The 144,179-nt window shown below is 40.4% G+C and overlaps 2 protein-coding genes across 2 annotated transcripts; both read right to left on the reverse strand.

The window, feature by feature from the left end:
• Positions 1–3,050: 3,050 nt before the first annotated feature.
• Positions 3,051–63,123, reverse strand: TTC17 (tetratricopeptide repeat domain 17). The gene is made up of 25 exons (XM_075754711.1): positions 62,902–63,123; positions 48,657–48,746; positions 46,849–47,018; positions 45,747–45,858; positions 44,492–44,623; positions 43,711–43,820; positions 43,280–43,424; positions 42,762–42,901; positions 42,358–42,518; positions 41,956–42,068; positions 40,138–40,278; positions 39,586–39,701; positions 38,300–38,474; positions 37,621–37,698; positions 35,162–35,386; positions 32,802–32,988; positions 15,197–15,367; positions 14,276–14,526; positions 13,467–13,632; positions 10,894–11,014; positions 10,401–10,560; positions 9,852–9,935; positions 8,127–8,246; positions 5,767–5,910; positions 3,051–4,124 (listed from the first exon to the last, which is right to left on the reverse strand). The coding sequence occupies exons 1-25, from the start codon at positions 63,115–63,117 to the stop codon at positions 3,993–3,995; spliced, it is 3,660 nt and encodes a 1,219-aa protein (XP_075610826.1). The 5' UTR covers positions 63,118–63,123; the 3' UTR covers positions 3,051–3,992.
• Positions 63,124–64,542: 1,419 nt separating this feature from the next.
• On the reverse strand, positions 64,543–80,414 carry API5 (apoptosis inhibitor 5). Its single transcript, XM_075754712.1, has 14 exons — positions 80,227–80,414; positions 76,541–76,702; positions 75,976–76,069; positions 74,882–74,947; positions 74,364–74,515; positions 72,796–73,002; positions 72,152–72,256; positions 71,364–71,453; positions 70,609–70,790; positions 70,301–70,394; positions 69,743–69,799; positions 68,753–68,829; positions 68,262–68,398; positions 64,543–66,713 (listed from the first exon to the last, which is right to left on the reverse strand). Exons 1-14 carry the CDS (start codon positions 80,293–80,295, stop codon positions 66,634–66,636), a joined length of 1,572 nt encoding a protein of 523 aa, XP_075610827.1. The 5' UTR covers positions 80,296–80,414; the 3' UTR covers positions 64,543–66,633.
• Between the last annotated feature and the right edge of the window lie 63,765 nt (positions 80,415–144,179).

The raw sequence follows: 144,179 nt of genomic DNA on the forward strand, positions 1-144,179 counted from the left end.
AATCACAAGAAGCAAAAGCATCACAATACTGCAACAGAGCTAATATAGCATCTTTGGCTATATTATACAATTATACAAATAGGGAGAGATGACGGGTTTTTTGTTTGTTTTAAATCTTCTTCCTGTAAGAACGAAGGAGGGAGTGTTAGAGAGTGAGGAAGGTTGTAATCTCCATCAGAAAACTTTTCTGATTAATATTTTCAGTCTGTTACAAAAATTGGCCATCATAGGTGATGCAAGGTGTCCACAGGTGATGGAAATTAAGATCCCAGGCTCCATTGCATTGTAAAATCTGTTGTTTGAATGTGATGCTATGGTCACATTGGGTGCCAACATGGTATTTTTGAGTTTTCTTTTTTGTATGACATCAGTGCTGCCCTGACTAGTACAACTATGCCATCAACAGTGAAACAAAAACACCACTCCATAGATAGAAATATGAGATTCTTTTCCCACAGTTTTTGCCCTTAAAAGCCCCTGGATGTCAGGACATGCTGCTATCTGCAAACAAGCAGAGACTTTTTTTCTCCATCAAACACTTCAATTCTGGGTATGCTCTGAAAACAACTGAGGAAAAAACCCCTTTTTTTGGAGAAAAGAAGATTTTGCCATTTACCTATGGTTCCGTCATCCCTAAATTAGCTTACTTTAGTGATATGTTTAGCAGAGCCAGTCAATATGAAATGAGTTGAAGTCTCATTATTAGAAACCATATTGAAGTTCAGGTGGTCAAAGGTACCTCAACAGTCAATGGAAAGGAACAGGCAGTTGGAATAGACAATCTGTCACGCTCTACAACATGGAGGGATAAGATAATAATCTTTTCCATTTACTGAAGATAAAGCCTAGACAACTACCTTAGCTATTTTAAAATAAACTTACATGGAAGGAGATGAATGTCATCCTCAAACATCTAGCTCATCCTGCAGAAAATTACCCCTTTGCTCCATAAAAGTCACTGGCTTCCCTTTCAACATGCTGCCCAATTTGTCTTCTGGTCATAAGATCAGCATTAGTTTTTCTTTGACTAACATTTGAACACAGCCACACCACTCAAACCCACTGTTCTTTGCATTTATACAGGAGGGACGAAGACATGGAGATGAGAAGAGAGTCTTCCATTCACCTTCTCCAAGGACAGGAGTCAGCATTCCCCCCCAGAGTCATCAGCAGGTAAGATCTTTAAGGCACACACCCTGTTGCTAGTGGTAGTCAAGTTCATGCTCTCAAGTAAATCTTTTTGCTTCCCTGCTTCAGTTTATGTACTGCTTATGCAGTACACTTAGAGGAATTACCTAAAATTTCTGAAAATACAGTTCAGAGGAAAGCATGGGCTATTTTAAAATTAGTTGTATGGCAGATACAGCATACAGTAGCCACGTAGCAAATGAAGAGCTGTACATACAAATTTTATGAGTAAGACAGTACACATTCCCTTAAAGTACTTAACCAAGATTGAGAAAAAAAATTACTTGAAGTCAGACTACTGCAGTTTCCAAGAACCATTCATAAGGTGCAAGTAAGTTCTCTGGAAATGCAAACAGAGCAAGAGCAGCAATAGCGGCTATCTCCTTGGTGGTGATACCAATTTATGTTATGGTCATGCACACAAAACTTCATGTTCCTGCCTGTTGTGTGATGTCTGTATACAGTGCGCCTTGCTGCGTTTCTTAATAAAAAATAAATTAATACTGCAGTAAGCAAGATATAAACTGCCATGAGTATTAATGGCTAATTTTAAGTGCCCATCAGTGCTGTCAATGAGCATAATAATCCTTGGTGATACACAAAAAGTCTATTTTAGTTTCATCTTTTGTCAAAGCCAAAGATGACCATCTGTGCTCCATGTATTGCTGCTTTAGGTTCTTAAGGACCAATCTTACTCTTCACTTAAGTCTCAGCCTCTCCCATCATCAGAGACACAGATGCAGTAGAAGCGAGTTCAGCATGTGGCAATCACTTGATTTGACCATATGATACATGAGGAAACCAAGTAGTAAGGTGGATCCTCTGTACCAAGAGAAGTTTTTGCATATTACATTTTAAAACTAGCACAACAAAATGGAAGATTTACCAAATATATTTGAGTCCCAAGTATTTATCAACCACTATAAAAGTAAAGCAGATCAGTCAACGAAACTGAAGAAAAGCATACTTTCTCTGTGCATTGCTTCAGTTCAAGGAAAAGCCTTTGTGCTTTTTTCTAGCTCAAATGGAACTTCTTTCATTTACTTGTACCTGCCTTACTGGTTTCCCCTCCCGCACCTCCATGTGAGAAATCTCTGCAATTCATTATCCCCGTCCACGGTCCTAGCGGTGGTGTATCAGACCTTCCAGAAAGTGATCTTCCTCTTGGAGTTTATATAGATACAGCTACGCCTGTCTCCGGTCAACAACATCCAGCCTTCAAGTACCCTTGGGAAGGGAATAAAATTTGACATGCTGTTGGCTCTGTTGACACATTCACCCATTTTTAATAAAAATCTACCCAAGAGTAGCACTTTCTCATACCTCTGTCAGGCTTTCTAGATGAACAAAAATTACTTGCAGTAAAACAGAGGTAAAATCTGCATTAGAACTGCTCATCTTCAATTATATATAAAAATATTCCAGGATCCTTTTATGAAGTAAAAAGTTACAGTATTAAAAAAAATTACTTTGACATCAGTTTCCACCACTGCCACACTTGCTCTTAATTTGCATCACTGAAAGAGGAAAAATTGGGGGGGGAAGAGTAAGTTCATAAACATTGTTAGTTCTTTAAAAAGAATCACGAAGCACTGATGTTTAACACTAGAAGCTGGAGGGTAGGTTACATGACAGACAGTTGATTTAGTTAACTTTCCCTTATTTCCTTCTGCACAGAAAAGGAGTCAGGCACAGAGGTGCAGGGAATTTTCCACGGATATGCAGAAAATCATTGTCTAATCAGGAGTGTTAAAGGCTTTCCTGCCTCCCAGCTCTGTCTGCTCCTGAGGAAAGGCTGTAGGTCCCCAAGCCTAGACTCCTGCGAACGCCACATGACACACACATCAGAGGAGAAGCTGTGATTTGTTCATAAACAATTTATTTTATTTCAAATATGTGCCCTTGTTGATTCAACAATGATGTCTGGAGAATCACGTCCTCCACCAACCAAAGAGAGAACTGATTTGGAAATCTTCCACCTGACTTATTTGCTGATGATACCTTGACACCACCTCCCTCCTCCTCCTCGGCAGCTGAAAGTATGGCTCAGAGCGAGCATAAACTTGCACCTTATTCCGAAATGGCTAGAAATACAGTGAACAAAGAATTAGTAAGTCAAGCAGTCAAGGAGGCAGAGGGCTATGAATATATAGACAAATATAAAACACCTTATTGGGATTTTTACTATTTTTTTTCCTGCAAGTATGATTAAAAAACATTTTGACTTTAGTGTCCTGCTGTTCCCTCCTCCTCATTTCCTCCTCGTCCCCCAACGGAAATAAACAATTCCAAAAATGCTTGATGTTTTTTATAAACATTTAAAATCCTGTCCCTCTCCTTCCAAAAAAGCAGGTAATGTGGTATGGAGTGAACAAGGCTGGACAAAGCATGAGTTTCACATGGATGAATTGCTGATTATCTCTTACTTTTTGGTATGGGTGTGTGCTTTGCATTTCCATTGCCTTAGATTATAAGACATGAAGCAAGTTATTTTGGATGCTGATGCCAATCTGAGCATTAAGGAAAAACTAACAGTGCCTGGGTCCTGATAACAGGTGGTCATGGACTCATGGAAGTTTCTTGGTTTAATATTTACATGGATGTTTTAAAATTATGGTCTGTGAAATACACTTTCCAAAGATGCTCCTATATTTGAGGAAAAAAAAAAAAAGAACCCTCAATCCAAATCCCATCTCTTTTAAAAAGTCTTGTTAAAAATTTTGATTCATCAATTTATCTTAGCACACTTAAAAGCAGAATAGAGAGTAATGACATTTTTAAAAAAAAGAGAAAGATGCTGATCTCTAAGGAGACCGTCGCTCTTTTTTCATAAGTAAATGACACTGGATGGTGCGGATTCGATTCTTTGCTGGGGCAAACTCCGGCTGAAGTTTTAGTGTTGACTCATACCATTTCATTGCCTTTTCAAACTCTTCCTGTAAAGAAAAAAAGAAGATTGCAAAGAGTTAGATCCTAAAAACACTAAACACATTTTCTATGCCTTTCCTGTCCTAAGTAGTTGAGTAGTATGGTATGCACAAATGTAACTGAACCAATTGCTTGTGGTTTAGGATTTTTTTTTCCCCCCTCTCCTCCAAATAACTGATATTTTCTTGGGCTAATGACCCAGTTCTGCATAATCCATGGAAGGGAGTCAAATCACTGCTAGGCATTACTGACCACTGTTCTCGCCTTTTAATAGTAGATCTTAGCATTCTTGCTGTAAAAGTAACTTTAAAAACCAGATTTCACTCAGAATTTAAATAGATCAAAGCTTTACATCTTGGACAATGCAAAGACATCAACTTTGCTGAAAAAAAAAGCGTACCTTACTGAAAAGTTTTGCAAATAAAGGAAAGTTGGCCTCTATAATGCTATACTATTAATTAGCATGACATCTTCTACAACCTGTTGGTCAGAGTCAGGTCTCAAATACAGCAGGTTAACTGTGACGTAAATAAACTAACTTGTCTTTATGTTCGTATAATTTGATCCAAAAGATAAATTTTGTCCTGTTGCTACAATCGTTTCTTATAGCGAATATGGGGCTTCATTGAGAAATCTCTCAGATCCAGGGAGAATGAAGTTATCCTTAGGCACTGTGCTAACTTTAAAAAGACAATGGCAACTCAAGCATCAGACTTCTACTTCACTTCTTTCAAACAACTGTCAGAAGTAATACCTTAATAGAACAAAGTCATGCCTTTCTTTGGTTTGTTTCCACTGCGTGTTTGACAGCACTGCACATTTCAACTCTTCTCAACCCTGATAGCCATAATACATGATTACCTGCTCAACTTGCCCTGTTATCTCCATGATCCCCCCAAACACAGGAGCAAAACATTAAGGACAAATCTATGATAAGTGATGAAAACTGGCAGGGATACATAGTAACATGTGTAATTGAAAATACTTTTGACACAGACATATATATCAACTATGTCTCAATTTAATGGTGCCTCTTTTACCCTTCAGATGTAGTGGCCCTGTTAAAGATAAGGATGAAACACACAAGAACAAATCCAGCATTAATAAGATAAAAGGAATGAACATTTTGTGTTCAGAGTAAGCACTCAAAGCTAAATTGCAGATTAGAGTATATACAGTATGAAGGAATTTGAGTTCAATCTGTAAATTATTTTGGGTGTTGATAATCCAGATACTGAAATTAAACTTTCCTTGTGTTTGTTCACCACAACCGTAAACTGGGTTTTATTTATTATGTTAAGCTCAGCTCTTCAGGATAGAGACCCAATTTATCATTAATTTACCAGTATTATAAAAATACCGAGTGTTTAGATGGGCAGCCAACCCAAATTATCAATTGTTTGCTACTGTCTTAACAAAGCTTTGCAGACAGCATTCTGAAGTCAGCTTATAAAAATGCTGGCCTTCAAGTACTACATGAGTAATAAGAGTAAAATGAGTAATAAGAGTTCTGGCATTCAAAAAATATTCCCTCTTGTTGATCCTACCCCAATTTTTTGAACGCTGCTCCTTCAAAATTATTTGTGAGAATAAGATTTTTATATACATACTGTACCAAAGACAGACATAACTGGGTGACAGCACACTCACCATTGCTACGTAGACATTTGCCAGTGTGAAATGATTAACCACAAAGTGTGGCGCTATTTCCACTGCCATGGTAGCCACAATGATGGCATCATTCCAGAGTTTTGCGTTGTGGAAGATGTTTGCTAGGCTTATTAGTGGTACATCCTGGAAGAGAAAAGCAAGCAATAAACAGTGAGGTTCTTTCCATTGAAACTGTCTCAGGATCAGCAAGACAAACAGAAGACTCCACCACCTGGCCACTCTCACTTGGGTTACTACCCACTTCACTATCTGGTGACTTTGAAAGTGATAAGCCAGACCTATTTTACTGTAAAAGGGCATTTGGACCTGAGTTATAAAAACCCTCACATACACACATCTGCTCACAATAGTGACAAACACAGTGTTGCATAGACAAACAACTCAAAAATTAACTCACTTAAGTGTCCTAGTATGTACATTTGTTTTTCAGATGCTCTTGCACTAGTTTTCTCCCCAAAGATGAGATGCATTCTCAGAGACAAGAGAAGCTGTTTTGTTTGACCATCCTCCTTCAGCTCTTGCATAAAAGGGGAAGAAATATGAACAAGAGGGGACAGCAGGGAAGTGAAAAAAAGGGTCTAACCATTACTACAACTGATGCACCATTTTTATCCTGCCTCTGCCACAGAATTCCTATACGATGCTGGATAACAGCTATAAATACAGTTTTCTCAGCTAGTCACTGATGGTACATTTTTTATTTCCTGTATTTCCAGACTTGTGACCTTGTTTGACTGACAAAACTGTTGAGCCCTAACAGCCATAACAGACTCTCTGGGAGCTGAGCTTTACACCTTCAAAGGACAAAATACTGCTTAGTATTAAGTCTTAGGTGCCCTCAACAGGACAATAAAAAATTCTGGATGTATTTGATCCCTGCATCCTTGACCTCCACAACGCAAGGAATATCTTTGGTGGATAAGTCATTCATGTTTGCAAAGCAGATATTATGGAAGTCAGAATCACAAAAGCAGCCCACAGGAAAATTAATTACCTTTTATTTACATAAGAAAAGGCAAGAGAAAGTAGCTGGAGTGCATAAAACCGAAGAGGAGGATAAAAAAACCCAACCCACTAAGTAGCTGTTAATTCAGTGCCAACTCTCACTTAATTCAAGTTGCAGCTGTATCTTTACAACAAAAGCTTTCTCTGAAGGTAGCTTCAGTACGGAGGACAAAAACAAGGCACAAATTTGGACAGTCAGCCAGTCTCAAGCAACTTTATATCACATATCTAGAAAACAGCATTACTACCCCATAATCTTGCCAAATTGTAGTTTCCAATCCATACTCTGACCCTTACAAGTCACACAGCTAAAGGCTCCATTTCTGAAGAACCATTCCCAGTTAGATAGAAAGACAGGAAAATAAACAAGAGCTTGTTACGTTAGATCTTGGTTCCAACCTTGTTTTAAAATGACAAATGCAAAGAGACGGAATTATAGGGGACATAAATATATAGGATGTGCAGTGGGGATGTGCATTTCTACTGATAATGGCTAAATCCTACTAATAATATCCTGAGAGTGTAAATTACTTTGTCTCACGATTTTTAGAGAAGGATTTAAGACCAAGATTCAAAAAGGAGTACACACAGCACAACGCTGCACAATTTGTTGCTCACGTCCCAAAGTGAAATCTGCAATGTTGTGTGAGGAGCCTATATTGCATTTATGAGTTTGCAAGGGGGAGCTTGGTGTTTAAGAATAGACATTATAATGCTCAGCACAGCATGTGGCAAGGTGAAGGGTATAAGGCACTTTAGTCAACTAAAACACAAAACAGAAGATTATGTCCAAAGTACTGCCTTTTTTTTTTGAGAACTGCTGCACAAAGTCAGGCACTAGTGTCCAGCTGAGATTCACAGCCCATACGCTTAAAATGTAAGCATTTAAATTATTCCTTTAGATATCACCTCCTCAGCTCTTTAAAAGCACAACCAGAAAATAAACTCTCCCTTTGAAAGCATAATCAGAAGATATACTCCCCACATCTTAGGTTAGAAGACTTGTCCAGACAAAGGCTGATGAACATTCAAAGTCCTACGTAACGGGAAAGTTCAAGCCTGCATTGCCCACAGAGGTGTCAAACACACTGAACTGCAGGAAATTCCACTCAATCTCTTTCGCAGTTGTCTTTTTTTTTTTAAAATTATTTTTTAAAAAAAGACAGTCCACACTAAACAGGTGGTGAAAGTCTTGAAGTTTCACCACAACTAGCTAATATCTAATACATTATAGACACTTGATACACACGGTGTTGGCCTTATTAGTCTGTGAAAGCTGTATTGTGACAAGCAAGACATTATTTCATCTGAGTAGCGGACACTTGAGTACACACCTTCATGTGATGGGGTGCATAGTGCAATGCTTGCCGTAAGCAATCAATTGCCTTCTTTCCTTGGCCCTTCACTCGCCAGTAAAGAGCTGCCATGCTAGAGAGGACCCATGAAGTCTGATTCTGGCAAAAGAACAACATAAAAACCAGTCATGTAAACACCTGTAGTGAACAGTCTTCCTGTCTTTAACTCTTTCAATTTATTTGATATATTGAGGTAGAGGGTGTTACTTACCCAGGTAAATGAGATTGCCAAATGAAACATGAATTCCAAATGCAACACAATTTTCTTAAGGAAGGAATAGCAGCTAAATAGCTTTAAACAGCAGCACTAGTTTCAGCAGCAGCAACAGCTTCTAACCTGCTGTCTGATGCTGAGACGCATCTAGATGTATACATGCATTACTCAACATAAAGCAAAAAGTTTAGTTAAGTTAGTTGACTGGACTCGTAGGCTCTCTGTAGTCACTGGAAAGAGAAAGGATGCTCTGGGATGCAACTCAGAAGCCTGACAAGTCTAGCTAATTAAGTTTGGTGCCTCTAGCTGGCTGACTCACATGTCACGTGTTAGAAAGGAAAATACTATGTGCTTGAATTCTGTGGACTCAGATACAGTAAATGAATGTTTATGCTCACATATGCAATTAGATAAGTAGCCATCTTGATTTGTTTGATTAGCTCTTGTGAATACTGAATGAGACTGGTAGACAGAAGAACTGCATTTTATTTCCAATGCAGCTAGCTTTACTGAGATTTCTGTTTCTGCACTAAATTTTGAGCTTATTTGGATAAAGCTTGCTGTCTGCAGGGGGAACTGCAACATGTAAGAGAAAAAGTTAGTATACTATCTAAAATGAAAAAAAACCCCATCTTGTAAAATGAGCATAAGAGTAACATCTTTTCTTTCTGGAAATGACAAAGCTATATTGGCTTTAGTTTCAAAGCACAGTAAGTTCCTCAGATGGCTAGGGGCACCAAACTGTTTTGGCTAGGCCCTCTTTTCTGTGGTAGTTTGGGATGTCCTCCCCACTAGCTCTAAACATAAAACAACAACAATCCCTGCATCTTTACTTACCTTGCAAATCCTGGGAAAATTATGTCCCTAATCACCACCTGCTAAGACCCTCTGCTGAGGTCCTTAGCAGCCTTAATTTAGTTAGGAAGCTCGTTTTTCTCTGAGAACAGGGACTGCAGCCTTGCACATGGTGCTACACCTCTGCCTGAACGCATCTGACACTTCAGCCCAACACTGCGTAAGGTAAAAGGAAGTAGGCAGAGAAGAGAGGAAGCCCCTGTCTGTCAGCTGTCTGACCGCTGCGTGGCAGGAATGCGACTGGAGACTTGAGGCATGGCTTAACTCAACTTTCCATAAGCTCCAAGTCAACGTAGCACAAAAAGAAAGAGGAGTGCTGAGAACTGTTGAAATAATTTAATATATATCAACAACCAACAATACTGCTCACTACAGGGCTGGAAACATTGGGAAATTTGACAAGCTTAAGTTTCAGTAGAGAGATGTGCAAGAAGACTTGACAGCGTAAGCACAGGATATAGCTCAACAAAATACCTGTGAGGGCATTACAGATGCTGAATAGACACAAATCCCTAGTCCAAGTACTAATACGTTCCTTGAGTGGAATTTCAGACAAACAGTTCGAGACCAGATTGACCACTATGTCAGTCATAAGCGGTAAGCCTAGGCTTCTCTTTTTCCTCATTTACACGTACCTTTTCCAAAGCTTTGGCTATTCGAGTACCAACTTGTTCTAATGACTGTGGTGAGTACTGGTCTTTGCCAAGATTCTGTAGCACCTGTGGAAGAGGAAGAACATGTGCTTAGATGCTGGAACCTGGTAAGAGATGCCCCTCAATTGTTGGTTGCTTTTTTCCCCAGCCTTTTACAAACACTATAACCTGTTCCAATTCAAACATCACTGTCTATCTTGAGTTAATACTATCTGTATTGTCACAGTGTTATAACTTCATGGCTCTGAATACTAAGAATGCTACAAGTTTACGTATGGTCATTTTGACTTTTCTTTTACTAATTCATCCACCAAAAGCTATAAATACAAAGACACTAACAGTGTTTTAAGATTTGCCTCAGGCCAGATTGTAGATGGCTGGGAAAACATTCTGGTAAAATATCACTGTCAGCTTGCACTGTTCTTACAGTTTTATCCAGGCATTCACTCACTGAAGGCCACTGAGCTACATGCGCCTTGAATCTGCCATGGTATGGCCATTCTTGTGTGACAGGCTTCAACTCTGACATACCTCTTTCAGTTGACTTTCCCCAGTGTAATGCAAGCTGGCTCGACTAGAGACACCTTGCAGGTGGTCCAAAGTATGCATACTGGCTGGTAGATTTGGGTTACAAAGGGGCTCCATGGCTGGTTCTTGCAGCTGTGTGGCAAAATCAATGTGTTCTGTAATGCTACAAAGGTCGGAAAACAAGTTGAATCAGTCAGGAGAAGAAAACAGAAGAGTTATCACAAAGTTCTCTAGTGAGTGTAAACTGCCCAGAACCTGTCAGAATCTCATTGGAGTAGCCCAAAAAGCAAGAGAAACTGGATCTTCCATCTGCACTTGCACTTTTCTTTGCAAATCTATTGATGAAATACCACAAAATGCTTTCAAACTTCTTTGAAATCCTGGCAGTTCTTTCTTTAAAGAATACTAAAATCTTCAGTTTATGCACACTGAAGGCAATGTAACTGTCACCTTTTGTGCGAGTAACTTATTTAAGGTTCATATACAAAATACTTACTCAATGCTTTTAGCAGAAACAGCAAGCCATGTGCTGGCTACAGTTGTAAGCTCTACCCTACGGAGTTTCAGGCATTCATCAGGACTTGGCCAGCCAAGGCTACGATAGTCACGCCTTTTTCCTTGAGAAAGGAGAAAAAGAAAAAAAAAAAAAAAGAAGAAACTTGAAGCAGAAAGATATCCTACTTCAGTACAATGATTTACAAAATACTTTATGCCAGTGGATACATTCCTTACATTATAAAAGTCAAGGTCCTGCAGCCAGATTTAAGAACACTCCTGAACTGAATGGAACTTGTGGGATCCAAAGACGGAACTGGATCCTACACATGACAGATTAGGAGGTGGAGTTTTAAAACCTGTTTCATTACACTTTTTCAATAGCTACAGATTAAGAACAATCCTCACTCTTGTTTACAGGCAATGTCTCTACTTAAATGTCCTTAAAGAAAGTTCATAAGTGAGTCACCATTTATGTTCTACAGCTACAGTAAAACCTAATAAAAGTTGATTGCTCCATCTTCTGACAATCCCAAGTGAAAAATACTGCCGTTTCTTTTCAATGAATATTGTTTAAGACAGACAGTGGCTTTTACTGCATTCTCACACTGAAGATGGCAACATTTCTGAAACTATTAAGCAATTACACTTCAGCCCTCCCATTTCGCAGAGAAGTTAACCGAGGCAGGGAAAGGTTAAATAACTTGCTTTATGTTAACAAAGGAATCACTGGGAAAAACAAGAACCTGATCTTCAAGTTTGAACCAAAGCCTACTGAAATCTCTCCCTTGCATTTCATGGATATTGTACCACGTCCTAGGAACCCAGCTTGTGTTAACTGTTAGGAAACATTTTCCTCTCATATCATAAACATCTGAACTGTTTGGAACATAAGAAAAAAAATCATTGTAGCCGTAAATTTGCACAGTGGGAAGCCAAGTTTAACAACGTGCCAGTCTATTGCACCAGCTACGTTGGCAGTATTTCAGTATTTATCTCTAGTTACCTGAAATTTTGCCCATTTGGATGCAAATCCTATTTCCCATCCAAGGTATAGTAAACCACTTCACCATAATTTTGCAAAATAACGATGAAGTCTGCGATACCATGTCTTTTGTAAAGTATTCTGATTAAAGGAAAGTTAATTTCAAGAAACACTAGGAAACTGCAGTGGGGAATGATCAGTTCTCATCACCACCACTGTGAACTATCTGCTTGTGAGTTCTTATTTGCATGAACGGTGAAAGATAGCAAGAGGTATGGAAACACTGCACAGAGTTCAGTAGTCAGAGAACTAGTCAAACACAGGACAGCTAATGTCATTTTCCTTTTCTACCAGGAACTCCTCAGGTGACCTCCAATACGCTACTGAAACTTTTGATGATTTAGTTCTTGCGAAGAGGATGTCAGCAGACCCTGCCTCACAGAGCGTTAGGAATATAACTGCTTTACAATCGAGGGATGCTATGTAATAAAGGCACAAAAGTAGCTCAGGAGAGAGAAGATAAATCGAGGAAAGGACAGGTGTGTGCTGTCTGTTAGAACGATAGTCTGTTTTCATGTAATCCCTCCCTGCTATTTAAATATTTAATTCACTTATATTGATCAGTTGCTAAAAAAAAGGATCTTGTTAAAGATTTAATGTAACAGCCTTCAAAAATATGAAATCACTTGCCAAGTCATCAAATCGTCAAGGACTAAAACGCATTGGAGAACACATCTTTGCTTACATATCAGCCCTACAACAAAGATTTTAGCTCCAATGAAATCAAGATAAGACCAAAAGTATGGAGGCCAATTACTTTGGTTCTCTGTCATCATTACGTTCCAGCAGCTCTAAATTTCATCCCAAGCAACCACAGGCTCATCAGTTCTGTATACCTGAATGCACCAGTGGAACTAGCTTGCACCATATTAACAGACCACTCTCCAGTTCATGTTAGTTAATGAGCAAAAACTCCACCTCTCTCTCCAAGCCTCCTCATCTATGCTGGTGCAAAACTCTACTCTTCTGTACCTCCAGTCTTCCGGAAGACAGTCTCTAAGGTCTCACAATATCGCCAAACCAAATACAGCAGAACACTTAATTTTTTTTAAAATTTATTTTTATTAGACCATGCTTTCTGCTTTTTGTTTTTGAGTTGTGTGTCCTATGTTTAATCAGTAATCAATTCAAGCTCTCATCCTGTATTTGTCCCAGAAGGGGTGTGTCTCATCTGATTAACTTCTCTGCCCAGTTTGAAAAAAAAAGATCATTAAAACTCCCTCCCTCTTTTACTCACAATATCTACCTCTTTCATTCTCTACTCTTACCACCTCATCCCCAAAAGTTCTGGGAATTAACTAGAAAGTTTTCATTCAGCAGAAAAAGTTATGCTGCAATTCATGAAGAAAGTGCAGATGGAAGAGATTTCTAATTTTTCCATGTACTCATATAGAAGGTATATTTCACTACGTAGTCTTTGTGGTGCATAGTTATGGTAATAAACCAGTGTAATATAAAAGCTGCAAAGGAAATAAACCATAGTAATACAAAAAGTTGCAAATGACTTGCTTTCTCTAGAAGCAGGTTACCTATTGGTCCAGGAGAAGGTATCTTTGGTCCACTGATCTCCAGGGCAGTTTGGTAAAAGTTTTCATTTTCTACATTAGTCCCTTCTTCTCCGTTTCTCCCAACTGGCTCCTGGAAATCCAAGCTTTCAGCTTTTGGTTTCTTTAAACGTTTGACCTGAAAAGTGATCTACCAAAAGAACAGTATTAGCAAGGTTAACGGTAAGACACACCATGAACTTTATCAGCTCCAATACACTATTTTAGCCCAAATATTCAATTTCAAAGGTGTTACACATGAGATCTTTCCCTCTCTCTCTCCCCCTCCACATCTCAATCCATTCTCTGAGCCTGCTCACTTTCACTGCATCACACCATGCAAACAATGTACACAACTTCAACTTCCAACATAGGAGAAAACCACTTTAAGTGCTGGAGAACTAAAAGGCATTTTTCATTATATATTTTGTTTGTAACATGATGACAACAGATATTTCATTGTTTTCATGCTAACAGGAACTTCTGGTTAGAAACTTTTCTCCTTTGTAACTGTGAGCAAGAAGTCTGAAGGCACTTGGCATCATTCAACACCTAAGCTCTTGCTGCTGCTGAGACTTATATCAGTTTTAGTGATGCAGAGGCCTTTCCTTTGGAAGATGGATTGAAATTACTTCAATTGTGTTCATTTCACACAAGCCATGAATCAGCTCTTTTAGGCCCACAGGGGAAGTTCCTATGTATATTCCAGTGTTAAACCCCCGAACTGTTCTCATCTTTCCCTCCTCCACAATAGTAGGTTGGTACAAGACTGAAGTAAACTCATCCAAACTTACCCATTCAGCCTCATCATCATCACCGCAGTCCCCAAAACAGGAGCTAGCCAGTCCATCCTGAGATCCCTTCTTTAGGACCCGGATTCCCTGCAAGTCCATCCGACGACCTTTTACCTCCAGTGCCCCTTCAAAAGCTTCCTGAGGCCAAGAGTTTTCAAACTCATCCACCAAAGCCAGCATCTCTTCAGACATCTGTTCATCTTCTAAACCCTCCATTCCTTCTGAACCATTACTTTCTGCAGTGACTGTGTCTAAGAGGAAATACCATAAAAACTTCAAAGATTCTTTTCCTGGTGCTTCCACATATCATACAAAAATGATCTTTTTCTGTGACCTGACTTTTCTACTTACACAAACCAAATATCACTGACTAGTCACTGCACGCTGCAAATGGAGGGGGGAACTGGAGAATGCAGACTTCCCTGTGGCAAATAAGCATCAACTGTTGCTTCAAAAATCAACACATCTAGACCACTTTCATCAGTTCCCTTTCCAAACCAGAACTCTGCCTGTTGAGGGAGTAAGCAGGTGGTGTCTTTTCTCTACAAATGTGCATTAAACACTGAATAAAGCTCTCTGTTCCTTAACCATAGACACTGTTTTTCTTCCCTTCTGTCTAGCACAGCTGATACAGAATTCACTGAGGTACAACGAACATGTGTTTGTAGACTCTTGCAAGAAACTACATCCTTTAGCTTGGAAAATGTCGAAACCTTGATCTTTTTTTTTTTTTATTGAACACATTTTGATATTATGCTTGGAGAAGAACAACAGTGAACAGAATGAAACCATTTTTAATGGTTACCTGTCACTTTACAGATAGAGGGAGAGGGAAACATAGCTTCTTGGAGGAAGACAGCTCTTCTGAAAAATCTAGAAACCAATTCATTTGCCAGCATTAATTTTGTAAGGATGACTTACTTTCCAGCCTCAAGAAGGAGGGATCCCTTGCTGAACTCTGAGTAAGGACTTCTCGATCTTCTGTACCTCCCTCAGAGTCTGTGTCTGCCACAGCTGTAACTGACTCATGGTGGTCATCAAAGTATTTCTCCTTGTCATGACTGCCATCTGGATTTTTCTCATGACAGTGACCTGAAAGAGAGAGATTTACTGAAACACTGCCGCTCCTCCTGGATACATGTGCAGAACCTGTACTGCAGAAGCTACAGTCTTCTAGTTTTTTACATACAGATTAACAGAATAATTCTACAAGGTACCAAAGACTTAATTCAGTGATTAAAAAGCTGATCTGCCTCTTGACAAGGCAGATCACCTAAAACAGTTACAGGAAACTATGTTATTAGGTATACACAGTGAACTACTAATGAAAGAAAAATCAGTTATGTTTTGAGGGAAGGTTGCACAGTAGGTAGGAAATGACTGTGTGCTGGTAGCCACTCCAATGAGCATTCTCAAGACATATTTTTAGTGACAATGCACCATATGTGGGGGTTGCCTGCCATATGAACTTCACTTAGACACCATAATGCTAACTGTGCTTATATGCAAGAGAAAAAGGGCCCAAGCAGACTGATATGGAATTGCCAGGCTCTGACCTTCTGTGCCAGCAACAGACAGCACATAGGTAAGACTAGCTCATTAAACAAACAGACAAAAGCTGCAAGTATTAGTCCGTGCCAAAAATCAGAAGTTTATTCAGCTGAAAATTTAGCATCTATAATTATGTGGTCAGGTTACAGACTCACATCCCACCAAATGCAAACATCTAGGAATAACATTAGAAAAATCCAAATGTAGAGCCAGTAATTAGTAATGAACAGATAAAAAAAAAAGTGCAAACTAGCCTTTGAGCATCCGTCAGTGAGACACTGTTAAGCTTTTAGAGTTTAAAGGGTAGCCACCTGCAACTTTACAGCAATGTTTTGGATCTCGAACACATTTTAACTGAAGATCTCAGATTTTCTAACAATAATTACTTGCTAGTCTTCCAGGGCGTGAGGTGTTTACAGAGCTGCTCCCTAGGCCAACCCCCCAGAGCCACACAGGGAGAGGCAGGATTCTTCACGTGTGCGAGAAGCTGGGAGCTGCTCTGAATCCCACTGCACGGCTACAGGACCGAGACATAGACTGGGGCACCTGCCTCTCATCACCTGGGAAGCCTGTCACTACGGAGAAAAACATACTCCGTGTACAAAGCTGCTGCTCTCAAACCCCTCCTTCCTTTATTTCAATCACTTGTGAGTGAAAATGGCATACATATACAAATGAATTAAGAAGCACATAGTGAATCAAAGGACGCTTAAATGAAATGCAAGATTCTGAAGTACATTCCCAATTCTACCCTCATGAATGCGAATTGTATTGCTCTGTGCATATGGAAAGCATAATTTTTTTTCAACTGGCTGCATAATATGAAGAATGTGAATAAAGTAGATCAATGACCCCTTTCTTCTCCATGCAACGATCCTGTGCTACAAAAGAATATTTTTAGGTCTCACTCTTATCAAGCCAGCAGGACAAGAGGATGGTTGTAACTCTCCTGTAAGAGGAACCTGTTCCACCACTTCTCAGCAAACTGAAACTATAGCGTTTTGCTGCATGGTCTCAACTTTTGCATCTGTGAACACTCAGGTGGCATTTCTGGAGAAACAGACCAGTATTTTCTGGGGGGGGTGTGTGTCACCAAAATCTAACAAATAAAACTATATTCATAAACCCTCTGTGAAAACTATTTCTTGCCCTACCTTTTCTGCTGTATATAAAAACAATGTTATTTTATGAATAAATATCTACAACTTAAGCAGTTAACTTCATAAACTCTTCTAACATCTGCCATACAGTTATACTCTGCCTTTCCTGCTCTATCATTGGCGCCTTCTTTAATCCCCTCCTCATGCTGTCAATAAAAAATTATTTGGCTTCATTAAAAAAAAAAATCTAGTAACTTCAATATATGGAGATCCTTGTGTTTAATTTATGAGAAATGGTGTGCACAGAACCTCCAAGCTGAAACTAGTCCCCCTGCTTGACACCAGACCAGCCTGATTTTGATGCAAGTCAGGTGCTTCTCAGTAATATGATAACCACAATTCACTTTGCTGAAGGTCAACTCATCATTAGTATAAAGGAAAGCAAAGAGGCTGAAAAAACAGACAACTGTTTTTAATTGAAAGAACAATGCAAAAAGAGAAAAAAAGATGGAAATAGCAAGCAGAAAAAAAATAATCATGAAGGCACTTAAAATTCTACTTAAGACCAACTCTGTTAATATTAATTTATACTGACAGCTAAAAACAGACTAGATGAGAGTACTGGCTTTCTTGGGATCTAAGAGCTACTATATATAGAAACCTGAGTGGCCTAGTTTTTTTCAAATCGCTGCTTTCAGTTGTCTGACGTCACAGGAGAAAAAAAATGCTGGTTAAAAAACCAATGGAAGTTCAAGATCTCTGCTGAGTGTGCCATGAAGCTGGTGGTACCAAAGGACTGCAAGTCAGAACTTTACAGCTTGTATCAGCTGGATGCCTGAAGACCAAGGAGGAAGACCACCAGGCAAGAGTGTGAAACCAGCAAGGGAACAACATAGCCCCCAACGCCAGGCAAACTCACTGGCTGCAGAACACGAGTTGTATCATTGCAATACTTCCAGCACCTTAGCTGTGTGAAGCACAACAGCAACTGCCACCCTACAAATGCTCAGCTATGTATTATTTATTAACGTTTCACATATATTCCAGCTAAAATGCACACACGTGAATTTTAGGTGTGAAGTCCTGACATAGCTACAAAACTTGGAAGTCTAAAACAACTTCATAGTACCTGATTAATTCAGCTTACTCCATCCTGAAAACTTACTACAGAAGGATCACTTTCTTGCTCATTTATTGCTCGTTTCCCTACTGATTCTGCAGAGCTAAAAAGACACAGAGAAAAGTGGATCAGAGTGTGTCCTACCTTGTGTATTATGAGACCTGGTTACTATGTTCCAGGCAGTGAAACAAAAATGCCATAGAGATGACAGAAAATAAGCTTCTGGGCCTTTATTTAAGTGATGGAAATAATACAAATAAATAGTCTGATTGTGCCAGATTAATGTAGAAATTGGGAGGGGACAAAAAATAAAAAAAGAGAATAGTTCCTGAATTATAAAGCAAATCCATTGGATAGGAAAAGCAAACACAAACTCTAAACTGAAGCATGGAGACCTTGGAGACTAAAAGCAGAACACATTATTATATATTAAAGCTCTCTTTCTCATATTGTTCTAGTTTGTAATTTTTTGGGGCAAATGTGAATGCACTTGTACAGCACTAACACAATACACATTTTAAATATGGAAAAGATCTGCTATATCACCCATCCTACCTAATGTTAATCTCCTTCTTGATTTTCAGGACCTCTCTTGAATGCCCACTGAAGCTGTGCTACCTACAACAGTCAGCAAGGCTAAAAACCCCAAAGTCAGACTCAAGTTCTTGTTTAGGAATTGTATGATACCAAACTCTTCAGTTGAAAACCACTTAGCATAAGGAAAGAAACACTCATCATGTTGACATCTGTAGCAAGGAAGGAGAAATATCAGGATGGAGAAGCAATACAGTAACTGACATTGAAGACTTGTCCCACCTATAAAAGGATAATAAATATTTATTCTGAACCATAATTCATATCACCACATTTCTCAGAAAAGTCACACCTGGAAACAATTATGAACCTCCCTTATTACATATAATTTTTGTGGTACTACCTGGGTTTTTTTTTTTGTTTAAGAGCAAACTTCTGTCAATTTAGGTGACTTCAGATCCTCAGACTGAAAGCCTAAAGAGCAAAAAGGAAAAACAACCCAAAACCAACCTAAAGAGCAAGGAAAGAAGTGTGAAAAGTATGGAAAAGAGGAAAGAAGACCAAATGGTGCCCTGAGGCCTATCACATGGAAGTGCTGCACCTTGAGGAGGGTCTTGAAAGTCATTGAACTTTACCATTAAAGAGGACACTGATTGTTTTAAAAATCTAAATTAACTGCCACTGGAGCTGTTTTCTCTGCCAAATGTACCACAAGACACAAACAAGGCCTCACTAAATATTTTCACTGTCTGATTCCTATATACCAATTTAAGATAGACTATCGGTGTCATCAACAGCTTTGGAAATAAAGAGTAAAATTATCTTTGGTCAGCACAGAGATTTACTGATTGTTTACTCTTTGTCTGATTGTCAGTGTAGAGCTTGCAAAATATGGTGTTCCTAAACTCAACCATCTATGATTCGACAGACTAGGTTTAAAAAAATTATTGGCTCCTAACTTCATGTGATGAGACAAACTAATTTCCTTAATTTTCTGGTACATATTTAGAAGTTATGATGGCAGAATAATGCTTCAAAACTGAAAGTCATTTAAAATTTTAGGTACTGATTTTTTTTCCTACCACTTGGAATAAGCAGAGCTGGATTATCTCTTGAATGATTACAAGAGTCAAGTGACTACTGCTATAGTCAGTGACTTGCATTAGGTTACGCAAAAATGCAATTTATCTGAAGATGAGTCTCACTTAAATGATGTGCCTCTTTATGGTTGAACAGCGCAAAGAGAGAACTGTACTTAACACAGATGTAAGTCAGCCCAGTACCTGAGTTGCCAGAGTACAGACCAAACTGAAAACAAGCTGCTAACAAGAATTATTAACTCCTTACTTATTTTTTGATGCATGCTCAAAACTAGCATTCCTCACAGTGAAATTTAGTACAGGTAGTTCTCTTTTTTTATAGCAGGAATGACATAACATCGAGCTTAGTGGAAACTGGTTTTAATCCCTGCATGCGGATGAGCAGTCTCATCTACAGGCATTTCAGGAGCAGTGCATCAATAAGCAGCCACCTTTTTACTTTTGCTAGTCACTGCTTACAGATGCAGAGACACAAGTCAAAGGGCATGGTGTATTACCACTTTACACATGAAAATGTGTAAGAATTAATGCTGATTTTAGGTCATGTGAAAACTTTAGGGGTGCTCACTGCTTGGGTAACACTGCATATTTAGACTAAAATATATCCATTATAGAAATTAAACTGAAAACCAGCATATTGCCATCCATCACTTTTATAGAATAAGTCCCATTCAGTGCTTCATGTCACAAGCAACAGAACTTACCGGAGTTCACAAAAATAATCTGGAATGAACGAACTCACCTACCAGAACCCTTTCATGCATCTAAAACTACTGAGATCTCAGACATCAAAATCTGGGCCAAACTAGCACCTGAAGAACTGTCTTACTTTCTGCACCATGGTGACTTCACCACAATATGAGATTAATAAGTCGGGGTAGTGTTACGGGAAGCGCTATTTGAGAAACCATGCTTCAGACAACGTATAAAACATGAACTTTGACTTTCACAGCAATGTTAACACTGATGATTAACACACTGCATACCCAAATTACCTTGATGTTTCAAGGTGGACATGACCATTTCCTAAAGATCCACGCAACCATGTTATTCCAATCACATACAAACAAGTATTTGACTGCAAAACATTTGTTAAGGGAAAAAAATCCATGCCAGTTATTGTGAGATGAGTTTTAAAAGCAATAGGATGAGCAGTAACTAGAGAAGAGACCTATCTTTAGCAGCTATTGCTGCTCTGCTCACCTTAATTATAAATTAACATGGCTCTATTGAGATTTTGCTCTAAAATTCATGCATTCCTTTTCTGTTTTCCTGAAAAAAAATACATATTTACACTTCAAAACAAATCCCATGATTGAGCTTTGAAAGCAGAAACTGCAAAACACTTACGACTGAACAGGATTGTCATCAAAAACATTACAGAAAGGTCACAACCCATAATTACTGAACTGCAAGACAGCACTGTGCTCCAGAAGCAGTACCAAAGAAAATTTGATGCTTTCCACGCATACAAGTGTAAAAAACCAAAAAGGAAAAAAGGGGGGGAGGGGCGCAAAAAGAAAGCAAAGAGTTGTCAGTTTACTTTTAGCGAAAAATGATCAACGTGACAAACGGAACAGGGAAGTAAAGGGAGAAGAAAAGTAGTTGTTCTTAATTACAATTACCTGGCTATGCAATACTGCCCTGTGAACGTCCGACAGGTCTATATTTAACTGAAGAGAAATACACAAGTCCTACTACATACTCACTGGGCACTATTAGGACCCAGGAAATATACAAAGCAGATGGGTAACGTGCCTCTGCAGAAGCACACAATCGTTCAAAGCCTTGTTGCAGACTTAAAGAGCCAAACAGCCCTCCCAACCGCCCATCTTGCTCCCTCTGAACCCCACAGTATCACTGCTAGTTTTGAGAGTAATGAAATTATGGCTAGGCTCTGTAACAGTAACACAAGCATACCTCCAGTACCTTTTACAGTTGTGACATACTGTATACTTTGGTTTTAGGAATTTATCTACTACCCACATATCATCATAGCTACTATTCTGGAATAACAAAGGACAGATTGTAGTAAGTTCCCTCTCTGGTGAAGTTTTTCAAGTTAAGTATCAATATGGGTACGAGCAGGGAATGGTGAGTGTAGCGTCCAAAATATAGACTATGCTTTTGGTGTGTTATCTCCCCACACAGAAGCACTGTTCATTTTTAGCTTTTTCCTTTAATATAAACCCTCCTTTGCAAAACCGGACGTTAGAGAACAAAAAACCCCCAACATTTTCAAAGAACAGGACAGACTGCTAATTGAAAAATAAAAGCTAGTTCTAGAGGACAAATAATGAAAAGCAGTATGAAGTTATTTTAAGATTTGATACTCATAAATTCTACCTCTTCCCTAAATTTCTCCCTTAGATAAGCAGTCAGTGGCCCTTTTTCAAAGATGATGAGAGGCATGCTCAAAATTGAGTAGTCAGAAGAACGCACTACATAACAAGCTTTGGTTTGATGCACAGCAAACAACAGGGTGATGATTTACGTGGTCAAAATTTAGACTCAAGCACACAAAATGAAGCATACAAAAGTTCTTTTTCTTTTATTATTTATTCCAACAACAGGTTTTCAATTAAGAGGATTATATTGTAAGACAACTGCTCTCACTCGTATGGAAACAGTTTTTAAATCTGATTTGTAGCCAAAAGATGCCTCTAAATTGGCTTAGCTATAGATTTAAAGATTATCTATTTGCCTCATTACAGCAGTTCTGATTAAACCTTTCAAAATATACAAATGCCAACAATACATAACCAGATTTCTTGTTCATATTGAGAAAAATACTTCGTCACTGCGTAACAGACCAGTCCCTGATGAACAGACACAGAAATTCTTATGAAATATGAAGAAATGATGAATAAATCATGGGAAAAATTCAAGAGGAAGATAAACCTATTTAAATCAGAACACAATGCAGTTTAATAAGGGACATGCATGCAAACCATCCTGAAGAACTCAGTAGGCTACTTTATAACAGAGTAGAAAATGTCAACCCTCCTCCCCAACCCCTAAACACCTCTTCCATAGTTAAAAATGAGGAGGGGAAAATAAAAGACACTGACTACCTAAAGCCTTCACTCTCCTCCTTCCTTACCACCCACTAAAATAGGAGCTTGATTTTTTTTTTTTTTTTTTTTTTATGACGCACATCTAGAAGCAATAACTTGCTCTATGATGCCTGGGAATAGGGCCCAAAACATAGAAACATCTAAATTTAAACTCTCCAATCCTGCCAGTGGATAAAAGAGACTAGAAAATGTCTCTTTCAGGCGTACCTGGCCCTACATATAGAGTAGGAATGGAGTATAGAGTAGCACTCCAGTCTGAATTTCAGTCTGTGCCTCAAGAATAGTTTGATTTTTTTTGTGTGTTTGTTTTGGGGAAAGAAGAAAAGCAAGCAAGAGAAACAAGGACAGGTAAGTTCTGAAGACAAAAGGCTTGTCCTCAGTGATCTCTCCTATGTGCCAGATATTTGTTTTCACTGTCAGAAAACAGTTACTTATTAATCCCTTAACAACAAACAGTCATCCCTATTAGATCATATTATAATTTATGCTGTGAATATTGACTGGCTAATATTTAGTTCCCTGCACACAACACACTTCTGAAATTTATTTCTGATTAAGCCATGGAAATTCTTAGTTTAAGGATAACAAACACAAGCAAAGGCAACAGTGGCCTGCATTTGTTTTGCTGTATTTCTAATCTTTCCTCCAGCATAAGCCATATACATCATCTTATGCTAAACATTAAATATTTTGTAGATCGTGTTAAATCCTATGGTACCACGAACTCAAGTTTAAAAGGGACTTTATGTACAAGAGTAACCCACTCATGAGAAATGGCATCATGTAGTTGAACTCTACAACGGTTAACTAACCCCATTATGAGTTACTGTTAGCTTTCCATATCTCTCAACATACGGAGTTGACATTATAAAGCCAAGTAATGGCCTTATGTGTGTGTCTTTTGACTACCACTCTGTCTGTAAGGTTTGTACCATATATTGGAATTGAAACAGTATTCCACAGGAACCTGATTTCATATTTAAGAAAATATTTTTGATAGACTGTATTTATGTTTATCTGTGTATCACTTCACTAGGTTATATGGCTCAACAAGAGCAGATTACTAGTCAGACTTGATCCATGGCAATTTATCGATTTCTTTGGGATAGATACCCATGCAATCTTCCTCCTAACTAGAGATCAAAGCAGAGACAGTGACACACTCAAATAGCAAAATAATGTGTTAACTGGTCAGGTAGGTATGCTCCTTATTAATTTAAGACAGGTTTTAAGTGCTTATCAGTTTGTCTGACTGGCCATGTTTTACACGATCCCATGAAAAAGCAGAGTTGTTGCTGTAAATAAGAAAAAAAACAACCAAACAAACCAATCCTGGTTTTGAAGATGAACAAGAATTGGATTAGTCTTTTCCTGAGTCCAGGTAAGGAAAAGCTGCAGAAGGTTAAGTTTGACAAGAATACCTGCCAACCACCCTAGTTTAGGATTCAGCAGGAAAATATTCTCCTCACCCTGCCAGAATAGTACAAAGCTACAGAACAGTGCCTGCAGAAAGACTAAGAATTTTTGGAAGAATGTCCCTTCTCCTCAAAATTGCTGCATTCAAGAAGCATCAATCTCTTCCTCTAGAGAAACTTCGAATTGTCCTAGTTTCAGTGACTAGTAGCTAGAACAGATGATAGATTTAAAGCTTTGAGGACAGTCAGAGCACAATACAAACTCACATGAACCAGGCAACCAACCTTAAAAGGAAAAATCAAATCAATAAAGTAGACAGATCAGGGGTAGTTAAGTGCCTGGCACTCTATGGCTCAGCATGCAGCACTCTTTAATCTGAGCACATGGCATTGCACGCTGCTTTGAGACAATCTCAACATGACTCATTACAGACTGAGGCTACACATCACCACTTTACAAGTTCTCAGATTTAAGCCAAGTGAATACAGCCTTCAAGGTCTTGCTAAGTTGCTAATGACATTAAACTATGCATTGTTAGTTCTCCCATACAAGCTTTAACCAACTCACTAATTCAGCCTGTACAGCTTTAGTATGAAGTTGTTTGTGCAACTACATCTTCTTGGAGATATAACTGGGGAATTACTATTCCCCCTAAACAGGCTGTTGAACATATGCACTTGTTGGACCTTTTTAAAAAGGTCCAGCTCTAGGCAGTGCACAGTATTCAGGTTCAGTAAGATTTATTAGCAGCTATGTGCAAGAAACCACCACTGGCAAAAGCAGCCTCCTAAAAAGAGATGAGGACACAGACAATAGCAAATACATCTCATGTTCTCTACATTCCTACCACAAAAGGGCACCAAAAACATGGTAGAGAAATGTTCATATGTCTGATAACTAAAGGTATTAGGTTTTGAAAAATTTAGTTGGAAAGAAAACCTTTTCCCTTCCACTCTAACTCCTACTACATAAGCATGCAGTTATGCTGAAGTAACTGAAGGATCCAGATAATGTATCATGAAGAATCATTTGCACTATAAAGGCAGATAAAAATGGGAAATGTCATATTATATTTAGTTTAATACTGTACAACTTTTCCTTCATGTATTAATAGTTTTGCATCAGTAAACTCTCACTGAACTCTCCTACAATTCTAAATTCCCTTCCACCATGCTATCCCCATTTCCTCAGTTAGTCCTGCAGCTGAGGCCATAACTTTCTTCTCCCTCCTCTGCCAGCCTGTGATCTTGGGAAAAGACAGAATGAATGTAGAACACTAAATATTGCAGGAATACCATTCTTAACAGAGCACCATGCAAAGTAAGACTGATTACTGTTGAAAGAAGTTGTTACGTAGACTGTCATGCTGTAAATAAACAGACTAAGTACATAAGCTAGCAAGACAGACTTTATATGACAAAGAAATCACCTCACGTTAGCATAAAAAGAAGCTGCAGACCAAATTCACCTATTAGCATTTTTAACAAATGCAAAAGAGAATGACATGTGAGCAACAGAGATATACTTAAGACAAGATGCTTTGTTTGCTGGTTACAGAAAACTTTATGCGTAACGGCTTTCCAGCAAGCAGCAGCTTTGTAGTAATGTCACAAGCAGTGGGTATACAGCCTTTGAATACTGGTGTAGCTAAAAATGCCATGTTTAACATAGTACCACATTCTTTGATTCTTTAATTTAGGAATCTCAAGCTATACATCTCTGCATAGTTTGGAGAAGAAAAATACATGGAGCTTGGAAAGGAAAGACAGGTTTCAAAGTGACCTTGGCATGGCAGTACCAGGACGAGGTCCTTCACTTTCAACTTACTTCAGACGCTCCAGAGACACTAGACAAAGACTTTTCAAGGAAAGATTGGATTTATGCAGCAGGCACCAAATCAAATGGTAAAAAGTATCAAAAAGCCTCTATCTGGTCAAATATCTTCCAGATCACAGCACTAAAACTCTACGAATGCTGTGATTATTGCAGCAAAGGTGGATGGTAGGAACTGCTTCTTCCCTTGCTAGGCTAGTGGTGCAGAAACAGTAGCACAAAACTGAAAGAGTAATTGAGTCATATTATTCCCACAGAGCACATTCTTATACAAGATTTCTCCAGGATCTCCCAGTCAGAGGCATGTCTGACATTGCCTGATGGCCCCAACCCCTAGTGATGTCTGCTTCCAACAGGACAAAAAGCAGTCCTCATGCTCCGTATTCTCCCACCTTACATTCAGTAAGATGTTTTCATTCTACATAAGCACAATTTAACGTCCTCTCACTACTTTAGCACTGCAGAGCCCAAATATGGTTACCCAGTTTTACTTGTGCAGCACTAACAGACCTGTCAGATGGACTGACACTGAATAATCTCCATTGCCAGAGATGCTTGAGAAAGAAAGAATCCAGCTTGATTTTCAAATCGCAGGTGGAACTTGCAGGGTAAACAGTAGGCACATGGGTGCACGCATATGTGTGTAGGTAGTAAAAACAAGCAACGGAGTATTTCACTTGAAACGATAACATTGATTTTAGAACTGCTACTCACAGACAGAACCCACTTTCTCTATGCTACTATTAAATGACAATGCAAACATTGACCATAACGTGTTTCTGATTGCTCCGAAAAAGCTGTTTGTGTGCTACGTAGAATTCTGCTTGTTTAAAAACCCTACCAGGGTTGACTATTCTGTTTATAAAGATGAACCTTCCCGTAAGGCAATGGAGAGAGAATAAAAGCAACAGAGAAATGAGTGGTGACAGATCCCATCCCTTTCATTAATATAACCAGATGAATAGAAGTACTAATGCTGTAGTCTAAACAAGGCTCAGAAACACTCAAGAATTCTGCCTTTACATGAAAGTCAAAAAAAAGAAAGTCAAAAAAGTCAAAAAAAAGAAAGTCAAAAAAGTCAAAAAAAAGAAAGTCAAAAAAGTCAAAAAAAAGAAAGTCAAAAAAGTTTTTAAAAAAAGAAAGTCAAAAAAGTCAAAAAAGAAAAAGTTGAATTTTAAACATACAGTAGTATTCAGTTCAGAATCCCATACAATTTGTATAGATTCTGGTCTTTTGCTTTAACTAAAAACAAAATTAAATTCTGAGCTAAGCTCAACACCCTTTGCCCCAAGAGTAAACATTCCCTCTTTCCACCTGTTAACACTGTAAGTGATGAACATTCCTTGGAGGAACAGGATACAGCAGCTTGAGAAGGAGGAAACTAAAATGCTATTATGATAAAAATGTCTAAAAGGCCCTCATACTATAGCAAATGGAAACAAAATTTAGCAGCCCCTTGCTGGGACTATCAAGTCAGTCATAGCTTGTACAGGATCACTGAGCAAGCGAAAGGTGCATTTAAAAATGCAAAGTATTCCACATCTCTATTTCAACACACTATTGTAAAGAAAATGTATGTGATGCTTTTGCTTAGTGTTTGTGCATCTGAATTCGCTATAGGGAACTCGAAGTGATTACAGCTGTTAAGTTAGAGTCAGAGGCTTAAACTGTGATGTTGACTTAAGCAAGTTATTTAATCTGTCCATATGCTTACTATCAGAGTTTCAAGCAGAGATTCTCCTTTCAGGTCAACCTCCCGTCTTCAAGTCAATTTGCTTAAAGGTCTAAGCTTATTAACTTTCTAAGAACTTAAGTGCTGGGGAACAAAAGAAAATCCATACACTTAAAAGACCAAATACCTTTTCCCCATGTTTTAAGAGGAAGTAGATGAAATAAAACCTCTGATTTCATGTGGTATAGGGCATTCATACCACAAGAGGGCACTAAAACCATACTTAAAGCAGAACATTTAAGCTACTGCTGTATACATTACAGAACTAAGTCATAAAGTAAGGAAGTATGCATTGCTTTCACAAACATACACACTCACTACATAAAAGCATTCATATATCTCAATGGCATGCACATACGTTTGTAATGTACTCACACTGCCTCTACTTCCAACAGAGCAGCACAAAGCTTTTTGTACAAGCACTATCCTGTCAAGTAATGAAAGACAGCGAGACTAAAGAAACTTGAAGCTTTAAACAAGTTGTGCTTCATGTTTTGAATCCATCAGTCTATTAATAAAGTTTAAGATTTTGAATTTTGATCTTGTCTAAAAGAATGTGAAGGGCATGAGCTCATAATGAAATGGAACTGCCAGTCAGAGGTAGATGCTTACAGTCATATAAAAATATTTTGGGTACAAATGACTTCTGCTTGTCCAAGCAGCAATTCTGTTTACACACATAAGGAAAAGTCCTATGCAACAGCAATTAACAAATCTGCACGTTTCAACAGCCAGCTGACCTTTGTGCTAAAAATATGCTTCTAGTATATTGTAACCTTTTTTATAAAGCTTGACAACATCTGAACGTTCACATCAGTCAACGAACTGCCACAGGAACAATCCCTTAGACATTAGTTGGATATTCCTCTACAGACCTTACTACATGATGAAAGCTACTTGCAATTTTTTAAGCAAAGGTGCGCAAAACAAATCCTGGCAATGCACCATTTTAATATCAGACAAAAATAATGCTGCCTTTCTCTACTGGTTTAATGAGCAGCATAAAGCCAAAGTATCTCATTTCTACAGCTCTAAGAGTTCACTATGTTTATCACATTAAGTTTTTTTATGCTTGTTACGCAAGTCTCTTGGTCCTGTTATTTGTTTGTCAGATATGGCTGCTTAGATATCTGTCAATCAACAAAGCTTCTGCTACTTAACATGCTTCAGGAATTGACGACAGTGATGTGATCATTGTTGATCATTTTCTCAGTTAATTTGGGAGTAAGGTAGTATGTGGGCTGTTGGTCCAAGTAATGGAGGCATATGTGGTGCTGCAGCACTGCTACTGTATAGAATCCATGTTAGTTGCAACTAACTGAACTCCTGTAGTTGCCCAAAATACATGTCATACGTGATATAGTTGTACCAGATTTTGGACACTTCACACACCCCCTCCATAAGAAAAAAACCAAAACAAACCAAAAGCTACCAAAAACCTTTGCAGATTTAGAAATTTTACAATGAATAAACCCATTTATATACACTTCAATATAAGAGGCAGAAGTTAAATAGGTCCTCTTCTCACATGCATGAAGTGAGTTTGGTTTGAAATATAAACTTCTATCTAAGGTAAGTTAGAAAAACTTAAGAACTAAGGTAAGTTAGAAAAAAAAAAAGTATCAGGCAGCAGTACAGACAGGAGCATATAAGCAAGCATCCAACAAGTCAGCATTAGTGTATCACACTTCCCAAGTCCTGTGCTAACAGCAAATGTCCCAACATGCTTGAGAAAATTCCAATTTCACCTACTTGAAATATACACCAGGCACATTCTGTAATCAAAAATCAGAGTTTTGATCCCATATTCCATCCCATGCTAGCATATAACTCCCACTGACCATTTGCTGGATTCTGCCGATGGCTCACGGCAGCAGAGCAAGGGACTTCGTGTCTCGCTAGTTAGTTCAGTTCTCGTGAATAGAGGCTTTTGACAGGCGAAGCAAAAACACAGCTATCACATGGGCCTACAACCCAAAGCACAGGCAGCCCTACTGCTGTTAATTTCAAAAATACTGAATAAATGCTTATCAAAACAAGATATTAAACCAGAGACAACATTTGACATTCCAATTTCTTGGTAAGTTTTTCAGCATAACATATCCATCTCAAAGGAGATGGATATAAATAGTTATGGTTATGATGCGCCATCAAGTGCGTAGTAACAAGACGACAAACCAAATTCAGTATCAGATGTCCCCAAGCAGCAACACATGATATGAAAGGCTGTGAAAATCTGCTGAAGTAACAATCCAGTGATACTGGGATTGTCAAGCATACATTTAATCCATCAATTTACAAGTGTGCTGCATTAGCTCTATACCTAAAGTCCCATTCAGAAAGGCGTGCGAAAGTAGTGTTCAGTTTCCATCTTGTCATCAAAATGTGCCTTCCAGTCTATCACGAAGCCAAACAAGAGCAGATTATGTTGCTTTATGAATCTTTAAGTCTACATGATATTAACATTTTGACAAATGCTGTAAGTGCAACAGGTAACGTTAAATATTAGCATCTAAATACAGTTCGCATTTTTTAGGTTCTATGTAGTGGTTGAGTAATTGTATACACTATTGCATTACATACGTTAGGTCAAAATTCAAACTTACAATCTCTTTTCAATTGTTTTCTTTGGACTGAAGGATGAACAGAAGACTCCCAAAATTTCAGGACACTTGTAAGTGCGAAGTGTGATTTCTGGGCACGCATTCTTGAAATAATTCTGGTTTTGGAGACTTAACCTCACTTTCATACAGCCTGTTAAGGTTCCAGTCAGTTGACGTTTACAGTGGGGAAAAAGTATTTCCCCAAACCTTATGAAAATAAGATAGGCAAATCTACCTTTCCATTTTTGAATTCTGAGTTTTAACTTAAACCACAAATCATCAAGGTTGAATTAACCAGTAGGTTTATTTTACGCTCTGCACAAGAATGTACAAGGAACATTTACACTATTTCTCAGGTTCATACTTTCAGGTTTCTTGCACTCAGACAAAAGATGACCTAAAGGGTATTATAAATAGAAATGAAAAAGAAAGAATTATTAAGACAGAAAGAGTCGCAGAAAAAGGCAAAAATATAAATATAGACTAAAATACTTAAATACTGGAATACTGAAATGTAATGAGCAAATTAACTTGCTAAGACATATTCAGTGCTCTCTTGATTCAGCAACTTCAAAGATTCCTTAACAAACAAAACCAACTTAAATGTACCAGGTGAATATATCCATGGTCACTTTGCTAACCTGTAGCCAAGCTAGCAAAAAAAGAAAGATAACACTTCTCATAAGCACTTTTGATATGGGTTTCTCCTCACATTTAAGAAACACAAACTTCCTAAACAGCATATGTAATAATAGTTGACCTCAAAATGAACACCCTGGATCAGGAATCAATGCAACCATCAGCCAAGAATTAGCCAAACTAGAGGTGTATATTTAAGTATTACGACAAGTTTAAGGAAGAAAAGCAAACAAAAGAAAAGAAAGATGTAAAATATCACTTTGTGACTTCAAATACAGTCATTGCTCCTTACCATCTCAGCTCTGTGAATATACTTTTAAATTACTTTCTGCTTAATTTCAAAATAGAGTGGCTGTCATTAAGGTTTGACTGGAACAACTTTAACCTTGTGAGCTACAGACATTTTTAAAGAAGATCTTAATAAAAAGTAAACATTGATTTTTATCCCCCCCCAGTGAAAGTGTCTCTTGTGATGAAATATGCAAGTCTCACTACTGCTTACCGTATCTGTAGGGATTTTTAAGAGAAAAGCAATCTGATGTTAAGAGATTCAATGAAAGGCGCTAGCGTAAGAGTTGACATTACGGAAGTCAGTAAGAGACCCATCAGTTGGGCCATAATACCCCTTACTATTCTGCATTTATCCAAACAGCATTAATTTCTCTGCACAACCGATGTGCTGTCAATCAGAGCAAAAATGCATAAGGCCATAAAAGATAGTATTATTCTAATGGCCTAGTGCTGGAATTTCACCTACAATGGCATCATCCATACTGTACCAGGAGACATGATGGCCTCTAGTCTATGTTTAGACAGCATAATTCCAGATGCTAAATCAGAGGTTTCTCCATGTCTCTCCACTGGAGAGGGAATTAAAAAAAATAATTCAGAAAAAGTCCTAGCAACACTAAAAATCAAAACCACTTCTCTCGTGAGATTTTTGATGGAAAGATACCTTAGTATCAATTTGAGAGAAAGGATTACAAAATATATTCATAAAGGTTCTTCAAGATTGCTCATGAGCAGCGTATTAGCCATATGCATGTACAGATAAAATACTTTAAATATTCCAATGGGATTCACTGAAATGAAAGAATCCATCTCCAAAAGCTATTTCTGGGTTTTTTCTCTCTCTTTTTTTTTTTTTTTTAATGCAAGTAGTCACTAAGGACAAAGCATTCTATCTCCATTTTTTAAAATACTTTTTGGGGAGAGATTGGGTTCATTCTTCTCACAATTTTTGGCGGGTTAAGAGCAGTGACCACAGACCCGTATAAACAAAATAATGTTGACACAATATAGTCTATTCTGTAAAGACTGAACACTAGAAAATCACTTCCAAAGTACTTAACACACTGAAAGGATATGAATTAAAACTAAACTGCTCTTCACCAAATTCTTCAGCTTTCAGAAAACATATGCATATCTGACTGTAAAATTTGAAGGGATGTACAAAGGGGCTTTTGAGTAGCCTAGCAGTAGTAGCTGTGCACTTCCACAAATACTGAATCCAGCATTCCTCATTTACCAATAAGAGATCTGTGAGGCTGTTAAAGTATTTCTGACACACTCAGGAAGTAATTTGCACTCAGTGGCAGCCCTCTGGATATTTCAGAAGTCATGCTCAAGCACTTCTTAATGGACTGTAACTTTTCCATCAAAAGCAGTGCCTCAACCTTGGAACTTACAGGGAGAAAGCACTATAAAGCAAAAGGGAGGATCCTTGGAAAAAGAAAAGTAGTCATGAATTTCAGGTGCAATACCCAAGGCAAATAGACACTATTTCATCGCTTGTGGTCCATCTTTCAGCAAGTTGCTTACCACTGCACACAGAAGAGGTGATGTTGTACAGAAAAGGATAAAACTGCAAACAGCGGATCATCTTCAGGCTGCTTTCACACTCCAAGCACTTGGTCGTCAAATCCAGTGCATGCCTGAAGGCTTGCAGGGCCCCACTAATGTTGTTCAGAGCCAGATACGCGTTTCCTAGGCTCAAAAACGTCAGGGGCTGCAAAGAGAAAAGCAACATATCCCAGCATAAGTACGTTCACTGTTTAAAATTGAAGCCAACTAGGAAAATCCTCTGTCAATTCACACTCTCCCAAATTTGACTGGAAAGAATTTAGAAAACTTCTGAAATAGGGACTGCCTGTTCTTAGGATGGAGAACTAACAGCTTGATGCACTGGTGCTAAACGAAAGCTGTTTCGACATAAGGTTGTGTTCAGGATTCCATCTTCCTGCGATGAAAAACAGCTGTCAAATACACACAAACTGAAATAAAGCATTAAATACTTATTTACAACCCATCATAAACATTATGTTTACTGCACAGAGTAGCAAAGAACTAAATTGAAATGCTTGAAGACATTTTAGAATGATTAAAAGTCAGCAAAACTGTAAAAATATTATTAGAGATCTAGCAGGACAGACGTATTTTATTTGTCAAGAGTGTTCAGGATTTACTCGAGCAGAATGAGGTTACTGAAAACACCAGTGTCATACTAGCTATGGGGGTACACATTTATGTTTAGTTTACATTCTTTATAAAACTTAATATTTTTGTCCACTGCTTTTGGCTAGTGTCTCTAAAATATATATTTCCTTTTTTTTAAAGTAGAAATTATAAACACCCTTTTCACTGATTACAACCTAATTTGTACTTTAATACAGGCACATAGTAAAGCATTACATTTTGTTTGTTGACTGAAAAGTCTTTCACTTACACAAAGTAATTTATAGCAATTAACAGTATAATACTAGCATAATGACTGTAATATTGTAACTTTTGTCCACTGAAATAATTTTACATTTATTATTTGAAAACGTGGCAACCGATCAGTAGCTTTAGATTTTTCAATCTCATCTTGGCTTGAATTATTAAACACCATTCAGAAAAAGGTGCAAGCTGAGCAATAGGATTTTTTTTTTTTTAAAGCTTTTGCTAATATAGCACATCCTTCACTCCCTGTAGCTGTAATTAATTTTAATTTGTATTTACTTTCCATTATATTCCAGGAAATACTATTTGAGTACAAGTTCTCCTGCCAGATTTTTGATACAATAGGTACTACAGGATTGAGAATGCCTGAAAAAAACAAACAAAACAAAACAAAGAAGCAGGCATTATTGTAATGAGGTAGGACTTGCCAATATTTTTGAAGAAAAGCGCTACTTACACACCATGGTCCTAAGAATCCCTAGGCTCCTCCTCTCTGAGGCTGTGCTTTCAAGCATTCTTAAGGCAAGCCATTCAAGCATAGTTCGTCTAGTTCCTTTTTGCACTATTACCTGCCACCCAAATGGGCTGGACTTATTTCCAACAATTACAAAATTGTTCCTGGATGCTACACTGAAAAAGCTTATTCTGGTTTTAGCTTTTTTACGTGCTAGATGACTGGTGGCCCGGTAGGTTTAAGCTCTCTGTTTAACTACAGAGGCAGAAGCACAGGAAAAATGTCACTTGAACTTCTGACTGAAGCTGAATGTAAGACCACATTTAATTGCTAGAAAAAAGGTATCCCCCACCATGCCTCCACCACCCCTGCTTCCTCTTTATAATCATTCCAGCCAGTCCAGTAGTTTAAACAGTTTATACAGCAACTTTTTACGTGACATAGGTGACAACCTACGAAGTGCTTATAATGTTACCATTCAGAAATACAAAAACCTGTTTCCAATCTACGGTTGGAAGCAAAGTCATCAGAACAACTAGAACATAGTTTTTCCTCTAGGTATACAGATGAAATCTAGGGACAAATAAAACAGTATAGATAAGAAGAGGCACAGTCAAAGATCTTGGTGACATATGCGTTACTTTAAGGGTTTAAAAAAAAATAAATCAAGATACAATGCTGACAGCATTGTGGATCTCTGTTATAGATTAAAATGTTGCCAAAACACAAGGATTAGATTCCTTGGAGCCACTGCTAATAATACAGGTTTTGGAAGGCAAAAAGCCTATCATCTATTTTAGAAGAACTTCTGCTCTAGATGTTTATGTTGTCAGCAACCAACATCACCCCCACTGTGATCAAGAATTTAAATGAAAATTAACATCTGTTGCAAATCGCAAGCTGCAAGCTAAAATGCATGCACAGGCAAGCACAAGTAAGTAACATGCATTTAGAAAATAACAAAGGAGAAGACATTCACTGCTTAACAAACACATCATCATCTTACCTCAGAGGCATTGATGGCTAAAGCCTTCAGCAGGAGCCTGCTGGCATCCAAATGAAAACCATAATGAATCAAGAGGTTAGCAAGATTGACTAGAGGGATGTCCTGATACTCATGTGGAGCCAAATTAAATGCTTTTTGCAAACAGGTGATAGCAAAGGTGCCATTTCCAACTGCACGCCAGTACAATCCAGCTTCATTAAGCACAAGCCATAGAGGATCTTCTGGCTGTAGGAGAGACAGGGAAAAGGATGAAAACACCCACAAAGAGGTGTCTCAGGAAGACAGAATTACCTGCTCTTTCATAAGAAACAAACAAAACTCACCCTTGCAGACTACCTTATTAACTAGACACAAATTACACTTTGCTGTGACTGCTAGCAGATTATTCAATCTGCTCTACCTTACTCAAATTGACCCAATTTACAGTCTGAACTGTAATTCAGTAGCAGCTGCTGCTCACACTCTACTCATATGACTGCCCTATATCACAACGACAAAATCCCTTAAAATATACAAGTGATAATGCTTAGCTTGCTTCATGAAACATTTCTGAGCCACTTCAGAGTCTTAAAATTACACTAATACAGATCTATGTAGAAATGTTACAATTGAAGGTCAGGCAGCTTTTAAATTGTAGTTAGATGTGCTTCCAGGTCCTATAGCCAACATCAAGATTTCCTGTCAATTTAAGGTTTCAGAATTGTTTTTTTTCTTGGATTTAGTTATCTGTCTTATGAAAGTTGGTAACACACATCAGATACTGTTTAAAGATTATAAAATGGCAAGCAACAAGTGAACGCAGGTGGAAGAACGGAGGAAGTGTCAAATACACCTTGAACATTCCTCCCTCCTCTTTCACCTATAACAGAAAAAACAAACACTCATCCTAGAGTAGAAATAACAAAACTTTAAAATACTGACAGGTGGACAGAGCTATGTAAAACATCCACTTTCAGATGGAGCCGTTTGAAATGGTTTAGAGACACTTACATTCTAGTTTTTAATATTTTCAGCATTCCATGTTACCCAATTCTACAAAGAGTTTAAAGTATGAAAACAACAACTGAAATTGATGCCCAATCCAAGCTACACATCTGAAGCCCAAATGCACGCATGAGTAGGAAACATGCAGCTAGGATTAAGGTAGTGAAAGAGGTAAAGATCTTTACAGTAGTACTGTATTAACGCAATGCAGCTGACATTACAGTAATACTGTGTTGAAAAACTTAATCAGTACAAAGATGTTTTTAAAATCTGGAAGAAAAATCTCATACAGGAGGGTTCTACCTGTGGTTTAAGATGGACTGGAAGATATCAATAGGATATATTACCTCTTTGTTCAGAGTACCTTATGTAATCTATAAATTGTAAGAGTATTTATCACCCCTATTTTGCAATGCACAACCATACCATTACATGCACATTTTTCATGCCAAACTCCTCACTGAATTACACTCCAATACACAGGTCTCAATGACCTTTAACTAAATCCTCAGCAAGTTATTAGTACTTTGTCTTTCCCAATACAAAAATACCAACTGTGGCACTCCTGCTCTAGAAAGTTTATCATTAGCAGAACAGGTATGACAACAGTGTTCTTGTATCAGCATCTAAATGACTGAGTTCAGACCTTCAGCATGAAGGGAACAGAATACTACAGTTAGAAACAAAATATCTATGACCTGCAACAGTAAGAAGTTAGACATGCATAGGACTGTTCTGACCAGCATAACAAAAGGAATCAACTTCTACTGCTAATTTTTCTTCTAAGACAGATCACATAGTAAATGGTACTCATTTCAGACTAAAAACAATACATACATACACTGCCTTGACACAACTTGTACGAGAAAGTTAATTTGAGAAATATCAGCTTGACAGGTGAAAAAGTCAACCTCTATCTCAATGCTTCCTGTCATTTGACTTGTGATGATTCTAAAAGGCCCCACGCAAGATGGAGGTGGCATTCCACAGGGTGTTATACAGACGTACATTCTTTGCCCCAGAGTGCTAATTAATTCTGACAGATGATTGACAGAGGGTTGGTTTCTTTGGAGGGAGGGTGGGGGTGAAGGCAGGGTAGTGGGGAGGAGGAGGAGGAAAAGCAGGAGGCAGGCATGTAGTACAGGGGTGAAAGATGGAGCAGTAGTTCCAAGCTATTTTTCTCTGTTAAGCAAATGGCTGCCAGGACCAGCAATGTATCAGCTAATCCATGTCCTGCAGCCAGAACAAGAACAAATAACTACAGGGCTGTTCGGTCCCCACCAAGCTTAATTAAATGGACACTTCTCTATACCTTTGTGCTTTACGTGTAAATGTGGATTTTTAAGTTAGTTTCACCTCAGTTATAGGCAGCAAATAAGCTTATTTCTTGCACATCACCGACGGACTTCTTCAGCAGTATAGAACCAAGTGTCAAAGAATTCTGAATTTATCTCATGCTACAGCTTTTGACATACCTTTTTCATGGCATGATCTAGAAATGCTCCTATCTTCGCCTGTGTAATAATTTGATTGTTGATACGAGAATACAAGACCTGGACAACAAAGATTTTAATTTGTTTTTAAACAACTGAAGAAATTTTACAGTATATATCTACATGGGTGCTTCAAGTCACACTTACCTAGAGTCTTCCCTTTAGTAAAGGGGAAAAAAATTAAATTGTTCTAAACAGATTATATGAACATGTAATGATTAAAGCATCTCTTTCTGGAGATTGCTCCAGAAAGCAATGACAGACTACTCTCAGGCTAAAGTTACTGACTTGGTAGTATACAGTAGTTTTTGGAAACCCCAAAATGATGAATCGTGTTGAGTGACTGTCAGAAGTTTTAAAAGAAAGCAGTAATTTTAAATACTAAATTAAATTTCCTATTTTGTGTGCTTTCGGTCAGCATTTGAAAGAAGTCAGACAACAAGTCTTATGCTGAGTGACAAGCTCTCCCCTTCTCCAGCCCTATTATAAAGCAATTGCTCCCCTTTTATGGAAGTACTGATTGGCTTGTGATAACAAGTCATCTTTTAAATATCAGAACCTTTTAAATACTCAGAACCTTTCACATTCTGAGTAAGATTGTTAAGGCAATAAAGAGGAGAACTTTAAACCAGAAAAGAACCAACGAGAAAATATCCCTTACTTGTCTTGCTTGATCATCTGGCATCTTGAATTTCAAATCTAGATTACTGTCTAGTTCCTTGACCAGTATATTTAGAGATTCGTTGTTACGAGCATCAGTAATGGAAGAACAGTCTGGGGCCTGGGTTTCTCCATGCCCGACAGCATCTCTTGGGATACTCAGGATTGGCTGGACTCTAGCAATAAGGAGAACCAAGACAAATTAATAGCATTTGCTGCATGTCACTGATATATAAACATAAGAACCAGCTACATATCAACTGACAAGTCTCCTACTGCCGACTGCCATGAGACATGAGCTGCACACCAGGAGAGTTCAAGGACCACCGTTTCCTTGAAAAATCATCAATAAATAAGGTCTTTACTTTCCATTTTTAAGCACAGAATACCCGTAAATTATGGACAACGCAGTAGAGGTAAGACAGAGACGGTTCTCCTATTATGCTAGTAAGGATTGCATGAAGTTTAGGACTAAATAGATCAGTAAAAAAGAAAATGCTGAAGCTTTTTTACACTAAAGTTTGATTTCAAAAACATCAAGAGTTAGCTAAATTATTTGGGAAGAACATTCTAAGTTCAACATTATTTTTTTTTCAAAGGAAGCTTCAGGACACGTGTGCATGGGAATCTTTGCTTTAACACATGCTCAATACTAGAATTATACCAGCTAGGAGAATAAAGCTTATAATGTTAAGTGAGTAGGATATTACAAAATTACACTGATCTATGTAAGTCAGCTATTGCAGCATAGACACATTTATTTTATCCTATGTAATAACAAGTATTACTGACTATTCTACAACTAAGCTTGTTTTCTACTTCACAAGCCAGGGCTTTCCACTCCTAATCCTTTTTTAGTATTTTCTGGTCTTTGCAATTTTCTGTTATCATAACTACAGCTAAGAGTATGTATGCAGTGTACAACAGTTAGCTGTTGTTATTAAACAGATACTCACCACATTCTCTCTCTCAAGGACTTTTTTTAACATATATTCTAGAAGACATTCAGACTTGTGCTTAAATCTTCATTCTTTTAGTAATACTGAAGATATTTACCTTCTACTAACAGTCAGGGGAGAATCACCATTGAATTGGATATGACTGTTACAAATACAGCAAAGATGACAAAGGGAAACACCCTCCTTCTATGGAATTGCCAGAGAAAGAGGTCCGAACCCATCTCTGCTGTTGATTACTAATTGCATCCAACCATTCCAAAAAGAAAATGCTCATTAAGACGTTAGTGTGAAAGTTTACAAATATAATTTTAAAAAAATCAACACTTGCCTGAATCCCCTGTTTTCTGGAGGCAGAAAATAAGTTGGCAGTTGTTCTGGATCAGGAATTTTGGGGAAAGATTTCATGCACTCCGATCGCTGAGGCCAAAGAATATGCTGTTTGTCCTAAGGAGGAAAGGAATTATTTTTTATTATTTTCTCAACATTTTTAATATTCTAATTAACAAAGAACATAAGGAATAGTCTGGAGGAAAAAAAAAAAGCAGGTATCTTTAGAAATATTGTTTTTGCATCTTGTCTGGAATAGCAGCAGTTCAGTTTTCTATCTTAACTCAGCTGCACTGCTTTATTTGCAGATGTTTGCAAACGTAGCTAAGAACATCCCCCTCTGTGCTGCAGTAGAGTTTCAAATGATGGGAAACTGGTACAGAGAAACTACAGAGATGCTTATATGTTGAAGAAATTCAGAATGATACATTCTCCAGTGCTGCCACAGATTAAAACTGTCGCCCAAATGCTAAGAAGTTTCACACAGACAAGGACAAGATTCACTCTTTCACAACTCCTCTCTGAAAGGGCAAAGTTTATCCTCTTCACTCACTCTGTTGGGTTCTACGCTCCACACCGAGACGATAGAACGAGCAACAGGGGAAGACTGCAAGGATTGGCTGTGGTCGCTTTGGTTTGCATGAAGATCCAAATTCACAGATGTCATACCAGAAGTTGAAGAGTCTTCACCAAACTAGAAACAACAGAAAAAAAAATTTAATAAGGAAAAGAGATAGTACATTACTAGCTGAATTACTGCATGTTATTTTTCCCCCCACCATTTATGTAGTTAAGCCTCACTGATGAGCTGAAATGCAGGTAGCAGGAAAAAAAAAAAAAAAAGGAAATTTAAGCCTCTTGATCCACTCACACCATGGAAAAGTAATATTCATGTCGTAAATAAGTCAACAATGAAAACATCAGTGCAAATCACCAAAAAAAATGCGAAAAGGTACCAAGCAAACATTTCTAATAGACCACAAACAAAATCTACGTATCTAGACTGCATAGCTCTAGTTCAAGTCAGTTACTAAGACTTACAGCTTGCAAAATTATCTTGATAATCTGGATTTATAATTACTATAACAGGAAGAACATCCAAGAAGAAAACATAGCATAACTAAAAATAATTATTCCTGTTTCTTAAACTAGTTGATAGGAAAATCCAGAACACATTCCACATTGCAAAATATATGAAACCATAATCTTTATCTGTAGTTCTAACACAAGGATGGTGTTGCTTGGATGGCTTTCGTTCCAGGTTTTCAGTATTAGTATACACTCTGCTTCCAAAACTTCTCAATACTGCTGTATCAGATTTCCTTGGTGCACTAATTCAAGACATACAATCAGCAAATACTCACAAAACTGGGCTAGCACCTTATTTTTGGGCTGTAAAAGCGCTCACTAGATTCGACACCATTGAGCTCTTCCATTTGTTAATGGCTTATGGCAGTTTTGTGCTCCTTCTGGCAGGAAAAAAGATTAAATTGCAAGGAGCATGCAAAAATTGAGTAGCTTGAGTCATACAACAGTGTAATAAGCAAAAGAAATTGGATGGGGCTTTGAGCAACCTGGTCTACCGGAGCACTTCCCTGCCCATGGCAAGGGGGTTGGAACTAGATGATCTTTAGGTCACTTCCAACCCAAACCATTCTATGATTCTATGATCCATTTTAAGGCTGTAGAGATAAATGATTGATAAAATATTATTTTAAACAAACTTTTAAGTTGTTATATTGGAAGATTCTTTCCAATAAAGAATAATTCTTATTCCATGTACCATATGTACATTAGAAAACTAACTCCTTAGAAAACCTCTGCCTCTTCATTAAAATTAGCTGCCTAATAGTTTTTCCTGTCCTCTTTGAAGAAAACTAAATTGGAAAATTAAACATGTTATGCTCCTACTAGCATGCCTGAAATGTAGTATATTTACTTAAGTGAAAGCTGTAATTCCTCAAGTGAGGATTCTTGTTCTTCCTAGAAAGAAATACTCAACTGTTCTATGCAGATTGAAAAAGTCAATATAGAAGTGGGTGGTATCTCATAGGAAACTAAGACTTTGGAATAAAATTAAGTTTTTCAATTCAAGTAATTCTGATAGTTCTCTTTTCTAAGTAAAACAAAGCCTTATACAATAAACCCTCTAAATTTCTATAATCCACAACCGATCTCAGCTTCTATTACTAGCAAAAGAAACTAGTATTAAATATTTAATCTCTTTTCCAGAGTGTAAAGTGATTCCTCACTATAATTACCACATCCAAAACATACCCCCTTTGTCAAGCCTCAAAAAAAAAAGGAACTATTTTGCTAATAAGGCAAATGGGATGCAACTTAAAGCAGTGGTATCAATTCAGAGACAAACCTGAACATATTCCACATTTTCAAAAATGTCTCCACGGTGATAACGAACAGGCTGGTCCCACTGGCAGTGCAAGCTATGCTGCTGGTTGCCCAGTCTACAAATCTGATGGTTCCCTGCAGAGCACAAAATATTTTTTCTACTATATAAGTGAGGTTTCTGAGGCGACAAAGACAGCGTACAGTCAGCCCCTCTGCCCCCAATCTGGTCAATCCTTTTTATTTATGTAATCAGCACAGAGGAAACTCCGTCTTTCAAAGACTGGAAAAACACCTGTTCAAGAACATATTGCAATTCCTTGTTCTAATAAGGAAAACACAACAGCCACTCAGGGCCATCTGACATTAACCTGAATATGTGCAATTCTTCATTTCTATAATGAGCATGAATTCTAAAAAGTTGTACCTAATTGAGCTTCTTTTGCCATCTGTGTCTCATGAATGATGTTCCTCAAGATTTGTTCCTCCTGGATGAGCTTGTACTTGTCTAACACATCTTGTTGCCTAAGGTAATGGTCATGCTGCTTCTGATATTCCTTCAATTCATTTAATGTTCGCTGAAGTGATCTTGAAAATTCAACAGTAGAAAAGATTTACTTTAAATGCTTTTTAAAATATCCGCTTTTCCTACAGTGTTGCACAGTTTCAACTTCGGGTTTCTTAAAATATCCTTATGAATAAGTCATTGCATAGTCAAAGAAATATAGAAATTTCAAAACCATTATTCTATTTGAAATGTAAATAATTTCTGCAACAGAACAATAAAAGCCACATTGTATGAATTGCCACTAGGATGCTTTTTTTAGTTACCTATGCTGGGCTTCCAATTTTTGCTCAAGTTTTTGCTGACATAGGACAGCATGCTTCCTTTTTACGGCTTGCTCAAACCCTGGTTTTGCCTGTAGAGCATGATCATAACACAGGACTGAGTGGTTGTACTCTCCAAGCATCTGAAGAAAGACCGAGAGAGAGAATTAGCCATTGTTTGGTAATATTGAATAAAATAATATTCCATTTTTTAAGAAGTCATTAACTCAAATTTTAATTCGTGGTAACAAGCAGCCTGTTGTTTCTGAAACTCAACTCACTGTGCTAAAAAGAGGCTGCAGAAGGATTTCTCTGGGATTTATTTTCAAGTGCAGATAAAAATCTTTGCTGAAACACAGACTTTTGGATGAAAACATCTTGACAGAATCTTAAGCATTAAGTGTGAAATACATGTGGAACATAAGATTTATTGTAAAAAAGTAAAGCATTGCAAGTCAAGCCAGAAAGATGAAATAATACTCGGTTTTCTACAAATCTTGGAAAATAAAGATAGTATTTACTGCGTATATATTTCCCAAAGTGTAATAGCTGGTAAAGAAGTCACTGTAATCCAGAGCTGCATGGACCACAATAGCTGCATCTGCAGAGAAGTGAGCTCGATGCAGAATATTTGCCAAATTTACCAGTGCAATATCTTTATTTTGCCTAAAAGAAGAAAAGAAAATGAGAAAACAAAAACAGACATTAAAAGAAGGTCAGACTGTGTAAGAATCATGCATAAGGATACATTCATTCTTCAGTCACATATATTAAATATGTAATTTGACAGGAAAATGTCTAAATTATATGTATGTTTAGTATATAACATGAAGACTAAGAACAAGTAACACGGATTATTCCTTAGGATACAGTCTTAAAAACTAAAACCTGTTTATTAATTAGGATAACTAGAAAAGCAATCTGAAAGGAAATCTTTATTAGCAATTCTCACCTTGAAGAAAAATGAAGGGCACGCATGGCACATTCTACTACTTGGTATGGCTCATTCTTTATTCGCCAGTAAAAGGAAGCCATGTTATAGAGTACCCAGGAAGACGAGTTCTGCAGTAAAGAGAAACACATGAACTGTACTAACTACTAAAACGTGAACTAAAAGGTTAATCAGGGATTTAATTACTATGGGATAGAAAGCTGAGCACCAAACCTGCTCCAAGTTATCTTCTTCCTCTGGATAGCTGCCATTTGGCAATAGATGTAAATGTTCCGGAAGAATGAACTAGCATGTAAATGTATTAAAGAAACAGAACTTCTGCCTTTCAGACAGGTAAAAATTCAAAGCGAGACTCAGTAAGTTGTGACAGTAGTTTAAGCATCAGCCGGAGTTCAATGAGAGTTCCTGTATTTTGCAGGAAGGCATTTAATAAAGACATACACATTTCAGTCCTACTGTTTCTTCTTTACCTGCATTTTTGTTTAAAAGCTCTTATTACCTTGACAGAGCAATCAACATGGCTTGCCAGACCACACAAATACATGAGCCATTAAAGATGATAGTAAATACCTATTTACTGGCTTTGCTGATGCCTTCTCCTACCTCTGCTTGCCTGGCAGAAAATGTTTTTAGTCTGCCTTTTGTAACCAAAACATAAACCAAAAACATATGTGCAAAACTAGTACTGGATCTGATTGCATGTACCAGGCATATCTACTCTTGTGAGACCCTTCTAGAACTCCATGTGTGTACAGTAAGATTACCTTCATTAGTTTCATACCTTCATCAGCCCATCATAAATACGATGACCTATTTCCTCTATACTTCTTCCCAGCCTCCGTGATAAGTATGTGAAGATTGGATCTTCTTTAGGTAACAAGGGTGCGGAAAGATTAACTCTTTCTTGGACACCCTAAAATAAAAATTGAATATAGATATTTGCTGACACTAACTAAAAGTAGAGAAATACACACAAGAGCATGACTCCCAGGAAAATTTACAGCTTGGTTATTTTACATTCCTATGTCTTTTCATATCAAGATTTTAGGGACCTGACAGGACAATGACACCTTTGACAGATGAATAATATATATTATTATAGATAGACAAACACTAGAAGCAGCCAAAAGCAGCCTCTGCTTGTGAATGCTATAGGAGAAATGTTCATTTCTGGTAGCACTGTATATCTGGTAGCTATTGATTTCACTAATGACTACCGAAGCACTTATGTTTGTCAGATTACATGCACATGATGAAAGTATCCCTACATCTCTTCTTCTCTTTCTTCCTTCTGCAACAACAAACGTACTCATTTCAAAAGACCCAGGAACAGAGTTAGGAAACTTCAGTTCTTGCTTTGTTCCTAAGAAAATCCTTATTTGTAGATGAAAAGTGATTTTGAAGACTTGCAATAAAATAAGTATCAAGATATAAGCACTAAAGTTGCATCTGCATTAGAAAATTTACATATAAACAGTATTATATATACTGTTAACAAAAACAATTTTTGCAGCACGCTTCCACTGTAACCCTTGTAAAGTTAGTAAAGAACAATTATCTCGTCCTCTGGGTTAAGGCTTGACATTCAGATACCAAAGAGATAGTCGAGTATGTCAGGAGCTACCAACAACCCTGCTAACAATTTTCTGACCCTGAATCTTCATACAGTTTAATGACCCTGTTGACCACTCTCCAATTTTCAACTGAAACAATTCACAAGTTAAAAGCATTTTCAATGAAAACTACCATTTTGCTAATGAAACACGTGTTATGAAAACAAAATACTCCATTTTCCTAAAACTGCTCTCTAAAATAAGGCAGACTGACAAAAGAGAAACAGGATCTGTGTAACTGATGGAACTGTCCTCCTATAAGCAGATACTTTAATCAGGGCACAATTGTAGTTCAAAAAAAGTCTGAAATAGTCTTGAAAGATTACAATACCTTTCAACCTTGACTGAGAACTGCCAGTAAGAGTTTTCTATTCCTCTTCCCGATGGGGGAAAAAAAAACCATACTTGCATTTGCTTGCTTACCCGTAAGTGCTGAAAAGCATGAATGCTGTATGGAAGATCTAGAACTTTTGTACAGTCTGGCTGCTGCAGGTCTGGAGGCACTGGCGACTTTGTGTCTATATAATCTTCAGGGCTGAGGACATAACATGACACAGCAGACTCCAGATTAAAATACTGCTAAAGTTTGTAAGAGACAGTATTGTAGTTGACACAATATTCTGATTTGACCATTACTAAAATCCTGTGTTTGAGCACTCTAGAACATTTCTGATGTCTTCCCAGATTTCAGTTGCATCAGGATGTCATCATTGTAGGACAAAGTAAATAAATTTCTGTCTGCTTTAGAGAAAACATCAACATATGGATAGCCTCCAAAAATGTATCAGCATCAGCCTAGTGTATCACTGCTATGGTTAATGATCTGTCTGCCAAGTAAATGGCAATGCATGCAGATTAGAAGACTCTTCAACTGAAACAAACAAACAAATCCCAAGTATTAGCGAGAAACCCAAATGAACGTATCTGAGGATAAAATTAATCTTTTCCCACTTCAAGTACTCATCTGATTATGTTAAAAAATAAAACTAGAAAAACAAAACAGTCAGCCCTAAAGACAAATTACCAATGAAGCTGAATGTCAAGCAGACTGTCCACACATCCTTTATTTGCTAAACACAGCAATATCTCTATGACCAGAAGGTTCAACAGCTTGCTAATCAACAGAATTTCATTCAAATTTAAGTCAAGACAGTTCCCACTACAAGAAGTATATCTAGCTCGAAACACCCAGAGCACCCTCAAGCAAATTCAAGCCCCTTCTACATGACGCGCTACAGTTTAATTCACATGTCTGGTCATATCAGTACAGAACTGACTGGGAGCGTGGGAACAGAATGGGGAAGTTTCAGGGTAGGGCTAACATGGACAGCTTGGGGGAGGCAGCATTTCTTTTCTAATTAGTGGCAGAGGTTTTTTCAATTTTCTTTCACACTAACACAAAATAAAACAACTGTCATATAAAGAACAGTCAGTGATAGTATTTTTCTTTTTAATTGCATTTAGAGTTTTTGTTGATTTTTTTCATTCAGAAATAGAAATCTTAAAATATAAAGCATCTAATTACCGGATATCTTTGCTCTCTAAGGTGATGTATGTGCCATCGTATAGATCTAGGTCCCCCAAGGGCACCTTTGCTTTAATGCAGTCCGGATCCTCTTTATTATGCCTTTGTTCCAGCCCTGTGTCTCTGTCCTCATTTTCCTCTATATGAATCTTTTGAGCAACTAACTGTTTCTGTAGGAAAAAAAAAAAAAAGGAAACAGAAGAATGTATATTGATGAAAGTAAACTCTATAGTTGCTAGGAGGTGAACAGTCCAACTTTTTCCTTACAACAAAGTCCATTATGAAGAAAATCTAAAACACTCTCTGCAAATTTTGGGAGTATTTCCCTATATTTTATAACATCTGTAAGACATTTTTTGATTTAGATGGAATATACTTTCATTAGAGGTAATATGACTTGAACAGGCCCTTATTTCTCCTGCTGTATCTAAAAAGAGGGCCAATAGCATTCCAAATTCACAGTAGGCCATTCAGAAAAAAGAAATACTTGTTAACAGTATGTCAAATTTTCCATATTTGGACCCTTCACCTCCATTGTAAGATCTCATGGATATAGTATCAGAGATTGCAAACAAAATGATCATCTTAAGCATTCACCATGCTAAGTGCAACTGAGATGGCAGGCTAATGCAAGAATGGAGACTGAGAATAATTTCTATAGATCAACTTATGATGTGCCTTAAAAGCTACATTTCACCCTATAAAGCTCATAGGTATTGATTGCTATGAGCAGTCCATGGACTAACGATCTATCCCAGCACAGTAAGCTGTATTTAATTCTCACCTAGATCTACAAATTGAAAACCTATTAAATATCGTAAGGATTTATATATGTGAAGTGAGAAGAAAATTTGCATTTTTAATTAGTCACACACATTTGATAACACACTACTATGCAATACTAGAGATATATACAGTAGTAGCAACTTGTACAAGATCTTACAATAGATAACTTCTGCTGAAAGCCATTTCTGTGTCACAAATTATACATTAGTTCCAAATTCACAATTCGTGTCCTGAAAAGCTTACAGCCGTTGCTCCATCCATAGCTAAAATGTCCATTACCACAATACAAGCACACCTCAATGAGAAAGACTAGTTGAATACAGTTACGTAAGGGGCAGTCCTGTTTTTTTTTTCCCCTCCCTTCTACTTCTCCCACTCACCAAGAGCTACCTTTAGTGCTCATCTAACTTCCCAGTTAGCTAGTTATGCTAATCTGACAAAACTAAAGCTGGCACAAGACAAAGTGCGTGGCCAGAAGAAAGGCTGCGAGCTGTTAGTTTGCTCAGTATCATATTTAAACTTTAGTTTATCCTTAAAACCCTTTTCAGAAGGGTGTTTTCAGTCCCTTTTTCAATGGGTTTGAAGAAAAACAGAGGTGACCTGCTTTCCGATGTGTTCTAGAAAGAGCAATGGAAAGAGCGGGCCAACAAACCCAGAAAGGAGCACAGGGAAATTCATGGCCTACAGGTTGTACTCTAAATAGCAGCTATAATGAATCTGAGACAGCACTTCTACAAATAGTTCTGGAATATAGCAGTCAGCTACAGAATCCAGTACCTAAATGACTTTACTTAAAAAATGTTAGGATTTATGGACAACATCAGGGAATAATGCAGCTGGGGACAAACCAGTTGAGCAAACTTGAGGCACAAAATTCTTGAGATCTGAAGAATTCCTCATCCTATCACTGAAGCACAATTATGCCAACAATGGCTTCCGTTCCCCATCTAAATCTATCACTAAAACGCTTGTAAAAAAATTCTGTATTTTCAGAAACTGGTTAGTACTCAGTTATGCTTTACCTCCAGTTCTTTGAGGTAGTTAACTGTTGTTTCTTGTCTCATTAGTATTACCAAATCATGTGGGTTCCTCAAGTTCATCGGTGAATCCACCTGCAAGAAATTTCAACAGTCCATAAGGTAAAACACTCTCCTAATTAGAGCAATTTTAAAAGGTAAGAAGATGTTCATTCAACTACAGTTTGTCTGTTCAGAGGTTTTCTGTCCATTTTGCATTCAGAATATGTCCATATTTTAAATCTGTACTTCAAACAACATTGTGATTTGAGACTCCAATTCAAACCATGCTTTAATTTTAAACCTATTTCAGTTTATTCAGGCACATAAATTCTAAGCATGAGGCAAGTAAATTTCTCACCAAAAAAATTACTAAGAGTACCTACTGCTGAAATACTAGATACTTTAAATTGCAAGTGCAAAAAACTATTTTCTTTATAGCTTTAAAATTTCTCCATCATGTCCCTCAATAGGCATAAAATACTCCAGCTTCAAGTCAACTCCTCCAGGCAACCAATTTTACACACCGGCCTAGCGCTGAGATCTATTGCCTTCAGGATTAAGTAAATGAAAAAAATCAAGAGGTAAGCAGATGAAAACTGAAAACTCTGTTATAGACGGCTGTGCTACAGCTTCCATAGCTATGCACAGGAGTTGGCAGGTCAGTGAAGAGTGACGTTATGGGTGAGTCACAGACAAGAGTGGTTACATGCCAGACCTTTACTGGTCTCTAACTGGGCTAAGTAAGCCACACGCCACAGGTGAAATACCCCAGCCTTGCCCTCAGGGCAAATCAATTCTGCTGCTGGACTGCGTAGGGTGAAGTAACTACAGTCAAGAAGGTAGTGTATGAGCAGCTGAGCATCCAAAGGCTCACCTCCAGGCTTCCAGTCCTGCTTCCTCCACTCCAATTAGTATGATACCAGTTAGTCCTACATGCCAGCTCTGGTGCCCACCAGGCTCTCTTGTGAGCTACCCCAAACTCAATAGTTGAGCAGGACACAATACCTTATCAGTTGCTTTTTCTGAACTAGTAAATTAAATTAGTTCATGGAAGATTCAATGACTATGAGAACAGAAGCAAGGAAATGGACAAGAGTATGTGATGACGGAATGAGAGGAAGAAGGGTTGCAAGGATAGGAAGATCTCTGATTTTTAACATAATGACTGTTATGGCACACAATCTACACCACGATGTTCCTGGATCTGCTCAGTTTCCCTTCAAGCTTTCAGGATACTGAACTACTGCATAAAGATGTAAGCAGTACCTCTGTGCTAGTGCTGATACTTCTACATGGGCTGTCTACCCCACGAAATCTGTCCAAACTTGGTGACCTAATAACTTCATGGAAAAGTTTGCCATATATACATATACAGGAGAACCTCCTGAGCTCCAGTTCTTCATTTTTTGTCATCTTCCCAAGCAACTTGGACATGTTTCCAGGACTCTCTCTTATGACAGAGAACTGCATCTCCAGTAGGACAACAGCAAATTTCCTGGTCATTTTAATGTGTCCTGTAACAGATTAAGCGTTGGGCCATGTTCTCTTGGCTGCGAGTCAGATAAGAAGCTCAAATCTACTTTCTTTGGACTACTGACTGTGAAGTCTACATTCCTTGCAAGCCTCCCTACCGAGTAAGGATACTATCCTCTAAGATGAAAACATTTGTTCCTTTTATCTCCCCCACCTCAAAAAAAAAAAAAAAAAAAAAAGCCCTAAGGGTGGTTTTGGATGAGTGTTCCTTTCCAAATCGAAAGTTGAACTGCTTCTTTTAGTATGGAACCATTTTGGCAGATGGCTACCTACAGAGTCCAGATACTTAAGCATAATTCATTTTCTGCCTTAGCAAATGAATTCTCTTATATCACCAGATGAATAAAAAATAATAGGTGCTACTGACACCAGTTAATTTTTACACTATGAATTTGGAGATTATGAATTTAACTGTTGCCAATAAAGGGTGACCAAGTATCCACAACGATCCAGAGGACCACAGAAAACACCATATCAAAAAAACTAATGATGTTGTTAGTTGAAGTATTAAAGTCTACAGCTTTTTACTTAGTCATATTTCTTATTTCCTCCTATGGGCCCCACCTCACTATGAAATGGCTGCACACAAAACAAGAGTTACATACTGAATGTAGCACTTGTTCATGTCTCATTCGCTAAAGAAACTACTGTGGCATGTGCAAGTGAATGAGAGATGAATTTGCAAAGAAAATAAGGGAAAATTTTACTTAATCACCCATTCCAAAATAGCACTGTTCTTCTGACAACTAAAGGCTGCTTGTGTGATACTGCACAGTCACTGAGAGCAAAGTCAACCATCAGCTCCACTTCCAATGACAAACTGCATCTGGGGAGCAATTTTTTGCAGTCAGTTCTGCACGCACAACCATCTAGAAAGCCTTATTCTGAAAGATGAAGGATTTTGGCTTACCATTCATTCAGAAACAGAATGATATTCAGGAACAGCTTCTGGTTTTAATTTTCGATAAGTGTCTCATCAGAGTTAGGTCTGAATTCAGTGTTTGGGAATTTGAGGCGGTACATTACCAATCCAGCATGCACGAGTTGACAGAAAAGCAATGCAAGTACCACCAAGTTCCTATCAACTATTACCTGGCAGCAGAAATCAAAGTGACAACCACAATCAAATAGGAATGTTGCTGAATTAATTCATAAAGTTATGTTAATCCACCAGGAAATCATCTCAAGTTAAACAGCATGCATGATATTTTTCTCTAGTCTTCAGATTTTCACTTCCAGATCTGACCTCAGTTTGTCACCAGGAAATGGGCACTTTCTGCTAGGTTGACGGGTTTTGCTATTATTAGAAAGTTAATATTATTTAATAACCTTAGGAGTAATTATCTCTAAGACCAATGCAATACATAAACAAAAAGCTCTAAACCTGAAACTTTAGTAGTAAATCCAACCTTACATTTATTTACATTTGATCATTTCTGACTCTGAAAGTTCAAGACTTCCATTGCAAGAAATTATCAAAGACTTTTATTAGCTCCTAAAAATAAAAATCCCATTTAGGTGCAATAATTTCTGAAAAAGAATTTGAATGGAAAAATTAAGCAGCTACACTGGACAATCATGCGAGATTTGCAGAGGAAATGAGCAAGCACATCCAATGCACTCAGAGTACTTTTGGCAGCTTGTAAAAGTGAGCCAAATACATGGCATCAGTTCTTATACTCTTCAATTTATACATTTACAGTATGAAGGCATTAGAAAATAACTGATGAAAGAAAAAAATAATCATTCAGATCTACAAAAATGCTAAATGACACAAAGGAAAACAGATTCTTAATTGGAAACCACAGGAGATCTTATGATATCATACCTGCAAATGAGGAAAATAATGCCAACTTGGCCTTCAATAGGCATCAATTTGGAGGATGATGGTGCTCAAACTTAAGAATTTCATAGAATTTAAAGTGCAATTTCCTGATCTGCTTAGATCGATGCAAAAAATTGCCCTGCTGCCAAGTAGGAGAATCCTCCCTTTTCTTACTACCTGTAATCTTACAGCTCCACTGAGAAACAGGCCAGCCAATTCAGCTGAAAAATAACTCAAAAGATTAAACAATTAGTTTTCAGCAGGCTAGTCTGAATTGGCCTCAGGTGAGCATTTCATCATCCCCCTCTCCATAGGGACAGCCACATGGCTTTTGAACTGCAATCTGTTCCTCTCAGGTCCAGCTAGCAATACTGTCAAGACTTCTGGTTCGTCATCCACCTTTGCACAACATCCCTCCCCAGATCAAACACATTTTCTTTTACAGTGCCAGCAGTTTCTACAGCTGGAAAAATACAAAGCTGACCTACTCAGCTGTGAAGAGCACCAGTACTGCATTTGCCATCGAGGGCAGTAATGCCACCTCATGAAGAATTTAGCACAGTGAGTAGGTAGCAAACAAAGATATAATATCCACAATATCTGAGGTAACAGTAGTGGTACAGATACATGGGCAGCAGCACGCGTTGAAATTGAGAACACATGCTTGGAGCCCCGCAGGGCTCGCCATCTGGGCACTCACACTTCTCCCCATCCTTGCTGCCGGTGCTGCCGATGCTCGAGTGCCACCTACCATCTTCAAGCTTTCCAGTGCAGCCATATCCCAAAACCCCCAAAATTCTATTCTGAATAAAGACATGCCTGAACTTTCCTGTGGGCTGCTGCTTGAAAAATTCAAAGAGATGACAACACATCCTGAAGATCTGGAAAAGCCCTCAGAGCTTCACTCATTTATCAAATTAGTCAGAAATGCAATAGTCCAAATAAAACATATTTAATGGATACCTTGAGACTGTTCTGGATGACACCCCTTCCTTGCCACAAGAAAAATACTCTAGAGAGTCTAGGTAGATTTCAGAAGATACTGGTTTCTTTCAGTCTCATGTCATGCTTGTGCTCTTACAGACACTTGCTGCCTCTAATGGTCACCCAGAGACTGATCTGGTTGTGGAAGTGCCTCCACTTTCAATAAAGTATCTAAAACAAAACAAGAAGCAGCTGGTTCCACCAAAGAAGTGCTGCATAAAATATCAACTTATTTTTCTTTATGTCTGTGGCCTTTGCACAAGTTGAACTACATCTTCATGGCATCCATTAGAAAAAAATATTTCTTCAGACAGGAAACAGTAAGCAACATGAATGGTACTGGATCAGTTTGAGGAAAGAACACATATTCTCCACAGTGGCACTTGATCTTATGGTACAAACGGTATGTATTTACTAGCTCATAGCCATAGCTCCCCTCATTTTATGAGAGCTCACATATTTGCAAGTAATTGTGTAGTGAAAGCCTCCTGCTCTGAAATAAAGGCGTACGTGGCCCCTGTCTGACTAAGCTTCACCAGACTTGCTGACAATACAGTCCTGGGATCACTGGAATGAATAAAAGTTTGTATTTGTTCTGAGCACTGCTGAAGGTGTGCAGGGCACAGTGTTTGCATTTAACATCAGTTTTTAAACAATTAACTAGTAAGGAAAACAGAACAAAACTTTGCTCTGGAAACTAGCACAGGTCTGTCTTCAACAGTTAAAATCTTATTAGAGGGCAGGTGTTATTTCAAAAGTTGTCATGCTTTATTTCAACACTGTAACAGCTGCAATCCAATACCCAGGTGTTCTCAGATGCTTCTTTTTACCTTAGGATTGAATCTACTGCCAGGCAGGACTTGGTCTCACTTTAGCATATTACACTCTCTCCCCTACCACACAGAAAGTTGCAGGTATCCCTGCCCTGCCTTGGTGTTGAAAAACACTTCACATTTGATGCTTCCTGTCATATGTAAGACAGGAGCTGAGGAATTTACAATAAATTCAAGTTGCATTAGAAATGGTAGCTTTGCTTTTATGCAACGTAGGACAGTGGCCTGCTAATACTACAGATCCTTCACCCCTTCATGCGAAGCCTGTTGTGCCTCATCATCTGATTAGGGGAGTCAGAAGAGCAAAAAACAAACAGATATTGTGATTTAGCTCATCTTTTGCAAAATGTAAGCAATTCCCCAAAAGACTCTGCCAGGACAAAATAGAACAGACATCAATCTGCAGAGCACCTACAGCCTCGTGGTGAGGAGAGTGGAGACTCCTGTGCCAGAACAGATGCTTGATCCAACTTACTCATTTTTAACTCAAAGCATTAGGCTTATGGCAGAGCACCACATTCATTTACTCTTCCTCCAAAGTGCTGAAACTGTGACACTCAAGATGAAGTGCTTGAAATGCAAGAATCTGACTGCAATTCAAACACAGTAAACAGGAAAAAATAGTGCTGAAAAGCTTTCCTTGAAACTCTGGTGGCTACTATAGCTACATGGCAGAAAGCCTGCCAGTAAACCACTTTTAGAATAAAAGTGTTCTCTGTTCAACTTTGCCCAAAGGTGAAAGTTGCTTTGTAAAGCACAGTCCAAATTTATTCACTGTCACAAAGTACACCAAGAACCTGATTCAGCAAGAAACACACAGAATTTGTGTAACAAAAAAAAAAAAAGACATCAGAGTTGAATCAAACCCTGAAGTTTTAGAGTGTCTCCAGTGTTACCTGCATATATCAAAGTCTCTGAATAATTAGACTGGTAAGTTTTGCCAAACCTTCCAGTGTATTTTTTTCCTCATGATCCAGTTATATTGCACCAGGAAGTAAATTTTTTAAGATGAGGGTCAATGAATGCCTCAGTCAACTATTTTTAGTAAGGCTTTTTTTTAAAGTAATGTGGAAATCCTACTGTTAACTGAGGCACAAGAGCACCAAAATCAAAGCAGCTGTTAGTGCCTCTGCATGTCCTAAAAGCTTTCTACTACATGCAGAAGGCAGATTATGACAGAAAGAAGCTGGAAAAGATACTACATCAAATGATGGTGTACAGCAAAAAGGGCTCCTCATACTTGTTTTATAGATTGTGGATCTTTTGTCACTGTACTTGCAAAATGAAGGCAACTCATACAGGCTGGAACTCCTCGCAGTCTCAAGTGGGAGCAAAGGATCTAAAAACTGATGCTCACCTTTTGGTATATTCTTGCTGTCTTGAGATACCCTACACTCCAACATGATGCTACCATGGCAGTTCTGAACAAGCCGCAAAAAAATCTGTATAGGTTTCAGTGCAAGACAAGCTATGAAACTGGAAAATATATGCTTTGGCTTATAGAAATGATGAGCTGAGAGCATCAGAAGATACTTGTTCCAAGGGATGTCACTAAAAAATTCACACAGAAAAATGACGTTGAGTTTTTATAACAACTACTAAGCCATTTAAAAGCTTACAGCTGCAGAATCTGTTAATAAACAGCATTAGGTGTTTGGATATTATTAAGAGTCACTGCACTACAGGGAAAACAGAAATTTTAATCACTTGTACCACTTGACACATAAAACCTAACAAAGTTTCAATATTACTGAATAGGTCTGCTCAACTGAGATCACTTCCAGAGAGCATGCTGGTTATGAATATTGTAGATAGCAGATCTAAATACATCAAAGGAAAACAAGACTTTATTTGTAACACCACTTGTCTGCAATGTGCTGTTGGTCATAATTAAGGGTACAAAACAAATTTCCAATGCGTATATTCTAGCTAAGGTTTATTTTCTACAGCAGCAAAACAGATGCCAGCCATACACTCCGTTGAATCAAAACAAGAGATTGAGAGATCATTCATATACATCTATAATGAACAAGTATTTGTCTTCATAAAGGCAGACTGGTTCCTGCTGCCTTCTCACTGCCAAATCCTAAAAATATTAAGTGTTCCAATACTGAAACTACAGAAAAGGAAAAGTACTAATTAGTCTCACAAAATACCTAAAAAAGGTTAACACTGAGCAGTAATTTCCTCAGCAAATGAACAGCAGACAACTCATTAGTTTTTTCTGGTTAAATTTTAAGGGAAATTACTTTATCCAATGATGTATTTTTAGGGCAGGCGCTTTATACCATGGTTCTCATTTCCTAATTGGTTAGTAACAGGTAAGGATTCAGCTTGAAACGTAAAAAAACCCCAAACCAACCAACCAAAAACCCCAACAAGTTCAGCTACATGAAATAACAGTGGATTTCAGAGTCTTGCTGACTTTGCTCTTTTGGGTTTTGATAGGGCCTTCACGCAAACATGTGCTTGGGTGACTTACAGGCTACCCCTTTGCTGTGAAGCTCACAGTATGGGGAAGGCATGCCAGGCACCAAGCGCGGCTTTCATCACAGAATAATCAGTTTTAAACAGCTGATTCGTATCATCTTCATCAGGTTGTCCTATCCTTATTTTTAAAATGACGGGAAACAGGACGAGAGGCCAGGAAATTGAAGCATGAGGATGCTACGAGAAACGGGACCTGGGAGCCATGCTGTGCCCCGAGGACAAAGGCTGCATGAAAACACCAGGTGTGGAAGAGCAAGCAGGATGTGGTGCCTACACATGGTCAGAGACACTGCTGGGCCCTCTGGACTTACAAACTGACCACCTCAGCGTATATTATTATGCTGGCCTAAATCCAGACATTTTTGTATTAAAGCTTTGCTGTTAGCAGTCAAAACCTGGCATAAGGTTACCTGCTAGACTGTGGCAGGCATGAGGGGCATGGGCACCGACAGCTGTATTTCAGTAGCCCTTCAGATCTGCCTCTTATCTCCTCCATCTCAAATGCAAATATTTCACTGCTAAATTGAGAATAGCGAAAGCTACTTCTCCTCTACCACTGCCCCAAAGAACAAAAAATTTGCATTTCTGACTGCACTCCACATACAGGCTACCACAAGGCCTATTTTTATCAAATTCGGATCTAGCCATGATCTTCACAGCGATACAGAAAGACAAGGCTGTGCTCCTCTGTGAGCTAGCAACGCTGGTGAAGTGCAGTTCTAGGTCAGCAGCACCCCATCAAGACAAGGACGTTAGGTGTCTCAGCCATTCACTAAAGCATTCAGATTCAAACCTGCCTTGCTGCAACTTGAGGCATGCTCACATACAAATCTGCAACCAAACAAACAACTGTTAAGTAAAGTTTACTTGTACTAAGCCAGAATTAAGCGCACTACAGCACTGCATGAAATTCAGATGTCACATTTATTGAGGGGCTAGTCATCTTTAGCCCCGAACAGGCTAACCAGCATTGCTTGTTCACTCTCTTCTCCAGATGATCTCTAACAAACTTCTAAACATGCTACAGTGCATTAAAAACAAAACAACTTTTTGCCAATTCAGAGTCCTTGCCAGAGGCTCTCTGCTCCTGGCAATACTTCCCCAGTCCTGCCTTGGACCATCTGGCTAGGAGGCTTCTTTGCTTCTTTTAGTTTAGTTACTCAGAACAAATTTTTTCAACATTTATCCTAGTCCACATAAAGGCAGCCCTCTGAGTCCCTGCCAGCTTGCTCTGCTTTAATCGCCTCCATCTAGGGATCTTTAGAAAGACCCCACCTCAGCTCTGATATGTCAGGTCTCAGAGATGACAGCATCTGGTCCTCACCAGTAAAGTCATGAATGACTACTGAAACTGCTTTCTGCACTGCATTTAATCTCTGTCACTTGTTTGTCATCTTTTTACGCCAAGTTTCTCTCTTCTCTCGAGGTACACCAGTATTTCTGTAGAGTGGCTAGTTTCCCTACTGGCAGACAAGCACCATCTAAAATCAGTTATATATTAGCCTGAACTTTATACCGTGAGTTGTGAAATGAGAAGGCTTATATACGTGTGCACTGAGCAGATATAATCTCATTAACGAGAGACGATTACTCAGTCTCTGGCTTTGCAGGAACACACATTTGAAGGTGGACTCAGACCAAAAGAAGAATATGAACTGATCCAGAGAATGATGTATTTGACCTGAAAACAGGCTACCAGAGCAACAGATCCAGCTTGATGGCTTTTCTCTTGATGGTGTACTGAGACAATGAAATGTTGCATGCACTGCTGGGAATTAATTTATTTCATCATTCAGAAATGCTCACTGGAAACGGGAACAGCAGGACCTACTTAGCAAGCACTCCCATTTACTAGATGAGATCTTGCTGATATATGGAAAATTGTTCAGTTTGCCTTAATTTTGCCACCCCTGCCAGGTTGTTATACCACTAAGAACTCCAGCACAAGTCTCAGTCAGGGTACTGATAGCTGTCTTATGCCACAGGAAAATCAATCTCACGTGAATGTAATCTCATAGTAAAGGCTTACACCCTTGCTGCACCACAAGAAGAAACAGCAACTGGAGATTTTAGGGCAATCATATAAAATACTCTTAACCTTCTTCCCTCAAACAGATTCCAACTATTATATTTCGTATATGAGCCAGGATCTGTAACTTCTGCTTTCAGCTCCTCATCCATAGTGCATGTTGGTAACAAGAAAGACAAGGTTCACATTAGCAAACTAAAAGCTGCAGGGAAGTTGCTTATCACTGGTGCTTATCTGGACACCCACAGCTAGTAGCTCATTTAGCAGGGTAAATGTCTGGGTCTTACTATCCCTTAAGTTTTGCCCACATCTTAATTATTATTGATTCATTCAGATAAACTGAGGTAGTCCATGTGAAGATTAAGCCTGTTAAAAAAACTCTGTAAGAAGGTGACAATCTTTAAGAACGTGTTTCAGACTGAGAATGCTAATATTTCTAAAATTAAGTAATATAAATGCTAATTAATTGCACTACTCTTAGCCACCAGACAGTATTAGCCACTTCCAGTGGCTAACTTCCAGTTAGTGACTGCTGTGCTGGAAGGGGTGCGAGCAGCAGTGCAAAGTCCAACAGTGGCTGGTCACCAGCAGCATCCCTCGGGGATCAATACCAGAGCCAGCACTGTTTAATGTCTTTAGTAAGAACAAGGGTAAAAAAACCCAACAAAAAAAACGAACCTCAAAAAGCTTTGTGTCCTCTGCAAACAGGAGGCAGGGGTGGCCATGGTGAAGGGCAGGGTTGCGATCAGAGATATGGAGAAACAGGCTGACAGGGGCCTCGTGAAGCCAACAATGGCAGCCGCAAACCCAGCTGGGGCTGAACAGAAACCAGCTTTGCAGAAAAGGATGTTGGGCTCTGGTGGGGAAAAGCTGGTGATGAGCCAGCAGCATGCCCTTGCAGCTGAGGCCACCAACTGCACCCTGGGCTGCAGCTGCAAGGCTGGAGCCAGCAGGATGAGGGGAGTGATTATCCCCCTTGGCCAGGCACCCGTGAAAATGCACCTGCTTCAGCCTTCAATCCTGAGTTTTGAGGCCAGCAAAGCCCATTCGAGGTGGTGAGGGGCCCGGAGCACATAACCCACAGAGCAGCTGAGAGAAGCAGGCTGGCTCAGCTGCAGGGGGACATCGCTGCTGTTTTCAGCTTCCTATAGACAGGGTACAGAGAAGGCAGAGCCAGACTCCTTGAGATGTGACAGTGAGATGCATCTGTTGCTACATGAGAAATTCTGATTAGAGAAGATGAAAAAAAATTCATACTGAAAGCAGTCGACCACTAGACCAGGTGCCCAGCAAGGTCATCAAATCCCCAGCCCTGGATGCACAACTTAGCCAGGCAGGGCCCTCAGCAACTGGATCTAGTTGGCCCTGCTTTGAGCTGTAGGGCAGGCAGCATTACTCTGTGACCCTATTCAGGTTATTGCGTCCGAACCAGCAGCAGCTGAAGCTTATTTGAGCCTTGACTTACACAGCTGTCTTCTAGTAGGTAAGGTGCTTCCAAATTCAAACTCAGGCTGCTCTGCAAGCAGCAAGAACTAGCACAATGGATCGATACTTGGACATTCAAAAGGAGGAGTCTAGAGTACTATGGAAAAACCTGATGTGACAATATTTTTCTACAAAACAAGATCAATTAGAACTAACAGAGAAGCTGGTAAGATGACAGGCAATGCTCTACATACACTGAGAAGCTGAAATGCCAGACACTGCAGAGAAACACAAGAAACTGCACAGCTAAAGAGTTTACGAGACCAACATGGACAGGAGCCCCACTGAAAACGCACAAAAAAATAGCTGGACAGAAAGTGTACTGGCAAAAATATAAGTTCTCACGATAAATATCAACTTAATGAAGAATATTCTGAAAAATTAAAGCAAAGGGATGCCGTGCAGCAAAATTTTAGGCTAATAAGTACTTAGGTCTTGGTATTAGGAGACTGATAGCTCAAATATTTTGGAATATTGTGGTTCTACCAATGAACTGATAAATCAATTCTAAAGCATCCCATTGCCAATAAATCACAGAACATCTCAAGCTGGAAGGGACCCATAAGGATCATAAAGTCCAACCCTCTGCCTCTCCCAGGACTACCTAAAACTAAACCATATGACTAAGAGTGTCATCTCGATGCTGCTTGAACCCTGACAGGCCTGGACCATGGCCACTTCCCTGGGAGCCTGTTCCAGCATCCGACCACGCTCTCAGTGAAGAGCCTTTTCCTAATGTCCATTCTGAACTTCTCCTGCTGCAGCTTCATTTCATTCCCTCATGCCCTATCACTGGTCACCAGAGAGAGGAAATGAGCACCTCCCCCTCTGCTGCCTCCCTTAAGGAGGGTGTAGCCTGCAATGAGGTCACCCCTCAGCCTTCTCTTCCCCAAGCTGAAGAAGCCAAGTGACCTCAGTGGCTCCTCATAAGTCTTGCCCTAGAGTGCTTTCAACATCTTGGTCGCCCTCCTCTGGACACCCTCTAATAGTTTGAAGTCCTTCTCATACTGAGGTGCCCACAACTGCACACAGTACTCAAGGTGGGGCTGCACCAGTGTTGCATGGAGCAGGACAATGACAATTCCTTCCTATTGCTGGACAATGGAGACTGTCTGTTGGTTTTGAACCACAATCACATTTTGGCATTTAAAACTACATTCAAGTTCACTCTAGAAAATGCCCACTCTTCTCATTCCCCAAAATACAAATAAGTGGAAAAAATGAAATTCAGAGGTGCTCTGTAGGGATAGCAATTGCGATAACCACAAATTTAAGTATCATTTTCTCAAAAGCCAGGGAGACGACAGTAACAGCTGCTGAAATACACCTTACTACAAAAAGCTTACTGGAAACGTAGCAGCACTACATCCCAGCTACGAAGAATTCAGCTCCTCATATTCCAAGTAATACCATATTTATAATTTGAGTTTCCTTACTGGAAACAGATGGATTAATTTTGACTGTACAGGTAAGATAAGTTATTCCACAGATACTATTTTATCACATCTGCTACAGACCTTGAGTACTTTATACTTGGAACACGGGAAGGCCCCTGCTTAGAAAGCATTGGCAACTATAATGGAATACCTCACTGATTAGCAGTGGTACAGTGAAAGTTTCTACCTGTACCATGAGTTAACTGACATCATAAAAATCCATTTCTTAACATCAGTGCTGAATTTAGCTAATCAAATTTTCAAGCCATTTTAGCTCATTAGATTTTTTCAAGTCACAGCTGCTTTTCATGCAATAATCAAAATCAACACTTCACCCAAATTTGATAACATACAATTAATATACACACAGAGATGCTTTCAGACCATTATCATATACTCTCACCACTTCCTCGCTATATAAAGTAGGGAATAGGAGGTGAGAGAGCACTGCAAGTGTTGTCATTCATTAATTTATGATTAACCAGGCTGAGAGAGTCCCTGGATCCACACAGACAGCTGAAGTGCTTGAGAACCATAAAGACAGCAGGGGCTTCCTGCAGAGAAAGCCAGTTCCACCTGTCTGAGGAACCTAATGCTTTCTGACAGGAGACCCCACAAAAAATTCTCACAAAAGGAAGGTGATGTTAACAGACACTTTTATGGGGGGAAAGGCCACAGTGCTTGCTACAGTGATTAACTCTTCCACTCCAGAAGGAAACCGATCTGGCAGTTCTGCTTAAAAGCAAAGCAGATCTGACGTGAAAGTGGGTTTCTGGCACTGTTCCTCTTGCAACAAAGAGGGACCAAAGTAAAAGCACAAACACAAAATACATATCGACTCTTTCAGCCACTTAATGAACGTGAGGCACAGTCTGGTATCAAAATAAAACGCTTTGACTAAAGCCACAAACCCCGCAGGACAGGGCAGGCATATGCTTCCGCGCCAAGCGGACACCCCACCGTTTCTCTTTCTTACTTCCCGAAGGAACGGAAAGCAGCCGGGGCGGCGGGGATGGGGAAAATCGCAAACTCATTCATAACCCGGGCTGTGCCAGCCACGGCTAAGGAGCCCGCGGGGCGCTCCGGGACGGCAACAGCCGCACAGCGAAGGGCAGCGCGGCCACCGCCGGCGCTGGGAGCCCCTAACGCCGTGGGAAGGTCACGGCGAGCGTTGCGGGCGAGGGTCGGTCCCGCTGCTTTCACAACCCAAGCAGGACCCCGAGTTCGTGCTTACTCAGCAGCACGGCCTAAGGCTGCAGGTAAGCACGAACCACCGCTGCTCGAGGCACGTTTCCCGTTAAAATCTGCCCTCGGCTCGCTTGGACCTACCGACCGTTCCTCCCCGCCGCCTCACCCCACGGCTCCGGCAACTTCAAGCCACGTTTGGCGAGCAACGCCTGCTCGCTGCGGGAGACCCCCATGCCGGGACCGTCCGCCACCGCCGCCGGGCTGGCTAGCTGCAGCGGGTTTCCGACAGGCAGGGCTTCGCACCGAGCCAACAGACCCCCCCCTTCAGCTCGGGGCAGGCAGGTGAACGGCGACGCGGGCAGGGCCTCCCCCTGCCGCTGCAGCGGGCCGCGACCGCCGGGGCAGGCGGCGGTAGGCAGCTACGCGCGCTCGCCGGGCGCCTCACCTGCTGCTGGATCTTCCCATCCTCGGTGACCACCCAGTGGGTGGTGGCAGCGGCGGGCCGCGTCCCCGAGGCCAGCAGCGAGCACAGGCCCAGGGCCCAGCCAGAGAAGACCCACACCCGACCCAGCCCGCCCCGCCCGGGCGCTCCTGCCGCCGCCATCTTCCCCAATCCCGGCCTGCCCGCACCACCCGGAACCGGAACCGCCCCCGCCGCCATTTTGGGAGGGGGAAGACCGAGCAGGCGGTGCCTCCCGCTGCGGGGCGGTGCCGCCCCTCCGGAGGGCCGGGGGCAGGAGCAGGCCTGGGGCAGGTTAGGTTTCCCAGCCGGCAAACTGGGTGGCCCCGGGTCGCTACCTCAGATGGCGCCGGGAGCGTACCGGCCGGAGCTGCGCACCCACCCCCCTGCAGTAGCCCTCAAGGCAGCCGCAAGGCAAAGGAGGCCGGATCGTGGCGGCACCGCCCGCGCCAAGAGCCGAGGCGCGGGTAGGGCTCCGTGCTGCAGCCGCGCTTATCCACTGCTCCGCACGCATCCAGCCCGGCCGGGAAAGCAGAGTCCGGTTAACTGAGCCTTTCTGCGCTTCAGGCAGCCACCGGGAACGGCAAAGCCGCTGTCCGGAGCTCGTGACTGACTTTTAAATGCCGACGAGCGGTGTGCGGCACCGCGCTGAAGGCAGTTGGCTTTTTTTGGTTTTTTTTTTTTTTTTTTTTCCCCAATTCTGTCTTGCGCATGCTGAAACCTTTGCCATGACTGCTCGGGGAAAGGGGCTTCTGCCCCCATCAAACCGAACTGTACCTGCAGCTACCCACAGTTAATGCCACTTTATTGAAGAGCCGGCTGAAGGTAGCTCTGAAAAACACATCACTCTTTTTTTGCTTCTAATGCTTTTCAGGTATACAGAAAAAATGCGAACTTTTCCTTTGCTATTCCATTAACGGTAAATACCAACCCAGCAGTGGCTGCCTGTTCCTCAGTCCTGAGGGAGATCTAAAAGCTGCCAAATTCAAACTTTGGTCTGTTCTAATTTTGCAAGCTGCAAATATTCTGTGTCCTGGGGACTCTGGACTTCCCAGAGCCGTTAGTAACAGCTGCCACTAACTCAAACCCATTAAACAGAAAACAAAGAAAGTTACAAATGGTGTGACAGTGGTTAAACTAATGCAGGGGATTTAGTTTTTCTCAGGATACAGAACATATTCCCACAAGTGTTATAGTTCCTTACCACTGCCAGAGTTTTCATGTGAGGCCTATTACAGATTTCACCAAAAAAACCTAGGCTGCTACACCAAGCCACTCTTGCTCTATCACAGACACTAACAAATTTTATTGCACTGTCAACATCGAGGAGGTTGAATAAGACAATGAATGACTCCTTTTCACATGGTAATTCCCAAATAAGGTGTATGACATGCAGCTTTTGCTGAATATTTAAACTCCTATCCAAAACTTTACATTTAAAAGTTGAATTACTTAACAGTTAGAAAGACTGCATGAGCTGTTTCAAGATATGTTCCTCAGTGGCAAACAGCTCAATACATCTATAGCCATCTAAAAAGTAAGTCACTAAAATAAAAAGGTACCACAGTCCCTTTTACTAAGCCAACACAAAATGTTGCAGAGTAACTGTGAAACAATGAGCCAAACAAAATTACAAAATGAATTTATTCCAAAAGCATAAGGGAACATTTACAATTCAACAAGGTGGTAAACAGATGTCTCCACAAGAACTCACTGCATTAAAATTAAATATGAAACTGGGGGGAGAGGGAGATAATCTAACTACTACTGAGGCCACAAGAACTTTGCACATCACCTCTGAAAAACAGGAGTCCCGTAAAGACAACTCACTCAAAATTTAGTGAGAAAATAAGCTGCTAGTACCTAGTTACTAGTCTAAATACAAGCTATGTTTAGGCTTTGAGATTACATTTTTAAATCTCCTCAAAACACAAATTATAGCCACAAGTGCAAAATGTCTACTTTTTTTCCCAATGGAAGCTTATTACCCATCTAGTGCCTATTTTCAGAGTGACATTTTGATCTCACAAATTTGTCCTTCAAAGCTCTTTGCCAAGTTTGTTGGTTTTAGTGACAAATCTGAGTTTAGCAGCTGGCGTGTAATCAGAAATACAAAGACAGCTCACATGTCCTGGAATGTCCAAAGTTTGCTGCCTGCTGCTCCAGAGTTAAGCAAAAATAGACTTATAATTTAGCATCAACAATGTCCCTAACTTTGACATAGTTTCGTATTCTGGCCTTCTGATGGTAGTGATAAATATCAAATACACCTGAGTCAGATTCACAAGCAAATACAAATGGAACTAGGTGGGGAAATCACTGTCAGGCATTTTTCTGTGTTTGTGGATATCAAATGGCTGGACAAAAAAAGGAGGATAAGAAATAATCTTCATTCTTCTAAACTCTAAGCTATTTTACATGAACACGCCCCAAAACACTTATTAAAATTCTTTTCCTCTGTCACAACTTCTTTTTACTATCTGCTAATTCCTTTACAATGTTGAATGACCTGAGAAGTAAAAATTTTGAGTGATGAGAATAAAAAAAAAGCATTGTGCTCTTACATTGTATTTCCTTGGTGTACACCAGTAAATAAGAATCCCAAGTTGCTATGGCAAAAAATAGCATGGAATTGTTAACTTTTCCACCTGAATTGGACTACATAGCCGGAATTTTTCAATGTTACCCAAAATACAATTTTATTTATATACTTTTAAATGCAACTGTATTGGTAAAAAAAACCCCCACAAACCAAACCAAACCAACAAAAAAACCCAACCCACAAAACAAAACAAAAAACCCCCAACCAACCAACCCTCAAGTGCCAACTAACCCAGAAATCTGCAAAACATAGAAAAGAGCCAGGCACTGCTACCATCTGGCTCTACCCTATGAAGCTTAATCACTGCATCAGTCTTCACCCATTCCTGGAAGAATTCTAGTCATTTATTGTTTTGTTTTTCCTGTTCATTTACTGAAATTTCACGGTGTAACTATATGCACATATTCATATTAAACATTAAAAATTCATTTGCAACACATCACTTTTGCATTACAATGCACGGAGAAGAGTAAGATGTGCAAACCAAAAAACACCACATTCTCCACATCTCTAAGTAAAAGGACTGCTTCATGCTACAAGCAAAATAAATTTTCATCCATGTTGCAAACTTTAAAAAACCAGCATGTACCTCATTCAATTCCATTCAAAACAGTAAATCAAAGCGAATTTAACAATGGTACTCTTCTCCACATATTGCAAAATATGGTTACAGATGAGGAAAGGATTACTTCAGCTGCTAAGCTTATCTGACATGTATCTGTTGTCATGCCTTTCCTGCCAATTACTTAATACATAAACTCAATTATATAATTTCAGTTATGCAGTAGCTGATTTTTAGGTTAATATACAAACTGTTGAGATGTAGCTTTTGATAAAACATCTATGCTCTTTTCCAATTTTGAATAAATCCTGAAGACACTTCAAAAATAAGAACCCAAAACTGCTGACTGTAAGCATCCAAAAATACAGTTGTAGTTTCACTATGGACAAGTTGTAGTCCGTTAGAAAAGTAGATCATACATACAAAGGTATAAAGAACATTTAAGTCAGTCTTAGTGGAAGGCAGTCCTTGAAGGAAACGATACTCCAAGCAAACTCGCTGAGTAGCACTTTCACTGTAGCCCTTCAGGGCTATGGAAGATTTAGCAGTCTACTCAGTAGATTCTTCCTCGGCTACGATTGCCACGTCCTCCCCAGCCTCTTCCTCGTCCACCCCGGAAACCACCTCTTTGCTCTGAAATAAAAGTCAAAACTTTGAATACAGTTTTTATGCTGCATATAGATTACAACTAAATACCAATAACTGGAGGTATTGAGGGCTGACTTAAGTCTCTGAATTATGCTTTGATCGACAATGGACCTCACTAATTGTAAAAGGAGCATCAGAAGAACTAGCTGCTCTGAACTAAACTTAAGTCTTTCTGCATACTATGCTACCTGTCCCATTATTTTAGAACTATATTTGGGCCAATCCATTATCACAGAATTGAAAACTGGTCTGTAAAGGACTTCATGAGGCTACCTAGCTCATCCTTCTGTCCAATGACACCCTGTCAATCTTGAGGTGTTTGTCTGACCTGCTCCTAGTGATTCTATAAAATGATGGAAAACCACAGCTTTGTCCGTCTATCTGTCCTTTTCTATCCTTATCACCAGCATACTTCAGGTTTTTTGCTGGGCTGGTACCTTAAGTATATCCAAATAAAAATCTTAGACATAGATGGATACCGCACAAACTGTTTGTACACTGTAGAAAATTTTTCCCTTTGTTAAGAACAAATCTGACCACAGCAAAAAACCTCACAAAATATTTTGTTAAAGTTTCTTTGGATTTGTTTGAAAATATATCAAACTCTTATTCCCCTTCCATGCTTTCTCTTCACGTCCAATCTTAAAATACAGGTCATATTAATCTACGAAGAGAACTGTGTGCTTATTTTAAAGAGTACAGAAATCAAAAGCTGATCAGAGGCCTAAGCATCTCACTAACAAGAAACAGTAGCAAGCAATAAAACATTTTTGGTTGAAAACTATCTTAAAAGACACAGGTGCATCACCTGAAGTCTGCAATAAGAAATTTGCAGAAGATTTTATCTTTTCTCTTTATATATAAAGACAGTGCTTTTTATCAGTTTTTCAACCTATGGGCATGGGCAATAATTTGTCATAGCTGGCTGTTTACTTGACAGAGGTAGGACCAACAGGCCTACAGGGAGGATAACAAGAATGGGTTGCTGCTGTTGCTGGGCCTATTCATCCAGTCTGCAACTGCTCTCACGTTTTACCCAGAAATATGACTTGCAGAGTGACAGAATCACTCTGCGAGCATGAGGACATAACTGTGTGTATGCACAGTGGACCTGGCAATTCCCAAAAGTTCTGGATCAGGTCTGCAACATCAGCAGTGGCTGATAGGAATTCAGCACAGGTCCAGTTGTATGACAGGAGGTGGTCTAGCTCTGCCCCTTGCAGAAACTAGTCTGTCCAATGGGAAATTTGGGGTGCAAGTGCCGTGTGCCATAATAGAGAACACAACAGTCCAATTACTAACTCTATCTATTGAAACACTACTAAAACTAACTTGTAAATGACATATAGTTTATAGGCTGGTAACACCTGAACACTGTAATAGATCAACAGCTAGAAAGAAATGCACAAAAACTGGGGACAGTACAATTTGATCTTCCAAGAATGTCATGGTAAGTTGCCTTAATTTGTTTGTCCCCCTCGCCCCAAAGCACAACTGTCACTAGACAAATTTTTTCCAAGCTGCCTAACTTACCGTAAGAAAAGCTACCCAGGTTACTGCTGTATTTTCCACTGGGAGGATTATATATTTGCCTGGCATCCCTTTTTGGTCCTGCTGAAGCTTTCTTTGGGGGTGAACTTGAGGTTGTATCTTCACTTGCTCTTTTTTGACTGACAGAAGAAAACAAAAACAGATCATTACACCCCTGTGGTGACAAGTACAGGAATAGCAGTTCAGCCTCAAAGATTAACTGCTGGAGGCTAGCAGCAGCTAATGAAGATGCCCTGAACAATACTTCAAAAGAGGAAGTAAGCTATTCTCCAGTTGATTCGTTCTATCTTAACCCTAAAGCAAGGCTAAGCTTATCACTGCACAGCCTTAATTACTACCAGGATGGGTGTTACTTTTGATTGTGAAACTTTCGGCTCATGTGCTGTGTATATTATGTATACATCGCTGGGGATGTTTATTTTGTAAACAGCAAAGATTAACAGCGTTTTGGTTTTTTTATGAAAAACTCTTACCTTGCATCTGCCTTCTGTACTGGTTTCCAGGACAGTGTAACTGTACTTTTATAAGAAGGAGGAATGTGGAAGAGATCCTGTGGAGGCAAAATTGGACAGTTTATTCTACAGTTAAATTCATGCTGATTGCACTTCAAAATTTTAGCTACCTGCTGAGACTCCAGAATAACAGTTACTTTCTAACAATTTTAAAACCTTTTTGAAGTCCCATGGCAGAGACAGAAGGTGGAGGTAGCTAACTGCCTTATCTGGCTGCCTTTGCCCATACACCTTACGAGGAAATTCAAATGACGTTTGTAACAGAACAGTGTCTTATACTGACATACAATGCTTTCTCTCTTCCTAAGCACATCAAGCATCTTATAATGAACTACAAGGGCTCCTGCAGGCAGACAGCTGATGTCCCTGCTATGATGATAGAAGATAGGCTTCTCAATACTGTGGGCAAAATTTTTGGTTTATCATAGTGATTGAGGGTGAGAATGGAAGCGAGGGAGGAGAAGAAAAGGTGGTCAGAAGAAATCAGAACGGTTTCAAGGGCTCTGGGTGGAAGTCTCTTTCTGCAGCCCATCTCTCCTAGACTCTCTGGAGAAAAAGGTTCTGTATAGCACCTTGCTTTGCCTCCTCCCTCCTTTAGTGCCTCTTAAACTATTCCTTACCCCTCCCTGTCACTGCAGGAAAGGGAAATGACAAGGAAAAAGGCTTGGCCAGAATCAAGATCCCTAAAGCAAGGTCTTCTGCTCCTGTGAGCAACTAGTGCTGCAAAAAAAGGGCCTCAACACCCTATCCTAACAGCAGAAGCAGCAAAGGTTAAGCAGCTTGCATAAATGGCAGATCTGTGTCTATTCAGAAACAGTAAAGTGGGCAGCAACCTTGCGCTGGCTACAACTATCTTAATAACACAATACAACTTAGTTCAACTCTATTCCTTTTTTTCTGCACAGGTTATTCTAGTATGTGAATTTACTTCTTCATAATGTGAGGACCTACCTTGATTAAAACATTAATGTTATTGGTTATTTTCAAGGCAACCACTTTAATCTTGTTCTGTAAAAAAAAAGAAACACCACTGAACACCTATTCTAGTAGCTTTAAATTATGCCAACCACATTTGATGAAGTCGTAACATTAAACTGACTGCTTTTTCTAGTGAATTGGTCTATCAATAGTAATACTGAAAGATGCATACACTTCTGAGTTTTCATTACAACTATTTTTAGGCTTCTTGCAGTTTTATACTAACTAGTTGCCTCCAGTGTACTTCCCACTATAACATTTTCCCCACAATATATGAAAGTTTTCCCTTCAAAATGCAGAGCACAGTTAAGCCAAATACACGTGGACGCACAGTAGCTAACAGTAGAAACTAAAAGAACATCCTGGCTTGCAAAATGCAGCATCAGGTAAGATACAGTTGCAAAAGATGTCAGCAGTATTATTCCCTTAATCTATCTGCATGCTTACAACAGACTGCACCCCATTAACATGTACCAATGGTTATTTTGGCAGGCTCAATTAGAAAAATAGGAATTCCTGACAAATACTTACCTCTTCTGTTTTCAAGGCTTCTCCTGTTTTCCCTTGAAGGGCTAGACGAAGTTGTCGAATGTACACCTGCAACCCTCGAGCAAAATACTGTAGCCTAAGAAATTGAAAAGCAATCTATTAATAAATTTTACATATTCCCATGAAATAAAAGCGTAAACAAAGGGAAGCTGTAATCTGTTTTTTTAACCCCGTTAGGAAAAATGGTCAAAACAAGTCTTCTATCCATCTGATTTGTGCTTCTTTAGCATCCAGGCAATAATATTTCACACTTTCTCACAGAACTCTAATACTTGCCTCTAAATGATTACCTGATTTTAAAGTCTTTCAATTTCTCTGCATTCAGCTTGGCTGTGAGGAAGTCTGGAAGTTTACGACCCAGCTGATGGAAGCTATACAATAAACACTCCACATAACTGAACTGCAACTTAGGCTCTTCACTGCCAGCGTTTTCCCCGTTCTCTGCTTCTTCTGGAGGAAGGGGCATATACTCCTAAGGAACAGAAAGGAAAACCAAATGCGTGAGACCCATTTACACAGGCTGACTGTCTTTTGCAGTGTTTGAACTAGAAGGTTTATTTATGCTGACAACTTAAGAAGTATCCCCCATCCCTATACTAACGTGATGAACCGCTGCATGAAGTCCTGCTGCAGGTGGTTTGCCTACACTTATATGTCATTTGACACCTCTGACTCAGAGGAAATATTACTGTAGCACTGTACCATGGGAAGCAACAATGTACTGCACCCAATGCTTCTGAAACAGCGCTGAATTTGCTTAAAATTGTCAACGTCGATATAGCCTTTAATGAGATCAAGATGAGTCTCTCCTGTAAAAAGAATAAACCCACCAGTTTACTGGATTAAAAGCATTATGCAGGTAACAGCTCTCTGTATCTACAAAGACTTTGAATTGCAAAATTGACCTTAGATGATGGACAGAGCTATCTTTGAAATAGCTACTTTAGAAAAAGGATAAATAGATTAATAGATAAAAATAACTTGTTTTGATAAAAACTTTTTTTAAAAAAGTGTTTTACATGAGTAAAAGCTGAATTAGCCTTACCAGTAATTTATCAAACAGTTTCTTCAAATTTGATTCAAGCTTTTCCATATCACCACAAAATGAACTCATTTCAGCAAGAAGCTTCAAAACCTACACATAAGGATAGCCAGGTTTTTGTGTGTTAACTGAAAAGTACAGTACAAAGGCTTAACTTTCAACCTAAAAGCGATCATCACATAATTTTGGCTGGCACAGTAGAGGTCAGCTAGTACAATTAAATCCCTCCCAAACATTGGGAAAGAATACAGGGAGGAACACATTTAGTCTGTTTTTCATGTCCTCAAACAGAAAAACACAGCTTTGTCTAATCCCAACAAGCATCGTTAGCCAACAAGTAAACAAACTTTTGCCTCCCGCCTCTGCTGCACAGCTCACCTTCAAAGTGAGATTCACAGAGATCTAACTGAAGCTGCATCACTGATTAACGTAAGCAAAATTACAGACATTAAGCCACTCCCTTAGGAGGCTAAATTAGCACAAGCCATGCAACAATCATTTCAGTAAATGCTATGTGCTTAAAAAAAATTTGACAGTAATACAAAAATGATTACACTAATCTACTTATTCTAGCCTTGCTTCAAAAGCTCAAGACAAATGACACATGCTTTAAAAGGCATTGCTCAGTCATGCTCAATACAGCAAACATATTTTTTTCTAGTGTAGCTAGTTTTCCGCCAAGCCAAGAACTGGAAACCATTTAAGAAAAGAGTTTGCAATTTTTAAAATAGCTGTCTTCATCTAAGATGCTTATTTTTTACAATTTGAAAGACATTTTGACTTTGGCTTACCTCTAACTGGATATCAAGACCCTCCACTGGAGTAGTCAAAGAACTGAGGTTTGGCAGAACATGCTCACAGAAGTAAGTAACAAATTTTGTGGAATGAACATTTTTCTGCAAAAAACACCACACATTATCAGGCTACTCTGAGTCTGAAGGAGTGAAATGTTTTTACCCCATCATTCCACCACCCTTATAAATGCCCACCACACAGCTACACCTTAAAGCTTTATTAAACTTCCCTCTAACTCCTAAAACACAGAGACACTTCCAGGTAGCTTAAACTCAGAGGCTGGCTGCAACAGGGGCTGAAAAGATTGCCTGTAACCCAAGAATAGGCCTTCAGGTGCTGCAATTGCCTGACACTAGACTTGAAATAATCAAACTCCTACATGTATAAGCCTAATGTGAGAATCTTGTTAATCTGTAACATCTTAAATTTGGAAGATAATGTCAAAAAACAGAGATTAACACAAAAGCTCTTTGTATTCAGAGGCATTAAGGATGTTTTCCAACATTTTAATACATTAGAAGCCGAAGGTGGAAAAGTATTGATATGCTGTCATTCTAACATAATCATTGAGAACAGCAAAGAGAAGCTACAGCCGTTAACTTTCCACAGTATTCCTCATACAAAGCAAATAAATACATACTGAGAAGAGTGGCACTGCCTGGCGAGTACACTGTAGAAGTCTGTCCACACAATCTGGATCAGATGGATTGAATGTTTGTTCCAGGTCAGCTTGTTCAGCTACCAGCTCTACTAGTTGTTGCCTCCCACTTACTGTCTGTAAGCTCTTTAATCCAGACAATATTTTCATGAACAGAACAAATTCCTCGCCCGTCACATCTTCCAGCACCTTAGAAGAACACCAGAAAACATATTTCTACGGTGGTAATTTGCAAACCTCCAAGTCAAACCTACTTGATTTGAAAACGTAAAATGTGCAAATATTTAGCATTTAAATTTAGCTTCCAGTTATTTAAAAACATAAGTTTAAAGGAACACATGAAAACGTGCAGTGTAATTGCACGCACCTCCAAATTAAAGTAACTGCCAACAAATTGCACATAGCCAACATTATTTTTCTTGAACTCTAACCTTAAGAACAAATTTCTTATCTAACACAATTGTATGCTTAAGTCAGAATAAAGATTAAATGAGTATCTACTCATTACTGATTGTTTTAATACTTTTTGTACCTTTCTCAGCTTGGGGAATGCACAGGAATCTCATGAAATTCAACAAAGACAAATGTGAAGTCCTGCACCTGGGATGAACCAACTTCCCTGCATCAGCACATGTTGGGGACTGACTGGCTGGGGAACTGCTCTGCTGACAAGAGCTTCATGATTCTGGGGGACAGCAGGCTAAACATAAATGCCAGCAGCATTCCTTGGGTGATGAACAGTGTCCTGGGCTGTGACAACAGCATAGTCAGAAGACTGAGGAAAGCAAAGGGATGGAGGCTTCTCCTTTGCTATGCCTTCATTAGAGCAAATCTGGAATGCTGCACCCAGTGTTGGGCCCTCCTGTGTGAGGAAGTTGTTGATAAGCTTTAGCAAGAACAGCCAAAAAGGTGATCAGTGTCTAGAGCACAAGACCTGTGAGGTGAACCTAAGGACACCGGGCTTTTTCAGCCTAAAGGAAAAAAGTCATAAGGGGGTGAGATGACCTAACGCTTATCTTCTAATACTTAAGAGCAAGTCGCCAAGACTAAGAGTCAGATTCTTTACTGAGGTGGACAGGGTGAGAATGAGACAATGACACAAAACTGAACTGGGAGGTTCCAACTGGACAAAGAAAAAAAAAATCATGTTGAGGACAATTAAACGTTGGAGCTGGTTGCCCAGACAGTGTAGGAAATCTCCATCCTTAGAGGTTTTCAAAACCCAACTGCACAAAGCACAGAGAAATCTCATCTAAATTCAACTCAGCATGATTCACTGAGGTGATCGATCTCCCAAAGTCCCTTTCCAACATGAACGATTCCATGATTCTAATAAAAGTCACCCTTACAAAATGAGAAGAGCCTAGCATTATTTTAACGTTCCCACAAAAAAAGCTACAAAGTTTGGATTGTAGCAGAATAGGATATCTAGAAGATTGCATTTGTACAATGCTGAACTCTACACGTGGTTTATACAGACCTCCAAAGCAATGCCAGTGATAAGGTATGGTTTAATGCTAGTTAAGTTTGTACTGAAGTAAGACACTCACCTTCTTTGATTCAGTCAATATGAACTCTTCTACCTCCTTTGTCATCACCTCCTCAGGCAGGGTTTTCAGTTTCGTAGAGAGGAACTTGATGGCTCGCTCTCTCACAATATCCTCTCCCTGAAGAATTTGACTGAATAAACCTCCCAAAGTCCCTGAATGGAGAATAAATCAGGTAACACAAATTATTTCAGAAGTTAAGAGCTGAACCCTCTGTGCAGAAGAAATAAGTTTCCTCTTGTAAGACCCCATGACACATTTTAAAATAACTGCTACATTAACTTTTAAATCCCCACAATTTTCATGTAGCTTGACATAAGAATCCACATTCTTTTATTGGTCTGTATAATTTAGATCCACGATTATTGAAAAGTTCAGTATTGTTTGTAAAATTGTACTACGAGTGTCTCTCTCTAACTTCTGCATTCTACTAAGAAGATACAAAATTGAGTCCTGTTCTCATCTTACTAGAGACTGGGAAGTATTGACAAAAAGCATTTATAGAAACATGTCCCTTTTACCTTTAGCATCCATCTTAAATATACTGAGCAAAGCATTGTTCACCAAATTGAATTCTGCAGAATCATCTGAAGAGAGAAAAAAATCTGATATGCATATCCTTGAAGTACAAACATAAGAGCAGAAAAAAAAAGATTTCTGATATCACACAAGAAGCATTCTATCTTCAGCATTTAATTATAAACAACACAACTTGTATTTTTAAGGACTACTAGACTGAGGAAACAGAAAGCCACTATTATGAAAGCTGGAAGCAAAGCAAAAAGCTTTTTGCCACTTCAGCCTCCCTGCCAAAACTTTAAACATTACAAACTCAATAGGACTGAACACTTGAAGGGAAGTTATTAATCAATATATTTAGTCATTTTAGAGAACAGCTGAATAAACAAGGTGACCTTTACTAAATTCAAGTAAAGCAAATAGTTATTTCTTTTTAAACTCTTAAGTAATGTACAGTATTTCTAAGTGGGAGAAACAATTTTCCTCTTGAACTAAATGGAGAAATGTATAAATCTCAAAGAGTCTCTTTTGAGAAGCCTAGAAACTTAATCATGCATTTTTACTACAAATTTGAACATCTAATATTTAGCACTCTATAACTTACCGAGATTAAAAAAATACATACTGTATATCAAATTATAATTAAATATTTTGTACCAAAAATGCACTGTATGGAAGAAGATGCCTTCAGGATTTTTAAATTTCCTGACTACCTGGATTAGAAATCCAGTAACTCTTTTTCAGAAGACAATTTGCTGCAGTCCATAAGTGGAGGGGGTTTTGTTTTGCTTTTTTACCCCTTGTTTTTCTACGGATGCTTTCAGAGAATTTCAATGAAAAAAAAGTTATATTTAAACAAAAGATTTTCAGTTTCAATTAGGGTAATTAGCAACCTTTCAACAGAATTAGCAGCATAACTGTACAGCAAATATAAAGGTGGGGGCAGGGAAAAGCAGAAGCAGGACGTGAATGGCACTGGGACAGACTGCTTTGTAACAACTTATGAATCAGTCTAAAGTGTTTTATAGAACAAAGTTGTGTACATTTTCAGGTGTGCCACAAGGCATTCAGCCAGGAAACTACCAATGTCTCCTACCTGACTGTAGAAGCTGGGTCAGTATGTCTGCTACCCGAGGAAGATTATCTCCAGTGGCAAACTGAGGCAATTCCTTGATTGCTTGTCGCCGGATCTGTCAAAATTGTCAGTATCGTGGAAATAGAAAATTTTAAAAATTAAAGTAATTACCAAAAAACCCCACGTAATTCAACTACCAAAGTTTGGCAGAAAAATCAGCCAAATTTGAGAAAATAACCACATATTCTTTTAACATGAGTATCACATTCAGAAAGTGATATTCAAGTTTCGGACTTTTATGGCAGACCAAACATCGTATTTGCTGTGAAACTACTATGATGTATTTATGAAGAAAATAGTATATTTTTCTTAGATCTAAACAGCACTGGAGAAAAACCAAATTCAAACAGTACCTCTATTCACAAAATAAATTATTGTATTGTAGGAATAGAACTAAGTATTCTTAAGTTTTCCAAAAACCAAAGACCAACCCTCCCCTCTCAAAGACAGTCTATAAGAAAAAAAAAAAAAAAAAAAAGATTAACAAATTCAACATATCAACTTGCTACAAGGTTCTTATTCTTACAGAAACGTCTTCATCCTCACAGAGGTCCAACTGGGCATTGATAGCCGAGTCAGCTAGCTCAGGAAAATGCTTGAAGAACTTAGGAATAAACTGGGCTGCAAGTCTTTTCTCCTTGGCACCTCCTTTCACACCATCCAAGATTGCCTGGTACGCATCCTTATGCTGAAAGAGGAAAAACAGAATACATAAATAGAAAAATCTTGAGGTATTCTCAAGACAAAGAAAGGATTTTTTCTCTCCCGTTCACTTCAGCTATTTAAATGAACTATATTATACAAATTTTTATGAAGCTTTTCTCTTAGACCAATATAACCATGCCAATTTAGTAAAATTTACCTCCATTGACTATTTTTTACTGTTATTCTCGTTCCTCTGTCTGTTCAAGTGCTTACTGTTCAAAGAGCCAGCCCTAAGGCTAACAGCTCTTGCACACCACTTCTGATTGTATTAGTGCAGACTCAAAGAATTACATGATCACCTTCACTGAACTTGGGCAGTTTTTCAAGGAGTTTCTGCCTTCTGTCTGCTTGTTTATTGTCTCTCAAGTAGAGGTTACCTCTCCCAACAACTGTGCCACTGGAATGGATCACCAATGCATCTTTGACATCTATTAAAGCAGCTAACTTAATCTGAGATAAAACATAGTTCTTAAAAGATCTGTTAACAGAGACTAGGTGCAAAAGAAAAAAAAAAAAAAAAGAAATCGCCAGTTGAAATACAGAAATAAACACTTCAGCAACAGAGTAGAAAATTTTCTAGCTGCTCCAACTAGAATCACACAGGTGTTTCTAATTTTGTTCTGATTTTGTGCCTGCAGGACTGAAACTTTACAATAAATTGAAGTCTTTGTTGTGGTTAACTGTGTGTTTGCAAAATAAAAGTCAGCATTATTAGGATGCTAGCAGAAATCAGAACTTTCTATGATTAATTTTCCTCATGATTGTAAAAAGAATGCTTTAGACAACTTATCCTACTTTGAACAGCAACATCAGCAGCGCAGGACACTGCTCTATTTAAATTTCCCAGAGCCACATATATCATCACCCCTACTCCACATAAAAATTCGCTCATAGCAAATAGAGATACTAATTCACAAAGCAGTACACTGCATTAATTCCCTCTAAAGTAAGCTGTATTTTAACATTCAGTACCAATGCTCCTTAAAGACTCCCTATACCTTGTTGACAGCTCTCTGTGTTGCCAGATTCTGAACTGGATTGGAACACTGATCTGGCAGAAAAATAACTAAGGACAAAAAATGGTTGCTTTTCAGCTGATGCACATCCCCATCCGGTTTGCTCTGTAGCTGTGCCAACACAGTGCACTCAACAGCAAAGGCAGGAATGAGCCAGCACAAACAAGGAAATACACATTATTATAGTCACAGGTTCTCAGGCTGCACATCAAGAACAACTTTTTTTTTGTGGAACAAATTACTTAAACTTAATACATATTAAAAAAGCATTCATACAACAATGAAACAGAGTAGCCTGTGTTCCATGAATTTGTATTACTGCACACTAACTACTCCTATCAATTAGACAAAATAAAGTTCAGGCAGGAGTTTGTTTTACCCTGTACCTGGCAGCACTGAATGCTCAAGAAAAAAAGTAGGCAACTGCAGAAGCAGTGTGATCCTTCAGTTTTGCACATTTCCTCTCAATCTGTAACACAGGAATGTCCTAAGCCAGAGACAGTGTCTGGACTTTTATTTTTAAGAACTGTTAATTAATCAATCATCCATTAATTTCTCTAGATTAGCTCTTGAATCAATTCATACTCTATAATGTCCTGTGACAAGTTTCACGATGTGCTAAGAGGAAAAGTTTGTCTTCCTCTTTATTTTAAGCCTGCTTCCTAATAGGTTTTTTCCAAGTTCTCAATTTCATTCTACTCATGAGGTAGAATCATCACACCCAAGCCCCTTACTCAACTGAAACACTCTTTTACAAGTTTAATACTTCTGGTCTTTTAAATTGCTCCTCTTAATGTCATACTTCTGGTTGTCCCTTTGCTCTTGTCCTCACATTCAAAGTTTCTTTTTTGAGATGACTATGACATTTTGTAGTGAGAGATCACATTCATAAGGTTGTTAAGAGATAATAAAGTAATAAGTGGGATAAAAGTGATGAGTAAGGAACTCATGGTTTCTAATAATGCAAAAATTTGAGACATCCAGTAAGATTATGAAATGACAAGTTCAAAGGATAGAACTCCTTCACAAAGGTTAATGAAGTAAGGGAACATTTTGCCACAGAATATTTGTATACCAGAAATAAAATTTGTTAAAAAAAAAGCATTAGAAAAGTTCCCTGAAGAACAATCTAACAAGATATACTAATTACAAAGACTCTATCTCTGGCTCTGGAAGCCCACCAGCTGTAGAGAGGCAAAGGTGGTACAGTGTATCAGGAATCATCACTCTATACTTACCCTCAGAGATTCTTACACATCTGCTATTCATCCGTGTCACAGGCTGCATTTCTTAACTGCCATTTGTTCTACCTAAGATGGCCATTCCTATCTTACAAAAGCTACCCACAACAGTCAAAATGATGATGGACTACTTATTTGTAAAATGGCACAGTAATAGCATGTTTTATTCTGCATGTCTCCCCATAGTTCCCAACATTTTAGCTGCATTTTTTTGGTTGACTTTGAGATGATGTTTCTGTTGGACTGTCTGCAAGGATGCTTTGTTTCACTAGGGCATAATTACACAACCAAGGTGAACAGATTTAAAAAGAAATAAAACTTTTTTTAAAAAACCCACACAAACAATTATTTGTTCTCTTAAAGAACTTTCCAAATGACCTTGCATACTAGTACCTAGTTTAAAATCCACTACTAGGTATGTACAAAGCTACTTTCCTAGTTATGTACCAAAAAAAAAAAAAAGCATCTGCTAATTTTTCAGGTAGCCATTCAGTAACGTGACAGCCTAATGCAATTCAAAAGCTAGTTTTAACGAACCACGATATTTTGTATTCGTAATACACTAAGTCATCCTCTTTTTAAAAAAAAATAAAAATAAATCAGTAATGGTATAAACAAACAGCAGATCTTGCCAGGATTTTACCGGTAAAAATCTCCTTTAGCTCTAAGGATTGACTTTCCATTCTTGCTTTAAGAAAACAACCTAAAAAACCGCTATAGGCAGTTATCAAACCATAAAAGAGTTCACCTTTCTCCAAGAGAGCCTGCCAGAAGCTCTCCGGAACTGCCAGTGCGCTGGATCAGATCTGGATGACTACTGGTGTCTTCAAGGCCTCAATTCGCCAAGCAAAACTCCCCGCCCCCATGCATAAAACCAGTCTGACTCTAGCTAGTAACTAGTTAAAATCCGCGACGCCACACTTAAAAGGAGAACTGCCGACAAGACGGAAGAAGGATGTCGCAAAAGCGACGAGAGCTGCTCCCGTCCCTGCAGAACCGCAGGGACGAAGCTCATCTCTACCCACCCCCCGGTCCCCGGCCCGGGTCGTGAGGAAACCTACACCAAGAACAGCCCCGGAAGCTAGCCGCTTGTCCGGCGTGGCGAGCAGCCCCTCTGGCGGCGTCCCGTCCCGCTCGCCCACCGCCCGCCCCGTCTCAGCCCGCCTAGCCCGGAACTCCGCGCGGAGGCGCCGCCGCGCTACTCAAGCCCGAGGCCTAGCGAGGCCTTGCAGGCCGCAGCCACGCCGCACCTGGCCCGCCGTCTCGGTGGCGTCCGCCAGGATCCCGTAGTTGCGGTAGAGCTCCTCCACGGTGGGCATGGTGCGGCGGGAAAGGGCAGAAGCCGCCGCTGCAACCGAGACCACCGCTAACACCGCCGCCGCTCAGGCCGCCGCTACCGCTCAGGCCGCCGCCGTCAGCGCCAACGAGGCGGAAGTGCCAGAGCGGTCGTGTGCCGGCGCCGGCGCAGCGCCCCCAGCCGGCTGGCGGTGGAGCTCCCCCCGTGCTGTGTTGCAGGCCCGTGGAGCGGAGGGGACGGCAAACGGCAGTTCAGCGTCACCGAGAGCGCCGGCTCCTGCGCGGCACCGGGCATCTGGTTTTTCGTAATCGTAGCGCAAAACGCAACGCACCCTCACAACTGCCTGGTGTTAAAAATATTTCAAAACTAGGTGTTTTTTATCCGCCTGGCCCTCAACCTCCAGCCACGGCACTCAGCGGCTTTTCCTGCAGTCAGAGAAGTGTTACGGGATGTGTGTGTGCTCAGGGACGTGCCGTGTCCTTCACGTTTTGCAGCCTTGCTTTTTTTCCCCTGAGCTTTTCTTCACACCCCTCCTACTTTCCCTGATGGCTGTCTTCCCCCAGCTACCCGTTTCTGTATCCCTTTTTGTCTCTCATATGCAAATGCTATAAAAGATGCACGAGAAGTGCCTGTCGTACACTGAGCTCCTGGTGCAAGAACCAGACGGGTTTCCCGTGATTTGGTGACTTTCGTCTTTTCTTACAGAAGAAAATACCCCCTGCTTCCAGCATATAGAAAACGGAGTACCTGCAACTAATGTCAATGGAGGCAGGATGCATTAGGCTCAGATGACCTAAATACAAATTGTTGCAAAAGTTAAAAGGCTGTAGCAGCGTCTTCCACTCATCTCAAGATGATTTAGCATCCTGCTGATTTCACAGGCACTTAAAATGAAAGAGGATTCCCCTCACGTCAGCCTGAGGCCGAGCTAAGCAAAACACTGGACCTTTCTTTCATATCCTTTCCAGCAAGATGAAGGGTGCTTTCAGAGGCGTTCGAAGCCCCAGTCTCTCTCCAGAGCTCTGCAGGCAGCCTGCACGCAGCAGGGATGTACAGTGGCATCAATCATTTACCTTCCTTTCCTTGTTGCTCTGCTCTCACAGCGTTTCAGCAAGTGACAGCGGTGACCGCATCAAGTCACCCTTCTCCTGCTCTTTGAATGGAGGCCCGCTGCCTTTGCCTGCCCACAGGTGGGTTCATGGGGTTCTTGCGTGCTCTGACGGGGTCTAAGGGTGCGGAAGCTTGCGGCTGCTGTCAGATCCAGGAGAGAACTAACCACGGCCCGACCCTCAGTGTGCTTGTGACCATCGCATTTACCCAAAGTCATCTTCTTAAAAGAATATGCTGGTTAATCTTAGTAATGGGAACAAAATGTAACACTAGAGAAAAAATATTTTTAATGCATTGAAAGAGCTACGCACATGACTTGCTTACCTGAACCTTTCATTTTCTAGGAAGGGGCAGCTTCCTCAGGCAGCCTGGCGGATATTAAGAGATGTCAATCTCTTGCCCTCCAGCATCTTCCAGGCAGCATTGCATCTGAATGCAGATTTTAAAACTCTTTATAATCATCTTTATCAGCACTGCCATGGCAAGCTTTTACAACTTGGCCAGAAAGGAGGAAAGATGAACCTCCTGTCTAATTGCTTTTTAACCCCCTTGAAATGTTTACATAGATGGAGATGCCTCGCTATCTCCTTTTCTTGCTTGTTTACTCAATGGCATGCTATTACAGTGTGATTACATTCTACAGCAAACATTGATAATCAGATAAATATGTAGCATTTATACATTACTGTATGTATGAGAGCTGAGGAGAAAAACGTGGAGGGGAAAAAAAAAAGAGAAGTAGGCATGAATGAAAATGGGTGTGAGACAGGTTGTGTGCCTTCCGGGAAAGACTGGTGCTCCGTGGCGGAGCAGAACAGGCCCTTGAGGTACTGGTGAACTTGACTGTTGGACTTTGGCTGCACTACAGGGAGATTAATGGGTGGAGCGGGATGGTAAGCAATTTCAAAATACTGTAATAACATTACAGATTTTGTTATATCTAAGTATATATGTGTTATTTTAATCACATTTATATATGTTGCATCATAACATGTATTATATGCCTTGGAATTACACTTTTTTACTTTCTCTGGCAATGATACATTGCGCTGTGCTCACGATTTTTCTAACAGAGAACATGCAAAATGAACAGGGGTATTCAGAGCCACATCAAGAAAATGTTTTCTCTGAGGTTCATTCTATTTCTGTCCTTTGATCTTCCATGCATCTGTCATCTTTTGTTTTTTTTCCTTACCTACTTCCTTTAAATAATTCTTTTTGTTTTTTTCTCTTCTTACAATTTCCATTTTCCAGTCTCTAGTTTTCACTTAGATGAAATATATATGAAAATATATGAAATATTTTTTATAATGAACCAGTTTAAAATTAATCACCTGTACTCTTTAGCATTAATACGGAGGGAACATGAATGAAGACCTGATGGTGTTACAAGTTCAGGAGACATTGTTTGAAATCATTTTTCAAAGTTAGTCAGGGATCTCTTGGTTTGTTAAAGTTGGGATATTTTGGGAACTGTGCATTTAGAAACTCAAAAGCTTGAAATGCACATTTGAGAACGACACAGCTTTTTCAAACTCTGCAGTGCAAGCATCCTAGTTTCATGAAATATGATTAATCTGGCCATCACTCAGGATTTTCCTGGCTTCTTTTGTCTCAATCTCCTCACACCAATGCATGTGGAGATAACCCTGTGGTAAGTTACAGAATCATTTAATAACAAAGTGTTATCATTATACATTTGAGTTCCATTCCTCACACTGCCCACTAAACCATGTACACTGGAATCATTAGAGAAATCCGCACAATTTTCAGCAGGCTGTCCAGAGGAAAAATAATTTCCTTGTGAAATCAATGAAATTTGCTTTCTTCCTCAGAGGAAAAAAAAATTACTATTCTTGTCCCACAGCTGCCCTGGTCTTTGGTGGAGGACAGACTTCAGACGAAGCCATAGACAGGGGCAATAACAGACCTCTATTAGGACCATGACAGAAGACACGTTTAATGAAAATTTCACACTGGAACAGTGGTTTAATCACATGAATCCTCAGGTACCAAACCTGGAAGGTTTCTGTGTGCCAGATACCCAGTGGATAATAAAGTGTCTGAAATCGAGTCCATTTGTTGGTTTATGCCAGATGAGCAATTGACTGTGAATTCTGGTAATTTTCTGTTTCTCACTCTGTAGAATTGGGCTTGAATCACTAATAGAGTTTAGTTTTACAAATGAAAGGACATAGGAATTATCCCCCATCCATCTTAAAAACTTCTTAGTGTTTTTCAGAAAAAGGTGTCTAGATATCATGGGGGAATGCAGTGAATGCATAAAAATATTCAATGATGTAAAGGCTTTTATTGGCATACATTAAAGGTATCTTGCATGGTTGTAAGCATCTAGTGCTCTAACCTGCTGTCTTCAGCCATGCACAGATTTCTCCCTGATTCCTTCTAGTGTCACCTAATTTTCTTGCAAAAGTTCCTCCCCGGCAAGGCTGCCTGCTGTTTTTTCCCTAGAGGAACGGCAGTCCCTGTGCTCTAGTGTGTGGACGAGTGGCGCAGGCCCCCCCGCAGCCCAGGCCCCGCAGCCTGCTGTGCAGCCCAGGCCCCAGTGCCCAGGCCCCGCAGAGCAGCCCAGGCCTCACAGCCCAGGCCCCGCAGTCCAGTCCAGGCCCCGGTGCCCAGGCCAGGCCCCACAGCCCAGGCGCCACAGCGCAGCCCAGGCTCCCATAGCCCAGGCCCCGCAGCGCAACCCAGGCGTCGGTGCCCGGGCCCGCAGCCGCAGCGGCAGCAGGCGGCGCTCTGTCCCCGCAGATGCAGCCGGGCGCCCCCCCCCGCGGCTCCCGCCGGCGTTGCCAGCGTCCCGCTCTGAAAAGAGGAGACGGTGTCTAATCAAGTGAAATCTGCTCCCATACACAGAACAATACCGAGCCTTTATTAAATGATTTCCATGCAGTATTGAGAACCATGCTGCATGGTTGTCTGAAAAAACGTTGCACCTAGGCTGTTCCAAGTGATATCTCCAAATTCAGCCAGAAAATGAGATTAGAAAAATAAAGATTTTTTTTTTTTTTCCTAATTTTTTTCAGGTTGCTGCCTTTGTACGTGTAATAGCAGTTTGATTGTACCTGTCTTACTGTTTACCCCGCTATGGTATGTAGGAATTTTAAAGTATCCTTTAAAATGATTTGTGAACCTGTTAGCAGTGCTCACCCAGTTCTATAGTTCAGAAGCTACGATAGCCCTGACAAAGCATTTGTGCCTTGCATGTTAACTATGGTTAATTGGCATTATTATTTGGAGCCCAGAATGCTGTATGCCTTTCCACACAGGCAAGGTTGTGTAAAGATTGCCAGGGTCAATTTCAATCTCTTGTTTGTATGGACCATTCACGCAGCAAAAATAGAGAGGAAAAATCTCGAAGGGTAGAAACATGTGACTGTGAAATATATTATTTGGCAAGAAGACTTAAAAAATGCACATAGCATCTACAAATTGCTCAGCTCAAAGAGCATGTATGGAAGGGGATAGATGAGTGGTTTATACTGAGTTTATTCTACTTTTGTTGAAAAGTTGCGTTTGTATACAATGCTGGTTAGGGCAAATTAATGGGACAGCTAATGAGTACTCCATCCTCCTTTTGAAAAGATGTAAAATGATTGTGATGTTCATTTTCTGCAGGCTGAAGTTCAGATGCATTGTGCCTCTTTGCTAGCATGGTCATCATTGCCTTGCCGTGCCATGATGCCTTCTACCTCCCAGGACATTTAAACATGAGTCCACTGCTTCTCTGGGCTCACTCAGGGCAAGTTTAATCTCTGAATTCTGACTGCAAGCATTTGTATTTCCATGCTGCCAGTTCATGGTCACTGTAGTGGAGCAGGACAGCACTAGCCCAGCTGCACCCACTGTTTACTTTCAGCCAGTTTCTAGACTCCTGGCAAGGAGGACGTTCAGAGGCCCTTGGGAAGGCAGACTGGGATGAGGATTTTTAGGAAGTTGTAACAAAATGGGCAAGGGAAGGTTGAATAATAAGGATATGAAAATTGCAACAGTTTATAGGACCCCCCCTGGAAGGGCAATGAAATACCAGCAGCTCTAGGACTGACTGTCATACCGACAAGGAAGAAGTCTTTGTCTTCCAGGTTCAAGAGCTAGAGATGAAGTGGTAGTGTGCTTGCAATGCTGAAGTTCTCCCTTACGAGCGCTGGGGAGGCAACCCCTTTCTGTACCTGTTTGTCTTTTAATCATTGCTATTTCTGTGATTATACATCAGTGCTATTAACTGCTGTGATTCACTATGGGATTTTCTGTCCTGTCATTCTAGCCTGTATATCACTAAAGGAATGGCTGGGTTTGCTTTTCGTACTTGTTGAAAAACCCTTTCACTTCTACATAGTCATTAAAAATGAAAGTTACTGTTTTTGAAAATGTTTTGAATTAAACATGAGCATAATTGAAAAGTGGTAGTAATATTTTCAGGAAACTTTCAAAAGGAAAACCATAAAACATACTTTCCCAACATTGGAATGTGGCTAGACATGAAACTTTTAATGCAATTTCATATGAATATTCATGGTATATTTCATGAAATATTCCCTGCCATTCCTGTGAAGTATTTCCACAACTTGAAAAAGATACAACTCTGGAATCACACAAATCAGACCATACAAAATACCCATCTAATGTTTTGTGAAATATTTCAAATAACTACATAAAATATTTGTGCTACCATCCCCAAAGTATTTGCTCTCAATACCTTGTTAAAGTCTTGAAATTCATAGCAATATTCATGGAATGTTACACAGAGAAAGCAACACAGCCACAAGTTTCATCAAACATAAGTATAAAATCACCAAAAGCAGGAACATAAGGCACCCTTGAGTACATGTCCCAGGCAACTGTCACTTTGGAGAAGGAATTGTGCACTGCGACCTCCCAGCACTCATGGCGTATTTCCACCTCGTTCTCACAAGCATTGGGCAGAACTCAGTGCTTCGAACAACAGCAGGTAGTGCTCCATGGCATTTCTTCTTACTACGAGGCAGCAACATTTCCCCTTTTGACACTTGGATGTTATCCTTTACCTACAAATAATTAAACAACTTCTTTCTAGCATGCATGTTATCAAGTAAAAGATTTAATCACACATAAAGGATGAGCAGTCTCTCCAGAATTACAGGGAGAATACCAACAACACTTATGTCTGTTACGGTGGTAGGAACAAATCAGCAGTTTTGCTGAATGTGAGTTTGAGAGTCCCTGGCATTATCAGAGTCAGGACTGTTTCTAGACCATCTGCATTCATATTAGTGAGTTTGCCATTGTGCCCATCCAGGTATTGCAGCCCTAGGCAATAGTACCCATCTACTAACAACCTCTGACACCTCGTGCAGGAGAAAGAGAGAATAGACATCCAACATTTCTTTTTTTCAGACTCCCAACCATGTGTGTACAAAGCCTTCGACAAGATCTGAACATTGGCCAACCTTGTAACATCTGCTGATACTACCTTTTTAGTCCTACTGCCCACCTCCAGCACAGAAGTCTGATCTGTCTGCACCACCTGAGAAGGAGTAAACAAGGATGGCATGCTTACCCGCAGGAACTCTGGTGCTTGGGCAGATGGCAGTGACTTTGAGCTGAACCCTGCACAGACATCCAAAAATTTGGTCTGTCTTACCTGGAAACTCAGTAGATGCTGAGTTGTCCCATGACCTTCCCCACCACTTGCCTCTTGCTTGATAAATTCAGAACCAGCATTTCCGCCATGGATGCTGACCCAGCTCCCATGCAGAGCAGTGTGATGTCCTGTGCCTTCCAGGGCTCCTGAGGCTGCTGCTGCTGAGACAGCTGTTGCCACCGCTTCGAAAACCGTGTGAGAGCTGCTCCGCAGCACAGTGGCAGATTGGCAGTGCTAAAGCCACAAGGCAGCAAGCTGTGAAAACTTCTCCACAGCTTCTGTGTATTTGCAATGGCATTTGCAGTGGCATGGAGCACTGTTTTCATCTATGCTGGCTGATAAGAGTGTGAAAATGACACTGGCTATGCAGAAGGAGCTAGACAGTGACAAAAGAGAGAATTGTGAAGATCTGAGGATGTTTTTTAGCTGGTTTTGGCAATGTTCTCCAGAAGTACTTCAGAAAAATCCCAGCAATGGGAATGGAATAGCTGGAATACTTGGAATATATGTTCAAAGTAGCACTTAATAATAAAAGGTCCCTGCCATCTGGATGAAATACTATGGGATGTAGCAGGCTGTCTAAACATGGCTATGGAGACCACAGGCTGCAGCACTTACTGTGCCCCAAATCATAGTTTGAAATAGGATCTCAAAGTAGCTGGTCCCCTTCTGCTGGGAACTCGACTAGATTTGAATTAAATAGTATCCCTCTAGCATGCTGAGCCACTCTAATGAGAAAAATCATCCTAAGTAGATTCAGGCCTTGAGTACATTGGAAAAAGTTTGATGGTAATTTCTGTCTCCAATTACCCTAAAAAAGAAGCAAAATACTCTTTTTCCTTCTCCCATTTCTTGAACTAGAGAAATTAGACTGCCAAAGAGGTTTTTTTTCTGGCATAGCTCTAAGACTTTTGTTGTCATGGGGATGTCAATTAATGGGATAGTTTGTTATGTTCTTAACCTAGCTGTGCCAGCTAAACTTTTGCATGTAGACCAGTTCTTACGCCAATCTGAAAACTCATAAAAATAGGAGCTGGGCTTTCTGTTTAATAAATTGTCTTCTGAAGACTTCATTGTATTTGTTAATGTTTTTCTCCTCAATACCATACTGTATTAAGCAAACAAACATACAGGCATGTATTGCATACATACAGATTGAAAGATGTAGTAAACCACGCCGGTTTTGTTAAGGTATAAGCAATCTGAACTTTATTGGCAGAGCTGGCTGCGTGCAGATCCCGCAGGGACATGTTGTAAGCTGCAGGCTGGTTTTGCGCCTTGTGTGGTCTGCAAAGATGCTCATGTATAACATAATGCACACATATGTGCATATAGAATGCGTCTGGCATCATGCACGTGCCAAATATATAGGCATGTGCGTAATGCATGCCTGAGTGCACGAATACATATTCTGTTGGGTAAATACAAAATGTTTTGTGTTTTGTATACTCATTTGTCATAAATGTGCAGTAGTGTATAGCATTCCATGAAAAGAGTTTAGAGTGATTACGTACATGCGACTAAAAGCCCAGAAAGTATCTTTGTGAGCACGTCTAACTATACTGCATCAGTAATTCTACCTTTCCTATTAAAAATATTTTTAAATTATTTAAATACTCAATAGAGTTCTCCTGTGCCTACCAGGGAATTTAGGATTGCTTAAGGACGGCAAAAACCCTGGAGAGGAATAGATATTACAGCATTTTCCTAGATGTTTTACAGTGGAGCTCTGCAGCTGTCTCCTTTACCCCAAGAATCTGTGTTCCTTGGAGCACATGAATATTCTGTGCTGAGTAGAAACCCTTGCTGTCTGCCAACAAAATGTTGACAGCGCCCTTTGTTGGCTTCCCCGGGGAGTTCATGCAAATCACTTTGAAATACAACAAACCATAGGATCCCTAAATGCTTCTAAACAAGACCAAATTAGAAAAAGGCTTCACACTGAAAACATAATTTTCAATTAGTGTCTATTCATTGGGAATGGGAATGGGGCGGGGGAGAGCTGGCATGTGAGATAAGCTGGATTTGTTAACATGCTTTGACAATGCTTGCTGGCTAGCATGCCTTTTTTCCCTTGCAAATGCTCACCTTGCTCTAATTTGGTGACATTTCCACAGTTGCAATATGCTCTGCTCTTGTACTTCAGATAGAAATGAACTCTGCCCAGCAGGAGGTAGACTTGGGATAACCGTCAGCAGACTGCATTTGTGTGTAACGTACACAGGTGAGCATTGCTGCACAGGCTGAAAGCTAGGAAAGAAACAAGTCATTTCTCTCCTCAGTCCATCCCTATAGTAACATCCAATGCATTTATGAGAGTGCTGAACAGGGAAGCTGATGACTGAATGGCCAGAGACCACAGTGACATCTCATTCCCTCCTGAACAGCACAGTGTGTCTTTGGTATAACTGATGTGGGAGGTGGTTTTTCCATGGATAGACAGTGCTAGTCTACAGGAAAGGCACTGGGGACTGTTCACTGCCTGAGTGCATTTTGTCAGTATTCCTCTCTCCTGACAGAGGAAGAGGAGCAAGTTATTTGCTGCTGCAGCTGTAACAACTAGAAGGAGAGGCACGAAGTACATCATAATTAGCCACTGTTTCTTTTACCCCTCATTCTTTTATTCTCTCTACTCTCCAACATGTGGCAGTATTGAGCGTTTTCCCTAGTTTTATAAAGAGTCCTTTTCTCCCTGCATTGGTTTGCTTACTTACGTTACTTTGGCTTGGACCTCCTTGCCTTATCTCATTTTCTCTTTCCCTTCTCACCTTGTTTGGCTTTGTTACTTGTTGCTCTTCTTAGAAATTATCCCTTCCCTGCTCTTAAGCTCAAGAAATATCAGCCTTTTGGCAGGGCTGTGCCATGGTATTTGCTCAGTGTATGGAGCGGCCCATCCCTGTGTCCATTTGTATGTGCTCCGTGGGTTATCTGCCCTCTCTCTAGCATGTTAAAGCACTATGCTTGAGATGCTCTTTCACATCTGTCTGTGTATCCCAGGGACCACAGCAACTCATCGGACCGGTGCCCCTCAGCTCATTAGCCAGCCAGCCGCTCAGTCCCTGCTCACCTCACCACAGCCTGCCCCTGAGACAAGGGGTGCTGCCTCAGGTCCATAGCACTTATTTCCTTACCTTCATTTTCTGTTCTGGCATCAGAGAGTGAGACATAGATGGTATTTGTAATGATCAGGAGAATCAGCACAGCACTTCTTGGAACAAGCAATCTAAAAACTCCTTTATCAAAGTGAAAGCCAACTAGCATCTGATATTTCCAGGGTTTTTCTGTCAAGACACAGAAGTTATAGGACACTCACTTACTACTTACACCCACTGTGGTGAAAGTGTGAGGATTTTGTGGCATTGTTATGAACACTGTACATGGTTGAGTTTCCCTGCTTTTTGAAAGGGAAAGAACTAATTAAAATATGGACCTAAGCAAGTGACAGGGAAATGTAGGGAATACACATATAATGTGTATCAGGGAGTGAAAGGATTTTTGTGGGATATGTGATGAATACACTTCAGTGCAGAAAAGGGGATGCCTTAATTATTAGTAGTGGAAGTGAGAACAAAAGAATCTTACAGTGAAAGGCTTTTAAGAAAGTACTTTTAACTTTTTAAAACTTTTTAAAACTTTTGAAGGACAGAAAGATATATTTTAAGGATTTCTTAAAGAAATGTGAGTATTTAATAGGCTTGCCTGCTGACAAAGCCTTTCCAAAGTTTGCCATGCACATTTGCACTCAGGTATTCTTTCTGCAGTCAGTTTGGCAAACACCAGGTTATTTTGCTTTAAAAATAGTTGCCTGTGTGCTCTTCACCTCTAAATTTCCTGACCTCCCTTAAAAGCATACACTCTGTGCATCACTGGTTTGGGTCAATTTTGTGTGGGCCATGGAAACATGCAAGGGAGCTGTTACCTATCTGTCCAGTTTAACACTAAAATTTAACTTTCAGAAGTAGACAGGAGCATTGCGGAAAGTTTAGTCTAGTGAGTATAAATATCAAGAAATTATTGCCATACATATACACAGAAATACCAACATTGTATTTTGAACAAAATAAGTATAAAAGGAATTTCCTGGTAAGCCAGGCCATTTCTGGAACACTCCAGATAAATTTAGCACTAAACTTCACTTTTCTTCCTTCTTTTATTCCCCTAGATTTTTCAGTTCCATAATTTCCTTTGGCATATCTGCCCTGTAAAAGCTGCTGAAACCAGGCTAGAAGTTGTTCACTTACCATTTTCTGCCAATACATTGAACCTTAATTTACCTCTCACATTCCTTCTTTGTTTCTCTCATCTCTTTTCCAAAGCTCAGAGGCTAGAGGAGCTCATTATATACACCCTCTTGTTATCTTTAACACCTCTGACAGAATGGTACCTCAAATCTGTAAACTGACCATTTTCCTCTCTCCCCAACATCTCGTCTGTAACACATTCCAAATGAGCACCAGCTCCTTGATGTAGTGCCTCTTTTGTCTCTGCATCCTTTAGAGAATCCCAAGCAACTGGTTCTCTAGTATAATTATATCCTTTCATAATGGGAATCTGCAATTACAATATAATTTTACACATACAATGGAAAACTGAGTACCATACACAGTAAAAGTGCAATATTAACTTTAGAACAGTGTTACAGGCATCATGTTATCTCACAACAATTTGGGAGAGGCACAGTGGCTGGGCCTCAATTCCCACTTTGTTTTTTTCAAAAGAAAAATCTCAGTTCTCATAGTCCTTCTTTATATCTGAAGGAGGAACATGAATCTTTTGTATCAGATATTCTCACGTAACAGTTTCCCACCTGGATGCCAGAGAAGTGTGGAGTCAGAGATGAACTAAACCAAAGTTTTGGGTTCATCCCTATTAAAAGTTTATATAACTTCAATTGCATTATTAATTGTAAACAGGCTGTGGGTTTTTCTGCACTCTTCTGAACAGCTGCAGTGCTCTCCCCTGTGTTCACTGCATTTCATTGGCAAGTCAAAGGATTTATGAAAGGGATTATATGACATTGTTGCCTGTGATAGCAGAGGACTGGAATCAATGACCTAGGCAGTCCCTGCCAATCCTATGTCCCTGTTTTCCTGTGATTCCTGTGGAGTATGTAAATTATATCAGGACTGCTGGCATGAAAGCCACAATGCTAATCCTTTTTATTATTGCTTTATCCATTTTGAGTTGGCATATCCATATCACAGCGCTTCATTTTCTGTTGTCTTGCCGCTTATGCTGTCATTTAAACTAACCCACAAAGGGTGTCAAAACTCAACTGAATCAGAATGGAAAAGCTTGAAGTTCATCTTGCACAGATGTAAAATGATTACCTAGGCAGAGGGAGATCAGTCCCCCATGTATATTTTGATGCACCAAAGCTCCAAAGCCATTTTTGGGCTGTTGGTCTGTGAAGTGTCCTCTTTCAACAATTTAACACTTCAAAGTATAGACACCCCTGTGCAAACAGAGGATTAGGATGTTCCAGGCAGAGGATTATGAATGCAGGAGAACTTTCACGCAATGAAGAACTTCTTTGCAAGAGAATTACTATCGTAAATAAACATGTAGTTCTGAGAGCAAATGAACTAATGAAGTCTGGTTTCCCATGGTTTTGTGTATTGTGGTTGGATTTTCTAGTATCTGGTAACGTACAAACTGCAGATGTGGCATTTCATAGAATCATAGAATATCCTGAGTTGGAAGGGACCCATAAAGATCATCAAGTCCAACTCCTGGCTCCACACAGGACCAGCTGAATCAGAGCCTTATCCAGATGCTTCTTGAACTCAGTCAAGCTCGGTGCTGTGACCACTTCCCTGGGGAGCCTGTTCCAGTGCCCGACCACCCTCTTGGTGAAGAACCTTTTCCTAATACCCAACCTAAACCTCCCCTGTCGCAGCTTCATTCTGTTCCCTTGGGTTCTATCACTGGTCACCAGAGGGAGGAGATCAGCGCCTGCCCCTTCACCCCCCCTCGTGAGGAAGCTGTAGGACATGATGAGGTCACCCCTCGGTCTCCTCTTCTCTAGGCTGAACAAACCAAGGGACTTCAGCCTCTCCTCATACATCTTCCTCTCTAGACCCTTCACCATCTTTGTTGCCCTCCTTTGGACACTCTCCAATAGTTTTATTTCAGACAGCTTTCTTCATGTGTACTATCTAATGTAGAGTGAGGGTCATCATATCTCAGAAATCCTTATTTTCTCAGATACGAAAAATACCAGGTAAGAGAAAAATTTACTTTTCAGCATTGCCACTGGGGCATACTAACCATGAGAAAGAAGCTGTAGCCTTTCCTCCCATCTGTCCATTTATATGGCCTGCTACAGTGCACTACCATTTGATTCAGGAAGAAATGTGCTGCTCTGTGGCCCATCTGTATCACGGGCCACAAACAGTTCTGCAGCTGTTTAGCTGGGAGAAACTAATAATTTAGAGACAGGACTGCACATACTTTCTACGAGATGTTGGCTGCTCTTACAAGTGCTTTTATAAGCATGCTCTGACTGCTTTCTGTCATCCTGGAACTCATCACAGAATAAGCATTTTTTTTTGTAATGGTGAGGGTATAATAAAGCACCCGTGACCCACTCAAGCACGTGAATCTTCAGCATGGCTCTAAATAACTCTTCAGCTCTTTCATTATATTAAGGCCCCAAAGTGAGGCCTTTTGTTGGCCTCTGTGGAGTAGGGAAAATTAGATTGCTTTACACTGCATGGCTATTTTATTATAATAAATGCATTGAAGATTGAGGTCTTTAATTAATATCTGGAAAAGAAAGGGAAGGATCTACTGTTGAACCCCTTGGGCCATTTCAAGGAGACAGCGAGAGTTAGAATGAGCCGGAGAAAAAGAAATAAAGCATCTCCCTGAAAGACTTCCTCCTTAATACTCATTTTATGTCCAAACACCATGGGAAGCAGGATGTTTTTTTGATGGAGGACACATCCCAGGACCATCACAGAGAGAAAATGATGGTATCATTGGGATCAGCATCACCTTTTGTCTTTCCTGAATCACTTTCTCTGATGGTTCCCAGAGCAACTGAACAATGACATTTTGGCCTTCTGCCATCTGGAAATCTATGTGTAAATGTTGTGGTTTCCTTTCTCTACCTGGCAAAGTGAAGCACTGCAAGGTGACAGAGCAAGGTGAAAGCAAGGAGGTCAACAGCCTCTAAAAAAAACATTCCTGCACCTTCTCTGCTTCCATCTGTGGTGTGAATGCAGCTTGCCAGTTATTTGTATTGCAAATTTAGAAAAACTCTACTCTGTTTTTGCTGGAGAACCAGAACGGTGGACTGGGAACTTTCACAGTTTCAAACAGAGAGGATGGGAGGTGTTACACTTGTGACACGTATAACCTTTCTCCCAGGCTGGGTGGCCAGTGCCAGTGTAGGGGATGCGCCCAGGCTAGTTCACCTTGAGCTCAGAGGAAGAATGCTGTCTGACTTTTATGAGGAGATATTTTGGTGTCACCAACATGTGGTCTCTTGCTGGTCTCACCACTGGGGCCCTAAAGCCGCCCGCCATTTCATTACCACCTCTAGTCTTGGAGCTGTTACCAAGTAGGCCATCTCTACCCACTGTTTGTCTTGCTGTGCTGTGTGTCAGTTGCACGAGCATCTAGCCAGCTCTTGCACATCATGGTCCTAAGGTGGTGGTGGGTTATATCCCCCTGTTGCTGCTACTGCTACCTCAGTATTAATGAATCCAGCTATTATTGGTTCACTGAACTGGAGGAATCCATGTCCTCATCACTGACTCTAGAAGTGTCTCCACAGCAGTTCAAGAGATATTTCACTTACCCTCATTCACAGTGGTTTCAGCTCCAGTGACTCTTAGATGGTACTGTGAGAAGTGGTGGTGGGGATGAGGTTATGATGGGCTTTTAATTTTTGTATATTTTTGTATATCTTTTTAACTTGGGCCAATTAGACAGAACAGCTTCTGGTTTTGGTGTCTGCTGTGAGGGCATTAGTGGTGGTCAATGCACAAAACAGCACTGGACAGTGCAGACAGAATTCAGTCATTCTCATTCCTTACATCCATGGGGTCCGAAGGATCTGTTTCAGCTTGGCTACATTTAAGGCAGAATCAAACAAAAATGTTCATGCAACCAGGTTGGGTGAAGTTTAAAAGGGCTATGGTCCAGACCCACAAACTTAAGTCAGATGAACTATTCCAAGGACTCACTCACCCTTGGGAAAGTAATCTTGCAGCTCCATCATGGACAGTGCAGTAAAATGGCACAACAGCTGCTGCTACTTGTCTTTTTTCCAAACATGTTCCAGAGAGGCTTGAGGAGGGGTAGGCTGAATTGAAGTAGCATCCTTTGGTAATTAAGATCTGACTGGCTGAATGACTCTGACGAATTTCTGAAGCACTGAACTGAAGGACCATGAGCAGATTCTCTTTTGGCATGCTAATACAAGCCTGTGCTGTGAGTGGCTCCAAAGAGCCATGTAAATGCAAATGAAGCCAGAAGATGAGTTTATGGAGCAAATACCAAGTTTGTCTCTCATTCTCTCTGCTTTGATTTCTGCTACCAATTAAAAGATAAAAAACTTTTACAGCACATATAAGTCCAATTAGATCTTGTAATGAAAACCTCAAGTGCTACTGAGGTGGAACTTGCAATAATTAGTTTAGATAGATACATAAATAAAATTTCCAGATGTAATTTGTTTTTTTAAGCTCACGTTCCTCTTTCAGTTCTTAGTGTTTTATTGTTTCACTGATGTGTGAGAAGTAGCTTCCAATGTTTCTGTTCCCTTGGTTCTTACAGCCTCTATGGTAATGCATTAAAAAGAACTAGAATTAATGACAAATCTAATAAGTAGTTATTTTAGTGGCAATGCTATGAACTGGGATTCTAACTTTAAGAACAGGTGAAAAATATTCATAGCTCCTTAGTTCTACACCTTCATCCACCCAGGGAAGGGCAAAGAAACTACTGATCATCAGGGCACTGAAGGCATGACATAGATTTTGCAAGTGAACAGTCAGGAACTGTCAAGGTTCAACCTGGCAGGCAGCTAACCCAACCACACAGCCGTTTGCTCACTCCCGCCACCCAGTGGAATGGGGGAGAAAGTCGGAAAAAATTAAAACTCGTTGGTTGAGACAAAACCAGTTTAATAGGAAACAAACAGAAGATGATGATGATGAAGATGATGATGAAGATGATGATGATGACGACGATAAAAGAATATACAAAACAGGTGATGCACAGCACAATTGCTCGCCACCTGCTGACTGATGTCCAGTTAGTTCCCGAATCCTAACCCTCCCTGGCCAACTTTCCCCAGCTTATATACTGAGCATGACATCATATCATGTGGTATGAAATATCCCTTTGGCCAGTTTGGGTCAGCTGTCCTGTCTGTGCCCCCTCCCAGATTCTTGTGCACCTCTTGCAGAAGGCTCACGCCTCCTCGCTGGGAAGCTGAAAAGTGGTTGACTTAATTGTAAACACTGCTTAGCAACAACTAAAACATTAGTGCGTTATCAACATTATTTTCATAGTAAATCCCAAACACAGCACTATGCCAGCTACTAGGAAGAAAATTAACTCTATCCCAGCCGAAACCAGGACAGAAGCTGTAACCATAGGATAGGGGGCCGTAGATTGTAACCAAAGTAATAGGTAATGAAGCTAACTAACCATGGCAAGTGGCAAGATGACCGTGTCAAGATACAATGCTGCTATGTTTTTTTGTACAGTCCCTACCCAACCGGACAATAGGCCCGGGAATATCAATCTTCTAAAGTAAGGACAGGTGCAGATGTACCTGCACAACAAGGGTACTGCGCATGCCTGCACGAAGGGGGTCATCCAGCGAACACGAGTGCAAGACCACTGACGACCACCAGAGACCCCTGAGGACCACCGACTCAAATCACTGAGCATGCGTGACGGGGAGGAGAATATGGAAATGAATTCTAAGAAATGATTATCATAGGACTGCCTTTTCTGAGAAAAATGATGAATATGTATGTTTTGATCCTACATAACCTGTGTGTTGGCGATCACCTGGCATGCACGTTGGGTGGAGCTATCCCCCGTGCATCCAGCGCTGCAATAAAGAATGCCTGCCTTTTAACACTACATTGGTGTTACGAGGTTTATTCCCGGATTTCGGTGACAAAGCCATGGCTGGCTATGATGCTGTGCCTGGAGTTGATGATGAGGCTTGTGAGCAGTTAATAATTTCACAGGCTGTAGTAAGGACTCTTGCTTGGTGAAGTTATTTGTATAAAACCCCAAATATCTGCCCCACATCCCCCTTTTTTGAAAATATTTAGTGAAGTTATGCAGGTATACATATTAAGCAGAACTTTTTCACTTGCTACTTCATTACACTCTTTTAAGATACAGTCTCATAGTTTACACTGGAACAACAGTACACGTAAAAGATGATCTTTTAGCTTAGAAATGGCACGAGAACTTAAGATTACGCAAACCCCATTTTCCATACTGCATGCTTTTCTGATCTGATGTAGAGCATCACTTAGGGTGAGATTTTGGTGCGTTAGCCTGTCCCTTCAGAGCAGTAATACTTTGTGCTGGCAGTTTATGTCATTTAGGTGCTTAAATCCCTGTTTTGGAGGAGTAATAAGGGAGTTAGTTAGACATCTATGTGATCTAAACTGCAGGCATAAAATTGCATCTCCTGAAATGCTCCTTATTCACAACATGGTAATAATAATACTTCTGTACCTTACAGCTGTGTTGTGAAACTAAATACATGAATATTTATAAGAAACATATGGAAATCCAGATAAAAGTTGATTTAGTCATTCTTAAACAGTAATGTTTTAGGTTGTATGTGCCACGGTACTGGGAACTGAGTGACTGCATACAAAAGATAGGGAAATGCTAATTACCATTGCTCATGTCCTGCTTATCTTCAACAGCCATAGACATCCAAAGGGCAGGGGCTCTCAGAGTATTGCAGGATTCAAGGCAGAGCATTGCAGGTGCTACCAGGGCTGCCTCTTCTAAAAAGCTCTATGCCCAGGCTACTGCATTTCCACCTCAAAAGACACTTCTCTGGACTCCAGTCTTGGCTGCCTTATCAGGGTACTTCTCATGCTGTCTACTTGCTTTCTCCTGACTGACACTCTGGGCAAGTAATCTTAGCTCTGTCAAAATAATTTAATGCTACATCCTTGCTGCATGTCTCAGGTTTTATCTTTGCTGCCATAAAGGGAAACTCAGGTAAGGTTTGGGCATATACATTTCAGACCTAAGTCACTGCAGACAACAGAATAGGGAAAGGCCAGGCTTATCACCCCACAACACAGCCTATGGCGACAAGAAACCTTTCTGAGAAGCAATCCATCAACCTGCAAGGGGCTGGAAGTGGTGGAGATGACACAACATTGTGGCTTATACTCCATGATAGCCTGTGCTGATTAAAACACCTTCCTGCCCCAAACACCACAGAAGTCCATATAAAGGACTGCTCACCTGCTTTGTTCTCTAAATATGTTTAAAGTTAACACAGGAGGGCCAAGCCACCTCTGAACCAGAGAGAATGTTTGTGCCAGTGGGAATATTTTCAGCATCCCAAATTGTGGATCCAGCCCAATGTATGCTGCCCACTTTAGCAATCTTGCTAAAAATTGCACAGTCTTAATCTCTCTGACCACATCAGGATTGCATCAATTTCCACAGCTCGCAGTGGAGATGCACACAACTGGCTTCATTCTGTCTAGTCTGAGATGTTGAAGTACTTCCACTTGGGATCAAGACATACCAAGATATCTATCATCAAGGGAAAGAAAGAGAGGCACCTCCAGAGGATAACTCAGATTTAGCTAGTGAGAGGCCGTTTTGTAGGAATATCCCTTAGATTAACAGAACATGACAGCTAACTGAAGTAACACCTGTAAGTCCAGAAGCCATATAGATGCATTAACATGGCTTTGTACCCCAAATTTACAAAAAAACCACGTCTCTGAAATGTGTGGCGGGTTTGAATGATATACACTGTTTATGCACTCCTTCCAAAGTACAGCTGGAGCCAAGCCAATTTACAATGTTGTTTTGGTACCTTGCAAATAACTGTCAGTGAATTCCCAGCTCAGAATACAGCTAATAGCAACATGGTTACAAAAGTCTGCTTTTCTCACAGCCAGCAGACAACAGGCATTTTTCATCCCAGCATTGTTTAGGCAGCGAAGATATTGGCCATTCAACGGGATGCTCCTTAGTGTAATTTGCAATAAATTTGCGAAAACAAAAGAAAAAACTTGCTTGTTATCACTCTCAGCAATCATAATAATAGCAACAATAATAAAAGGGCATTTATAAAAAGCATCAGTCAAAATCTCATTTCTGAGAGGGCAAAAGAAATATCCAAGTACCAAAGATACTGAATCCCATTAAAAAAATGTGATGAGGACATGTTACAGGCTACCATTTATAGGATAAGCAAGTTTAGTTATCTTAAGAATTGCAGGGAATGTGACTATTCACTGCATGTCATCCTCAGTGAGTCATTTTCATTCAGCAAAAAAAGGTGAAATGTCCTTTTCAAAACCACTGTCCAGAGCCAGGCTCTCTTCAGCAGCACAGCAATCCAAGGTGTCTGGTCTCAGTGCTCATTAGAAAATCTGTAAAAACCAAACAGCACGTGCCTGAATCCCCGGCGCTCAGAAGCAGCCCGGCAGTACCCGCTTAGCCCCCACGCACAGCCCCAGCAGCCAGCAGCGACACACGGGGGGATTGTGACCCCAGATCTGCCAAACCAAAGCAGGGCATTGCTCAGCTTGGAAGAGGGGCTACACCAACAGTGGGCATTTCCAGTGTTCTCAAGGAGAAAAAGGGAACTGGATGATAATGTCCCAGAGCAGAAATTATCTTTTTCTTTTTTTCACTTTTTCAAAACGCTCAGACCCGTAGTGACACACAGCTTCCCTGAGTTCATCCCTCCCAAGCCAGGCTCTTAGGGAATGATAAGATGGGTGACAGAAGACATCAAGAACAATAGCGCGTTCAGTCCTTGTGTGACGACGGCACCCAGTCTCAATCGGCAATGGCAAAACTCCCAGCTCACGCTCGATTTCCCCGTGTCCTTGGCAGGGTGGTGCGGACACTGCACTGGAAAGGAGCTGGGTACCACACTTCCAGTCAACAGCAGTGTGCTGTGGTGCCTTATCCCCTTGGTCAGGTAATGACAGAATTAAAACAGGAGCGGAGGTGCTAATAGACAAATAAAATATGACTTTCTTCTTTACACATGCAGAGCTCTTCCTTCTCCCTCATCACAGAGATTTGCTCAAACCTGAAAACATGCTTTTAATTGAAGAATCTAAACCATCAATCATATAAAAGAGCTTGCCACATTCTGCACTGCCTACCGCCTGCTTATGAGGAAAAAAATAGAAAGTACCAAAGGAGCATATGAATTGAATTGTATTGAAAATTTACTCAGTCAATCTTTTGGGACCAATTCTTGTCTCTCAGAACTGATTTCACTGCACTATTTGTCTTGGTAATATAACCAGAAGTGCTTTCTTCCTTCTGGGAATTGAAACGCCTCTTGCTGTAACCTCTCCTGCACAGCACCTGAAAACACAGGGGCTGTATTACCTACTGGGCAAATTCTCAGCTGTTAAAACCTTTCTATTCTCCATCACCGCCCACTTTAAGGTACCCTCTGTTCTTAACACAAAAGACAGCTGTCAGGCCCATTAAACCATTCCTTCAGAGGTGCTCAATCCAGTGTATGCCAGAACTAACACGCCCTGCTGTCCTGCAGTGGAAAGAAATAAGATTGTAACGAGCCATGTAATAGCAGCCTTTTTACAGAGTTTTATCACCAGAGCCAGTTAAATGTTCTTGATGTTTTACTTTGTTCCTGAAGAAAAACTGATTTACTTGTAGCCAAAGCCTCCAGGAAGAAACATAGTTCTGAAACCACAGAGTTTTGGTTGCTGTTAGCACAGAACCAGGAGCACGATGGGATCTTCTGACTTGCTGTCAAATTTCAGTGTGATGCCTCAGCCAGACTGAACTCCGCTCTGTGGACTCAGCTGTAATCTGAAGATTACATTCCTATATCTAAGGGCCTCCTGCATCTGGGGGCCATGCTCATGGGCTCTTGTAAATTATACTTGTAGCAACTGCTTTGCTAGTTCAAGAGTGCAGAAGGGAGGCTGGATCAACTTACAGCACTCAGGAATTTTCCTGTGTGAGAAGAATCACGTTTTACTGATGAATATGGCCCCGGTGTGGCAAAGAGAGATTCGGTGGAGAGGAGAAAGGGGCAAGAGTGAGGCAGTCAGATCAAAGAAGCAATATAGAGAAATACGGCCTGTGTGGACCAGAGGATGCAGGTGTTAGAGACACGAGCGAGAATAAGGCATTAAGACAAGGAGGGCCTGGTGTGCAGGCAGGTAACACTTTTCGGTTAGCTCTCAGCTACCAGTATTTTTGCAAAGATATATCTTCTAACATGTTTGTATTGATCTTTGAAGTACAAGAAAAGCCTTATGACAAGAACCAGACTTTCTTCCTGTCTTAAATATTACCCCCAAAGGGTCTGTTCCCAAACATCCATGGTGTCAGCTCTTGCCTTTTCCTGATACTCCTTTTGAGTCTTATTCTAGAAGATTGATTTGTCTGTAGTGTGCATGGGAAATCCTCACATGTCCACTCTGCACAAGCCTCTAGTCCAAGCCATTTCTCACCTGCTACTACTGTGATCTATGGGAACAATATATATTGATTAGTGGCTGGACATGAAACTGTGCAAGGCTGAAGGACGCTTCTTTTATTGAGAACCAATTCCCTGCTTGCTCCATTTTCCTGTTATGAGCTCCAGAAGCAAAGATTAATGACAGCCGTTCCACTTGTTTAAACAGCTGATGTCTCAGGCCTAGATCCCACCTGGGGCTCCCTTCTGGACAATAACAACAGACCATTACTGAGCTAAGCAAAAAAACACCATAAAAAATAGCAAAGTTTTAGCTTCCAAGTTGGCAAAGAAAATAATTTTTTCAGGAGCAGAAAATGCGTTGAAGGACAGAAAATGAGAACCACTATGGGTAGCAACAGAATATTTGCTATAGTCCATTACTATTGCATTTTCATAGATGCAGATTGCAAAATGCAGACATTGCTGGGGTGAGATGCAGCTGTTGGATATGAAGAGACGCAATTGCCATAACTGTATGATGGATGTGTTCACAGTGAATAAAATGTAGAAAATGACAGGGTCAATTATAATAGATGTGTAGATACAGAAGAAGAAGCTGGAAGAATGTAACAACCAAGAAGAATAGGAAAAAAGGCATATGGAGCTATTTTGGGCACCTACAGCAAGTGTTTTTGACACAGAGAATAAAGGGGACATAGACAACAGGCCAGCAGAGCTGACCCATGGATTAAAACCAGTGCATTAAAGAGAGGTAACCTAGGAGCAAGCCTGGTATTTCTTGCTCCACACCCAAAGACCTGCATGAAGATATATATGGCCCAAAGAAAGGATACAGGTTGCTTTGCTGCTTCTTTGGCACCAAGAGAAAGAAGATGGCAATAATAATGAAAGATGGAGAGACTGTATTGCTGCTGCATGTGCTACAGTTATTCTTTGGTTAGCATACTTTAGGTTCCAAGATTCTTGCTCTGTTTTTTTTTTACCAGTACAAAATTAATTTATTGGAAAAAGTGGTCAAGAATAAAATCTAATTAAAAGGACCACTTGAAATACTCCTACAAGTGAGTACTAATAGTTCATTGCTTTCTGCTTCTTTAAAAGCTCCACAGTCAGGTTTATTGGGTTGTTACTATTTGTTATATGTTACATAACATTTTTTAATGCAAAATTTCACACTTAACTCTCAGGTACAATCAGAGAAATAAGAAATAGGCATCATGCAGCCACCAAGCCTTCCGATTACATTGTCTTGCCTCATTCCACATGAAAAATACCAGCTGAGCCTTCAGTTACATTGCCAACCATTGAACTAATGAATGTTACATCTTGTAGCCACCACTAACTTGCAGAGATGGGGGAGTTTGGAGGGTGTTATTTGGCTGCCATTTGTTTGACTAAGGAACAAAAAAGGAAAGGAAATACAGCACCCTCCACCCCTGTCATCACCACTTTGTCTGTCTCCATCTGTCATCCATGTAGGCTCTGAGTGATGAAATTTATAAGCACTTTCAGGCACATTGAGTGAGTACTGCTGAATCAGGAGAATCACAGTCTGGTCTCAGCAACGAGTTAATCGCTTAAGCCTCATGTTAGTTAAAAGACTTTTACAGCTCCTTGGTAAAAACCCAGCTGTTACTTGCAGAGAATTTGTGTGCACCAGAGCAGAGGACCTAGGTCTTATATCCTAGTTCCCGCACTCTGGGCCTTTGGGGAGGAGGGATGAAACACACATGATTTCTCAGCAGTGACCTGGTTTGCCTCCTTTTCCTTGCTTTGGGCCAAGGAAAGCTGCCGAACCTCACCAATGAGGTGAGGAGGCCGGGCTGGTTTGGCATAACCCCTCTGACATGTTCAAAAGGACAAGCAGAAGAGTCTGGAGGGGGCTTATTCTGCAAGGTGCTTGGGCCTCAGCGAGGTGCAGAGCAGCCTGGCAGAGCTGCCCCTGCCATGGCCGAACTAGGTGCTCTTGTCTGCTGACGTGATTGCACCACCCTCCAGTCACGGTCCAAAATGGCAGAGTGTTGTCCCCAGTATTGGTGATTTGATAAAGGCTGCCATTGCCTGGACTGCTTGGGAGACAAATAAAGATGGGAACTTCTCCCTGCAAATTTTTTTAGTTTTTATTTATATGTCAAAGAAAACCCTGGCTTTTGTGCTTACTTAATATTGTTGCTTTGGGCTTTTTGCAACTATCAGGCTTCTTTGTGTACCCTGATGCATCAAAGCGGTCATCTTGTAAAAGTCAAATAGCGCATCCTCAAAGGTTGAAATTTTGAGACATCAGCTAAAGGGTTTTAAGGAGAGAAGATGGTGGCAAGTTGCATAAAATACACATGTATTCTGCTCAGAAACAGCTCGAGAGCAACTTCAGGTAAAGCAATCCTGCTCCTCAAGTTGGGACTATATGAAATAAAGCTCCATTGATCCCTCCTGAACCGCCTCGCTAAATCTAGTCTGACTCTTCAAATAGCACTCTTCAAATAGCTCCTGACAAAAAGGAGACTCAGCCTCCAATGTAAGTCTTTTACCCACCCTTTTCCTTCTGCAAACAACACATAAATGTCAGAGTGGTTTTACTGACCTCAATAAATGCTTGTGGGCAGGCAAGGATGATCCCAGACACTGCCAACAGGAGGCCATTAAGATTCATGTTATGTTTCCACAGCCCCTGTCAGCTGGGAGGACCTCTAAGATTTTTGTCTATAGGTAAGTTTTTCTGGTGGTGTTCAGGCAAGTGACTGGGGCTGGGGGAAGCGTGTGGGGGGAAGGATAGGAGATTGCCTTCCTGTTTTACGGATCTGGGAAGGACTAAGCAGCACTCCGCAGGCAGCTCTCATATGGTCAGGTGGGATAGTGATTGGAAAATAGCAAGATGAGGGGGAGGAGACACACAGATATTGTTCTGCTTCCTACTCTGTACCAGCTAGCAGAGCTTGCTAGTTGCGTGGGTGAGAAGAATATGCTCTACCCCAGGAAAGATTTTAGGAGCAGGTGCAATTCCTTGCATGTCAGAATGCTTTGACTGCTTACTTTTGAGTCCTGAGGGGCAAATTTATCTCTAACATGAGACAATGGATTTTCATGAGAGCTGAATAAGCTCCACCCTCTTTTATAAGAGGAATAAGAATATTTTTCAGCAGCTAGGGGAAAAAAAAAAAAAAAAGATAAATCTTATGCTAGCTCTGAAATCAAGCAAGCACCTGGTAATTTGTTTCTGAGTAGCACATACAGGTGTTTTTCCCCTGCTCTCTCCAATAACTTCCTACCCAGAGGATGCTCCAGGTATGCATATCCCATATGTTACAGAAGTCCTCTCGTGGTAGACAACGGGGTAGCAGAGCAGCATGTACACACTGACAGGGCAAGGGCTGTGTTATGGGACATCTGGCCAGGGAGCAACATGGCCACTGTGCAACTCCAAGTTCTCTCAGGCATTTTAGAGTGAATCTAGCTCTGGAGTGAGGTATGCAGTGCATCCTGGCCATGTTCCTTCCCTTCTCTGCTTGAGACAGAACCTTGTAGCATTTATAACTTGCCCAGTTTCCTGGTGCTTTCTCTCAAAGCCTCCACAGGAGAACGTCGCTTTGTTAGTCTGTTTTTAGCATTGCCCTCTCATTTTGCGTTTCCTACTGTACTTTACACAGATTACCAGAAGAGAGGTTGAGCAGAAGGTGAGAAAACAGGTTGCTGGCTCACATTTATTTGTGAAAGAGGAAGTCTGACCTCAGCTGGAGAGCGAGACTCCTGTAGAGGGATAGCATATGAACACTGATGCTTCAGAAACCTCAGATAATTTTTAGTTTTCTGTCCCAAGAACAGGAATCCCATGGTGCAGGCAGACACTCTGTCTGAAGATGCTGGACCACCCAGAATTGTCACACATATTTACAATAAAGAAAATTTGACCAGTGCTAAATAAAGCTGGATTCTGCTCTCAGTTACAGCAGCAAAAACTGGAATAGGCATTCTGATGCCAATGGCATAATTTTGGATTTGTTCCTGAACACTGAGCCAGTCTCTGGCCCTCAGTCCTTCCTTCTTTATGTTCACAGGAACCTACTGAGAATATGCATTAGTTTGTATCTCTCTTCTCACGTTCCTTTCAGCATGTAAAATACCAGCTTCGAAGCAGAACTTAGATGTAGCAGTCAAGAGGCAGATGGATCCAAAGGAGATACAGAACTCAAAGGCTGATTTTATCTATACAAATCTCAGCATGCAAATGCTACCTAACTTAGCGAATGTCCTTTCCAAGTTTATTTCAAAGGCTCCCAGTACTCTGTGGAAAGCTGGCTTTGGCCATCTCTTCCTTCTTACATTTTCTTCCCTTGCTATCCTTTGAAATCCTTCACTTTCACAGGAGCTTTTCTCAGTCTAAGACATTGTCTTTGCATTTTTGAACAGAGCATGAACAAGGTAGAAACAATTGCCACTTCTTTCAGAATCAGAGTGAAACTTGCTTTCCAAGCAACTGCACTTTGCTAGCCAGGCTGTGGGTTTGACAGTCCTGAGGAGTGGAGTTTCCTGGGGAGCAGAGTTCTGTGTTTAAAAGCAGTCACTCTTCAGAAACCTGGAAAGAAAGCTTTCCCAGAGAGGCTTTCTCTTGCTGCTTCTCATCTTTCAGGGAACTCCAGCTATTTTATGTTTTATTCTTTCTCAATATTTTTTTTATTTTTTTTAATTTTATTTCAGCTTTGGAGGAAGCGCCTGCTCCTTCCTGTTTTAATCTAGTTTAAGTCAAGTCCCTGATCACAACACACTGATGATACCATGTGTGGTGTATGCTCATTTCAGATTGTTTTCAAAGTCTTCCAATTTGAACCTCAGCATCTCTGGCCCTATTTAAATGACTTTAATAAAGCCATTTGTATATGGAAATGTGCTAAATGATTTATCTCAGTTGCATTATGCAGCTGCAGCAGTTCCTCCCTTCCCTCAGACAGAGTTCCCAGCCAACAATCCCAAGAGGGCTACAGACAGCCCAGATCCTGGGGAATGTGAACGGATGGAATTTTATGAGCATGTTCCTCATGGGGAATGTTGTTGAGACTTTGGGATCTATCTGTATTTTAATTAATATGGTTGTCCTACATTCTCTTCTGGGAGAAGGGCAAAAGAAAGCAATTTTAATGAGATCCCATAGGTTTTTGCCAGGTAAGTGATAATATCCAAAGACAAAATTCAATGAATTAAGTCAAGGGAATCATAAGAAAATGTCTGGTTAATGGGTCTGGTTTTGTGTAATAAGAAGCACAGTTGTAGCTGATATATTTGGAGTAGCCATGGTAGAGCCCTAAAACTAGAAAATTGCTTTTCGTCTGGATTGAAAGGCACTCTGTGGGTAGTGGGAAACAGGAAAGAGGTATCCATATGAGATTAGGAGATGCATGTGAATGGAAAAGTAAGAGAGTTTTCAATGATGAGGTCAAGAAGATAGGAAGTCATGGAAGGAGAATGGTGATGCATCTTGAACGAACTTGCAGTAAGCTCTGAAGATGAGGAAAACAGGAGTCAAGTTGATGTAAAGAAGGAGAATTGAGGTCAATCAAAAGCACCATCTGTTTTTTCGTACATCAGTTTATTTGAAACATATTTTCACACAGTTTTTGGTATATGTTTTCCTCTGATTTTCTAAGGTAAAATATTTTTTCAACAGGAATTGGAACAGAATGATATTCTTTAAAAAACATACTCCTCTTCAGCTGAAAAAAAGAGAACTTTTTGGTAAACATTGTCACTGAAAACAATATGGACATAATTTCCCAATGGAGAAAAAGTGTTTTAGATCCAGAAATAATTAAACCTTCTCAAGGAATGAAGAAGAGTGCCTTAGCTATACAAGGGAAGAGGGGAATTGCAGCACTAGGAATGGGACTTTGGACTGGATATTGGGCATGTGTATATGGTCCCCTTGCTGACTAGAATCGGGCATTCAAAAGTCCTTGTTCTTCAGTGACAAGAGGACAGAGGTAATTTTGTTGCAGTGCTAATAAATGGAGACTTATTCTGTAGTTCACTTTGGAGAAACTTTTGATTTTGAACCAAATGTCTGTCTGTGCATGCATCAGTTACCGAAGGGGTTAACCTGCCTGACCAACAGGATCGGTACACCTAAAGACAGGCCACAGCACTTGCAGTTTGCAATGTCAAGTTCAAAACTGGCATGCATAAAGTATTATTACCAAGCAGCTGCTTGCTGATGTGGCTAATTGTTTGATTTATTGAGTTCTTGTAGTCTAACAGCAAAGCACGGAAATCAGAAGTAGAAAATGTGAGGATCCCTGTGGCAAAGCAATAAACTATCCAAATCACTCAGTTGGGTCTATGTGAAGAATCAAGATCATAATTCACATATTAATTTGTTGGGTCTCCTTCAAAAATGGTCCTATTTTAATACATAAGTTTCTGTGCAATATATGTGATAGATTTTGGAGTCAGCTTTGCTATACTTTTTACTGCTGTTTATTACATCTGAACAAAACCAAAAATGTCCCTGAATGATTCTAGTTCAGTGAAAATCTCAGATGTGTTAGTCTAAACAAAGAAAATTAGCTTAAACACAGGAGTGAGACTTGACAGAGTTGTGACTGGAATACAAGGTGTTAACATTTTCCAGCTGCTGAGAAGCTCTTGCAATAGGTGCAAAATACGTTTTCCCTTAGTCCTCTCAGTTTTGGATAACCTTACTGCATCTGGAGTGTCTCTATTTGCTTTAAAAATGGAAAGGCAATGGCTGCAAAATGCAAGGTGTTCAGAGCCTTGGGAGTGAAGCTGAGGGTCTGATACTCCAGAGACCAACTCAGGAACATGGAGGTCTCCATCAGCATCTTCTGCTCTTCCCCTTTACCTCCTTTCCTAATGTTTAACCAGAGTCAGGATTTAAAAAAAATTAAATTGTCAAGCACGATGTTTCTGAAGCAAACTGTGGTTGACTAGAAGATTCACAGTGTCACCAATTCAAGCCCATAATGTATTATTTGGATTCTTATGAAGCTTTTTCCACAAATGACTCAAAGCATTTGAAAGGTCAAAATCTTCAGAACTTAAATGTTGTTGTTCATTCCCTGCTTTGCTTGTGAATAGACTGATTTCTTTATTTTCCCTTTCTGACCTTCAGTCCTTCATCTGCTTCTATAATTTCTACAGCTGTTGTGATTTGTTTTATAAAGTGCCTCTGTCTGGGCTGCTTCTGTCCTGAGTGCATTTTGTTTGGGGCTGATGTGTTGCCTAAACCATTCCCTGTTCTTTGATGATATTAACAAATCGAGTTGCCTCACTGGATTGACTTTTCCTCTCATTCATTTCAGAGAGCCTTTTGGATTGAAATCTCCAAACCCATCACAACTGCCATTGTAAATCAAGCTGACAGTCAGTTACAAGATGGACTATGTATTTGAACAAGCCCAGCTTTAAAAGCCCAGCCATTTCTAATGTACTTACAGACCTGCAAATGCTCTTCGTTTGCAGGACACAGGGGTGCCCACTGCATGTGAACACCTGGTGCTGGGATGTGGTGTAAAAAACCAGCAGAACTGTAAAAGAACTCAGAGGACTTTAGTCAAATTAAGAAAAGCATTATCTGCCTGCTAAGGAATAACCCTTAGCAGGTGGGGGTGCTATTTTTCATGAAACTTTATTGTATATCTGCCGCATTAACACTTTCACTGCTGACAGATAATGGCCAGGTTCTGACGTACGAACATGCATTTCAAAAGCAGCAGGGCACATATAACCAATACAAAGACGTAGGAGTACATACGAAGCTTGTAATCGCTGAAGAAATGCACAATAATGCATCTTGCACCATTTTTAGTTTTAGTGGAAAAATATTGCAGCAAGATAGTTTGTGATATGGGCGTGTCTGTGAGTAAACTCCAGATAGCACTTGGCACAGTAAAATTCCTCTCCATTTGGCAAATCATCTGGTGTTCTTCCTTCTGTTGCGTATCCCAGAATAAAATAGGAGATACTGTCTTCAAATGTACAAAAAGAGTGAGCTTAGGCTGCTTAACAACCGTGCTTCTAATGCATCAGAATTGAAGGTAGTTCTGTTTGATTTACTATTCTGTTAGTGTCATCAAAAATCTGCAGAGATGTGGAAACAGCATCAGCTGGGTAATTGCTGCAGAAAGCATGCCATGGTATTCAGTATGGGCTTTCCTCATGAGAGCTGCTCCAACAGGATGGTGTGTATAACTTTGTATAACCTTGCACTGAAAAAGGTCTGACAAAAGCAAGAAAAACAGCTCTTCCTTCTGGGAGGATGCCGTCAGTCCAGCCCAGGCATGGTGGAACATATGAAATGCATCCTCTGCGCGAGTCTCTCTGTCACTCTTCCAGTTTATGGTGCCAGTAAATCTGCTGCCTTGATTTGAACAATAATAAGAATGATATAGAAATCTAAAGAGAGACTGAAGATGCGAGCTGCTGGAAGAAACAGAGGATTTATTTTTTAAAAATGTGACTGTTGAAGCAGCTGAGGAATATCTTCTTGCTTTGAGAATTAACACATATTCTATGATGCAGGGACCTGGGCTAGAAATAAAGACAAAAGTCACAGCTTACATGCTGTGCTTGTATTACAAGCCATCCTCTCTCCCTTGCCTGCAGGAATTTTAACAGCACAAGGCAAAGCACAGGAAATGATGTTGTAAAGAGCGTACCAGGACTGGCGAGGAACAGGCCTGTCCCCATCTGCTTCTCTGGCCCCTGCTGCTTTGCAGGAACACCCTGTCTCTACATTGGTTTAGTCTGGGGAGGAAGAAAAAGACAGGAAAACCACAATGTTGAAACTTAATTAACTGCAATAGCCGTGGATAGTGAAATGGCCAAGTTACCTCTCTTGTTTCTGCATTAGCGTTGCAACATTACGTTAGATCGATCAGTTTGAGTATGTTATGTTACGTGGTGGTGGATTTAAGAGAGCTCAGTTGTACTTTCTCATTCTATTTAATCTCTCCTGGTTTACTCTTCATGCTCCGTCTTGCTCCTAACCCATCGCTTTCCTCCTGAGCTTTCATTAAGTTGGTAAGTGGCCTCCTTCACAGGCCAGAATAATGTGACATTTCATGGGGTACGTAGCTCCTTTCCTACATGAATCTTGTTTCACATGGCAGCAAACCCACTCTGTCTTCAATTACATCCTAAAGAGAAACTTGGAGAATGTCTTCTGTTACTTGATTGTTTTAAGGGGACCTAATTTTTAACTGTGCCAGGGCTAGACAAAGACAGCAAAGGAATGAGCTGAGAATTGCCCGTGTGCAACGTGTACACATTTGTTCCTGCATACTTCAACTGTTTCTTCTCCTAGTGAGCATGAGGCTGGGAAACAGAGTGCTTCTCCTGCCTCCGCCTTCTCAGCAGCTGGCTGCTAGTCCGTTGAGATCAGACTGAAGTGAGAATGACCTGTTTCCTGCTGCTGCTTCAGTCACAAGAGGCACGATAACAAACTGTCCCTGCCAGGTGGTCAGTGTAACTATCATGTGTAGTGCCTTCTCTTTCACTCAGCTGTGACTTGGATTTAGGACTTAGGTACTGCTGCGCGCGTGAAAGGAGGACTTCTTGGACCAACCGTGGTTATTTCAAACTTGCCGTGGGTAGAAGCTGTACATCACATGTTTTATTCTGACAAGGTTGAGCCGGGCGTTATTGCAGGCCGTGCAGTCTGGCTATCAGCGTCCATCCTTAGGACAGGTGTCTGCTCTGTGCTTTGATCCTGTCAGCAGCTCACCTAAAACCTCACAGTGATTTGTGGCAGGGCTAGGGAGAGCACCAATAAATCCTCTCATTGCAGGAGCCAAAGTCTCCTGCTACTGCTATTGGAGCAAATGCTGCAAAGAGCAGGAGCGGTCCTAGGTCTATCTCTGGTGTTGAAATATTTCTAGTGGAGAAATGCCCATAACTCCAGAGGCTATGCAACAGGCTTTAAGCAGCTTCAAGGACCTATTGACTCTTCTCTTAACACCTTTTTAAAAAAGAAACATCAGACCTGCAAACAAAGCCCTCTGCCCCATGTGCTGCAAACTGCTTACATGCTTGTTATGAGACTCACACAACAGCAACTATCCAAGGAGATCAGAAGGCACAATTTTTGAAGAGGGTGAGAATAGAAGGAACTCTGGAAATATTTCTTTCACTGTTTAACATCCCAGAAAGAGAGGATGCTGATAAACTAGAATGAGGCCAGACAATAAAGGGATGGAGAAAATTACTTATGAAGAAGGAGGTAAATATATACAGAGTAATTCTGAAATTTTTCTGCAGTGGTATGTTATCGTAGTTAAAAATGAGGAATTTAAGAAATACACATGCCTTTATGTGGAGTTCATGATGTTTGGACCTGTTGCCTCATATTTTTTCTTGCCCCATATAGGTTTTAGGTAAAACTCATGAATTTCATTTTTTTCCTTATCTGAGCATTTTATGGCTCCAGCACTGTTCTCCACCTTCACTTTAAGTGATTTTTTTTTCTTCCCTTTTTTTGGTCATTTGCATAAAATCACAGATGTGGTGTTCCATAGCAATTAATGCACATCAGTCCTTTGACCCTTGTTCTGACATTTTTTCCTGCTGCTTTCATATACCCACATTTCCATTCATATGTCATTCATACCAATATTTATATTTCCAGTATTAATATTTCTATTAAAGATTTCTCAGATGAATGGTAAAATCAGCCACTGTAAACTATACAGAACCAAAGAGTGAAATTTATTCTTTTGCAGACAGTCACTGCAAGTTTTATGTACCACTCAAGTCGCAATGGACACAGCCGAAGAATTAGCTGAGACTTAAGCAGAGAGAAAAGCGAACTTCATCGAATAGCCTTTTTATTTTGGGCTGTCAGATCTCAGACTGCAGGAGCGAGAGCTACACAGTAACTGTAAGCAGGGCTAAGAATTGAGAAAGAAAAGAGCCGTCGCATTTAGCTGACACCACTCCTGGTGCTGCAGTGTGGCTGTGTCAAGACTGCCGCCAACGGCATTGACAGGTGGGATACAAAGATGGCCCATTCGTGCTTTACACCAGCTTCTGAGCTATTTGAGTCCTCCTTTTGAACTACCTCTGTATTATTCCCTTTACTCAAACTGCATCACTGGTTTTAATGAATGTCTCTTAGTATCATGCTGGAGAGGGGTAGTCCATGAAAACAGTGATATGTTTGCAAATTTGATCTAAGGTTTCAGTCAGTTTATCACACGGACCATCTGACATGCATGCTAGGGGATTACCTTATGTGCTCGTGATTTATAGACCTCTCAGGTGTCTAAATATTGTGTTAGTTAAGCTCCCTTAAACACAAGGGGACATTTACAGATATCTAGAGCATAAAATAATCCAGTGCACAACAGCACCCTATACTGGCATTTAATTTCTTGGAAGTCCAAATTGTCTACACATCTAGTGTTTTTAAAGACCTTTTTAAAATGAATAGTGAAGTTACATGCTCAGACTTCTCCTTTCCCTGTTCCGGGTCATTTTGTCTACATCCCGCCATCTTTTCCACACTAGTAATAATAATAAAAAAGAGAAAATCAGTATCCTTTCATAAATCAGGACATTTTTGAGCAATCCTCATGGAACAGTGATCCCAAATTCATACTAAATTCTATTATTTCCTCCATCTATTTATGTGCAGCACCTTGTTTTGAAGGAGAAGCGTGCCTGGTGGGTAATGCACTGGTGCTGCCGATGATGCTGGGGTGGGGGACCAGGTGGTAAATCCCATGGTGAGGAGAAGGTGGACTCAGAAGTCTGTCCCCTTCACTCGTTTCCACCTGTAAGGGAATACATCTTTTGGAGAGAAGATGAAATGTAGACCTTCTCCCATAATCTTTTGATCTTTACCTATTCTTGAAGAGATATTCTAATACTGCTGCTGCTATTTTGCAGTAGGCATTTTTGTTTCCACTCTCAGCAAGTAGAAATGGATTGTGACTCCTGATAGTGTGCCTACTACTCCCCCACTGTCTTTTAAGAATATCAGACTGAGAAGCTGGTAAGAAGTACTTTCAAAACTACATTTAAATGTTATATTGATTTTTAATCCCTCAGTCTTCACCAATATCTCATCTGAATTTGACATAAGTATAATGGATCATTTGATTTTAGACAAGGCTCATTACTTAGTATGAACAGCTGTACACTTGGCCAGCTCAAGGCCTCTACACCATTTTAATACTCTTTGTAGGACTTAAGCAATACAAAGATATTGAGCTCAATTTCTGAACAAGAATCCCACTCTAAATAATTGCACACAAGTTGTGAACTATGTATCCTGCAGTCTATTCCACTCATTTTCACCTAGGCAACCCCATATCCATTTATTGCTGAGGCTTTTTCTGGCTAGTAGGTGCATTTTCATCACTGTTAACTTTATCTGAAACACCAGAAGGAAGGTATAGAGGAGGAAGGGGAAAAAAGGAAAAACAAAAATCATATTCCAACTGAAAATTGATGGACAATTTCTTGATGAAGTTGTTCTCCTTCTGTGTAGTTATTCCATTTCAGAGGTATGGGAGGATCAAAAATTTCTGGTGTAGTCTTCAACTTTCATGCTTAATAGAAGTAAGGCCTGTGTTTCTTTTATACTTTTTACAGAGCTGTTTCAGCTGAAAGAAGTGAGATACGCTATGCTTTGATATTAAGTATCCCTTGAAGGACTTGGCTGCTCTAAAGATCAGGAAGTTAATGATATTTTGTCTTGCAGCAGGGTGACTTTTTAATGTATATTTTAGATAATACAGCAGTTCAGTGATAATATTGTAAATTATTGCATTTCCTTCCTGAGGCTTTATATTAAATGGGTAAATGTTTCTGGGCAAGCAAAGCATTGTTCAGTTTCAAAGTTTTTTTTCTCCTTGTCCTTTATGGCTATATATTTCTATTAGAAGGGCTTTTGTGATTGTGTTTTTTCTCATGGCTTTTGTTGGGAATGATTCTTCCCTGTGGAGATAGCTAGCATAAAACCTCTGTGCTCCATACTGGAAAATGAAGTAAGACATAGACATTGAGCTCTGCATATGGAGCCATGGGAGCGTGAGGTTGGTCTCTCATTCACCAGGACAGCAGTGTCTCCACTTCATCAACTGAGTCAAACAGCCTCTTAAGTCTGAACATGATAGTTCGTAGTTTTATACCAGTGTGCATCCATTATTTAATATGCAGTTTCTTCCCTATGGATTTGGAAAGTCATGTCCCAAAGGATAGACACACAATATTCTTGTTTTGAACCCAGTTCATCTTTTCTGTAACAGCACTTTTAAGATTCAGCCACTTACAGTGACAAGCAACTAGGGCAGTAGTTGTACTGTGTATAAACTAGTAAAGTTTGAACATGAAGTGACGGATGAGCTTCATCTGGAGAGGCAAAAGAGAGATGCAGTAAAAACAGTCTGTGCTTCCAGAGTTCACTTTGGACGAAAGCAGTGACTCACTTGCCATGCTTACAAATGCTTTTCACTGAGGTCATAAGCACCACAAAGCTCATCTACACTGCAATGGCGCACTGGACCAAGGTCTCTGCGTGACCACTAAGTAGGTTGGTACGTATAGGTAGGGCAGTAGCTCTGCTGGGAGATACTAATTTTTGTCCTGAAAGCAGCATGATCAGCTCAGCAAGAAGCTCTGTATGAGTTGTAGCTAATTCTCTCTGGACCTGTGCTGGGCTGTACTGCCTGGGGAGCTCTTTGCATGCGTGCACTCTAATGTATGGTGCAATACAGTCATGATGACAAGCTGCTGTATAAATGAATAAAATCTTTCACCCTGTGCTCAGAGATAATTTGATCTTTAAAACAGTCTCCTTGTGAAATTCTTGATCGTTCTTTCTGAACTTCCAAAGTGTTGCACTGGACATCTTACTCATGGACATGACAGAGAAGTTAGGTGCTATCTGGTGTTTAGAGATCAAAGCTCCTGATGAGCAGGAGATGGAGTCTCCTGTGCTGTCATCTTGGGTCCTGAACCTGCACAAAACCTGGCATACCTCCAACCCCCCCGTGCAGATAGGGAACTGAGGAGAAATGAGGGTGCTCTCACTGTATTACATACCTGGCACACTTCCTCACAAAAGACCACAGAAATTATCCTCTGCTTTGAAAGGATACATGCTGACAGTCTGCACTAAAGCAAATGATTTACCTATCTGAGCAGATAACAGTAAATGCCTGGCACAGAGCCGTACAGCTCCAGGTCTAAAGATACTGCAGCTGTAATAGAGGGATGAAAATGCATGAGGTATGTTAATTGAGCAATAACTGAAATGTATGATTAAATGAAGAGGCAACCTTTCTAAGGTAGTCCCTCTTAATACAAGTGACTTTGCATTATGCCTTTGGGCTTTTCTACACTAGAAAAATGAGCAGAAGTGAGGTCACGTTGGGTTCAATTCACTCTGACCTAAAGATGACTGCTTTGCTAGTATGGTTGTGCTGCAACATTTTTTACCTCAAATGAGCAGGTCAAGAGGTAGCTTTGACTCCCTGCAGACTCAGTGATCACAGCAATGGTGTTTTCTACCACCTGTGCTTCTGCCTTTTACCCACTGCCTGCACGTACCACCACAGCCTGTCAGATTGCGATGGGCGTCAGGCACTGGGTGAAGTATGTGACTGTGAGCAGGAACAGCAGGTGGTTAATTCACACTAGATTCCTCCTACGAGAACTGGGGCATGGCTAGGAAATGTGTAAGGAAATCCCCAGCCTGTTCCACCCTGCTGAAGGTCAGAAAAAGTTTGTGAAAATTATCAACTATAAAGCTATATACATGTCCAGAATATTCATTACTGAAGAACAGGAGGTTAACTAAGCATCTTCTTTCCATTCTTGAGGATGGTCTGACGTTACAGGTATCATGAGGGTGTGGGTTTTTTGGCAGTTATCCCATGGCTTTCTGAGTCCACCTTTTATTGCTTTTATTGCTTTCTGGCTCTGTAGTGGAATTTTTGCCATTTGCTCTTCAGGCTTAATTAGGGCAGTGCAATGCCCTTACATGGACCACTGACAGCATGTGGTGTTCTCCCTAGTTTGGAAAGGATTTGTCTTCCTTCTGCTGGTGAGCTTCTCTCTAGCTCTTTGGATCTTGTGTGCTTCCCTGTGCCTGAATGAGTAACTGCTGGGATCCCTTGAATATCACTGGAATAGAACAGAATATTAATGGAATGGAATGGAATGGAATGGAATAGAATAGAATAGAATAGAATAAATATTCTTAATATTAATATATCCAACTTAAATATTTGGAAGGGATCATCTAATCCAACTGCCTGACCACTTCAGGGCTGAGCAAATGTTAAAGCATGTTGTTAAGGGTGTTGTCCAAATACCTCTTAAACACTGACAGGCTTGGGGCATCAACCACCTCTCTAGGAAGCCTGTTCCAGTGTTTCACCACCCTCTTGATAAAGAAATGCTTCCTCATGTCCAGTCTAAACCTCCCCTGGTGCAGCTTTGAAGCATTCCCACATGTCCTATCACTCGATCCCAGGGAAACGAGATCAGCACCCCCCTCTCCACTTCCCCTCCTCAGGAAGCTGCAGAGAGCAATGAGGTCACCCCTCAGCCTCCTCTTCTTCAAACTAGACAAGCCCAAAGTCCTTAGCTGCTCCTCATAGGACATTCCATAAGTTCAGGCTACCCTGCTCTTCTCTGATCAGCTATCTACAGGTACTGTTGTACCTGTTCCTATTAAGGGTCTGCCACTGGGCTTTGTGTATGAGTAATTCTGACTTCCAGCTGTTTCCTTACCCACTTTTGGCCACTGTAGCTCATCTTATGTCTGGCACTTCTGGTTCTTCCTAAGTGTCTGTGCTGGCATGCTATACAGGTGTTCCGTGGTAAGACTGAGGAGAATTAAGGTAATTCAGTCTGCAAATCCAGTTGTGATACTGAGGAGGAGCCAAGCCAGATAAGCACAGCAGTATCTCCATTGTTCCTTGACATGAGGCATGCACCCTTTTGTAGTACATTTAAAAAGACACTGGCTACTGTTTCCTGCAGATAAATACTCATGTCTTGCAACTGTATGAGGACTGGTACGTGGTCTCTCTGCTTCACGAATCACAGTTGCATTCACCCTGCCTTGCCTTTGCTATGTTACATATGCAGGTATGCTCTTTGCCTTGCCAGGTGTGGACCCACTGGGTAGGGGTAGGTAGCCTGGAGGAGCTCAGAGTACCACGAATGTGGTGAATGCTGGTGTGGCCAGCCATGTGGACCTCACTGACTTTTGCTGACTGCTGTGCCTCTGATTTATGCTGCACCAAGGTCAGACGGGGTGGCTCAGCTGGACAGTGAGGGAGATCAGACTGAAGGCAGTAAAAATTATTGGAGAGCTCTCCTTTGAGTATATATAAGGACTTTAATTTACAGCCAGTAAGTGGAGCTAAAGCTCCACGAGAGGTTATTTCTTTAGAAAACATATAGTTAAAAATTGCTGATGGAACTTTTTTCCCCCCATTTCCTTGTATTTATTTAGTCCTTTTGTTGCACATAAACAGTCACGCTGCTGGGAGCTCATGGTGTGAGCTCTTAACTTTTCTATTTCATTCCATGAGTCATAGACAGAACGCAGGATCTTTGCCGCATTGACTGTGCAGTTAGCACTTTCCTGTGCTATTTGTTTTGCAATAGTTCTTCTCCTTGCTAATTTCACACACAAATTTCTCCTGTCAGTTAAACACAAAATAATTGCATTTGTGTGTATGTGAGCAGTTATGTTTGCAAAGGGGACTTTCATATTCTTATTAATCTAATTCAATTAATTTCCTCAGCAGCAATATTGTGTCCAAGCATTTGGGGAAAGCTATCCTTTTGCTGCATTGTTACTCAGTATTGCAATTCATGTACAACATCTAATGTCTATCTCTAGAGCTTTGTCTTGCATCCCTTCAGTGTCTCTCTACTTTCTCCTTTAATGGGAAACACTTTGCGATTGCATTCACTAGTCTCCATTTTTGCCTGGTCTGGATCACCTTCTGCTTTTATTCAGCTTGTCTCCTGTTTATAAATATTAGCTCTTCATTTGAAGGATTTAGGCAGGAAAGTACTTAGACATGTGTCTACCTTTAAGCATTTGAGCTGTGCAATAGATTCCAGTTATAACACCAAAGTTAGGGATGTGATTGAGTGCTTTCTTGGATGAAGATCTTTAATACTTCACCTTGACTTATATGGCTAAGAACCCAGCTCAACAGTGAGAGGCTCAGGCAATTTTTCGACAACGTTTATTTTTTCAAAATCCACTAGCAATAATACAACTACAAGTCCTTTGCTGAATAAATGCAGACTTTTTTTTCTAAACTGGGCTATTGCTTGGAACCATAAAATGTATATTATTGAGCTCAGCTCATAAGTGTGGCACCTTCTCTATTGATTTTGACAAAATCTTATTTCACTACTGCCATGGCTGGCCATTTAACTTGAGTTCTTGGCCTGTAGTCTGGGAAAACAAAGATCACAGAACAGCCCAGATCTACCATGTCCTTTTGGAGCAATTCATGTCTGGCATTAGCAGACCCATAGCCCATTGAATCTGGCCTTTAATTTAACAAATCTGTAAAATGAGCAGCTGCTATTCTGCAAAGGTTCAGTATGATCCATTAAGCACATTTTGCTGACATGGGATGGGAAGGAGAGATCTGTGGAGTGTTAAAGAAGAGAATTTCTGGCATGTTTTTTTTTCTTTAAAGGTGACTAATTCACCAGTTCTTGCAGACATTCTGGATCCTTTATATATATATATATATATATATATATGATATACCAAAAACCATTGCGTGCGCGCGCGCACACACACACACGCCTGCTTGTATCCTTAAAATCTGTGTGATATGAGCAAACATTTTGGCATTAGAGTAACACTGGAGAGAGCACCACAGCTGTTTGAGATGCAGGGGGGATGGAGGGGAGGATTGACATTGCAGGGTGAGGTTCTGCCAAAGACATTTATACACTGGGATATTTTTCTGCCCAGCAAAATGCAGTATTAAATCAAGTCAGAACATGCCCATCCCTGCTGCTGTATGCTCCATCCACAGCTGTACCTATAGCAGCATAGCTCTTCCCTCAGACAGATAAAGGATGTGTATGGGCATCTGTTCCTTTGCCGTACTCTGGAGAGGACCCCACAGTGACAACTGGATGAGCTTGGTGGAGATGGCAGCAGTTCCAGGAACACCTTGCCAGAGTCAACAGAACAACTGAAATAGTTTTAGAAGGCCCTGGTTTGATGAGATTATCTCAAGAAATAGCCTTTTGGGATAATCAAGTCAAATTATGGGTTGTTCTAGAAAAATTAAAATGGTAGTACCCAGAACATGAGGGTCTGAAAGTTTTGTAGGCTGATTAGAAAGCATCATTTTATTTAGAGAATTAAAATTCTTTCTTTCTCACCCATTTCTGGAGACTGGGATAACGAACATGATTTAGGGGTTAGGTTTCATGAAAAGATGGAATTATATCAGGTGTGAAACTCTTCAAATGTTTGTTTTATTCTTCCAGTAGAGGTTTAAACTCATGTCTATGCGTTTAATGCCTTCCACTTTCCCGATATGCTTCATTTTTCCCCTAGATATTTCTAATACAAGCACTGGTTATGCACAATTTCTTTAAAATACGTTTTGGCTTTTTCGGTACCCTCCTCAAGCTCTCAAACAAAACCTTTTTCCCTAGAATAGATTTATATCTCCTAGAGAATGACTGTGCATTTAAGCTTTTTCCAATGAGTAAAGATGACTGGGGCACCATCTGATTGTCACTTCCATCATGCAGTTGTGTGCACTCAAAGTGCTCAAAACACTCTGCCAGCTCCGGATTGGCAGTTCTTTTGCCTCTAATGGCTGTTTGGGCAGACATCAAAACCACTTCTTAAGCTGCTGCTCCCACACCACGAACCTTTGTCCCTTTCAGACCATTTCACCTAAATCCAAGCAAAGGGTTGATTGTTACAAACCATGAGACAAGCGCAACATGTACTTGTAACAAGTGAGCATCTGTACGTAGTGGCAGGCAAAATGTCACTAGCCTCCAATGACTGGGGTTTAATCTGCCAAGACATGCCACTTACAGCCAAAGTTCCTTGCTATGTTACAAGCAAAGGTTGTGCTTTTGCGAGCGCTGGGCATACACTGGATCGTTTGCTCTCAGCCTGACACTGGACTAGAAGTGGGGGATTACAGCACCCTTGTGCTCATCCAGTGAGGAAATAGTACGCAGTAGCGGAGTGAAGAAGCTGCGAGGATCTGGCAGAGCCCGCTCAGAACAGCTGGCTGTAACATGAAAGGTTCTGAGGATGAGGCCCAGGGCACGAGGATCGCTATGTCTCACCAGCAGCAAGCTGAAAGGTGGCTCAACACCCAGGCCCACACCGCTGGACGGAAAGATGAAATACTCTGATTTTGTACAAACAGCCTCTCCTAAATATTTTTAATGTGCTGTCACTATAACACAAAACTCTTTACATGGCCAGGCAAAGTACTACCTTTTTCCTCTATGGATAATTGCCCTTGGACTCAGTTGCCCCAGTGAGTGCAGAGACATAATTATTACCTGCTATTTATGTGGTAAGAATTTGTAGATCCCCAAGGCCCTACGCCATTTTCTGCTCTCTGCTGTATGAACACACTGACATACCCCAGAGAAGGTGCAAAGGAAACCGTAGGGGATGGAGGACGGGAGGAGCAGGAGCCTCTGATCCTGCCCACCAGCAGCATGCAGAGTTTGTATGCCTCAAAGATAATTTTTAAACAACTTAAACAAACAAGGTTTTTACAGCTCTCTATCCTGTGAAAAGTGATGCTTGAAGAGGTACCTCTTCAAGTAGGAGAAGAAAGTTATGATTTTATGGATTGGGTCAATGTCCTTAGGAGCAGATTGGCAGGCTTGATGGATCATCATTCTCACATAGGGTCTGGCCTTGCATCCACAGAAATCTGTGAGAACTTGCTTTTCAGCTGACACTCTTGGGTAACATTTTTTGAGAAAAGCTTGAGACTACACAAAACAGGAGGAACATTAACCCTGTGAATTCTACTAGCCAAAGAGTAGTAAATAATGTATTAAGAAAGGTTATGTTTTTATATTAGCACAGGGGCCTAGGTGGCACTCAAGCCCAAACTAGTTGATTTCCGTGTTGTGTTGTGTTTGCTCACCTTTTCACTCTAAGTCACCACACTGGCAATATAAGTAGGACAGCTTGGATGACAGGGTCTGAGCCTCAGCAAGAAATGTAGATGTGACTAAACTTGCCCTTGAAAGCTGTCCTTTTACACTTCACAGTGTACTCTTTGATGATGCAATGGCATACCTTTTCTCATGGAGTCTCATTCACAGCACAGCATGGGCCCTGCTTGTGGACTGCATCAGGCCTGCACAGAGCATGAAATCATTTCATGTGAGATGCCTTTGTTGTATGTTGGAGATGTTAAACAATGTTCAGTTAATAAGACAAAGAGTGTCAGAAAGAAAAGGAAGTTCTTATGAATTGGCAGCTGCCTGACATATTACAGAAGTAGATGTTATGCTTACTTCTCCATTTCTTCTTCTATTCTGAAAAAAAATCTTTGTAGGAGATTTCTATTATGAAGTTGGCAAGTCATTTAAACCAGTTTTTTCAAACACAGCATGTGTGTGTTTCTCATTTTCTGGGTGCCTAGCTTCTAGCTTATTTTGGCCTCAAGCCATTGAACATGTCGAGGATAGAGACCAAGACTAAGAACTTAATTCCATGTCCTCTGGGAAGCTCATGTACAGAGCTGAAGACTGGTAGGTGCATTTGCCATAACCCCTGTAGCTGAGCTAATGTACTGTAGCTTTCTTCACTAGCTGGATTTTCCTACAAAGCACTGTGAGTTTGCTGTCAGAGGCTGAGGAACTCTATCTATGCACGGCATTGACCAAATGGGCTTTTATATCAGTAGCCTAAGGTGCCTGCACCATAACTGCGAACTCCATGAGCAGTGCACTCTGCCAGTTGGCCTAACTTGCTTGAATTCAACTTCAAGCACCTGTTTTTCATCCATGAGCTTTGGTTGAATAAGGCAAGAGAAACAGAGCTGCTCCTCTGATTATTGTTGACAGTGACTGATCTTTATGTGTAGTCTAAACTCTCCTTGAAGCACTTAAGCAAATGAAGAAACATGCTGGATACTTCCAAAAAGGTACTGCAGTGCTCATTACAGATATACTCAGCTTTTCCTTACTTTGGAGAGCAGAGGAAGAAACCTGACAGTTCATTTTAGTGTGAGTGGATGGGAGAGGAACTAATGATTCTGATTCAAGCAATGGAGGTGGCTTCTCTTTCAGACTGAAGGGAGCTTTCAGCCTCCTTGTGCTATATGGCTGGAGGCATTCTGTCTTTACTTGACTCAAAGACACAAAATAGATGGACACAACTCTGAGCTGGCTTTGCCCAGGCTGAGTCTGATTTCACATCTAATTTTACAGCCCCAGATTATGTTCACAAGACATATACTCCACACAGTTGCTTGCTATTAATGCTAAGTAAACACCCATAAATATTAATTTAGTATTTCAACACTGTACAGTAGTTTCTCATTTAAGTGAAATTAAATGTGAACTAAGCATAGATGTCTATTAAAGATATGAAATATTTGCCACAGGCATGATTAAACTGCTCTGGCCAGCTTTTCAGCTACCTAGTCCAATACACTTCTTTGGCAAGAGGGCAAGTACTGTGAGCTTCCCCAGTCAGTTAATATTCCTATGGCTAATTCCTCTGCATCCCCAGGACTGAGCAGCTTTGTGTAGCACAGTGAGTGTGCCTTCTATAGTCTTTGATACTGCCAGTGATAAGCTGGGGTTTATTTGCATGGTCTTTCACTTGAGATTCTGTTCACAACCCAGCAGCTGGGTGCTTTTCTGTGTATCACATTATCACTCCAGGCTGTTCAGAGGCCAATATTTCAACGCCATAAATGCTGATCCCACTCTAGTCTTTCCCTTATGAGCAGCTGAAGCATCTCTTTTGCTGTTAGTGCAACATCATCTGAGCTATTGGTTTTGATCATCATATTAGCAGAGGCAGCTGGTACACAGAGAGCTCCCATGTTAACTAACTAGGAAGTTCAAGTCAACACCAAATTTACTTAAATTGGGAAAAGTGGAGTCAAGAATTGCTTTTGATGTTTTTTCCCTTTGAATTACTGTGGAACGTAAAGGAAAAAAAGCAATGAGGGAAAAGCTTTTTTTTTTTTTTTAAAAGGGGCCAAATCCTGACTCTACCATAGTAAGAGCTCCCAGTTAAGCTAAATGGTGCTGCTGTTGTAGCACCAAGCTTTTTCTTGGCTTCTTCTTGGCTGTAACATGGAAGTGAGACTGGAGCTGGTCTCTGGTGTTTGATGTTCTACATTTGGCCACAGATTTCTCTGATGCCCCAAAAGATGGCAAATCCCCTCAGTGAGCTCTTGGCAAGACCCCTGGGAGTGACTGTGGATGTACTACTACAGACACACAAGTACCGTCAGGGACTGCAGCCCCACCCTGGGACTGAGAGTGCATCTGGGGTGGGCAGGACTGGGCACTGTGCCTGTCCATTGCTAACGCAGTATCAGGAAAGGGTTCACTTGGTGACAAAAGCCTGCCATCACAGATACGGGAGATATTTATATAGGCTGTGAGGGTAACTTAATACAAGTTAGTGATGTCCTTTGAGATCTTGTGAGGAAGGATGCAGTGCATACAAAGAATGTATGCCCTACCCTAATCTGAACTGGTTGGCACTTGGTCCAGTGCTGCATCATGCTCATGGCTTTGGCTTATTTGTCTATCCCTGCTCTTAAGAATCACCTTGCAGGTTCAAAGATGAGCCTGGAAGGTACTAATGAACCACTTTCTCCAGTTCTGCCAAAAATATGGGAGCTTGAAGGTTCATCACATTGGGGAAGCACAAGGGCACTAAATATTTAATACCAAAAAGTTAAATATTATCATAAAAGTAATTTAATATAAATGGCTTTCAGCAAATCCTTATCCATATTTCATGACTGAAATGGGTGGCTGGTTTCTAATGTTTGCATGCAATTAATTTTAATGGGTGCAGCACATTACTTCCAATCCTTTGTCCCTCAGAGACCCTGGCCCTATCAAGCAAATAGCAGGACACCAAATGTCAGTGACACAGAGGGTGATGCAGCGCCCTGTGTATAGATCTGGAAATGACAAGTTAATAGGCTATTGATAGTTCCTGAAGTGTATCGAGAGTAATTATTCTATGTATCTGGGCGTAAATGAGGAATGGCAGGAACTCCATAAAGTAAAGATATCTGAAAATATGAACATACATTAGGGACATATAAAAATTCAATTTTTCATATCTTTGTAAGGTATAATCTGAAGTCCATTTAAATAGGTGGCAGTCTTCACACTGATTTTATAGGGTTTAGTAGAGGTCTTCGGTGAACTTTGTATATGTATTGGGGATAGCATAACCAGCTTTGCTTGGGTGAGGCCAAAGAAAAGTTCTCTGATCCTCCAAACTCATTCATGCCCACTAAGATCTCCTGTGAAGGACGAAGCTGCAAGAGGAAACAGACTGTGTGTTGTGAATGCTTTAAGATGTGGAGTTTGCTGGATGTTCACAAATGTCCCTGCAGATTGCACGAAGAAAAAGATGTGTAAGGTGTCTCATGACCTTTGAAATACTAGCAGAGATTTTTAAAGGTAACCAAATGTGTCTCAGACCATTAAACTGGACAGAGAAAAAGTCTGGCACATTTGATTCCAGAAAAATTTTCTGAAATAGTAAAAGGGAAAAAACCCCAGGTGGTGCAAAACACATTCTAACACTAAAACTGACTTCATTGTGGGCTTCTGGGGATGAAAGTCTCCAGTTTTAATTAGCATCAAGCTTAACTGTCTTATATTTCAACCCTGAATATTAATTAGTGCTGCCCTTGGAGTAATCAACCCTTGTGGATCTCTGAGAAAAATGAACTGATTAGTAGATTGACCTTGACAGTTCCCAGGGAAGAAGAAAATACAGACTGTTCAACTACGCTACACTGTAAGTGTAACTTAGCATAATCTCGTGTACTGGGAAGCCCAAAGGAAGAAAGAGGAAAACTTAATGAGGAGGTTGGTTAGTTACAAAGGGTGCCATTCATTTTTCCACTTAAAAATGCAATTTTTAAAAAAAATTTTTTTTTTTTTTTCATTCAAGCCATGAATGGAAGTATAAGGGCTGGACATCTGAAGTTGTTCAGTACTTACATATCCATTTTATTTAATCAACACTCATCATCTATTATCTGAGCTGTGACAACTTGCAATTAGAATATCTGGAAATATTTTCAGTAGAATCCCACTCTAATTGTATGAACCCCACTAAATGTTCATCTGAAACACATCTCAATCATCTCAAGTTTACTTTTTCCTGCTTCCCAGCAAGCAGCTGATGTTTTCAGGAAATGGAAGAGGTTTTGGAACAAATGGAGAGAGACCTAGTGAATACAATACCAGGAAATTCTGCCCCTAGCTCCTTCACACTTGATGACTTTGCTATGGATTCTTTGTTGGGTTCTTCTTCTGCCTTTGTCATTAGTTGTGCAATCCTGGACAAATGAAATGTGTCTGCTTGCCTTTTCTAAGTATGAATGAGGAATAAAAATTTCCATTGTCTGAGATACTTAGTGATCTGTTGATCTGAGGTGCTCAGAATGCAAAGGAAAACTTTAAAAAATTTTCTCACTTTGTAACCTTTCGTATTAAACTTTTCTGCTTCTCCTTCTTACAGCCTCTTTCTTATCAAACAATTTAGCCTTGAATAAGTGTGTTACGCCATTTCCTATTTTCTTGTCCTCCAAGTACATCTCACAACATGAAGCAGATCCTCTGTCTTTCCTGTGCTGTTCATACCTCGTGAAGTCCCAGCTAAGAATTTAACTGCATGGACACATGACCTGAAGTTGCCATTCAAATATGCTTTTCAGTTTTGATTTCCCAAAAGTGATCAGACGATGTGAAAGAGTCATTATTGTGAAACCGTAGGTTTGTATTTCAAAGCACATTTGAAGCTAGATAAGCTGCAAAAAGTACTTTAGGCAATGAAAGAATCTCAGTCTTACACTGAAAAATAGAAAAGATAAGTAATGATGTGCTCTTGACACACAGATAGGTGGTCTGGATTTTTGTTTTATTGTTATTGTGGGATAAAAATCAGATAACATCATGATGTGCATTCTCTAATAGAAATTTCAAATATAGGACATATAGTGATACTGAAGGGTAGATAGAATTCTAAACTCTGTAAAAGTCATTGATGTCATCTTACCCCTAAGAACGAGTCAAACAAAAGGCATCTATATATAGTACTTTGACAAAATTTGATGCTAATTGAAGGTGCTAGCCTTTTTTTGATATCCCTGAAAACTCAGATTCTCAATTTATCAGTGTAGGTACAGCAGAGCTTGAAGCAATCAGAGGAAGTAGCCTGCCAGGGTGCCTAGAAGAGCCCCTGCTGAAGGAGAGGGGCTATTCATGCCATGTGGCCTCCTCAGAAGCAGAAATCTCCAATGAAACTGCCAGCAAGGGAATTGGCTAGTGTCAGCTTGTTTTGATGATTCAATGCAAACATCATATACGTTCAGTGAGTCTTGTTGGCAGTAACAACAGGAATGTCTGGTGCTGAATGAGCCAGAAGCACACTAAGTCAAACTTTGGATAAGACTACACGATGGTCAGACTGTGGTGTAGTACAAAGAACCTGGAATAGTTTTAAATAGATGCAGGAGGTAGATCAGGAACCGGAAGGTAAGGTGAGCCAGAGGGGCAGTGGCACAGGGCATGTCCCGTTATTGCCTTACTTTGCCTGGAAAGCAGGCAGGCTGCCGCTGCTGGAGCTGGGCTGTACGCTGTCGCTCATGCCATTGAGGGTAATAAATACTGCCCACTCCATCACTTCAGAGACAAAATCCTGCCCAATCAGAACTCTCCAACGTGCATTTTGTTCTAGCTCGCTCTGGCCCTATTTTCCTCATTTCTGTGACTGCAAATTTCAAGTTTTGTGGTGGGTTTGGTTTTTTTTCTTTTTGCTGCATCAGGAAGAATGATCCTATTGCAGCAAGGATTGCCTGAGTAAAGTGTAAATTAACCTAAATGGAGACCTGTGTTGCCATAGCTAAGCTATTTTTGGTACCTAAGGTAGTTTTTTTAAAGCCAGCTCAGGTTTCTGTATGCTACACCGAATTCTGCAGACTACAAATATCCCCGCCATGTAATTAGAACTAGATTCAGCATATCAAAATATATTGAACATTCTGGAACGGTGATTTTAGTCCTCTGTACCACTGAATGTCTGCCAAATTTAAACTTAATGTTAGTCCATTCCATTGCATAACATAGTAAGGTAGAAATAATCTAAATAAGGTGGTTGAGAGACTGTAATTAACATTATAGACTGCATTTTAAATTTGCTTTGCTTTTCTTTGCTTCTCAACATTATACATCTTCCTGCGTGTAAGTGTTTTTGGAGACAAGTTGGATTTTATTTTTTTTGTGTGACATGAATACAGGGATTCCAAAAACATTGGAATACCTCACAGAAGTGCTGAGGGACTATTGGCATTTAAACAAACGCAACTCTTTCAGACAGAGACATCCAAACTGCTAAAGCTGACAGTGCTCTGGGAGGGATGTGGTGCCCGGAGCACTGGAGACTGCTGTGAAGAGATTAGTAGAGCAGTGGGGGTGACTGTGGACTAAAAAGCTGTGGAGGACCACAGTTCCACTCATTGAGTGACTTGTGTATGCCTAAGTGAAATTTAAGGAAGAAATGCTTAGGAACTGCAGAAAAATGAAAAAGGATTTAATTCTAGCTAGTAGTACTGTATTTCCTTATTTCAACCAGCATTTTATGATTTATTGATTCAGAAATAAATCTGTGTTTTGCTAAAAATCTGAAAGAAGTAAGGTGGTAGCCCCAGTGATTTTCTCATCAAGTGCGTCATGGCAAAAGTCCGGATTACTACATATTATGGCAGTTGCTACTGCAAAATTGGCTTGTGCTTAGCTGTAGTTAAAGTAGACCCATCTGTTACAAGAATGTTGACAAGTATTTACATTTACAATGCATTTATAAAATTTGGACTTTGGTCTAAGAAGCAACAAAGAATAGAGGGCCTAGGAGATTCCCCTGGACTCAAGGGGCTGCAGAAGGTCCCCAGAAGCAGGCTGGGCTTAGTGGCAGGGCAGCAGTGGGTGTTTATCACCATAGAATCATAGAATCGTTTAGGTTGGAAAAGACTTTGAAGATCATCAAGTCCAACTGTTAACCTAGTACTGCCAAGTCGAACCACTAAACCATGTCCCTAAGCACCACATCTACACCTCTTTGAAATACCTCCAGGGATGGTGACTCAACCACTTCCCTGGGCAGCCTGTTCCAGTGCTTGGCAACCCTTTTGGTGGAGTCTTATCGCTTGTTACTTGGGAGAAGAGACCAACACCCATCTCCCTACAACCTCCTTTCAGGGAGATGTAGAGGGTGATAAAATTCACCACAACTCTTTGGGCCCAGCCATCCAGCCAGTTTTTTACCCAGCAAAGAGTACACCCTTCCAAGCCCTGAGCAGCCAGTTTCTCCAGGAGAATGCTGCTGTTGCCATCCTGCAGTTAGTCTGTTACCAGTGGAGTCAGAGTCTGCAGGCTCTTCCACCGGTTTCATGGGTGTCCTGTGGATCAGCGCTTCCTCCTATGCACCTAGGGCAGGATTATAATTTCATACCAGCTGGTTTGGAACTGTCTTTCATTCTGTTGCTCCTAAAAGCCATCATCACTTTTAGTGTACAGGATTTCCCTGAACTGGACCGGTCTTTCTAAAATTTCTTCCCCATCTGAAGCTTTGCCCCTTAGGATCTCAATTTCCTTCAAGTTTTGTTTTGTTTCCCCTGGGGGAATGTAGGAGATAGGAAGAAAAAACTCTACCTGGAGCAGAAGTGTTGTCAGGGTTCGCAAAGTGGTAATTTCTGATTGCTGTGTTGGACATTTTTCAAGGCAGTGCTGGTACTCCATTTAAGATAGATGCATTAGGAAAAATACCAAGCCATCAGTTTCAAACCGGGAGGTAAAGGACCCCTAATATGCTGCAGGACTCCCTAGCTTTAAAACACCATTCCGGGCAACATGGCCAGGCAGGCTGGCTGCTTCCGTACTATCTCCTGACAGGTTAACAATTAGTTAATTGGTGCTGCTAATTACAATGTTCATTAAGCAATCCCAGGTGGCAGGTTTACCCTTCCTATCCGTATCACTGAAACATTCTGAATTGGATTTCATGCACAAGTGGAGGTAATGGCACTTCCTGCCTCTCTTGCACACAGACATAGCATGGTAGCAGAAGCGATATTCAGCCTCCCATGTCATGTACTTCAGCTCCATCTGGGATTACTTCCTGGCCTCATTTCAAAGAGAAGAAGAACCGTGTTGTTCTGTTACAGAAATGCTACTCTATTTTGGTCATTAATTTCTACACACTTCGCCCAGTAGAATAAAGATGTTTGGTTTCACGAGGATGACAGCATTAATAATGCATGTGACTTAGAAAGAAACAGTGATTTACATTGCCCAAGTATTGTACAAACAGTAATTCAAAATAAGTTGTATCACCATAATCTCAGAAATAAAACCCAGGAAGGACGCACTAGGCTCCGTGTAATCAGCCCTTTCCACGGGGCTTTCTGGGTGGCTGTAACTACTGGTTCAGAGCACATCACCTGAGTAGTTACAGGCTGTCGCAGGGATGCCCCACTGACTCCTGCTCCTTAAGACACCAACTGACATTTCCGGATTTCTGGGATTCTGGTACACTGTTTTCTCATCTGCTCCCCAAGAAAGCCAGATACATCAGGCTTTTTCTCCAAGATTCTGCTTTGTGCCTCTCTATGTAATTGATTCAATACCTTTGTTCATATTTCAGATGAAAATCCCCTGCTTTTCTGTGCTTTTATCTTTTTAGCTCTTTTTTTCTCCTCCCTTCTGCTTTAACTTCAAGGCAATGGAATACATTGGTTAGAAGCACTGGCTGTATCAGGTAATGTAGATTGTATTTCTGAGTTATTTTGGGGTGAAAGGAATAAGGCATCCTTGCCTCAGTTTCCCAGTCCGTACAAAGTTGCAACCATCAGGTAAAAGACACTGTGTACATACAGAGTAGCATTATCCACTTGTACAGATTTTCTACAGAGCTCCATAAATATTTGATTGACTTGCTTCTACTACTGTTAGCACGATTTGTTTAACTCTCTAGGTGTTCTTCAGTCTATAAAGCTTTTTGTGATATGTTAACATGAGTGATGCTACGTGAAGTTTACGACAATGATTTTCAATAAAAAAGTGGCAATGGACTAACTACATGGTCCAGTCTGTGGGGCACAGACACTACTTTTAATTTCTTTTGCAGAGGAAAAGCCCACGTATGTTTTCCAAGCACTTTGTGCACTCTTCACTCACTCTGAAGCCCAGGTTACTATTTCAATGAAATATTCATGCCGTAAAGGTGAACACTGTGCAGCCAAATTTCCTTTTGAACACATTGGAGAAAGAACTTTTAACGAAGCCTCTCAGATGATGCCTAAAAGAACATGTGCACAAAGCTATTCCATTTAGAAGGCATTGTACAAATTCTGTGGCAAGTGTATCATATGAATGATTATATAGATAGTTTTGGAAGGGTAACCAAAATGCAATCCTACCTAAAATTAGGAGGCTAATCAAAACCCTGAAGCTTCCTTTCTCTTTGATTCCTTACAGCACACCCCCACAGTGTTTTTGCTCTTTTCCAGGCTTTTCTGGAAGCTGGTGAAAAGCCCTTGAGAAAATCTCATCAGGAAAGGATGATCTCTCCTGCCAACTAATTTTAATACATTCTTCATAAAGCATTGACTAGAACAGTGTACTCCTTGGACAGTTACAGAGAGCTATACTCAGAGGCAGCTGGAATCAGTTGCTCTATGATGTAAGTGTGTGGCGTTGGTGCGTGGTTCAGCTATAAAGCACCAAGCCCTTCGAGTTCAGCTGGTGAATGGACCAGACCCTGCTCTGAGCTGGGCTCTGAACCACATGAGACACCAAACCTTCACAGAGTGTTGACCTCCAGAGAAGACTCTCGGGGTCTGGCCAGGGCATCTTGTCTTGATGAAAGGAGTCTTTTTTTCCTAGAGTTTCAAAGTCCTTTCCCCCACAGCAATTTTCCTTTTAACTATTTTTTTCTTTTCTTTCTTTCTTTTTTTTTTTTTCTTAGTGTTTCAGATGAACTTTCATTTCCTTTTTAACAGATTTTTAATTATCCTGGTGCCATACTGAGCTGTGGCTGAGATGGAGACTCCAGCTGTTTTTGAGTCACATCTGCAGATCACGTAGGTACAATGTCTATGGTAACTGACCCATGTTGGGTAGAAGAAAAAAATGCTCAGAACTAAAGGTTAATTGCAGTTTCATTTATACAGGTTTTGTGCAACTCCAGTGTTGCAAATTGAGTATCCAATTAGAAAGAGATTATTAACAGATTGAGCATCTTTTTTGTTACTTGGATGTCTGAAGAACTACTTGAAATAATTTAGAAATAGCAACTCCTTTTCTATGCACTCTCATGCATGGGAAATCCCAGCCAACTCTTTTTTTTTTTTTTTTTTTGAGAGAGAGAGAGAGAAGGAAGGTAGTTGCCACTGCAGAGGGAAAGCATTTTCTTCTTACATAATAGAAAAGACCTACCTGTCATTCCTCCCCTGTCCAGAACAGGAATAGCTTTGTGTGATCATTGTCCTAGCAGGCCATCTAGAAACAAAACACAAGGAAAATGCAAGAGACGATATTTCTCTCACTTAACCCACAACAAGTTAATATTCTGTACAAGGCTCTGGAAATTCTTTTGCTGCTTGACCTGTACCCTACACACTGGAGAACTGATTACTTGCAACACACTGGTCTTTAAATGAAATAGCTCAGGTCTTTAAAAATGTGCTGTCAAAGTGTCTGATTTCTCTTTCAGGGGATTTCCCAGATTCATTTAAGAAAGTAAACCATTGATTTAATTTAAGAAATGAAATACGTGTTGACTACTTTTCTCCTCTTAAAATACTTGCTGGCCCTGTGAAAATCCTTAAAAAGTACACTGGAGGTTAACTGTGCAAATGGAAAAAAATTTTTTTTTTTTACTTTCTTCTCACTTTTCATGTCAAATGTTATGGACTTCACGGCTAGAGGTAGATGTATCTATGAGGAAATATTTATTCTAATTTACTGAAATACTGAGACAACTGGTAATTATGGATTATAGTCGATTTAAAGATGGGACTGCCTAATCTGGATTATCATTTTAACTTCTCAAGCATGCACATTCGGGTTGTACTGCTCATGAAAACAGATTCTTTCTTTTTTTCCAGTGTCTCCATCTTGTTTATTAGGATATTTGACACTTGTATTTTTGGCTTTCCATGCACCCAGTACGACCTGCTTAGACAAACTTGTAATGTTTTTGCATTTATGCACACCAAAGTGACTATCTTGGGGCAAACATTTGGTATCCTTCTAAATGAACATGGAAATTGCTAGTAACTTTTCATTATTTTATTTATTCTGTAGGAAGAAATATATCTACATCATCTTTTGCAATTAAAATTCTTCCAACAGGTTTTAAGGAACTCCAGGGATCTCTCCCTTCTCGTGCATCTCAGCAGAGTGAATTAATCTACATTCAGACAAAATTAGATATGTAATTATTTTATAACCATTAAAAGACTAATTATGTTCCTAACACAATCACCCATGTTTTAGGAACCCTATTGCAAAGACTCCTGGCCTCTGTTGCAAATTTACTCGTTTTCTTTATACTCTCTAACAGAACAGAAAAGTTAGACTTTTGAGTGCCTTGGGTGAAAACCAATGACCTGTGGGTTCGCAGTGTAACATCTGGTATTTCTGGCTCTGCTTTGCTTATTGTTTTGGGAATTGCAACTCAGAACCCATGAGTGACATTCTGAGTGTAGGAACTCTGCTTAAATCAAATGAAGAAAAAGTTGCTAGGGATGCTCAGGACTGATACTTTTCTAAACAGTAAAATATTTGCCATTTGTCTATAAGTCAGTAAAATGAGAAATATTATGATACATCAGATGCTTATAAAATATTCCCTTTCAGCATCCATTCATGAAAAAAATGTCATAAAATGTCTTGGAGTTCTATATTTATTGCCTTTCTGTATTAGAAATTAAATCTGCTCATCTGACAAATACAGAAATGCTTTGCTTTAAAACTAAGTCTGAGATCTGATAGGCTGGTGCTTGCCTGCATGCTACTAACTGGAAAAAACTCTACTTTTTGAGTACAGCAGTATTATTGATGATCTATGCACTAGCTTCCTCACAAACTTTTTAGTCCTGCATCATTACCAAGACTAAAATGTAACAAATGGTTTTAGTTTGCAAAATCAGTGACATGATACATATCCATGTTAGAAGTGTAGAAATGTAGAACTCTAGCACAAATGATGTCTGTACTAATTTGCATATAAATGAATATTCATTACAGTATTTACATAATGACAGCAAATGTTCTGATTATCAGGATTTAAGTCTAAAAAATGCAATGTGGAATAAGTTTTAGGAACATTGTTAAACTCTTTCTACCTGGTTTAGGTATCTCGGTGTGCTGGTGTGCAGATGTCTTGACTAAAGATGTACAGGAGGGCTAGCTGGGACTTTTAGAAACAGCTCAATAATTTTAAGACACACATAAAATACATACATACATGCAATCAGAAGATATTATTGTGTTGGTTTTGCATGGCAAGGTTTTGGTAGCAGGGGGGCTACAGGGGTGGCTTCTGTGAGAAGCTGCTAGAAGCTTCCCCTGTGTCTGATAGAGCCAATGCCAGCCGGCTACAAGATGGACCCACCACTGGCCAAGGCCAAGCCAATCAACGCCTCTGTGATAACATATTTAAGAAAGAGAAAAACAGTTAGAGAGAGCTTTTGCAGCCGGAGAGGAGTGAGAAGATGTAAGAAACTCTGCAGACACCAAGGTCAGTGCAGAAGGAGGGGCAGGAGGTGCTCCAGGCGCCGGAGCAGAGATCCCCCTGCAGCCCGTGGTGAAGATCATGGTGAAGCAGGCTTGTCCCCCTGCAGCCCATGGAGGAAGGATGAGGGGGTGTAGAGATTCCACCTGCAGCCCGTGGAGGACCCCACGCCGGAGCAGGTGGAGGCACCTGAAGGAGGCTGTGGCCCCGTGGGAAGCCCGCGCTGGAGCAAGCTCCTGGCAGGACCTGTGGATCCGTGGAGAGAGGAGCCCACACCAGAGCAGGTTTGCTGGCAGGACTTGTGACCCCGTGGGGGACCCACGCTGGGACAGTCTGCTCCTGAAGGTCTGCACCCCATGGGAGAGACCCATGCTGGAGCAGTTCATGAAGGACTGTAGCCCGTGGGAGGGACTCACGTTGGAGAAGGTCGTGAAGCACTGTCTCCCGTGAGAGGGACCCCACACTGGAGCAGGGGAATGATGAGAGGAGTCCTCCCCTTGAGGATGAAAAGGCAGCAGAAACATCATGTGATGAACTGACCATAACCCCCATTCCCCGTCCCCCTGTGCCACTGAGAGGGGGGAGGAGGTTGAAGCCGGGAGTGAAGTTGAGCCCGGGAAGATGGGAGGGGTGGGGGGAGGTGTTTAAGAGTTGGTTTTATTTCTCATTCCTCTACTCTGTTTTGCTTAGTAATAAATAAGATGAATTCCCTCTCTAATTCAGTCTGTTTTGCTTGTGATGATAATTAGAGAATGATCTCTCCCTGTCCTTATTTTGACCCATAAGTTTCTTTTGTTGTACCTTTTCTCCCCTGTCTAATGAAGGAGGGGAGTGATAGAGCGGCTCTGGTGGGCACCTGGCCCCAGCCAGGGTCAACCCACCACAATTATATAGGTAAAATGCTTGAATACTGAGTTACTAGAAAAAGACACTACATCCCAAGCAGTAATATAGAGCTTGATCACTTGGATATCAACTGGGTAGATAATATGACATGAGATGCCCAGCTGACTTATCTCACAGATACTGGAGGTGTCTATTAGTTACTGTTTGGGTACTCTGAGCTGTCTGATCCACCTGGCTGGTGAGTCACTGAGGTCCCTGAATTGAGATCCAGAAAGAAACTGGGTTCTTCTACAAGAGAATAAATACTTACCATGCTGCCTTTTTGTCTGACCAGCTGTTTAACTGAGTTAAAGAAATCTACATCAGTTAAAAGAATTAAATCCATGTTTATTGTCCGTCTATTTCAAACCTGTTAAAGTCAAAGTCAGAAGAAGGAGTTTGATAGGTTACTCTGTTAATAAGGCAACAGTTAAAAGCTCCTTTTGAAGACACTGGAAAGAGAATATCTGAACTTTTGAAGAAAAATTAAACTGCCTGATCAAATTCTGGTAGTAATTATTACAGGATGCCACTTCCTGCCTTGAGCAGTCACATCATTTGTACATATCATTTAATAATCGCAGAACCTCATACCAAGCAAAGATGAAGGTATTTGTGCAGCTGGATGTGCCTTTGAAGATCTTTTGGGATGAAAGGCTTCATAAAAACTAAAGTACTGATAGTTGAAAATGTCCAGCAGGACCACTGAAAAGAAAGAAATTAAATGTCTTCTCAAAGGTAGATTTTCTTGAGTAAAGTAGATGATTTCACCTCTACACTTTATCACTAGCTGACTCCTAAACACTCACTGCTGCCCAGTTGTTTTTATGTAACACATACCAGGCTGGTATCTGACTACTTGCCTAATGGTCTGAACAAAAGGTTTTTGCTCTGTATAAGCTGGCTGTTTCTCTCTTGTGGTGGAAAAGTGTAGCATTTTTTGAATATGCCAGCTGCCTCCCAGTTACCTATTCATAATCTTCATAAATATCCACTGAGAAATGCTAAAGAAATTATGGGAAAGCCATATGGCCCTTTTCTACTTTGTTAAGAGCAGGAGAGACCCTTAATGTTATTATAAAGATGAAGAGGAAGGTGTTAGTTATCCTGGTCACATATTCTCTGAGCTGATGGTTTATGTTGTTGAAGCATTTTGTAGAGAAACATAAATTCTCATCATCTGATAAAGAAAATTATTTTGTTGCTTTGGCATATCCTATAAAGTGGAGTCAAATACACACTTGCTAACTTATGTGACTTGCAAATGAAGACAGGCCAGGCCACCAAGGCAGAAGAATGTGTCTCTTTCCCTCTCTGCTTTCTTTCAGGTTTTTCTTGATATTATGGCTATGTTTTCATTTCATTATGAAATTAGTCTCTGCCCCAAAGTGTATCAGTAGTACTGCATTTCCATGGTGTTTTCATTTAAGGCTATTGTGCAGGTTTTGGCTGGGATAGAGTTAATTTTCTTCATAGTCGCTAGTACGGGGCTGTGTTTCGGATTTGTGCTGAAAACAGTGTTGATAACACAGGGATGTTTTAGTTACTGCTGAGCAGTGCTTACACAGAGCCAAGGCCTTTTCTGCTTCTCACACCACCCCACCAGCAAGTAATGGGTTTAAGCTGAAGGAGGGTTGATTTAGATTAGATGTTAGAAAGAAATTCTTTACTGTTAGAGTGGTGAGGCACTGGAACAGGTTTGCCCAGAGAGGTTGGATGCCCCATCCCTGGAAGTGTTCAAGGCCAGGCTGGATGGGGCTTTGAGCAACCTGGTCTAAGTGGAGGGTGTCCCTGCCCATGGCAGGGGGGTTGGAACTAGATGATCTTTGAGGTCCCTTCCAACCCAAACTATTCTATGATTCTATGATTCTATGCCTAAGCCTGAGGTAGATGTGAGGTACTTTGAAAGTTGCTTGCCCTTTAGTCTTTAATAACTGTAAGTCACACCCTGTCATGTGCTAACTGTTTCATTGTTCATGTCCTTTGGTTTAAATTGAGTAGAATGGCTAATGCAAATTTTGGAAACATGGACAAGAAAGCTCACATTTTAATTTGTTGATCCAAAGACCTGCATTTGCAACAGGAAACATCACTGTAATCACAAAGAAATTGAGTGTAGGTGGTTTCACTGATGGGTTCCTAGGTTCATCAGTCTCTATTTACTGGATAATAATCAGCAGTGAAAATATAGTCCACCAAGAGGTATGTGAAGGACAGCCCTAAGGAGACTAACGGCAACTGCCTCCCTTCTTTCACAGTGAAACCTTAGACCTCAGGGAAAGACTTGTGCTTGGGGCCTGGACTACAACTGATGGCATGAGATGAAGGACCTCTTTGAAGAGGCTTCATCTTCATAGTTTTCTCATATAATATCACTTACTCCATTTAATTTGGTGCTGGGTAACTCCAAACACTTCTTAGCTTGACAGGGGCTGACACTGCTTGGTGCTCTGAGACTTCTTTTAGATAAGATGAAAAGGGAGTGGTATAGACATTGGTGATTTACTTCTCACAGGGTGCCATGGTCTCCTCGCATAAATACAACCACATAAGCATTCATCTGCAATAAAACACTTACTGCTGCAAGTGTGCAGTTTGGCAGTGGGAGCTCTGGGTGGTTCAGCCCTTTTGTAATTTATTAAGGGTTGCCGTTAGTGTGGACATTTTAAAATACTGGTCTGTTCATCACTGTGAAGGATTTACAGTGAGATTTTCATGTGAAAATCATTCCAGATCCATTCACCAATTATTTAGAGTCCCCTGACTTTTAGGTCAATAATACAAAATTATTGTTTTCTCTAGGGACCAAGTGTGGAAGACAGACATCCATTGACATCCCATTCCTGAGGAGCTGAGCACAGGTGTAAATAGGGTCATAAACTGAGGAGATTATCACTATGGACTGCTTGACTGGATAAAGCTAGTACAGTGTAGTCCTAATCCATGGTTGCAGCTCCTAAAAGCTATGGTGATAGAAATAAATAGTAGCTTGTTTAATAGTAATGATATTGCTCCTAATAGTGATGATAATGATAATGATGATGATGATAATGATGATGATGATAATAATAATGGTAATGCTTTTTTATTTGCATGTATCGTATAAACATTTTCTGCTTAGCTGCAAGTCAAAGCTCAAGGAATGAAGTCCACTAGCTACATTTTGAACAGGCTTTGACTGGCAGAATGGGAAGATACGCCTGCCTAGGAATGAAGTGGAGAAGTGAGATGCTAGTTTTGTTCTTTCTTATTATATTTTTTTTTTTTTTTAAATTGCAGATAGCCAGATGTTTTTTCTTCACTGATTGGCTTTTGTTTTTTTTTCAGCTGTTCTTTTTGAAGGAGGAGTTGCCTTAATGGACATAATTAAGCTGCTGAGCTGCTTAGGTTGTTCATAACAAGCATTCCTTAGAGTAATCACTACAGAGAACTCACAATTTCCATTGCCTGACTGGTTGGGTGAGTTATTTGATATGGTTTCTATTTTCTATGAGTTGTCCAGAACAATAAATTTTCATGGATCTGCAGCTTTTCACAAATTTTCACTCATGAAAAATTTTCTATATTTGGAGAAATATAAGGCTCCTAACAAGTAAACAAAATTCAGCTGTTCAAATCTTCACAGAAATGAAGCTGAAAACATGATCAGAGCAACTCACATGTCCTCACAGCTCACTTAGATGTGCATTTGCAGGACTGAACATGTGGTGAGAGGACTGTGACAGAAAAGGGACAGCAAAGTCATGGAAAAATGTTTTGTATGATGTGCACAGGGGCCCACAGGAGGTACATGTACCAGGAGAGACTGAGCTACCTCCGAGGTGCACAGGGAGTATGAGCCTTGATGGTACAGGACGATGTTAGCTACACTGTGATGCTCGCTGCAGCACGGCCCTGATCTGGTCCCTAGCGTGCACTGCAGCTATTGCCTGCCTGCCGGCCAGGAGGGAACATGGGTGCGCTTCAGCTCACTATGGGCCCTTGTTTCCTTGCAGGGAAACTCACACACAAAGGCTGGGAAGGGTCTTCAGTATACTCCAACAAGATCCTTTGTCTGGACACAGAGATCATATAGTAACCTATTCTAAAATGCCAATGCAACCATTAGGATGAAGATACAATTGGAGAAGAGCAGTGCAGAAACAGCTGGAAACTAGGGACATGACAGACTATTTGCCCAAATAGTCAGAAGTGTCCTACTATAAAGTGCTACAACACAGCAACATGAAGAGTCAGCCAAGGTACCAATATCATGTTGGACGTACCCATAATAGCTAAAGACAGGTTCAGTGCAAGAGGTAGGTACAGCATCACAATTGTAAGTATGCAGAAGACAACATGACAAAAGACAGATGAGTTTTGACGGGCAGTAGCTAAATATCCAATGTGGACAGTGGAAGCATTAGCGTGCCTTTCATTACCTTTGCACTAAATGTGAAGTGCTTGGCACTTTCTGACCATAAAGTTAATTCTGTGTTTGCTGAAACCCAGATGGATAGATAACCTTCCAGCTGCAGAGCACTCATCTAGGGGAAAAGATGAAAGGGACACAAATTCATATACAGATCAAATAAGACTACAGAAGAGATCTAATCATAGAATCCTTTGGTTTACAAGGTAGATCTCATGGGTCTGTTCCCACACACAAGAACAACTGATTTGAAGCTTTAATGCTATCCTTGTATATAGATATTTTCCTGAAGAATCTTCATTAGGATTTTCATAATAATGGCAAATATTGGTGCCGTTTTTTCAAAAGACTCTGCACTATAAAGAGGTTGAACTAGGACAGACTTGATCTTGTCCAGTCAGGCTTCTGTCCATCATGTTTTCTTCCTAACACATACAGCTCTGATTTAAGTAGGGGACTATAGAGCTGAGACAACATCATGCAACATGTGAGCATCTGCTGTACTGCTGCTTACAGATGGGACAGTAACATCTGCATAGTCTGTCTTCTCAGGTAAACCTGAGCCTGGCAAAATCCAAACACAGGATGCTTCAAAGGAAGGGGATATTCACTCACTGAGTCATGAACGATGCATCTGTGAGTTTCTATCTGACCCTCATATTTCCCTAGTCCCATCTTTGTGGTAATGGCAGATCCTTGGCTTTTTAAGTCTCACTGTGCAGTACATGATGCAATGCAATAGTATTCACATTTATGATGTGTTTATTTGTAATAGTGTGGCATCAAGATACAAAGACATAACACTGACATAAATGTCTCAGAATGGAGATGGCATTTTGTCACTCAAGGTGGACACAACCAGATAAACAATGAGGTCTCCATTCCCCGCTTTATTCTGTGCTGCAGCTCCTTATTGATCTCCCTATAGAATACCATTGCCTTTGTTCATGAGACTTGAGTGCATAAGGAAGCACCTGCTGTCCTCCCTCTCACCATTTGAAAGCAGCTCTTTAACGCAATACCACTCTTTCCATCACCCTGAAAAAATCATAGAGAAACTCTCCACTGGTTCTCTTAGTGGGAGCCTTGTTCCATTATGAGGCTGACAGAGAATCTGTTAATAGGACAAATTCAAAACTAAACAAACAGATCAATGAGAAAGGATTTTAATGCTTTCACAGTGAAGTGCAGGTCAGCTCTGTCAGAGAAATATGTAAAACTGGCATGTATTGACTTGCTGGATTGATGCATATTTGGTCACATCAACACCTAGTAGAAATTAATTGGTTTTTGATTTTTTTCTGAAGTCTAATGAATACAAAATCTTATATTTGGAACATGGGGTGACACTCAGTTGCATTTGTATGATTACAACTGCTAAAGAATCTAGCTCATTTTTAAAGATGAGGGATGTTTTAGAACATATCAGCCCAATCCAGACAATGTGTTGCCAAATCTAGCAGTTATATAAATATTTTATCTATATGTACAGGCATTTGCAGCCATTGGGGCTAGGTGATTATAGCAGAGTATCAGAGTCCTCTTTCTCTGCCTTACATTTCCAATTCCACCAGGAAAATTCAGTTTATCTGAGCTAGAAAACAGTTCTGGTAGAGTGAAGTTTGCTGGTTTTCCATTCAATTTGGAGCTCTCTTCAGGCTGACTCTGTATCTTTACTCCCTTGGCCTGAGCTGGCATATTTTTAAAAAGAATTGTGCATATGTTAAAAATATGACTCCTTCACTGTAACAGTTCTAGGCAGCATGTGAAGTTTCAGAGGAACAGACTATTCCTCCTGCCTGGCTCTCATTTCACGTTGTCTGTTGTAAGAATTGATTGAACTAAAGAGTGTGATGCCTGAAATGGCAGCACCAATAAATTGCCTGTATGCAATGTGTTAACAGGTTTAGAATGTAAAATCAGCATATGCCCCGCACTTTTCATCCTGTTCAAATTCAATTATAAAAATGTGGACCATCTCACTAGTTTTAAATCACTCTGCATGGTCAAGACCTTAAATACCAGTTGGTCCAAACTGGAAAGCCCTGTGCAGTGATTTACGGTACATAGGGGAATAAAGATTTCTTTCTTACGCTTCAATTTTTACAGGGAATAAAGTTGTATAATTGACTCTGGGTGGCTTAAACACAATGCAGGACAACAGAGTGTTCCCCCTCATTATTTCTGTTTCAGCTTCATCCAAGGCTAATAATAATAATGCTAATGCTAATGCTAATAATAATAATAATAAAGTGTGTTACTGTAGAATGGCTGTTTGGTACCATCTGAAATTATTTTTATCTCTTTCATCACTTAAAATGAAGCAAAACTGTACCTTTCTCACCAGATTCAGCTTTTGAGTCAAGAACTGAATGTACAGAGACCAAATTTCCTTTTTGTGTCTCAAATAAGACCTGCCTCACACTGGAGGTGGTGGTATGTGAAGAAATCCTGTTTTGCTGTGGACACAACTTAGAGGCTTTCTACTTGAACATTGGTAATGCACGCTTTGTTGTGGTTTGTTTTTTTTGTTTTTTTTTTTTTTTAATACAGAAACATAACTTCAGAAGACATTTGTTTGGTTTGTGTAGTCCTTGGCTTCCTGTAATGATGACAGTAAATGGCTCATGAAATAAAGGGACTGTTACACACCTGTAGGTGATGGAGTTAGGGGAGCTTTTGGGATCCTGTTGTAGCTGAACAGGTGGTTTCATTTTAGTGCAGTCACAGAATCACAGAATCACAGAACAGCAGGGATTGGAAGGGACCTCTGGAGATCATCTAGTCCAAACCCCTTGCAGGTTCACCTAGACCAGGTTGCACAGGATCATGCCCAGGTGGGTTTTGAATATCTCCAGAGAGGGAGACTCCACAACCTCTCTGGGTAGCCTGTTCCAGTGCTCTGTCACCCTGAGTAACGAAGTTTTTCCTCATGTTCAGATGGAACTTCTTGTGTTCCAGTTTGCGCCCGTTGCTCCTTGTCCTGTTGCTGGGCACCACTGAAAAGAGTCTGGCCCCATCCTCTTGACGTCCACCCTTTAGATATTTATAAGCGTTGATGAGATTCCCCTCTCGGTCTTCTCTTCTCCAGGCTAAACAGACCCAGCTCTCTCAGCCTTTACTCCTACGAGAGATGCTCCAGTCCCATAATCATCCTTGTAGCCTCCTCTGGACTCTCCCCAGTAGTTCCCTGTCTTTCTTGACATGGGGAGCCCAGAACTGGACACAGAACTCCAGATGTGGCCTCACCAGGGCAGAGTAGACGGGGAGGATAACATCCCTCGACCTGCTGGCCATGCTCTTCTTAAAGGACCCCAGGATACCATTGGCCTTCTTGGCCACAAGGGCACACTGCTGACTCATGGAGAGCTTGTTGTCCACCAGGACTCCCAGGTCCTTCTCCGCTTAGCTGCTTCCCAGTGCATCAAGTCCTAACCTGTACTGGTGTCTCGGGTTGTTCTTCCTGAGGTGCAGGACCCTACACTTGCCCTTGTTGAATTTCATTGGGTTCCTCTCCACCCAACTCCCTAGTCTGTCCAGGTCTTGCTGAATGGCAGCACAGCCTTCTGGTGTATCAGCCATTCCTCCCAGTTTTGTATCATCAGCAAACTTGCTGAGGGTATGCTCTGTCCCCTCATCCAGGTCATTGATGAATATGTTGAATAAGATTGGACCCAGTACTGATCCCTGGGGCACAGTGTCAGCTACAGGCCTCCAACTAGACTGTGCTGCTTATCACAACCCTCTGAGCTCTGCCCTTCAGACAGTTCTCAATCCACCTCACTGTTCACTCATCTGACCCACACTTCCTAAGCTTGCCTATGAGGATATTATGGGAGACAGTGTCAAAAGCCTTGCTGAAGTCGAGGTAGACAACATCCACTGCCCTCCCCTCATCTACCCAGCCAGTCATGCCATTACAGAAGGCTATTGGGATTGGTCAAGCATGATTTCCCCTTGGTGAATCCATGTGGACCACCCCTGATAACCTTCTTTTCCTTCACATGCTTAGAGATGACATCCAGAATGAGCTGTTCACCTTTCAGGGATGGAGGTGAGGCTGACTGGCTTGTAGTGTCCTGGGTCCTCCTTCTTGCCCTTTTTGAAGACCAGAGTGACACTGGCTTTCTTTCCAGTCCTCAGGTTACCTCTCCTGTTCTCCATGA

Source organism: Balearica regulorum, chromosome 5 (genome assembly GCF_011004875.1).
Source record: "Balearica regulorum gibbericeps isolate bBalReg1 chromosome 5, bBalReg1.pri, whole genome shotgun sequence".
Lineage (NCBI taxonomy): Eukaryota > Metazoa > Chordata > Aves > Gruiformes > Gruidae > Balearica > Balearica regulorum.

Coding starts and splice junctions, on each gene's coding strand:
- TTC17 (XM_075754711.1), bottom strand. CDS start 63,117: ATGGCGGCGGGGGCGGTTCCGGTTCCGGGTGGTGCGGGCAGGCCGGGA. Junction 10,561..10,893: donor GTTTCTGCTAAAAGCATTGA/GTAAGTATTTTG, acceptor CGACCTTTGTAG/CATTACAGAACACATTGATT. Junction 8,247..9,851: donor TAGCCAAAGCTTTGGAAAAG/GTACGTGTAAAT, acceptor TTCTTTTGCCAG/AATCAGACTTCATGGGTCCT.
- API5 (XM_075754712.1), bottom strand. CDS start 80,295: ATGCCCACCGTGGAGGAGCTCTACCGCAACTACGGGATCCTGGCGGAC. Junction 74,516..74,881: donor ATTTAAGATGGATGCTAAAG/GTAAAAGGGACA, acceptor TTCTCCATTCAG/GGACTTTGGGAGGTTTATTC. Junction 70,791..71,363: donor AACTGTTTGATAAATTACTG/GTAAGGCTAATT, acceptor TCTGTTCCTTAG/GAGTATATGCCCCTTCCTCC.